The 130010-nt window shown below is 38.8% G+C and overlaps 1 protein-coding gene across 4 annotated transcripts; it reads right to left on the bottom strand.

The window, feature by feature from the left end:
- Positions 1-1935: 1935 nt before the first annotated feature.
- MYO6 (myosin VI) lies at positions 1936-117939 on the bottom strand. 4 transcript variants are annotated; one of them, XM_063330139.1, is made up of 35 exons: positions 117798-117939; positions 86021-86159; positions 79013-79082; positions 73406-73479; positions 71095-71224; positions 69988-70093; positions 68045-68100; positions 65665-65762; positions 63834-63998; positions 57278-57358; positions 53955-54135; positions 50874-51018; positions 42932-43089; positions 41827-41918; positions 41275-41347; positions 38846-38973; positions 37681-37776; positions 36939-37112; positions 33198-33236; positions 31509-31602; positions 29374-29504; positions 29166-29243; positions 28156-28285; positions 26587-26677; positions 25189-25339; positions 23678-23886; positions 23220-23298; positions 20801-20961; positions 17534-17563; positions 16998-17036; positions 13499-13602; positions 12009-12140; positions 9041-9067; positions 6576-6794; positions 1936-5097 (listed from the first exon to the last, which is right to left on the bottom strand). In XM_063330139.1, exons 2-35 carry the CDS (start codon positions 86135-86137, stop codon positions 4898-4900), a joined length of 3858 nt encoding a protein of 1285 aa, XP_063186209.1. In that variant the 5' UTR covers positions 86138-86159; positions 117798-117939; the 3' UTR covers positions 1936-4897. The 4 variants fall into 4 exon arrangements, with proteins under 4 accessions (XP_063186209.1, XP_063186210.1, XP_063186211.1 ...); XM_063330140.1 differs by lacking the exon at positions 9041-9067; XM_063330141.1 differs by lacking the exons at positions 16998-17036; positions 17534-17563.
- Positions 117940-130010: the final 12071 nt, after the last annotated feature.

Genomic DNA, 130010 nt, shown 5'->3' on the forward strand with positions numbered 1-130010 from the left:
TGCTGCACCAGTGTTGTATAATATTGAGGCACTGTTTGCTGCTTGGTGCATACCAGAAGTTGTACTTACAGCTCAAACTGAGCTTCTACAAAGTTCATGACTATACTGGATGACAGCTCCTCATTCAGGTGTGAAACTTCCACGTTTCCAGGACAGTAGCTGATTTTAGTGACAATTCTTTCTACTTCGCACCACCCAGTTACCACAGCAAAGACTGAACTTTAGTTTACCTTAATTATGTACGCTCAAAAGAACTGTTTACGAATTCCAACCAATTAACTGCACAAACAGATTTGCCTGCAAAACCACCAAAACTGGTGATTGTGTACAAATGAAGGCAATGCACCAAGAATACAAGGTTGAGTTTCTATTGCTGAAATAGCATTTTTACTTACTTTAACTAGAAAAAAAAATTAAAAAAAGAAACCTAAGATGTGGTTTTACACAGTAACACTTCAGAATAAAACTCTAAAAATACTTCTTGCAGGGCACTGGAAGCCATCCCTGCCAACACGTGTTAGCTTTTCACTACTGCTCATGTAAGTTAAGAATGCTGAAAGCATTCCATTTTTTTCCATTGCAAATGTATTTTTGTATGTGTTTAGTATATTTCAATTCATACTAGTTATCACTAGTCAGATTAAAAAATGAGTAATTTTAAAATGTGTATTTTAATAATGATTGTTCATGACTGTATTTATCACTCTCAACTATTAATTACCAAATATATTTGCTGGATGTAAGCCTTTTGTATTTCAATAAAACATAATAAAACTATTTACTTGAAAATTTCACAGGGAATTGAATTAAATTGTATTTAATCTCACAATAAGACACATCACATTATTTTAAAACTGATGTGAAGCTACAGTTGGAAATGCAAGCCATAAAGGAAGTGAAACAAAATTGTATCTCCTAGATATCAAAGTCTGAATTATTTCAATCTTCTAAAATTAAAAAGTTACCACTCTGGTTTAGCCCTTAAGACAGAAAAGTTTGATAACACTTTTTTTTTTTTTTTTTAAAAAACCAGAAGCAACGCCAGACCCGCCCTCAAACACCAAGCTTGTCCTGCAGCATACAAACTCGAAGCATCGTGAGTGGTCTCACCAGTCACTGACCAAACAGATGCGAACAGCTGGTACACAGCACAGCAAAGGATAAATACGTTGCAAGTGACAGCAATAAAGGTTACAAAACAGTAATAAGAGTAAAAAGAAAGATACTTGTTTCAACACATACCGAGACACGAGGTATGAGACTTCGAAGAAAACAAAATCAGAATTTCTTAATATCAGAATGTTATTTTAGAGGAACACTTACCTGAGAAAATAAAGATGAAATCTTTACTGGAGTAGCTTTAACCACCATAAACGTCCGATAGAAGAGCATCGGGCAGTTCCAGCACAGAAATCCTTTTATCCCTCTCATAGATTCATTTACCCTTACTTATTACGCTTTAAATCATTTAAATTATTACACCTTAAAAAGACAAAATGGTAAGAGAGACACAACTGAGATTTCAACATGGAATGTATTTATTATTTTTTTTAATTTTCAGTACAGTATTAGGAGGTCATTTAAATACTTTAAATAGAGATTTTGGAGAAAACCCCAAAGGATTCAACTAGGTAAAGAAAAACAATCTTATCAGTGGATGAAAGACAAGTATTTAACGACCTTGTGATGCTGGAAGTAGCATTCTCTAGGCAGTTCACGTTCCTGGGTCACCTAGTCAGGAATGTAGCCTGGCACGGTGATTCCCCTCCTCTCCTCTGTTTTCTGGAGTGTTTCATGCAGAAGATCTCACTATAATGGACAACTTCACTGAGAGGCAGGAAATTATTAATTTTTTTTTTTTAAATCAAACACATAGAACCAAGCCGACAGGTTTACCGCATTGTTTTGCTTCAAAAACCGAATTACATTTTTCTCTATAACCATAAATCAGAAGGGCGTTAGGTAACACTACAATCCTACAGACCATCCACCTCCTCCCTTTTTTATCAAATCAACCTACAGTATAATTACCTGACACGGCAGATGAGACAACAGAAACAACCGGTAAGCAGCTGAATATGGCTTGATGTGAAAAAAAGTAAAAATCTGAAATGAACTGCAAGTTAATTTTGTTGCACAAAAAGATGAATAGAACTAAAGCAGGTGCTGCTTTCAGTGTAGGAGGAGGGTTGGGGGGGGAAAGCGTGCTACTGTGCAAACTAGAATACCCTGATTTTTGGAATCATAGAATTGTTAGGGTTGGAAGGGACCTTCAAGATCATCTAGTTCCAACCCCCCTGCCATGGGCAGGGACACCTCCCACTAGAGCAGGCTGCTCAGAGTTGCAGAGAATGCATCTTCTGCCTGCCTCAGGCATACTGCTGCAGCAATGCAGAGAGGTGGGAACATCTCATTCGAGAACATCCAGCCGCCAGTTCCTCTTCCACTAGTTCAAAGTCAATTTTATTTTCCTGATAGCTCGTACTTGTTAGACGTTTACTCAACGAGAATTCCCATACACCCCATTCTGAAAAATAAATTTTCTTTCTGATGCCAGTCAAGGAATTCCTGGCATAATCAAAGGAACAGAATGGAAAAATTCAATTAATTTTATTTATTTGAGTTGCCCACAAGTACACTTACACATATATATACTAAAATATTTAAGAATATATATGTGTATACACACACACACTCCCTTAAGTATTGAGGTTCTTTGCTTACCATGTTCAGTCTCTTAAGATCTGTTTATATATATATATATATATTTATATATATATAATGTATGTATATGAACTGAGACTGAAAGTGGTAAGTCAAGAAGTTAAATCTAGATAGTAATAAATACAGGGTAGGGCACCTCAGCCCTATCGGTTCAGTGATTTTTCTTCCTTGTATCACATGGATGATCGTAGCTGCTTGCAGTGCTAAGTTTCTGGAGACTGGAAGTTCTGAAACTTTGGTTCCAGTTCAGTAACACATTAAACCAGTAACCTACATTTCAAAAGCTGCACCTTTCAACTCACACAAGGCTGTACAGGCTTGTACACAAGTGGCTTAGCCAGCAGTCTGATGCACTTGCATCTTCCAGACAAAAATTACTGCTTCGGTGAAGAATTTGGGTAAAATGGAAACATTTTCTCCTTTGCATGACCAAAAAGTAGACTGGTCACGCAGCGGATGCTGAGATTCCCTGATGCAGCAGCTTCATACAGAATTAATGCGTTACTCAGATTTCTCAACGTGTATTACAGTAAGGAGTGTATTTGTAACAACGGGCAGACCGTGGCGTGCAGGCACAATCTAAGGTCATGCATCGTGAGCTTTCTCTGTGCTACAGAACTGTACCTCATGAAAGTTATTAATTAAGTATAGTTATGCATTTAAAAACTAAAGTTTCCAAGAGGTTTCAAAGTGAGTGAACAGTAAGGAAATTATTTTACAGTGTAAGCAAGCTTTGCCTATTCATAGAGCAAGACTTCATTTTTAACTCAGCTTGAATAAGTAACTGGACATCAAGCTACTTATCTTTCAAATTCCTATCAGAGACATAATAAATAATCAAGTTTAATTTGCTGAAATAATGGCCAGCATGGTGAAACAATGTTCGCCTAAGTGAACAAGAGGCATCTTAAGACTGTATGAAATTAGTAATTCCCACCCACAAGAACTCCCAGAACAAACTGCTTAATAAGGGAACCGTTACAAGCCATGAAACTCGACAGAGGAGATTCAGCTCAGTGTCCGAATCACTGTGATATTCCAGTATACTAAAAACTGTAGCTATTTCATCAGCACATAGCATTAAGATGATGCATTTTGTTATTGGATCAAGTTTTTATACGATCTAACAAAAGGTACAGACCTTGTGCATCTCGTTACAATTAAAATAAACAGGACGCCTGAGGCTCAGGCCTCAAGATTCAGTGAAGTTATACTGCCACCAAAAAGCTGAGCGTATTTCCCTTATGCTATCCTTAATCTTAGATGCCTCCAGATGTAAAGTCTTGGACACTTTTGCATAATACGTTGAAATTACACTACCTGGATAAACAAACTGTCCAAGAATTCTTAATGGAAATTTGGTCAGAAAAATAGAAGTCTAAAGGAAATTTGTACTTAAAGTGAAAAAACAAAAATAAACTAAGAGAGAAGTGGTATAAGCCCTAGCGAGCAGTACATTCTTTGAGTACCTCCAATATTACACACTATTGTCATATCTGAATGCTCTTCTCAGAATGTACAGAAAACCGTTTCTCTTAAACCAAGACAGAGAACGCATTAAATAGGAATTTATGGGTCTCAAGTTAAGGAGGATTTCCCATCAGTTTCTGAAAAAGTCAGTAAATACAGACAATCACCAGTTTTCAAATCAGGACATTAAAATGTCTCAGATTATATAAAAGTATACTCCAACTTCGCCGGAACAGAAGTCAAAGCTAAGGCCTCACAATTCCAGTTATTAGAAACAGCATATCCTCTTTACTAGGCCAGCACTTGAAGCCAGCTATTCACTGTTTAAAAGAGGGGATTTTATAAAAAGGTGGTTGCAATGCAGTTCTTTGTAAGATGTACCCAAGTACAGACAGATTGCTTAAAAGTGGTAAGGTTATAACAGAAAGTGTTAAAGAAAATGCAACATAAACAAAATGCAACAAACTACACTGACTGAAATTGCTTCAAGGTCCTCATATGGAGTAAAGTTCACTACACAAATTAAACATCATGAAGTACAAATTAACAAACCACATGATTAATAAAATCTGTTCACTTTATATTAAACATCTCTAATATGACTATAGTAGAATGTTGACGTCCCCTGTTGCGCAGAGGAGCTCTTCCCTTTGTATCACGGGCAAGGGTTCTCATCTCCAACGCTACTGTGCAAAATGACCATTTATTTCAACAGGTTCTGCAGCATGGCTGTAGCATACGTAGGACGAGCTTGTCTGCTTTCAATCGCGTTTTGAAGATACTGGATACCTCCACAGCGCTCCCAAATTTCTTCAAACTGTCTGGGCAAAATTTCAGCACCTCGCTTTCGAGTTAAGCCAGTCTCTTCAAGGTTAAGCTCACACATATCCATATCGTCCTTACCTGAAACGGGCAAGGAGAAAAGAAAAATCTTTATAAAGCTTTTACATCATTGAAAGGTCCCATTAACAAAGATTAGATCTCTGTTAATTAGATTTCCTCTCTCAAGCTCTGATTTGTTAATAGACTTCAGAGCTTATGGAGAAATCGGTCCTCAGACACTGAATATTTATTTGTTTTGTTGGTTTTTTTGTACACACAGAGCAGAAAAGCAGTATCAGAATAAACTAGTAGCAGATGCTGCAACTGACCAAATTGTGCTTAAAAAGCAAGCAAAAAGGAACAAAGGGAAGAAGTTGAGAAGATCAGGATCTCGATATGTTCTCCTGAAAGCCACTATGGGATGGCACCCAGTTGTTTAACACACACTTTCAGTTTTACACAGTTGTACAGTGAACTGCTGTTATTATGTAATATAAGTGTAGCAAAGTGTCTAAGTAGTCAAGACTTTTGATCAAATAGTCAGTATTCTTAATCTGTCAGCCTCCCACACTAAACAAACAATGCCTACCAAATGGGACTGACACAGAGAATCCAATGAAATGGTAAGTGTAGCTCACTTGCTATATTTTAATCCTATTTTTAATAGGTGATCCATTGAATATGGTATCTGTGACAGCAATGCTACTTTTGGCTGTGGGCTTTGACACTGAACAGGCAACAGGTGGTACAAGGAATTCTATTAAAAATAATTAGCAGAAAACCAAGGAACTTCTGTCACTAGTAAAGTGTCACTCAGATGCTAAACAAATTGGTTATGGCCTTTTCCTCAGTCCCCAAGTTAAATACAAAGACTCAAACCACAGAAGTGTAAACAGCATTTCTCTGGTGTTTTCTCCCCCTTTCACTATCCTCCAGAAAAGGAGGATACATTTCATCACCAGACAATCTCTACCTATCTATTGCCACATTTAGTTTTTATTTTAAATGTTTAAGATTAAGCATTTTAAGCTTTTCTCTTTAGTTTAAGCTATTCTCCCATATCGGGCAGCACAAATATGGTAAAAGCGTCCATTTGCTATTAGAACCATACTATGGAAAGACAATATATTATATGCACAAATTGTTTTGACACAAACTGCTGTAAACCTTCCAAAAGCTAACTAAATAACAATACAATGATGAGTAGAACTTTTCCAGACAAATTGTGATGTTTTATCTTCATGCCGTCTCCAGGTCAGTGAATAATCTGAGGACACTTAATAATAAAACTATTTACATTTGGATTCCCACTCCGTCTACGATTTCCCAGATTAAAGCACATGTATGAGTAAAACACGTGACCAGTTACATCTACAAATGATATTCCGTAACATTTGGCCACCATCAACAGCAGTCCCAAATCCTCAAATTCTGCCCAGACAGGAACTGCTGATGAAAAAAAGAGGATACAACTTGGGAAAGTTGTATCATCAGCCCCTGTTTCTAAAGTAATCAAGTCTGAACCTTTTCAACATTTGAGTTTTGCTTTCAATACCAACCTGCTACAAGGAGAATGGGTGCTTTGTCAGGATGAAGTTCCATTTGTCGAGCAATCCATGGCCCGTCAAAATGCGCATACCACCAACCCTTCTTCTTGTTCTGGGGATCTTTGTACTGGTCCGCAGGACGGATGAAGGGAATGCGGAAATAACGCTGTTGTCTGTTCATTTCAATCTCTTGTTGTCTGGCTGGTAGCTGGGTTGTTGGGTTCTGTTGAGCTGTCGTACAAAAAAAACCCAAAAAACAAGTAAACAAAAAATAGACAGAAAAAAGAAAAAGCCGTATTATGACTTGCTTCATTAATCATCAAAGTAAAAAAAAAAAACAAAAATAAACAAAGAAATGAAAAAACCACCAAAACAAACCCGAGAAAACCTGAGAGATTCTCTCTGAATACAAAATCATCTGAAGTCTCAAACCTAAAAAGTATTCCCGTCTCCTGTAATGTGCATTCTTTTAATGACTACAGCTACAACACTGGTGAGGGAAGGCTCATGTTAACTACTGTATCCATGTGTAATACAAGGTTGCTCAATGGCATCAGGTACTTTTAGACAAACCAAAGTGAGTAAAATAACATATTCTGCTTTAAATGAATATTGACGGTAAAACTTCACATACAAAATTTCTTACCAACCAGAAACCTTAATCAGTAACTGCCCTAGTTCGGTCCATCTCTTTGTAAAACAAGGTCACAGTGCAAAGAAGCATTTTCAGTTACAAAAATACAAAGCACCACTTGAAGATTTTTGACAGTCAACATAGAAGGGTGTGTAATACTGTTAGAAATGACGACTTTGTTAATAGAAATGTTGACAACAAACACTGCTTATTACAAAGCTGCCACCAAACATAACTTTCTGCCTAGATTTCTGTATACTAAACTGCAGTACTAGAACTACTCTCTCTGGCTGCTTTCCTTTCTAAAGAAATTGTTTATTTCTGGCCATTAATTTCAACTGACCAAACTTCTAGAGGAGATAGAATTATACAAAATCTTTTAAAACTTCATATATGTTTTTGCTAAACATTTCCCATGTGCACTGTTAGACTCCCTCAGAGTCCCACACATTTCAGACTTCGGAGAGAAACTTCCTTTCGAATAAAAGCAAATACTCTCTATGTTAACTCATCAACTGATCGACCTTCTTAATGTTATGCATACACTATTATAATCAGTTTTAAATAGTAAATGCTCTTACAAGCAAGATCCTTTCCTTTAATAACTGCCTCCTGCAAAAGTTTATCAGTGATCTTGTTTCAGTGGTTTACAAAACCACTGTTACAAATACCCTAAGAAATTATGAACGTGAATCTATGCCATCTCTACAAAAGAAAATCAGTACTATTCTACGTTTCAGCATAAAGGGAATAACTGAAAGTGAATTCCTTTTTTGTCCATTGTCTATTAAGCAGCAAAGCTAATTTTTGAGCTAAAACTTAATAAAATGAAAAATCAAAGTCACATCTAATAATGTATTTTTACAGTTATGAACAAGACTAATAGACTAGCAACTGCACCTTGAAATTTTTTCCACTTACATTCAAGCAAAAATACTTTTCTAAATGTCAAGAGAAGAATCTTAAAAATATATATATATGTACTATTCAAATCATACCCCCCCTTTTTTTTTTAACCAGGTCTACATAAACAAAGATAAGAAAAACAACAGATTTTAATAGGTGAATGCTACTTTTACACATCAACTCTGATAAAGCCTGGTATTTTACAGGGAGACATACTTTACAGTTTATAAGAAATTAATTCTAATTTCTGCAAATACTCTGAACACCTATCACAGCAGATCAGTGCTTTAGACTTGTCAAACACTTTTTGCACTGCAAAAGTAATTGCACTGCAATAAGCAATAAACCTTAGCGGTAATTGCTAAGGTTTATTTCTACCCCTATGCATACCTAAATCCAAGATGAAATCTAGAGGACAGAACACTAAGCAGCAAATAAAGCCTCTACTTTTCGGTGCTATGGAATTGTAGTTCTTTATTCAAAAGAAACCATCACCTGAATGTTAGTTTGTGTGCTAGGAAAATAGCTGTTAATATTAAGTTGATTCCAGAGTTTTGCTACAAGAAGCCATGTACGGATAGGAAAAAATATTAGAACAAGCATAGTATTTCTTGAGGGTGGGAAGGCGTGTAGGTGGGGGGAGAAAAGAGAAAAAAAGTGGGAGATTACACCTTCAAATAACCTACATAAAAAGGTTATTTCGTTCTCCCTTCCCATGACTGCTCAAATGGGTAGGATCTCACAATTCATAAATTACTCGAGTAACACGTAATTACCATCAGTTGAATAACATTGCCAAAGTTGTAAAATAAAATTTTTTGAACAATTAAATTCTATTTGCACATGTAGCAAAACACTGGACTGATTAATGTTAGTACAGGGCTCTCAAGTGTTCCTATTCTTCAAAGTTAGCTTAAATAACCATCTCCCCACTTACGTGAGTTGCTCAAAAATGGTGCAAAATCTGTGAACAAATATTACATGTTGAACAAAACATATAAGTGCTCATCCTTTATAAGTTATAGTTTCGTTACCTCAACATTTTTCACCAATGATGATGAAAGACAAATGGAAATCTAGTTACAAAATAAATACAGAAGTTGAGCTAAGTATTTCTGCTCATTTTCTGCTCACTGGCATATACAAACGATTCCTTTCTTCAAGTATAATAGATTTCCAACTGCTTCTGTTTTCATCAGGATTTAATTTTGAAATTGATTGCTTCAATGATTTGCGATGCCTGTCACAAAACCTCAGTTGTATAAGCTAAGCACAGATTGCTGTAACAAATCTGCTAGTTAATTAACGTAGTACTTATAATTTTTAACATTTTTACTAGGAAAAAATTTCCATACCTCTATTCATAACAAATTTGCCTACTCCAACAACAATACACAAACCAGTGTTCAGCTTCTACACTGAATGTATGAATTTAATTAAATTAGAAATAATTTAATTTAAAAAATTATGACATCAGTGACAAGACAGAAAGAAGAATCATGGAATCATAGAACCATAGGGTTGGAAGGGACCTCTGGAGATCATCTAGTCCAACTTCCCTGCCAGAGCAGGGGCACCTAGAGCAGGTTGCACAGGAACGCGTCCAGGTGGGTTTTGAATGTCTTCAGAAAAGGAGACCACCGCCTCTCTGGGCAGCCTGTTCCAGTGCTCTGCCACCCTCAAAGTAAAGTTGTTCCTCCTCATGTTTTGGTGGAACTTCCTGTGCTCAAGTTTGTGCCCGTTACCTCTTGTCCTGTCACTGGGCACCACTGAAAAGAGCCTGGCCCCATCCTCCTGACACCCACCCTTTAAGTATTTATAAGTGTTGATAAGGTCCCCCCTCAGTCGTCTTTTTTTCCAGACTGAAGAGACCCAAATCCCTCAGCCTTTCCTCATAAGAGAGGTGTTCCAGTCCCCTAATCATCTTGGTAGCCCTTTGCTGCACCCTCTCCAGCAGTTCCCTGTCCTTCTTGAACTGGAGAGCCCAGAACTGGACCCAGTACTCCAGGTGCAGCTTCACCAAGGCAGAGTAGAGGGGGAGGATGACCTCCCTTGACCTGCTGGCCACACTCTTCTTGATGCACCCCAGGATGCCATTGGCCTTCTTGGCCACAAGGGCACATTGCTGGCTCATGGTCATCCCGTTGTCCACCAGGACTCCCAGGTCTCTTTCCACCGAGCTGCTCTCCAGCAGGTCAGCCCCCAACCTCTACTGGTGTAGCACCTTACACTTGCCCTTGTTGAATTTCATAAGGTTCCTCTCTGCCCAAATCTCCAACCTGTCTAGGTCTCTCTGTATGGCAGCACAGCCTTCTCCTGTGTCAGCCACTCCCCCCAGCTTTGTGTCATCAGCAAACTTGCTGAGGGTGCACTCTGTCCCCTCATCCAGGTCATTGATGAATATATTGAAGAGGACTGGACCCAGTACTGACCCCTGGGGAACACCACTCGTCACTGACCCCCAACTAGACTCTGTGCCCCTAATCACTACCCTGAAATTCCAGCAACGCAATGCAATGCATATGCAATTCATAACTCAGTATATAAATGAATGGGAAGGAGACACCTTTGTATGAGGACTAATACTGAGAGTAAGTAGAGCACCTGTATACCCTGGGATCTGTATCCCCCATGTCCCAGGACAATGCTCTAATCCCAGACTAACAGGGCTTCGGGGACAGCATATTCTCCTCATCTTCCCTTTCCTCTGCCTCTCCCATTACCTGTGTGGCCAGGAACACAAGATGACAGCAGGAAAGATCTGACTAAATTATTATATCCATTTGCTGTGATTCAGTTCATTTCTTAGATTCCTTTTATAACACGCAATCACTGGACTTGAGGGATGGGGTGGCAGTGAAAGAGTAACAAAATTCACTCTGCAAATATTTCTCCAGAAACCAGGCACCTAATTTTCAGGTCTGGCAGTGTTAAACATGGTAACTCCTACACCTTCTTGTTGAATTTTGAAGGCAGTCACTTATTCTCATGAGTGCATTGCTTTGACATTAGACACCCATCTGTGAAACCAGCAGAATGACAGTCTAGTAAGAAAGCAGGGACTATGCAAAATTTGTCATCCCATAATCAAAAACTGCAGTATCAACACTCAGATAATTTTTAAAAAAGGGAATGTAACCTCTAATGCATGAGGCTTACAGTCTTGTAAATGAGAAAATTATTAGCATCTTTAAAAGGTATCTACATCTATGTCTAAGTATCTGTATCTTATGAAAGAAAAAAAACATGAGAAAAAAAACAACTTATCATAAATACTCCTTGTTTTGTCTAGACCATAACAAGGCATGATTCCTTCCAATCTTGTTTTTCTAGCACCAAAAACAATCACATGCAATTCTCTCACAGACGGACTATTTCAGAACTAGTTGTAGAATTTTCTGTTCTATCCTTAGGTATAATTCTGTGTTCTGAACTATCATTAACTTCTCCCAGAAAGCAATACTTGTAATTACAGAGGTCAGAACTAGTATGAACAAACTTTAAAAAAAGTCTCAAAACGCAAACCACAGTTTCATAAACAGAAAATTATCTTCCTTAGTTGTAAGTAGCACAGCAATGAACATTTAGCAAAAATGCCAGCAACTGCAACACCAAATCAAGAATCATTTTAACAGATACGAGTTGGTATGAGAAAAGGTTTTAGGAAGAGCTATTCAGTACAGGTATCTGGGTCTCCTGAAAGTATTCTACTTTCTGCAAAGTATTTGCCAGTTATAATCTTTTCAAAATATTTACCTTAAATCAATACAAAGATACTCTAAACCCCCCAAGAATTTCCTGCAACCTAGCAAAACTGAAATTCATACTAGAAATGCTTTCTTTAGAATACTGTCACCAAAAATTACTATTTGTGTTATTATAAAGACAAAATTCTCTCTCCTCACCATAGTCTGTGACTGATTTGGGAGCACGCTGTTCTGCTTCTGCATTGCGTTTCTTATTCTTGGATTTCCAAGCGTGATATACCTTTAGCCTTCTGTGAAACTCTTCTCTGCAAGCCGCCAACAGTTCAATATCTATCTCAAAAATAAGGAGGGAAGAGAGGAGTGAGAAAAAAATTGGAAAAATTATTTATTAAATGCTTTTCTATATTGATAGGTACAGAATTTAAGATCCGTTTGTAACACTAATGTGTTATAATATAATAAATCCTCATTCTCTGCAGCACCAGGGCCTGTATTTTATGGCCCTGAAAGATCCTTGGAGTGCTATATGTCCTCTTCTCCTTTAGAGGAATGGCAGTCCCCAAAGTGGCTGTTCTACTGTGAGATTTGGAGCAGTGAAATCCTACAAATAAAATTTCCACTTTGCTAAATTTGTCTGTTGACATTATCACAAGCCAAGCCGTACAGAAACAGACAAAATTTCATGGCTGAACTTTGTTTCTGCAGCTGAAAAAAATCAGCAATTTGACTGCTCAGATGTAGGTTCTTTTTCCACTTTATCAAATGTATTTAATTTTGCTGAATTTCATGATACTAACAGACTAAATGATTGGAAGGCTTTTTTGTTAATCACCTAAGAGCATCCAAACTTGCTTCACTAGGGATGAACACACATTAGCACCATATATTACTGCACCACCTATTCAGCTGAAAACATTGCTCCAGTCTTGCATATGTAAAAACAATAGGGACACCGTTCAAATTTGGAGCTAACTTTAGGTTTTAAATACAAACAGAGAGAATGGATTTTTTTCCAATTTCTACATCCAGGGAGAAATTTTGAGTTAGCTTAAATCAGAAATTAACCAACTGCTTTCAATCAGAAGCAGGAAGAAACAGTAACATGTAATAAAGGAATAATTCTTATCTGTTTCTATCTTTGTAACACTGGGGGAAAATTAATTACTGTCCCAACTGTGAGCTTCCCAAGTTACACATTTTGAAAATTAAAGAATAATCTGAATATTTAAGACAGAAAATATTTTATGCTGTGCTTTACATGACATATTTGCTTTTTGTGATTTGGTGACAGCAAGCAGTGATAGCAAAAAACGTTAGAACATGAAAATTCTAGGTAAAGCATTACTATTATTCCCTTTGTGGAAATACACAAAACCAAGATGATTTAATTAAGAAATCATAACATGTATTTGATTCTGTGTGATTCTGTGATTTTATGGCCCAAGCAGTTTAACATCAAAAAATATATATTCAGTAAAGGAGTTATAAAGCAAACTGTTTCCTCAGTATGGAAACAGTTTCATTCACTGTTCTCCTTGGGGTAATAGAACTTTTTAAAAATCAACATCCATTCAAACCTGAATAAATTCATGAGCAAGTTTTCATCTTTGTCGTAGGAAGGAAGTAACACCTTTCATACAACTAGAACTTGACTTCTCAAATAAGAAAAAAAAAAAAAAGCAACTTACCACAGGATGTATTGATTGTATCGCGAAGCTCTGCATATTTCCACTTACTGAGATCATGCTTCTTAGTACCAGCGGCAGCTTTCGTGGCTTGAACTGAAGGACTCCTACAATTATTAAAAAAATAATATGTATTTTCTCAAGCATGAAACAGGAGTTGTTACAACAGAAGGAACGGATCACATGATCAACACTGCAGCATGCTTACTACAATGAAAATCAGCAGCAGAGGGACTGAATTCAAAGGCAAAATATAATTTTATTTTCAAGATGTTCAAATGATTAAGAAAAAGTGAAGGCATTTTTTATGTCCGAAATCATATAATAACCTGATTGGTTGCCTAGAGATTAAAAGGAATTGTCATTAATAGTTAACACTTATGTGTGAAAAGGCGCATATTCTATTCATGTATACCTCACCCCACGCTGATGTACATTTTTCTTGGTACTAGTCAAGATGCAGAATACAGACAACAAAGAGTGGACATATACATTTTCAGTTCCATTCAAAAAACAGATGAGGAAAAATATTTCAGAAGTAAACAAGGAGAAGGGAAATAAAGTGTTTCCTCTGCTGTTCAAAACTGGATTAGGACAAAATCCTTGTTCCAAGACTAGAGAAAATATTCTGTGTCTTTGACAAAAGACTAGTTTGAGAGAAGAAATCAAATTACTATATTTCTCTATTAATTGCATAGTAGCTGTCTGAGAACAGCAATATTTATTTGGGGACGGAGGGGAAACCATTAAGAGCTATCAAGTTAAAAAAGACCACTCTCAGAAGAAAGGCTGACCAGTACTAGAAACATCTAGAAACAGATTTTTCAAAGGCAAAAGATATTCGTCATGTAGGTACTATGCAATAAAGTCAACAGCAAATGCAACTAAGAAATTAGTACTAAAATCTCCATCATCTTTAACAGTATGTATAAGGTTATCCATTTAACAAACAAACACCATGTGTATACATATAAACATAAACCTGAAAATTAATATTTTTTTTCTTAAAAATGGTATGGATAAGAAGTGGAAGAACTCTCCTTTAGGAATGGCAAACTTCCCATGGACTATTTGGATATAAACTAAGTCCAAAACACTCCAACATTCAGCGATCATCAGAATACTTTTTAAAAACTAAGGAATTAAAGAACGGACACATGATTTTACCAACCACTGCTAATGCCCGTGACTAAACACAAGAGGCAAACTTATCAATTATCTTTCAGGATAATTATCTTTTTTCTGAACAAATCCTCTCAGATCCTGAAACTAGATCTGTAACAGGGTAGGAGAATACTTGATGCAGTATGTCACATTAAAAATTCACAGGAAAGAAAAAGAGAAGAAACCAGACCTTTCCAGTTAAAGTCTGTTTGAGCAGCAATATCTTTGTGGGACTGTTACATTATTACAGTACTTCTAATCCATTGAATATTATTTGAAACTTTATTTTCCCCTAAAGGTCTCATGTGGGACTAAGAAGTTTTATGTTGTTTATTTTCCCTTTTTAGTTAATAGGCTATAAATACATTTTCTGTGAAAAATTTCTCTATGTAGATATAGCAGTTCTGAAAGCAGAGATAACTAATGCAATTTATTTTTAAGTTTCATAGAAAATAATAACCTGTTTAACCAAATGTTCTTCTTAATAGCAACCGAACTGTATCTTCAGATGTAATTAAAACTACTGAATTGTACTGTTTGTTGCAGCATCAGCTTAATTATGCCTACTCATACCACTAATCTGAGTCAACACACAGCTTCCAGTTACGGTATGTGAGAAGTCTGACACAAAAAAATTACCCCTTTGACTTTTCATCAATAAACAGCCAAGGGACAGGAACTCTTCCTCACCCTTAGCACTACTCATAAGTGTAAACCAAATAATTACATAGTTTCCTTCAAAACATATATTTTAATATTTTGTTATCATTGGCATACCTGTACGACATTAAAGGATTGCTGCTAAATGTAATTTCCGCTGCCTGGTGTCTAACCTTCTTGAACCTAATTTGACAAATCCTAAGGATTTTCCTTATTTAGCAACACTACCCACCACCACTCTAAGAGTTTGCTACATAATTTAGAGCAGCAGAACTAGGCTGTAAGATCTCTAGTTAAACTAGTAATCTTTAAGAATGCTAATCCAATTGAGTGGCTTAGCCTTTCCATTACAGTACGACTCTGCACTCTGCAGATCACTCGTTTGTTTTCTACATGACTTTAAGCATAACAGTCTGGCAGTAAGAAGCGCATCACTCTTGACAATCAGTTTTCACCGCCCAATCTGACAAAGTTATATACCGTAAACAGTATTTTCAGACTTAAAAAGTCTCACGTATATGAAAAGTGAAAAAAATTGAGTTAAACAAGCATGCAGTAAGTATTGCAATTTGAATTCAACCAAAACGCAGAGCCTCTGATTTTGCTCCAAAGATTTATGATATTTTTTGTACATTAAGAATTGGACATTGTCATTGGAACTATGTCAATATATCCAATACTATCGAGCCATCTAAATTCACACGCAACCTTAATTACACACAACATTGTTTACTCCTATTCTTAAAATACCACTGCAAGAAAGAAATTTAGTTAACAGCTGCATTCCCAATTACAATGCTACGACTAGAAAAAACATCAACCATGTGAGACAGATCATCTTCAGCCTATATATATACACAGCACAGTAGCTTGTTTAACAACCCATCCACTTTAAAAAAAAATAAATTGATTCTTATGTAAGCTTCGGCAAATGAATGTCAAAAGGTTATTTTTGTCCTCAAATTACACAAAACACTCTTTAATTACTCACCAATAGAGAGGACATTATAACAATTTCTTTCAGCAGAGAATTAGTATTCTGACAGAAACTAGCATGAAACTATTAGAGTAGAATTGTATTCAGATCCAAACCTGGACTCTGCTTTCCTCCTGCATTGTGCATAAAACCTTGCATCAGCAGTCAAGAAATCTCAGAAGGGGAGTTTAGATGTCTTATGAGGGGTTTTAATATGCTTTTAACACAGTAATTTTCAACACTGCTTTTATTTGAAGGAAATTATAACTAGAATATTTTCTTATTAAAAAAGCACTAACTGTTAATTAACATTAAATAACTTCATTAACTCTTGTTGAACCTGTAGAAACCCTCCTTCGAAAGATGTGGAGCCTAGTTTTCTATTATCGTAATAACAAAGGTGAAAAGAGAAGAAAGCTGGAGGCACATTATTAAAATTACACAAAATATCAGGATACCTGAACTAGTCTTTTTTTTTTTTTAATATATAATCAATTAAAATAGCAGAAAAATAATCACTGAAAAAGGTGCTGATATGGGAAATTTATCCAAAAGAAATAATTTACTTATTTCCTTACCACTTAAAAAAAACCCCAACAAATCAGATTCCATTACTTTTCATTCCATAGTAATTCAACCCATTTCACATGTGATTTCTTTTTATAAAATGATTGATTAATTTGGTGGTGTTTTCTCACCTACCTAGACAATATTTCTGACATTTCTGTGGCCATTTGTTCCCTATAAGAAAATTCATAAATAAGCATAAACCAAACATATTAATATAAAAATAGCCTTTACAACCGATAGTCTCTTGCCAACCAAACTGAAGATAATTCAAGTGCACAAAAAAATTGGCTACTTATTTTAAATAAGTTTCATTCTTATATATATACACACACATACATAGATATATAGAGAGAGTCCTGATTCTGTAAAGAGCAATAAATCACCCAGGGCAGTGAAAAAGGATGGTATGTGAAAAAACTTACAATAATTATATAATCATCTTTAAATAGGTATTATTAGGTATATTAGATTATTAACTTGTTTATTAGACTTAAGCAAGGCAGTGGATACAAGATATTACGAAATGATTTAAAGTTTACAGATGCACAGATGCTAATAAAAATTATTATGGGGTATTAGTAAATAAGAGGACAATATCAATTTCCTTTGAATTAATTAGTGTTACTTTTTTTCCTGTTAGAGCATTCAAATGTGAAAAAATGTCATACGCAGTCATTTGCAGCTTTGTTCCATTGGCTCTGCAAATAGAAGATATTTATGTTAGACAGACTACTTCCTTGTTACCTTTCTAATAATCTTAAATGGGGAAAGGTGGGTCACTATTTCCTGCTCTGTCGCATCTTATTTACTTATTTACATGAATTTTTTATTTCATCTTACTTTTACTGAGAAACAGGATTCTACAAATCTTTTTCTTCCATCTTTCTCATTCAATCACGAGTGTTGTATTATTTTTAAAAAAGATAAATTAAGATAATCTGGAAAAATTGTACAAGTGAAAACTTCCTCCACCCTTTCACTCCCCCACTCCACCTTTCAAAATCAAAGATTGTGCCTGGATAAGCATATTGCAAGAAATAACAGCAATCCTCATGCAGCTACTCTGGGAACAGGACAGAGAGCTTCTTCATGCAAGCTGTGAAAAGACACTGAGTCTCATTGCCATAGTGAAGACCCACATGCATACACACAGCACCGAATATGCTACAAATTAGAACTTATTTGGATTGTTCCAACACAACGCACAGAACAGATATACTCACAACACCTTCACCGAGGCTAGATTATTTTGGCGCTATATGCTATACTGTATGTTTTAATAAGCCACATACATTAAAAATATTGCACAGTTGAAAACAGGTATCTACTATTTAACTAATTTTTTACTAAAATGCTAAATTCTGTCAGTTTACCCCTAGATGCAGTAAATCTCTTATTACACATGCTTTCAAATTGTGTATCAGTAGTAAAATTGTATGAAGCTAGAAGAGATTCAGCATACCAGCACAGAATAAGTACAAATAAAAATGCTGGACCTACTGCCAAAACAAACAACTTTTCTTCCAAGACAGAAGTCAACGAGTATATTTCTCAAAGAAACTACTAATACTTATGAACTTTTAAATATCTACGAAACCTAACGGTGAATGCAACAAGGTATTGAGGAGAAAGAGAAATAAAGTAGAGGCTACTCATTTTCAAATATGACAACACGTAAGTATCATATGTTCCTTACAAATAAGCAAAATACAAGTGTGTCTTCAAAGTGGCACATAAAAATCACCTTGTTCTTACTATTTTCACTCCACAGGTAGTGCAGTACAATGGAAAATTCCCTTTTATCCATGCCAACGTGTAAGCATGAAATAATTTTTTACAAAATTGTGTGAAAATACTGTAGAACCAGTATACTGCATGAATTCAGTACTGAGTGATACATGTTTTATCTTACTACAGCAAAATTTAACAGAAGAGGGAACTACAGACACATAAAGGTCACAGTGATTTCAATGTATCATATGGTAATACGTAAGTCTCGACTCAAGGGGATGGCAGAATATAACTTCCTTAGACTTTAGTAATATTTTAATTTATATCAGTTAAAATAAGTCCTGAGAATTTTTGTTTAAATTATTAAATGACATGCTTTGTTCAAACCAATTAATAGTTTTCATTTCAGAGAAGAATTCCCACAGTTTCTATCTTTAAGCCGACTCCTGCAGTTACGTGGATATCTACCCTTGGATTTCAGCGGAAGATACTGGGGTCTGGGGAAGGTTTTAGTTTGTTTTGAAACAAAACAAAATAAAGTCAAACCAAAGGTGAAATGAAAAGAATTTTCTTCCATTTTTGGACATGTTTAAAACTCTTTGAAGTAGACTGCAGAAACAGAAAGAAAAAAATTTGCTAATGAGCTAAAAAGAAATCTCATATAAACAGAAATATCTCTCTACTACTGTTTTTCTAGATTTATATATTATCTTGCTCAAGAAAGGATTTACATCACTTTGTTACTGTCTTCAGACCATTCTTCACTTTCCAATCATTCAGAAAAGTGTCTTCATTCTCCTACCGCTAGCTACACAGCGGAGAGAAACTGTCAGTCATAACTATCAGGATGGTTAGTTCATCATCCACTCTGGGACTACAAAGGAAGACAAATACCAGGATCATCCATAAGCAGTTTGAAACACTGGAGATCAGAGCTTCACTGACAGAAAAGTTATTGACTTCTCTGAGCCCTTCTTGTCTAAAGCCTCCCTTCTTTCATATTTAAGAGAAGTTTGCCAGGTTGCAACACTTGAGTAACTTTGGGTTTACCTTCAAAATATGCATCTAAATCCAAACAGGGAAAGTACAAAAATCTCCAGAATGCTGTCTGGGAAAAACCTGGACATCCAACTGAGCACATTAAAGTCTTATCTGAGACAATATGACAGCTATTGTGTAACTAAGGGCAAAACCACAATAATTGTCGTGGAAGTGTCTAAAAATCAGTACTGTACATGACAAAATTTACCTAGCTATCTCACGTAGGTATACAGTTATTAAAAAAAAAAAGTATACATCTAGATAAAATTTGAGTTGTAAAGAGAACACATCTGGGAGCTTAAAATTCCATGGAAACACTTGGGGTTTTCTTACACCCCTTCTTTCAACAACAACATACCGAGTAGACTAGCACCAATGAAGTCACTGATGACATGATTGTGTTCTTAGGTCCCTTTATGCAATTTGACCAGTAAGTACCATTTTTACAGGAATTTCTAAGTTGCTTCTAAGACATCACCCTTCACACATGAAGAGCTCTTGATTTGCAGGCAGTGTGGATCCGTATACCAAAAGCCAAGCACTTCTGGCGACACATCAAAAGTTCAAAAAACCCAAAACAATATGCTTAAGACAACATTTATTTGTCAAATGCATCTATGTTAAAAATATTCATTCCACTTTAAAAAACTAACCAGTCAGGACACAGAAATAACTACTATTTCTGCATTCAAAAAGGGTTTCTTGTTTAAAAAATAACACACACAAATTCACACCGTACTACTGGAACCATCACGTACCAGAAAGGGTAGATATATTTTATTACTACTTACCACTGAAGAAATTCCATTCAATACTTTATATGACTCATAAAAATCACAATTCAAATTGGTTGCCATCTTTGCCAGAACTCAAAGAGAGAACTGCAGTCATATTCACAAGCACCCATTAGATTACTGATGTAGCAAGATGCAAAATGGAGAGTCTTTTGCAAAAGCAATATATTTCCAAAAATTACATGAGTTAATTTGAAAAATATTCCAACACACAGACTTAAAAGGTCAACTAATTAGTACAAAATTACAAAATACATAAAACCAAAAAGAGTAGAGTCTTCTCAAAGGATCAGGATAGGAAGAAGACAAAAAAAAAAAAAAAAAAAAAAAGAGAGAGAGAGAGTGAAATTTAACTACTTAACCCCATACCTGCGCAATCCTAAATCAAGCTGAGCCTCATCACTGATGAGTTCTGCCTCACTCTGGGCAATTCTCATTGCAAGTTCATGATCACGACGTTCCTGTTCAAGCACTGCCTGGTGCTGGGTTTCCTCTTCTCGTTCTCTAGCTAGCTGAGCCTCAATTTCAGCCTGTTTTATAAAAAACACACCTTTAACCTTATCCAATTAAAACGAAAATCTACCTAAGCAAATTATTAGAAAAATAAGCCAAGTGGTATATTTACATATTTCAAAACATGCCAAATTTACAGAACTGAAAAAGTAACAGCATTAGCATTTAGTTTGACCCAAGAAAAACAAAACAGCTACAGATTGCCTCTTGGTTTTCATACTCTTTATCAAATCATTATTATCCATCACTTGTGTTACCTTTTCAAATTAAATTGTCAATCAATTATTCCTTATTTAAAAAACACATTAAGCTTTTTGTTAGCTATTACAAAAATTAGACTTCAGAAGTTTTTAGAATCATTAAAACTCAGATGATACAGAGCAATATGGTTACTCCTCCATCGCGCTAACAAAATACCCCCTTGTTATTCTGCACTTGGCATTATAGGACTTTACAATAGTCATTGCTTTGCATACAGGTCCATGGTTCATTTTGAAAAGGGATCAAGACAAACACTGGAATCCTCTGTGGACCTGATCTGGCTTTGAATTTAAGCAAATGGTAAAATTACAACTTACTGCAATGCAGAAGCAATCCAGATACACTGCCTCTGCAGAGCAAAACTATAATTCTAGTTACCATCATTATTTAACAAAGGATCTTGCACGTCTTTGTTACACACAAAGGTAATATGCAACCACCCATTTCATACTTCTGGAAGTCATACATGCCAAGTCTTAGTAGTGCCTTTCTTGGTGCCCAAAAGTCAACAAAGGAGACAAAGTGACTTCCCACTCATCATCATGAATTTGCACCACTAAAGCTGTGCAGTAGCACCAGTGACTTTGCCCTATGAAAGCCATTTTAGATTAGCTGATAGTAACAACCACCAGACAGAGAGAGAATGAGTAATTAACTGCATGTAGAAGAAAGAAACACCCTACTGGATTATGTACCTGCTTTGTATCCAAACACGGCGTTTCTAAGTAAAAGTGTAAATTACATTCTGCATTGCAGATATCCACATGCCAGAAACAAAGAAACATAAATAAAGACAAGATGCTCATAGCGCTGGCAGACCAAGTTTTTAAACCTTCAGGCAACAGGCCATCTTGCTTCCTCAGTGGACAAAATTTAATCCATTTAAACTGTCCCTGAATGGAACTTATCCTATGAATTTCACACAAAACACTAGGCACATCTGTAATGGTCTCCAAGCAACGATTTAGAGACTAGCCAAAGAGCAGCTTACTCTTTTTATGTTTAACTTCTGCAAGCTGGTACTGTTTATTATTCTGATACAGGTGACTGGGCCAATAACACAGGAAAGATTAATTTTTCATGAAAGTTAGGCTATAATTTCTCTGTTAATTTATGAAGAATGAGGGTGGGTGATAGAAAATAGTATGCAGACACAAGGAGGATAAGCAGTGCTAGGCTCACTCCAGGGATAACAAGATATAGGAGAAAAAAATCTGTTTCTGGTTAAATCATGGACAGGGCTTAAAATAGTCTGTAAACATCAGTGACCATGTCTGTGCTTGCTACAACTGCCCCTGCAGGGAAGCTTTTTCTCTCCGAGACTGCTCTCCCAGGTCACTCAGGCAATCTCTAAGAGAAGAGGAAAACAAGGGTATGGGGGCCAAGCACACCTTAGAGTGAGAGTTCATGATAGGATCAGTAAGAAGTGTCAGGCATCAAAAGGAGGAGGGGTGGAGGAGCAAGGTTTGAACAACATGTATTTATTCTACATTAAGGCAGTCAAAAGAGCTACTAGAGACAGCTCTGTACCCTCTCATTATTACCAATATTCTGAAAGTGTTTACAGTTAAGCTGTTACATGACACAGCCTGAGTCCAGATGTGACTTCTACTAAAAGCGTGACAAACTTGCCTGACATGGAACATCTGCAAAAACTTCAAAGGCTAAACTAGGATTCTCCAGTGCTGTGTATTTTTAACTTTAAAATAACTTTAAAAACCCTTTAAAAACAAAAGCACCTCTACTCAGAAGACTTGAACTTGCACGTGGACTAGAAACAGGTGATCCCTCTTGGGATGTCCTAATCATGATTTTTGCCTTACATTTACTACTAAAGCAACATTGCTGAATGACTCTGAGATGCTTATTTATAAAATGAAGCTGTTAGACTCAGTGGAGAACCTAAGCTGTGAAAAAGATTTAAAAAAACCCAACCAAAACACAAAAAACCCGCCAAGAAAAAAAACAACCAAAAAACCACCACCACAAAAGCCCACACAGCTAAAACATTAACCTGCATTCGCTTTTCTTCCTCTTCCCTCTTTTTCCTCTCTTCCTCTTCCTGTTTTCTCTTTGCCTCAATCTCAGATTTCCTATTACAAAAGAGGAGGAGGAAATGCAAACGTGTTATTACAATGTAAGTCAACAAGAGATAGGAAAGCATCTTCCATAAAACTGAATGGTAATCCAGAAGTCACTATAATCCTGATGACAGGACACTATGTGCAAAGTCAAGAAACTTTCCAAGTCCATCTGCCCTTTCAGCTGCATCATATAATTTTTTTCATACTCTATTCTGACTACATTTACCTTATAAATCACTAGGAAAGGAAACGTTTCAACACTGCATAGCACACCAGGAGTACAATCCAAGTGGCTCTCTTCAAGCATAGGCATAGTAAAAACAATCTCATTGAAGTGCCTTTCCTATTTTCTTCTCATTCTATAACGAGTAATTTATTCAAGACTCACAGACGTCTTTCCTCTTCTTCCTTCCTTCGTTGTTGTTCTTCCTCTTCACGTCTCTTTCTTTCTTTTTCCATTTCCTCCTGGATGCGCCGTAGCCTCTCTGCTTCCTCCTCTTGCTGTTTCTTCTTTTGCAGTGCACTCAGGAGTTGCTCTGAGCTTCTAACTAGAGCATCATATTCTTTCTGTATCTGTTCCCTAGTCATTATAGTGGTCTGCAAAATGAAATAATAAGAGGGGATTATATTCTTTTACATTTTTACCTCACTTTTAAAAAATGTATAGTGAAAAAATATTAAGTGAAATGAGAGCACTAAGCAGTACAATTAAATTATATATATACAGTTCAGGGTGGGGGAGCTTGAGCTCGTCCTTCCCTTCCTTCTTAAAATCCCAAAGACCCATTATTCTCCTCTCTCATATAAAACCACACAAAGTAACTCCAATTTTATCACAGAAGTTCAACATGACTTCTCTTTAAAACATGCCTTCATTTTTCAAACCTTGCAGTTGTAACCAGCAGAAATTAATTTTTACCGAGCTAAGATGAAAACTAAGGCCCTCCTATGTCATAGCGAAGAGTAGTTTCCCTTACTATGTGTGCTAGCACTCAGAAAAAGTATTGGACTGTGCTGTGACTTTTTTTTAGTCACAAGCATTAGTAGCAAGTAACAGGTTGAAAATACTTAAAACAATAGCCTTTGCTACATGTGTTTTCAAACCTCACCGATAGCTACAATTTAATTTCATTTTACAATTCACATTGATGGATACTAATAAACCTGCGATATGGGGTGTTTGCTGACCTTTTCTGGGGGTGTATCATGACGATAATCAAATTATCTTCTTTTTATTAAAAAGAGAACTGTAAGTTTTACTCTATTATCTTTTCGACTGTGATTTTAAATAGAAAAATATCAATACGGTACACTGAGAAAGCTATAACATCGCATGAAACAAATTTTCAGCACAACGTCTTCTAACGTTAATAAATCCCAGTGTGCTTTCATTTTGTCTGTGTGCTCTTATGGTAAGACACTGAGAACTATAGACCCTGAAGCATAATCAGTAAGCTGAATTCTCTTTACTACCCAAGTCTGAAATACCTCATAACTGGAATGTAAATCTCTTCACTCTGAGATAAACGCTTGAACGTTTCAGCCCTGACTAATTTAAAACATTGCTAATATGCATTATTCCAATAATAAAAGCAACGAGCAAATTATTAACAACACGTCGCACAATATCAACATGCATTTTTGCTTTAAATTCTCCAGTGCCAGTTTTAAAACACAGATAATAATACCAAAGTCTAGATGTATATATTCCGTTTCAGGATTCACTTCAGTTACTTTCACAAATAACTTTAAACAGGATTTACCCAGTGTCTTTGAAAGTTAAGACCTCTATATAAAAATGTCTTTTGTATTAAGAAAAATATATTGGCCTTCTATTTTAGGCTAAATTTTTTAAAAGATTCCAGCAATAAGAAACTATTTCTCTAATTATTACCATACCTTAATTTTGGTCATTGAAGCATCAATAGAATACTCCAGTTCCTTGACCTGCTTGCTTGTCTCCGCCTTCCCCTCCTTTAGAGCACTTACTACTTCATTAAATTTATCAAGTCTCTTCTTCAGGGTACGCACTTTTATCAGGCCATCAATGCTGTGAAGGTAAGACACTTCATTTGTATCTTGAGATTTATTTTTTTTTTACAAGGTGATATTTTACAAACTACCACTGATCACTCACATTAAAGAGGTAGATAGGGGAGCCAAGTTACACTTTTTGATAAAACTCACCTTCTTTTTTTGAAATTCAAACATTATCACATGAAGTAACTAAGCAATGGAGCCTTTTGCAAATAATAATTAAAACTGATTAGCAGACAGTGAGTCAAAATGAAAAAACTCATTTTTATTTTGAGAATTAATGTGTGTTGTTGGGGTTTTTTTTCCAGTAACACATCATTAGTATCCACAAGAGGATTTTGACTGGAATGGATAAAGGTTGAGTTGTGCCACTTACTCAAAGAGCAACTGAATGAGATAAAACTTAATTATGCAGCAGGGAACCCAGCCATTAGACCCCAAAAGGGGAAGAAAAAAAAAAAGTCTAGAAAATAAGAGTCTAGGAAAACTTGGAGCTTTTTAAAGAACTAATACTGAAGGCCACATATACAAGGTTACAACTCTGCAAAGACAGGCTTCCTAGACAGAAATCACTGAACTGGCATTCACGAAAACACCACACAAAAAGGAGAAACTAAATCAAATCATTAAAGATGAGTATAGAACAGCTTAAAAATACAGGAATATGGTCAGAAATGCCAAGATGCAAAATGAAACACAACTATCAAAGGATATAAAAGAAATCATTTTACAAGAACACCATTATTAAAGAACAGAGTCAGTTCTCTATCAAAGAACAAAAAGGTGTCAGCAGAGCTTAATAAGTGAAAGGTTTCTTCCATCAGTATTGTATGTGGTCAGATTAAAACTAATGGAATTATTAATTTCAAGAGAAGACAAGACAGACAGAACACACTATTTTTAAGATAAAAAAGAAAGAAGGCCTATAAAGGAAGGTGTGAAAGGGTAAAGGACAAAAATTAATGAGCTTAAATTTCATTTAGAGAGTCTTAACTAAGGATTTTAATAACTAGGCTAACACTGAAGGATTTTATGAACAAAGAGCTAAACAAACATCTCTTAGGAAGGGTTCAGATTTAGTCTATTCATCCTTGGGAAAGAGAGGAGGAACACAGCATCTCTCAAAATCTCTTTCAGTCATACTTAGCGTCATCCTATGACTGCAGATATATTTAATTAAACATAGTAAGTCTCTTCTTTACATTCACAAGAAAATATTATTAAAAATCCATTTTCTTCAAGTAAGGAATATCCTCTTACCGTGGTTTGTGCTTTCTCTTGCAAAGCCACATACGAATAGTCTTTTGTATTTTAATGCAGGCACTGGCTCGATATTTTATCTTATTTTTCACTGTAAACATACAGAAGATACTGAGTCTCAATGGTTTATACAATTTAACACATCTCCTTTATTACTCACACACTTGATGGCTCAAAACTGTACGTAGACTGCATGTGCTTGAGGGCTAGGTCTGTATCGGAACCACAACACTTAATACACAGCAGACAACAGAATTCACAGTCCTGAGCGAGGCATAGAGGCTCCCTCACAAAACGAACAGGAAAAATTAAGCATGTGCACACTCACACACATGCACTCCAGCCTCCAGATTCAGAGACATCTGTAACCTCAGTGAAAAGGCACCGGACCTAGCAAGAAGGAAATGCTCAGCTCAAAGTCTACTAGACTTAGGTGATCACAAAGATGAACTCTACTTTCCGTGTATCTATTTCAGCTTTATTCTGAGGATAAAATTAGGTTCCAGTTTCCCATAAGACACACAAAAAAGTAAGACACACCAAACCAGCATATTATTTCCCTGGGTTCCTTTTTTTTGGACACAGTGACAGATTTTCTGTCCTACCTTTCTGAAAAGATACACTAACCAACATAAATTTCTAGGACAAAAACATGCTTTCTGCATTACAATTTCTGATGTCTGAATACTATGTGACAAGAATTCACAAATTCTATTTGCCTCAGTATAAACAGCAACAAATACTATCCGATCAGTGACAGATGCCAATGTCACAACTGTGCTGGCCCAAATTCACAGCCATAAGGCATGAGGCCTTCATACGTTTCTACCCCATCTTAATGTATACGTTCTACCCTCTGTCTTATTATAGATCCCTGACATCCTGCATCAGACCTTTTCCCATCTCACGGACGTCTTTACTGGAACACCCAACAAGCACCTATCTCTATTCCACACTGCCTCAATTCCTACTCTGCCCAGTAAACTGAGCAGGCCAAGCACTTTCAAACTGCGTTTTAATAGTGATAGGCATTTACTGCTGATCAGCAGTAAATCCTGGAGTGGAGATGTTGGCCCCATAATTCACATCAGTGCTTCCAAACACGCAGTTTCTGTCTAGAGATGACAACCTCTGGGCAGACATTTCCCAGAACTAAATGACTCCGTGTTGTCAGCTGAGAGTTGAACTACTGTTCTTTCCTGCTGATGTAGAAGCCTGCAAGTCTAGAACCCTGTAGAAGTCTAGAACCCTGCAAGATCTGTGATAGATAGTTATTTCTGTGCAAGGGTCTACCCAGGCTTCAGTAAGCACCCAAGCAGACTGGATACGGGAGATTGGTGGTGGGCTGTATGTTCCATTTTTAAAAGCCTCTGCTCGAAGACCCCCTAGAGGTACCTAACATAAAGTATATAAAAAAAAAAAAAATCTCACCAACCTTGAAAGCAATTACTCAAACTTTAGTATGTAACCATCTGCTATTCATGGCCTTAGTCACATTGCAGGATAATGATAATTGCTTTTCTATATTTTTAACAAACATTTTAATTTAAGAAAACAGAAAATACATACATTTAATCACTGAGAGCGAACACCATTGCACTTTTTTCCAACGACTGCAGATAAGCCAGCGATTCACTCGTTTAACTAGCTCTGCTAAGTGATCCGGATCAGACTTCATTATCTGATCAAACTCTGCAAACTAAAGAGATAAATAAAAAAAGTTTTACAAATCAGGAGAACAGAAAATGTTAGACATTATTATTTAAATGCACGTTGAGTTATAAAGGTAAAATATTTTTAACATAAACTGTATGTCATTGTATCAGCTTTCAATTAATTCAAGTGAGCAAGTATGTCTGGCATCGCTTTATTCTTTAATGATAACAGAAATGACTACTGGGGAGTTTTGTTTGTTTTCTGGGCTTTTTTTTTTGTTTAATTGATGTGCAACACTTGTCATTTTGAATAATCCAAGCACTTATTAATCACTAAATATATTTATTGCCAAAATTTTTAAGCAGTAATTGTTTGTGTACGCTTACTCTGTCCTTTTTTAACCTTTGTATAAGAGTCCAACTAAAGGTAACCTTTTCTGAAAATCCTGCACTTCTACTTTTCGGTAATTATAACAGCAAGGACATTCATCTGGGACTACAAAAATTTTCCTTTCTAGTCACAACAGATCCCTAACTTGACCCCCTTTCTCTGCATAGCAACGCCAATGCTCAGAATCACAGAAAGATATTTCAGTTATAAATAGATTTTACTAGAAAATATTTTTCCTTTGCTCTGAATTGTTCTTTTTATTAGTCAAGAAAAATCTTAAGTGACTGGTAGAATGTCTAGGAATAAAAACATTGCATTAGGAATACAGCAGTATTAGCAACCGTGAAACCAATTATATCAGGTTGGTCTGGGTTTTTTTCCTATAGAAAATGAACAGTATTTACAAAAAACCCTAGGCAATTTTATTTAAGTTGGCTGCACTTTTAGCAATGTGTTGAGCAATGCCACTAAAGCTCTCTTCCAACCCAAATTATTCTAAGATTCACATTCATGAACTCCAAGAGAAACACTACCTTGCCGGGTCTAAAAAACACCTTGGTTAACCCAAATTTGTAATCATTTTCGTTCAGTCCCAAGGCTTTAAATAGTGCCTGAAACACAGAAAACAATTAGGATTATATTCTGCCTCCTTCAAAAAAAAAAAAAGTTAAAAACCCACAAAAACCCCTACCCACAATATGTTTTGTGTCCTGGATGAAGAAGAATTAATTTCTTTCTTACCTTGCAAAAAAGCCTAGGATCCAGACGAGCCAATTTGTCGGGCAAGTATTTCTTGTACATATTATAGAGTTCATGAAATGAAGCTCGTGAAGGAAAACCACCTTGCATCAAATCCAGAACAGACACCATTCCTAGATTCATCGAAAGACATGCACAAAAGGTATTATCAGTAAAATGAAAAGGAAGCAGTGATTTTTGTGATAACCAGTAGTTTATGACATAAGCCTCAAAGGCATTGCTCACACTAAACCACAAAGTTCAGCTGGGACTTGATCCAGCCTCTACTATTTCTTGATTATGTAAGCATTCACAAAAAGTTAATATTGAACAGATGAAAAGAGTACATACAATTTTCTCCTTATTTGAGAGGTAAGTAACATCCAATCATGCTGAGGATTTTTTTCTAATATTTCTTCTAAATATTTTTTTTTCTTTTTATCAGACTTGACATTTTCATTTTTAAAGAAAAATAACCAAAAAACTATACAATGCCCAGCGAGGCTTTTATTTTCATCATGATATTTGCGATATGTAGTACAGATGCAGCGTCCAATACACACACAGTGCTAGAACATTTAGCGTACTTGCAGTAATAGGTATAAGCTGCTAAACTGTAATTTTAATGTCCCGAATACTGTTACTACATTTTAGCTCCAAGGACATCAGTAAAGCACAGACACAAAGTCAATAAAAGGGTCAAGCAGCACAGGCCATGCCCGTTTTTGCCCACCGCTTTACATAACCCTATCAACAGATTTTGCACCTAAGATTTTACGTTAGCCCTTCACTTGTGGTTCCTGTCTTTAAACTTAATCTTTCACATATTTCCCTTCAATGGAAATTTGATTTGTTTACACTAACTCTTTCTTTTTCAAAAAAGATTTTATAGCATTACATCTTGTTTTTTTAACTTTACATATTATAACTTTGTTTTACTAGATTAAGCTTCATTTACTGTTGCTGAAGTAAGCACATAAAGAAAAGTGAGCTCATAAGACTACTGTAAAGCATTGCTGTTGTTGGGGGGGATGTTAATTTGTTATTTTTTTCCTCTCTAACATTCCAAATGCACTTAATCTGAAGAGACCTACTGCTAGTGATGTTAATGGAAATTCTAATTGCTGAAAAGTTGTTAAGCTTTTGTGAGGATAACATGACATATTAAACATGTGGACTTGTCAAAATATCAGATGCAGAACCTCGAAGTATCTTTACTACAAATAGAGAAAAAATTAAGCACAAGCTACTGAAAGCATAGTAAGGGGAAAAAATAAATACTGCAGTACTTTGATGAACAAACACCCTGTGAAGAATGACAATACTAGCACCCTAATTCCCAAGCACGTGCTTCCTTTCACTGTTCAGTGAGGCATAAGTAAAACGTTAATAGTCTTTCTTTAAAATAAAGCTGTAAAATTGGAAAGAAGAATGAAAATGCAGCAATCCAACCTGTCGTATATAAAGCAACCAGAAAAACTACGCTGAAGTGTCCTTGTCGGAAGTTCAGCTCCAAATCAAACTAACAATGGTATAAAGAAATTTTGAAAAAGTAAATCAAGACAATTCAACTCTACCAATAGTACATATAAAATCAAAAAACACAAGTGTGTTCCAATTATTAGATATCTCAGCTAATACTGACTGCCTCTAAATGCATACAGGAGTGTTGAGCACTTCAACTGCCACAGTAATTTAAAAGAATCCTACTGTTCTGGACTGATCTGCAGCCCTATTAACACTGTGGGCAAAACAGACAGATGGCATTCAGCTCCAGATCAGGAAATCCAAATTTATATACCAATAAATGGCTACGTGGCTTCTGACATATGCAGCTGGTGTCTGAACTCTCATTATAATCAATGGAAAAACAGTCAACAGAAATGACATCAACTCTTCTTGCAAAGAGGAGACCTTATGGCTGTTCAGATGAATTATTTCTAGGGTTCTATCGACTAAAATGAGAGTTAAGTTACTAAGAATCTAAATAACTGCTCACAAGATAAAATAAGCTACCTTCTAGAAAGCAACAGTTCAAGCAAGGAAATATTGCTTCCATCTCACATATTTCAAACTTAGGTCAATCTATAATGCCCAAAATAATAAACAGAGGGAAAAATATCAGAGGCATGCATTACCTGAACACTGAAGCTGAGAGAGGATCTGTCCTCCTTCAAACTGGTGATTTGTCATCTTCAAATTAGGTTTGATACAGCGAATAAAGCTAGACCCCTGTTACCGAAACAAGAAGTTAGCAGAATCTACACGTTTTTACACCTCCTGAAATAATAGTTAGTTATTTAAGAATTATGGCTGAAAAAAAAAAAAAGATACAAAATAATAGTATTCTAAAAAAGAAATGCTGACGTTCTTTTTCTCTCATATATCAAGTTTGCACTCTAGCCTTGGCCTTGATGTAACTGATCTCAATGCTCAAGCTATTATTTGGATCATCAACTTCTGGGTTTTCACCCAACTGTTCTTCTTAATGTTAGTACAAAATAATTATGATTTAGCAGTCTAGATTTTACTATTCTCATTATCATCTACAGTCACATCACCTAAATGCCTCAGTCCTCCAGAGTTCCCATCTGTGAACATTGTAACAGCCTCCTGACGTTGGAATCATGCCAGATGAACTTGACTTTCCTTTCTTCTAACTTTTACCTTTTACAGTTTCTTCTGGCTCATGGCTTAACTCTGCCTTCCCCCGTGTTGGCCGTCTCTGCTCCTCTCATCACCACGTGTGCTATCTCTACAATTTTGACCGCTGCTTTCTCTGATCATTTCACATTCATTAAGAATGACATTTTTGCAAAACACCATCATATTATTCAGACTTTCTCATAACAAGCGTCTGCTAACGATAACCCACCTTATATACTAAAACAAAATTGGGACTGAGAAAACATAATATTACTCCTGGTTTGCAGTGTTTTTTCTCTTTTTCCATCTCTCAGCTGAGAGTGAGAGAGCAACTGCCAAGGGAGCTCTACGTTAACACTACATCCTCAGTCATGGGTTAGATAAACTCAGAGCACAGCAAGTCTGGCCGCATACTTTTTCCCTGGACTAGGTCTCAGTTCCAGAGTGTTCTGTGTGAAAGATCATCTTTCTTTCAGACCAGCCTCATGAGTACAGTAAAATCTTAATGTCGGCTACACTGCAGCACCTGTCCTATTTGTTTCTCATGTTTTTCAGTTTTTCACCCCTTTTTCTTGACAGAGCATAACCTCATATCTAGAATTGGTTAGACCTAGACCATGTGTTCAAGAGAAACAAGAATGTGTTCCTACAAATACCAGTTCTAAAAAAAAAAAAAAAAAAAAAAAAGGGTGTATGTTCAACTACATGGAGAGTTCCACAAACTATCAAATTACATCAGCTAAATTACAAAAATACCCTTTGGGGAAATCAGGTTCTTTGACCATCATTAAACATCATTTTATGACCATCATAAAACAGAAATTAAAATGAAATTACCTGCCTTACTTCTAAATAAATCTCTAAATCTTTTGCAAATTAGTCATCAATGATAACCAGTGAACTGAGGGAAGTAAGAATGACAAAAAAGGAGACTACAGCCCAGACAGATTTCATATTGTTTACTCAAAATGTGTAATTTTAATTCTAGAACTTTTTTTTTTAAAGGTAGTGTGTTTTTTTTTAAAGTAACTCAATAATCATCACCTGCATAGCAAGAGGTTTCAAAAGTGCCATATAATTAAAGCAATTATTTATCGCTTTTATTGTAAGCCATATTGTTAAGATAATCAATTACGACTTATGTCAGAAAATTATGAACCTGCATCTGTACATATACTTACAGTACTGTGAAGCTTCTCCAGAAGCAAATTTAACTGAGTCTGTAAAAGAAAACAGATATTTCAAGGGTCTTACCATGACAACTACAGAAATATACACACAGAATAGTGGTACAGCATTACTGCATGCATGTTCATTGTTAGTACATCAAACAAAATTGATAAATCAAACATTCACAAGTTTTAACAGACAAATCATGCAAGTGTGCATGAATGGTCCTGAGGAAACTGCTTGAGTTTAATTGTGCAACAATACTGAATGGACTAGTTACTTACCACAATATAGTTATCGAAAAAAAGTGCAAGCCCATTTTGGAAAATAAAGGAAGTAATGGCTATGCAATAGAATTATAAAGAAAATGAGACTGATCAGCAATAATTTTAAAAAATTACACTGAAAATCTCTGAAAGCCCAAATTTAATCTATAACAAATATATATTTGTATGTTAAATAGTTAACACAGAAAATACATATGCTCAGGGTTTTCTTGTTTGGTTTTTTTTTTTTTTAAGCTAAGTCAACATTTTGGTCAATGAACTTGCATAATCTATTTCTAATTCCAAACTTGCAATTTTTTAATTCTCTGTTAATGACAGACTATAATTTTAAAATCACATTTACTGAGGCTGGATTTAAACATACTCTGATGAGAAAAGATCACAGTTCTATGATTATTTGGGGGCAAGTATATAAGATCACCAGAGACTTAAGGCTGTCAGGGAAAATGAGTTACAGTTGCTACTGAATGTAATTGGTAGGGACTTAAAATAATCCAGAACCACATCAGGGAAACAAACTTTACAGATGTGTCTGTTTTACCACATATATTACTACTGTGACAGCCTTTCTAGTTCACTAGTAAGCATTTACTAGTAAGCATTAAGTACATAGACTGAGGTAAGACAAAATTCTGTATGTCCTAACATACTCTTCATTTTCTGTACTTGAACCAAAATTGAAACGATCTGACTTTTGACTATTTTTTTTAACCAGATCTTTCTTTTTATTTTAACCTTGAATCCACCAAACCGAATTTGTATGGGCAATATGCATCACCTAGCTGCCAGTCATTCTTCCAGTGGATAAAATTGGTTTCAGTTTTTTTAACTTACCATGCATACCGTTAGAAAGAAAGAAAGGAGTGTCACAAGAGGCATGACAAACACTAATAACCTCCTGCTCAGTTCTCACTTACACACACTCTCTATATCTACTTGAATACAATCTCTATGCTTTCTTAAATTAGAAATGCTTAATTTTGGAGGAGACAGCCTAATTTCCATCAACAAAACACGTTTCGGTTAAAGGAAAAATACCCCTTCCTTATGCTCTGTGATTTGACAAGAAATAAGCCAGAGCCATTCTCAGGTAAATTTCACTAACGAAACGATCATATGAATAAAACATTGCTAAAACTACTGCTCTTTGAATTATGACAATTTAATCCATCATTACCGTATTAAGGTAAAATTATCCCAAAGATTCCTGAATAGATCTGATGAACTAATTAATCATTATTTCCTCAACTAGTTTATGTGAATTAATTTTAATTACTTATAAGGAAGGGATGTGTGAAGGATTTCATACAGAGAAGTCCCCGCAACATCATCTAATAATTGATGTAATTAGAAGAATTTGAGACAGACTTACATACTGATACACTAAGAATTCTTATTCTTAGAGAGATGAAATTTCTACTAAGATAATAGAACTGATTTTGATGTCAACTGAAGTGAAATTTTCAAGGCTATTAGTGTTCATCAGCAGCACATGTTGTGTCTGGGAAGGTAACACTAAATGAATTACTGGAAGTAACACATACATTCAAAATGCCATGAAACTTGAAAACATCGAAAGAATTAGATTGATGGGCCAGATCCAAAGAGGACTTTAGTCATGTTCTAGGTGCAGAGATGAACACCGAAGTCCAAACAGCAACCCAAAAAGTTCCCTACTCAATTGCTGCTTAACTTAAAAAATGCCACCCTTTTTACTTCAGCCTTCCTTGGACAATGTCCACATCTATTGGATGTGGGGTGCTAAATCCAAGAGGAATTCAGAACTCAGATGGAAATGTAAATTATCTCAAAGACCCCACAGTTGGTTTTATTTTGAAAATGCAGTTATAAAAAAAAAAAAACAATGGATCCTAGCTTCACCTACAACAAACTCATGGTTGCAGGGCTTGCTTAGGAGATGGCTTATCTGTATGTAATTCCATTTTTCAGTCTGCTTCTGATCATGTATTTTATATTAAACCAATTGCACAGTTTAATTCTACAACCCTATATAAATAAGGAGGAGGAGGAGGAAATAATCGTCAGAGCAAAACTCAAGAAAGCAGGCTACCCAAATCCCAGTAAAATACCAAAGCCACTACCTCACAAGTCAGGCTCTGTCTCCTACTCTTCCCGGCCTCATCAAAATTTAATTGTTGGCTACATAACAACCTATCTCCAGAAGGGTATAAGGAGAAACCCCTATGTCAACCTGACCAATAACTGGGTGCTACAGGAAATATCGCAGACTTAAAACACTGAATACAGTATAGACCTGAAGCATAATACTGTTGCTATACATAAAGCAAGTGCTGCTACCATATCCATCCTCTTCTTCATTTTTAGAGAACAGTTCTAAATACTAACCACAAGACACAATTATGCAAGAAGAAATTTATCTTGCAGTCCCAATTCAGCACTTAGCCTTGACATGGGGCAGAAATGCAGAAACGCTCCTCTGCTATTGGCAGTGCCCCACTCTACAAGAAGGTTTTTGGGTTGTCTAAGATACCTGCTTTCCCCAGGGACTGCATAAGGAGTCTAGCTAGGAACGTGATGGGGGTTTTTAGGTGCCCTAGGTAAGGTAGGTAAAGGAGCACACCAAAAACGTTGTGGCACTTGACTTGAAGGCATACAAATCCTTCATTGGATCTGGCCCAGTTGTCTTGAGAAGAGCTCTTGCTGAAATTGCAGCAGCTCTACCAACAGTAAATCCATGAGTTTGAAAAATTTACCTGCAGCCCAGGGTTGTGCCTGCTTTTCATCTCTTAATTCCCCTATAGTTCTCTTTCTAGCCATCCTGCGCTGGAATAGACCAGCTAAAATAAAACTGCTGAATGAGAAAAGGATGCAGAAAACATTTGGAGAAGACAAGGTTTGAAGGTCAGCTTTACAACAAGCAGAAGAAAGGAGAAAATGAGGAGAAGCATCAGATTCAGGTATTGAGAAAGGAAACATTCACCACAATGAACATCTTTCTGTGAAAGCCATGACAATATTTTAGAAGAGGAAAAACAGTGGTTAGGTTAGGTATTGAATTTTGAGAACGGCAAACTGTAGCCAATTGAGACATCGTGTAGAATGCACAATTAAGACAGGATAGAAGAACACCTTTTGTCACCTTTAGAACCCCTTAAAGTCCCCAGAGTCCAAATTTAGATCTCAAGATTTTAAACCTTTTGAATAAAGACTTCCATGTGGCTTTGCAAAATTCTAACTTAAAAATTACTGTATAAACTGTGTGAGGACTATTATGAAACATCTTTTTGACAGAAACACATAGCACATAGCTTGAATATACTGGTTTCTTATAATTCAATAGAAAAAAGGTCTATTTAACAAAATAGTCTTTGTATGAATCTCAAGTTACCACTACTTCTCCCAACCTTAGGTTCTACTTATTTCAGGTAACTTAAAAGTGGCATATCTTACAAGAAGATAAGATTCTTTGCTGTATTATGTTACCTTGAATTTGTTTCCCACACTGATGAAACTAAGTTTCCCAGCTTTTTGTTTGGGGTCCTTGTTGTTGTTAGTGTTAGATTCAAACAGCTGTCGAACAAACTTGTCCTTGGATTCACATATAAGAGATTCAAGGGACATGTGCAAAGCATCATTGTTTTTTTCCACGAATTGCATCTGAAAAGAAAATCCAAAGAAATAGCAGCACATTTGTTTCACTGCGCTAGGTATTTAAGTCTTAAAGAAATTTAAAAAAACCAACGCTATATACTTAATTCAAAACCCAGCAAGAATATGTGGGGTAAATATTCAGGTATTTCATATTCTTACATGAATGATTCTACTGCTAGTAGAAATGGAAAACAAAGTATAAAACGTGATTTTTAATATAACAGAACAGTGACTGCATATAACGATAAGAACGCTTCCAAAAAGTTACTCTTAATTCTAACAATACTTATATATCATATATTATACTCCTCTCCCCAAGATGCAAATGTCTCTTGATGTAAGATTTGCAGTACATCATGAATCAATATAATTAATATTGACACTGTTACCTATAGATTTATAACAAACTCTTACACTACTCTACTGTGATATACGCACAATATTAGTTTCAAAGCTATGAAATATCAGCTTTTGAATTTCTGTTCTGATGAAAGGAAGTTTTGTTATTTAACCTATGAAAGACATAAAACGCAAAGTGTAAAAAAAAAAAATAGTTTTGCATAAGTAAAATTACCGTCTCATAGCATACTGCTCCTGCAAAATGTCGGATAATAAAGCCTTCATCATCTCTGATATTTCTGTGGACAGCCAATTTAGACTTTCTAGGAATCTGGAATTAAAAAGTTGAATTACAAAGAATTACACTGGAGAGCAAGGAGAAGTTTATTCTTAAAACATCACCACGATTCTGCCAGGAGCACGAAGTGTTAAAAATAACATTTCCTGCAGTACAATTGTGATGACCACTGCCATTCCCTTTACAACCAAGATATTCCAAAAATCTATTTTTATTCTTATTCACGCCCCTAGACACTTCATATTCAAAATAAAAGTCACGAGGAGTGCTAACACGAGCTAGTTGATTTTCTTTTTGCCTTTAATCAACGATTGCTATACCATTCACTGCACAGCTGATTAATAGCCTTGTCATATGAATAGGATTAAACAGAAGCTTAAAATATGTTTTTAGATGCTATATTTTAAAAGGCAACTACCTAGTTGATCGTACACATACAAAAAAAATGTTTCCTTGCACAGCAATCCAGTGAAGCAAGATTAAGTGGAAACTTAGATGGATGACAATTTTATTTGGCTCCCTTTGTTTGCATTCTTTCATCAGGGATCTAACTTTTTTGGTTGGCTTTTTGGTTTGTTTTTTTTTGCATTTCAACAGAAGTCACGTACATAAATTGTAATAATTTGCATTAATCTTCCACAGGGTGTTGTATGTGAAAGAATTAACAACAATATAAAGGTGTTCCTTGTGTGTTCCCTATTTTCATCTCTGAAGTACTATCCAGACACTCCATGTGAGTCAGATATTCTCCAAAGCAAGTAATTTTTCAAAGGAACAACAAAATATTTCATCTGATACTAAATAATCTAAATTAATATGTGTTTTTATTTCCTTTTCATGCATTACATGGTAACAAACTTCAAATGTAAGTGAAGAATATGGCTTTAGTTTCAGCAGGATATTAGAACTGCTAGAAGACTTAAGCCTCCAGTGAACTTTTCAAAAAACCCAATAACCAAACTTGTCCTTAACAAAAGGATACGGATTGTGCAGACTGGTGTGGTATGAGATTTCTTAGGAAAGGTTTTCATTAAATTGAAGTGTTTCTATCAACCGTTCCAAGAACTGTTTTATTAAAACAAGACAGCAAAAATAAACCTACAGAGAGTCTGAAATGGTCCTTGTGTTTTTGGTGCACAACTGAAGTAAAATGCTGGTCACTTGGTTGGGGAAGACGATTTTCTTCATCCAAAATATCCAGTACACCTATTAACTTTGCTTCAATCAAATCTATTAATAGAAAAAAATAAGTTTACAAAAATTTAATATATAACCTTATATCAGAGCTGAACGTTACAAGTTTAAAATGCTACTGATCTGATTCTGAATAACAGTATCTGGGCAAAGCTGTTAAAACAAAATGCAAAAAATTGCAAATTAACTCTGCTTATCTGAATTGTTGATTTAATTGATATCCTACACATACCAAATTCTAATTCTAACACAAAGAACATGAGGGTAAAAAAGATCAGGCATGGACTGTTTGATTTTTACTCTGGGCCTCAAGTTGAATTTAGTCATCTAATTCCCAAAAGGTGCCTAAATGTTTCTGTGGTACAACCAAAAGTCTCTATGGGATAATTGCTTATATTGTTGGGGAGGGGGGGGTTTAAAGCTTTTCATCCATGTTTCACCACATGTCAAAACTAAAAGCATGCAAAGGTACATATGTCCATTCACAACAGGATCCAGGAAGAAAAATGAAATTGTTTTAAGAAGGCAGATCAGACTTGAGCATACAGCAGTGGTGCCACAACTTTTTACAAGCATATTGCCTTGCCCTCTCACATACACAAAAGCCTTTGAAAGCTAACACAGAAATTCATCCTCATGAAACTATTAGACACAAGAATTTTGCAGCTTTTAAAACTTTCTTGTATTATCTACAAAACTGTTCTTCTAAGAGAAATTTTTACTACGTACTTTTTTTCTGTGGAAAGGAAGAAATTACTAATGCTTGTACTGCAGCAATGCCTGTGAACTCTTACAACAGATTGTAAACAGTATGAGGCTATATACAAAGCACAAAGACAACCCCAATCTAAAGAATTTATGCTTATAAATTCTGAATACGCTAATTCAGCTACAGAGATGACTACCATTCCATCAAAACATTCTAACATACTAATGACTGTCTCTAAGTTTCTTCCATAGTGTTAAAAAATCATCCATGTCAACATAATAGCCCTCTCTTTTGTGACAGTTAATATTTCTACATGTTCACTGCAGTCACTGGCCTAGTCTAGCACCTTAAATAAAATGTTATTTTGACAGAAACTAACATTATTTTTCTCACCCACTTCAAAAGGCAGTAGAAAATCCTTTTTTCCTGACTATGCAAGAACAGAAAATAGGCATACATGCCATGGCTTAACTAAGCTATAATTTTTATTAACTTATCTAAGAATGAAGAAATGTGTCAAATCTGTGGTGGGGTGTAATATGTTGGTTGAAATAGGAAAAGGGGTCATCACTGAGGGATTGCTACTTGTATTCTTAGGTAAGCTGCCCAAAACTTTTCTATGGGAGGAAAAGGCAACAACTTGGCAACAGTCTCCACAACCTGACCCATTTTCTCACTAAGTCAGAGAGAGACCTTTTCTTCCAATAGGCACCAGGGAATCCCGTTTGATCCTGAGATATGTTTCAAAAAACACATGCATCGGGGAGGAAGCGACCCTTTTTAAAGAAACATGACAGTCTCTAAACTATAACAACTGGGAACAGGCTCAGGCTCATATACACATTACTAAACACATTATTAAAAATGTCACCTATTTCCTGTTGCTATGCTTTTGTTCCCTCCTCCAAATACCTTCCTGTTGCTTTTTCACAAGAGGACTAAGAGGTTTGCTTGACAGGAGTTGCCTTTAGTTAAATCAGAGTTAGTGACTGTACAGTCCTATCTGACAAAGTGAAGACCTCTTCAGCAGAGGTACAGAAACTCAGAAGAACCAAACATATTACAACATATGTTGAATTCTGTCACTCTGAATCCTCTGCTCAACCAGGACTGACTAGTTGCCATAAGCAAATTACTGTAAGTGCTAAAGCAAGATGAACTTTTGTTCATTAAAGCCTCTGGTGTATCAGTCAGTGGAAGCCTAAAAGCAGCAGTAACATTTACAGCCTGTTGCCTATAGTTCATTTTGTTTATTTGCTCATTGGCTCAAAAAAGGTGGGGAGAATAGGATGGGATTTTTTTTTTTTTTTTTTTAATTCATGGAATATTTTTCTCCAGACACCCTCACACCCTTCTTCGCTTTATTTACCCTATTTAGGTGTTTGAATTAGTTTCCTAGCAAAAATTTCTTTTCCAAGTCCCAGTTGTAGTTACTACACACTACAGGACAACATGGCTCTATTACCAACCAGAACCGGAATGTTATACAAAGCTGGAAGAATTCACAAGGTTGCAACAGTTGTTAAAAACATAAAATTACTAGGGCTATGTGGATTTTGCCTCTTCTGCTTGAAGCTTTTTTTCTCCATGACACTAACGAATGGCTTGCCGTTTCAAGAAGTACATACCTATACAGTCCTGATTATCTACATAGCGCACTTCATTAACCCCCAGGCCTTCTTTTTGGTAAAGTTCTTGCTCCTTTAAAAAAAAAAAAAAACCAAAAAAAAAACAACAGTAATTGAAAAGAGAAACCACCACTCACCGTATTATTTTTTTTACCCACCAAAACCAGTTTTTTAAATAAATATGAAGACATTTTTAAACACAGCATGAATCAACACGTATTTTAGAATTTCCTTCCACAGCTTAATATATTCCAACTTCACCTCCTTAATGATAGGCCCATGCAATTAGATATGCCCGTTAGGTATGAGATAGTGTTCAGTATCTGGATGCCTCATTTTAATGAATGGTGAAAAAGAAGAAGAAAAAAGATTGTTGGTTTTCAAAAAGCCATATTCTTTTATAGCACAACCAGATATCACACAGTAGGAAAACAATTTGTCAACTCACTTTATTTTAAACTAAGCATAATGTGCAATATTACGGAAAGCAGCGCTTAAGTATCTCTTTACTAAAAAAATGAATCCTCAAATATAACTTTAAATATAACATACCTCTTTCAGAATCCTTTCATTAAAAAACTGCTGCAGTTTTTCATTACAGTAATTAATACAGAATTGTTCAAAACTGTTGTGTTCAAAGTATTCTGAAAAACAGAAGTTAAACTTCTATGAAAAACCAGTGCTCCAAGAATTTATATTACATAGTAAGAAAATATCACAGAATCACAGAAGAAAGAAAAAGCTTCACAGTGCTAATATTTAAAGATGTGTTCAGATCCATATCTGCTTCTTTCAGTAAAATAAAAGCTCTTAAAATTTTTCAAGTTGCACATAAGACAGATACAAAAACACTGCGGTAGATCATATTTCTAAGACAAATAACAGACAATTACATCTGGCAGCAAACCAAAGCAAGATGCTACCATACAGTGAAACTGTACCAATACATTCTCATGCAATCATGTCACAACAGGCTGGCACAGGACATCATAGCTCTAGAGACCTGAAAACCAAAGGTTTCCTTTTTTACTGTTCTCAGACCACCTTAGCAGGGCTAGAGCACACCAGAAAACATGCCCTATTCTGAACCTCAGTGAGTCAAACAGGACAAAAGCTTTACAGGAATCATCAACACCCATGACTTCCGGGGAGCAAGCAGGAGCCTGAAGTCCAACTCTAACAGAACTATCCATCCTCTAGGAAACAGTATCTTAATTCAGACACTTCGTTTGGCTGTCTATCAGTATGCAGTGATGCTCTCAGGACTGAATGGGAAAACAGCAGGCACATGCAATATCTTTCCTAGTTTTACTGGGTGGACACAGTAAGATTCCATTCCAAATTTTTAGTTCTTCAAAATCTGTGTCTGTGGAGACATTGCAGGAATCTGAAACCATTCCAAAGATGCCTAGTTTCACACTAAGGCTTGTTAGTGTTACTAGGTCATCAGGAGAAGCTCTAGACCTCTACATTCTTGTATCTCAGGAAAACAAGGCTTTATCTGCTCTCTTGATATCTTCTTAAACCCTCGTAATCCACTCCAGCCACCACCAACAAAAAGAAAACCCTCCCACACTTCATTACAGAATTTATCACTGAATCTTTGGTGACAGCAACAGACAACCAGAAAATTAATTATTTTTTGAAGTATACTTACCAAAACCAGCAATATCTAGAACACCAATGAAAAAAGAAGAAGTCTCAAATGGGAAACACTGGTTTACCCTGTTCACTACATGGTCAAACAGATGACTATACACTGTTTTAGCCAAGGCATCACGAGCATTGTTTGCTTGTTCCACTTTCAAAGGTACCCTAAAAAACAAAATACGGATATTATTTTTCAGAATTCCTTGCTCTGAAATACTGAGATTAGATCCTAAACTTAAAAAGAGCCTTTCCAATTATTGTAAATGAGGACAAAAAAACCTGAGCTCTAGGCCCAGGTAGGAAACAATCTTGCCAAGTCAGACTAACTATCCTACATGTAAAAAGAAAGAATAATGTTTCACTATCCTCAGTAGAAGTGGGATGTAGATGTTTTCATACATGTTTTTTTAGATAATTAGAAACTATATTGATAATTGGCAGAGAAAGATATTTAAAATATATACATTCCCACCTACAAAAAAAATTTTAACTACTTATTTATGAGCTGCCAAATTACAATAAAACTCATAGTTCAGTTTAGTTGTGTCATCTTTGTCCTTATGCTTTCATAACGACTGTAACTACAATTACAAGGCTGCACGTTAATCAGTAAAAAAAATTTAAAAAAAATAGATAAGGGAGTTCATGGAGAAAGTTAGTTGCAATCCCAAAATAAGGATTCTTTTTAAACCCTGTAAGAAGGGGCCTTTGAAGAGATTAGAATTGATTTATTACAAGTTTATATCCCAGTTTAGCAGTTTAAAAAAAAAAAAGACAAAAAACCCACACCAATGACAAACATCCCCCCCAAGGCACAACTTCAAAGCCTATGAAATGCATGACAAAACTGTGGAGTATCAGGCAAGTATAACTACATATTTAGCTATACATACAATAACACATGTCTAGCTATTTCTTAAAGTCAGTATGAAAGTAACATGCTTAGAATGCACATATTTCAAAGCACCTTCAACCACCACATTTCCTGGATAAATACATTCTACGATACCTTTTTTTTTTTTTTAATAGGTTTCAGATTAGCGGGTAAGAGTAGCAAAACTAAAAAACAGTTACACTGTACACAGCTGAGGAAGCACCTGTGGAAGTCTCCAGAATAAGACAATTCATACAAGGACAAAGCCTTAAGGAAGTGTTTAAGAAACAATGTGAAAGTAGCAGTAAAAATGAACTTTCAGCTTTTTGGTATGATTGCAAATTAAACTTAGATCCTAATCACACTTCCAAAGAATTCAAAAGCAAAACCCCACTAATCTGAACAGAATCAGACCAGAACAGAATCAGACTGTCAAAGATAAAAACTCTCCAAAGGATTTTCACTTGTCAATAAAAAAGTAAATACAAAGGGAAAAAAATTCAATTGAAATACTGATAGCCCCTTGACCAGATAGTATCAAAATTTCATACACAGAAAGATGGCCTACAATTTAGATCAACTATGGGTACACAAAGGCTTTGCACAACACTGTATTCTGACATACAGATATATCCAATCTTAAAGTAAATCAAAGAAAGAGATTTTTAGGGAGAGAGCCTTTGCTAACCAAACTGATAAAATTTGCAGGGAGGAACAGGAAGAAACAATGTCAAGATTTTTATCACACCAATCCTCTTTGTCATGAAGAATACAGGATGATGGCTGTGTGCCAAAAGCTCTTATGGTTTTTCTAAATATCTCAATCAGCTGGCTTAATAAAACAAACCACTTCTCCCCTTATAACACCCTGTATTACTTCTCTCCATATACCTTGCCTCTCATATCCTGGGACCACCAGAGCTACAATAACAGCTAGTAATAATCAAAGGATTGACTGTCCAGCTAAGGTGGTGGATAACCAGTTATGGAACTTCTTCAATACCCAGCAAACCAACATTTAAAAAATACCTCTTATCTGAACTGTTTAAGTAAGCCCTAAGTACAAGGTTCAAGATGTCACTACTGCAGAACTGCCCTGTTGCCCCCTCCACGTAGTTTCCTGTACACGGGAGTACAAAAAACTGACAGGTCAGAAAAGGAAAACTTAATGCTACACAGCTTACCCATACTGCATCATTTCCTTCATTTCCCAGGATTCACAAGCACTACACTAACTCAAATTTATTATTTCTGTATTTTTTCAAGGATGGTACTTCTGATGCAGAAACATGAGACTCAAGGAGATCACTTTCTACTGTGACTGGTAAGTCAGGGAACCAGAGATTCCGTTCACTAAGGACACCTGCAGCTACATTACCTTAGAGAGTAATTAGCTTTAACACACAATCTTGTCTTCCACTAAGTATCTCCTGACTTATCTTAAGGTAACGAGTACTGACAGAAATCTTCTCTTATAAATAGAAGGAAGGTACCTTTACATTCCATTCTGATACGTTTAAGAGATCAGAATACTAATTCCCACATGTCAGCTGCAGGCCTATTACATAATACAATACACTAAAATCATTTATGTTTTCAATTTATTTTTTAAACAACATGGCAAAAAGCCATACTTCTAGAGCATGTATTTATTAAAACGGCCCCGTTCTTCAAAAATAACAAATCCTACCATTATTAAGTAGAATTCCAGAGACTATTTCCAGAGAAATTCCAATTTCTAAGCTACTTTAAATTTCACAGTATGCAACAGAAACCCATGGAAAGAAAATATAACCCTGCAATGCATTTTCCACAGCTGAAAATACAGAACCACAAAATAATGCTGAAATTGCACTAAGACAGTAGAGATACAGAAGAGCCCTATTACAGAACTGACATTCAGAATGAGTAACTTCCTTCTCATTAATTTGCTTTCCCTCAGCTCCTCCTTTCCTCTGGTTTGCACACTGACAAAGGAATCTCTTTCCTCCTCCTGTTTCTTGTCTGAACAGGAGAAGACATATTTCAGCTACCTGTAAGGAACAGGGAAGAAACTTTTCCAATTTCTAAGCTATTTGGTAAGGCTGCAACAAAAAACCTTGCTTGGTCTTCATTCTAATTTCTTCAGCAAGGTTTCCAGTGATCCTCAGAGTCTGAGGTCTAGAGGAAAGCACTCCTATGGGCTGTTTATCCTGTGGACAATTCCAAGCAGTCCCCAAACATTTTCCAAAACAAATAAACTGCAATTAAAATATATATAGTTTGCCCATAGTTGACAACAATTAAGGGAGAGAGAGCAGGTGAAGCGATACCCAGCAGCTACTCTCATCCAACACAGTTACTGCTTCACCCTACCTAGTGAAAAGTAAAGAATATAAGCAGCACATCTGTAATTTGAGAAAAGCTGGAATTCCAAAACCTGTAGAAAAATATTTTTTTAAAAAAACCCACAATGTTTTTCCAACAGAGGCTTCAGTACTACCACCCAAAAAAATGCATTTTGGTAAAAAACACACTCTGAAAGAAGCTGGATGACCTGGAACAATTAAGTTAAATTTTTCACACTGTAAAATAATTTACTTTGTGATGATGGAGTCCTCTTTGAAAGTCTTCTTGGAAAGGGAGAAACTGAGTAATAGAGTAGTGCAATGCATTTGCAGTGCATCTACAGTACTGGATTTTGAATACTAACTCCCTGTAAACACACTTTACATGGATAGCAAAAACATCAGCCGACAAGGTGATCATTATGCTATTTTGGGGAGACTAAAAAGGACAGATAAACGTAGTGCAGCTGTCAAGTCTCCCTGGCAGTCCACTGCACATTAGTATTTAATAAAATTCAGAGATAGCATTTAGCATCACCCTCCTACTGTTCCTTGTTGGCTCCATTGTGCCCAGCAGAACAAAGCCTTTGTTATACTCTGAGCACAGTGATTTCAGCTGAGCTATTTATTCACTGTGACCTATTAGGACTCACATGATCTACTCGCACACAAAAGGTCCCTAAGAAATAGAGAGAGAAATGAGTAGCTCTTTGGGTTGCTGGAACAAAATAAAACAATGTACTTGTCAAAACTCTAATATTGATAGCAATCAAATAGTTTCTAAACTACGCTACCATAGAAAAACCTGCTGGCTATTTAATAAATACCTAAAACAGTCCAATCCACTTTCCTTGTACATGCAGTAAGCCGCACCAGAAGATATTAGTGTATTTATTAGCCTATGTTTGCTTTTAGCTGCACAAGTTTAGAAAAGGCTAACAAAAGAGGCTTAATGCATTAATCCTTTGAGATGGTGAAAGGAGTCCTCTAAATTCATTTTTGCCATCCACAAAATAAAACACTGGGGAAAAAATAAGATCCGCTGGCACAAAAACATAGCTCCTTGTGTTTGCAGACTTTTGAAACAACGCCCTGGGCTTATCAGGATAAATATGCTGAACAGAAAACCTTTACAGTCTTAATCCAAAGTGAATTTGAAGCTGTAACAAAAATTGTATTTGTTCTTAAGAAACCTTCCTTGGCAGGGTCACTCGAGATGTGATGAAAGGGAAGCAGTATATTTTGATGCACCTTTGCTTTAGTGCTTGATACGTCTCACCAAACATTCTCAAAAGGAAACTATACAGACACGCTTTATCTATATGTTATGTGTACAACAGCCAAAACTAAGCTGTTCTCAGAGGCAGAATCAATAGTTCACTAAGAGCATTTTCCAGTGGGATGCCACCTGAACCTGACATGGATGCCATTGATTCAAACCCCTTCTGCTTCTAGTTAACACTTTCACTAAATAGGAATGAGGAAACTAAGAGCTTTTTCAAAAAACAATCTGGTAACACTGAACTAAGAAAGCAGAAAATCTTGGTAACAAGATCAGCATACAAAACTATTTTCACAAATTGAAGATACGATCTAAAAAGCCACAAGACAGATTTCGGTAAAGGGAAGTCTCTGATGATATACTTAGTGAGAATTCAAAAATTCACAGGCAAGATGGAGAATAACCAGGTAAGCAGTGAGTCAAGAGAGAAAGATCAGCAGTTGTAGTGGATCACAAGCTGAATTAAGTCAAAAATGTTACTAACTTTCAAAAACCTGCAATTCTCATACCACCATGTGACATGAGTACCATCTGTATTGTATAATATATAAATTTCTACTCTAATGTTATCTGTAATACTGATAAAGGTTCTCCTGGATGAAAGTATCAAAGTCTTGCTGTCAATTTAGACATAGTCTGGAAGAGAGCAAATAGTAAAACTTGGAAAATATTGGCCACTGGAGGCCCTTTGTCCTGCAAGACTCATGTCTTGTTATATGTAAAGATTGTTATAAAGAGAAAAATTATTTTTCACTTTCCATATCAGCTGATAAGGCAGCAAGATGAGAGTGACTAAGAATCCTCAATTTCTATGAACTCTGGGGGGGAGGAGGAATTTATAACCACTTTCCAGAAATGTACTATTGAAAATATTGTGAAGAGATCTAGATCTTGAGCTTTTAACTGAAGACAGAACAACCCCTCCCCAATCATTACTTACCATTTGTCACTGCATTATAACTTTTTCCCTGGTAGTCACTATGGAGTTCTAACTCTTGAACATCCCTTCTTTCAAAGTACAGAAATAAGCAGACCACCAAGATGCCTACTTGTTTGCTCTATCTAGAAATATCCCTCAAAGATCAGCTATTCGGTAATAATGTATTACTGGGACAAGAGTCCATACCCATGCTAAACTTAAGACTCCTGAATATGAGTTAAGAATATGAATTAATTCAGAAGAGCTTCTGTGTTCCCCTAAAAAAACGTGATGTTCAAACAGCACAGGTTGTCACTGATGGTTTAGTATGCTCAAATTTTGTCCAGGAAGATCAGGTTCACCCTGAAGATCAGGAAGTGGGAATACCGAACAGTATTGAACAGATTTCCACCTCCGCCGTTCTCTTTTAATTTATCATTATTGGTTAGAATTAGGTAGAGCTGAAGATTACTTTTCTTGCACAGAATGAGCTCTTGACCAGTGGAAACCTTCATTACTTAAATCTATTACATCCCTCAAGGACTAAAAAAGCCAATGCTCTCAAGTGCTCAAAGATCAACTTTTCACCTCGTAAGTCTGACATAACCTAAGCATGCTTTAACTAACACCTGCCACCTTTACTGGCCACAGTGACATACCAAGGTTAAATCAATCAGCTGTTACTTTGTTTCATTCCACAAGTTTATGAAATGTTAACAAATACTTCATGCTAAAAGACATAAATATAAATAACAGTAATAAATTTCAAAAGACATGAAGTACACAAGGAACTTAGATAAACCACATTAATACAGATAATTAATTATGGCTTTCATATATTAAACTTCTGGTGTAATATGCATAAAGTTGTATTTCTGATTCACTAAAACAATCTGATTGTTTCCATAAGTCAGTAAGAAGTACCTGTGCATTCTTCCAATAAGTGAATGTTAATTAGTTTCCTAATTAAAAGATTGATGCATTCAGCTAAACATTGAAAATTACTTTTAATGTGCTCAAAACTGTTTAGCCCAAGTTCAGTTTCTTGATGCAATGTTTTCTCTAACTCCAGAAACCAAATGTTAAAACACACTCAGTTGCACACAGCTTTGCTAGCATCCCTGACAACTCATGTGCTAGAAGGATCAATCTCAACAAGAGAAAATTTGTGGTGGAAGCCACAGGGTTTTCGTAAACAGAAGGCAGCTACAGTGAAATCATTTTCATAAAACTCATTTTCACAAGAGTCATAACTTCCAGAGCACTGAAATGTTATCATCACTACCATGTTTAAACATGTTCTTGGCAATTATTCCTTCTCTGTGTGTGTACAGAAAGAAATCACTATGATATTTCTGTGCCTAGGAAGTTACCTTGATCACAGCTTTTTGTTAAAATCTATGCTAATGAAAAAAAAAGAGGCGTGGGAGCACCGCGCAGCCCCCCCGTGACAAGAAAAATGCATCCCGGCATCTTCCGAATTACTTAGGCACAGTATTAACATTCTTCCATACAGTGTAGCTGTTAAATCTCTTAGCATCTCTAATTTTCTGTGTAGGTTATGGATTTAACTGATATATGTGTAGGTTATGGATTTAACTGATATAGCCTGACTGCTGTGCTGTACTTTGGCCACGCAGCGTAGTCACTGAGAGCGCAGAAGACTAGCAGGCTTACCTTGTTAGTCCCTTCAAAACAGAAACGTGCCGTGCTTTTCTGTCACGCAAGTGTTAATTTTGAGACGACAAATTTTTAACAGGGCTTTGGGTTTTGGATTTTTTTTTTTTCTTTAAAGCATTTGATCCAAATGCACGTTTTTAGATGCTCAGGCTTGCTTGTTTCATTCTTGTTAGGTCATTGGAGTTTTTTAAATCTTTATTTGGAAGATAGGCAGTTGTACAATGCCTGAGTAAAATGGCCTTTTTTTTTTTTTCAGGAAAAGAATAGCTTTGAATAAATCACTATCACATTTTATAAAACCTCTCACATGTCAGTGAGTACACTGTGTGGAAAGAGAATGTATAGCAGTCAGCCTGTTAAATCCATAACCTACGCAGAAAATTAGATATTCTAATAGATTTAACAGATTACTCTATTGAGGAATGTTGATACTGTGCCTAAGTGTTTTGGAAGATACTTGGATGCATCTTTCTTATCATGGGGGCTGCGCGGTGCTCCCATGACTGCTGCCCTAAGGCAGCATTTTAAATAGCTGCACTTCACGGTGGCTGCAACTCACACTTGCAAAGGGTCAAGAGGGAGCTTGAGGCCGTTTTCCCCCGTGGGTAAGAAAACGGGCAGAGCCAGCGTGAGGCGGCAGATCCCGAAAGGCCTGGGCGGGGGTCGGGGACAGGGGTTACCTCAGACGGCGGGGCCGGGCCGGGCTCGGCGGCTGCCAACCCCCTCCCGCACTCACCGCGAACACACCGGGGGCAGTGGGTGTCAGCGGCAACGCGCGTGTGCGTGTCGTGTCCGTGTGTGTCGTCCGTCCCGTCCCCCCCAGGCACGGCGGCCGCCCCCCGGCCTGAGGTAGCGCGCGGCACTCACTTGATGACCGTTCCTTTGGCGCCCCCTGCCGTGGTGAGCATGACGCGGCTGGTCAGGCTGCCGCGCAGGTCCTCCTCGTCCAGCCCCAGCAGCGCCGCGCACCGCTCCAGCGACGGCTGGCTCCGCGCGCGCAGCGCGCAGCCCCCTGCCGCGGGGAGAGACACAGACGGGCACCGCGTTAAGCCTCCGCGCACCGCACACCCGCCCCCCCACCACCACCACCCCACCTCCGCTCTCGATTTCAAAGCGTGCTATTCGAAGGGCAAGGCAACGGCCGCCCCTCGGGCATTTTTAGCGGAAAATTCTAGGGGACAATAAGTCAGTCAGTCAGTCAATAAATAAATAAATAAATCCGGCTATGATCTTGCCGTGATGACTAGAAATAACGTCGCCTTTGAAGAAATTACAGTTAGCTTCTGGAAATTACTTCTTATATTAAACGCAGAGTCAGTTCTCAAAAAGAAGAAGCAAAAAAAACTAAAACCAAAAAAAAACCCAGCCAACCAACAAAAAACAAACAAACAAAAAAAACAACAAAAAATGAATGGAAAAAAAAAGAAAAATTAATGAAATGAATGAATGAAATTCTGTATTTCTATCCCATTGTTCTAAACACGGGCTGTCCACAAACTAACCTGCTTGTAAGTGAAAGAACTATCCCAAAAACACAGGAGTAAAGTGCTAATAACTAGAAACTACCTATAGCGATTTAAACTTCTGGATTTTGGCATTCCTGTAATCCTCCAGACTTCCCTGCCGTGCAACAGAAGTGCCTGGCACGGCAAGCTCCTGGCACTTAACATTTCCCGATAACGGTATGTGCATTTTCCTGGGTAAACATCTGAGAGTCGTGCTTCCTGCTGCCCGGCACCGCAGCTCCTCCAGCCACCGCGGGTTCATACATCTCTAACCGAAGCACTCGAAAGGCTTCAGCAAAATCTAACACTTTATTACACATGTCAGGATTACAACATCTATCTCCTGTTGTTCTCAGTAAAAATTTACTTCTACAGATAAGTGAAGAGACCAAAAGGGATAAATGAGTAGCCAAACATTGCTTGAATTCCTTAACCCTACAATGGTGCTAAGCAAGGGAAAAGGAAAAAAAAAGGGGGGGGGGAGAGAGAAAGGAATCCTTAAAAGATTAGAGCTTTTGTGACTTGATTTTGGAAGCTCTGAAACACCATCTGACCTGCAGTAAACAGCTTTTGTTTCCCAGGTTTTGGAAGCAGTTAGAGGGTCTCTGGTACAGAGACATACTGCCTGGAGCAGTTCGAATGAAGGCTCTGTATGTACACATACAAAGCGTGAGCAGAAGAAAGCCCGTATTTGCAATCAACGCTTCAGAAGTTTAATAACTTATTCCAGAAAAAATGGGTTTGAATTTGAACATGCAGAGAAAATAAATTTCCTCATGTCCTCCTTCCCTTCTCTAAACCCTGACTTTCCTCACCATCTGTAGTTGCCCTTCTCCTTGTTCGTTTGCCTCCTGAAACTGCCTCTCCACTCACATTTGCACCTTTTTCACTCTCTCCCACCTTGTCAACCCCAAAGTCCCAACTCACGGAAGGCTTAAGCAGGGAAGCTCCCTGCCAGCTTACTGCTGAGCCCCATGGTGCCCTTCCCTACCCCAACATCTTCACAGATTCATTCACATTAATCAAAGAATCGTAGAATGGGTTGGGTTGGAAGGGACCTTCAAGATCATCTAGTTCCAACTCCCCCGCCATGGACAGGGAAACCTTCCACTAGACCAGGCTGCTCAAAGCCCCATCCAGCCTGGCCTTGAACACTTCCAGGGATGGGGCATCCACAACTTCTCTGGGCAACCTGTTCCAGTGCCTCACCACCCTCATAGTGAAAAATTTTTTCCTAATATCTAATCTAAATCTACCTTCTTTCGGTTCAAAGCCATTACCCCTAATCCTATCACTACATGCCCTTGTAAAAAACATTTTCATTTCAGTCACCTTCATGCAGATGGCAAGATCATGAATTGACACTGGGGAGGTTCTGACTGGACCTAAGGAAAAAGAAAAAAGCCCACCTTCTCTGTGACAACCCTACGCTACCCTGCTCTGAATTCAGTGTTGGCCCTACTTTGACCAGGACACATTGGACTATAGACTTCCCACAATCTCATCTGACTTGAACGTTTCTACAAAGTTCTTTGGTGATTCTGTTCGTGGGGTTAGGAGCCAGTGAACCTACAAAGCTAGTATTAATTTAATTCATCATTCAAAACACCTTTTAAAATGTTCTTTGGTATGCCTTTCCCAACAACTTTACCACATCTGGCAACAGCTATACATCCTTGAAGTAGGACTAACAGGAACCAATTTCACTGTATCTTGTGTATCTTGCAATTCAAGATAAAAATCTACATACATATCTTTTCTACTATAGTTATATTTGTAGTATGGCCAGACTGGGAGTTCCTCCAGTCCTACAGCAATATATGGACAGCGGTTCTTAACTTAGGCTGATTTCAGTAGTGAGGCAAGAACAACTGTTTGCAAAACACTCATTCCCTTTCCTCAGCCTTCCTGCGCATTCTGCTACTAAGTCACAGCTACGCTCGTACCAACTCAGCTTGTGAGTAACATCTTAAAATTAGGAAGCTTACATTTACCTAAGTTTTTGCTGTAACTGTTTTTTTCCTCACCTCTCAAAATACTAACATAATGGTATTTTTTCGGAAGCCAAAGGACATAATGCCTTTCCCTACAGATGGAGTTGCTAATTTCAAGATGTTTTCCTTACTTTACCAAGAAACCGAACTTTGAAAAATTATTATTAAAATACAAAAGAAGTCTCTTTTCTTTATATCAAACTTTGCACTGAACAATTTCTTGAACAATTCCAGCGAGTGCCTATTTGCTTTCAGAGCATGCAAAGAAGTATAACTTAAAAAGAAACAGGTAAACTTGACTTCCAAATGGGGTGAACTAAGACTGAATTACCCTTGAACATAAGACACAAGGTAGATTTCTAAAGCAGTAATTCACATGGAAAGGAATCATCTATAATCAAGAGACATTTTCATTATTTTTACAGAAAACAATTTATGTTTCATCTAACCTGAAGTGCTCCCAGCTTCCTCAAAATCAATATTTCCAAGGTGAAGGACACCAGCCACTACTCTAAAAAGATCAAGTTTTTCTGCATCATCCAGTCCAATCTTTTTCATTGCTGTGCACATTCTGTTAAAATCTCCATGATCATCTAAGAGTGGATCCTTCAAGGAACCTGCTTTGAGATACTATAAAACAACAAGATAAACCAAAAATTCAGTAAAGTGATTTTAAAGTAAATGTAAGCAATTATTTCCAGTCAAGAATACACCATAACAAAAAGCATAAAAAAGCATGCAAAACCCAGACTAAGTAGAAAGAGATCAGAGTTCTTCACACAATACAGGCTTTGCAAGAACCCTCATTTGTTTTAATTTATTGATACAAAAAAGATATTGAGGTGCTGGAGCGTGTCCAGAGACGGGCAACAAAGCTGGTGAGGGGTCTGGAAAACAAGCCTTATGGCTGAGGGAACGGGGGTTGTCCAGCCTGGAGAAGAGGAGGCTGAGGGGAGACCTTATCGCTCTCTACAACTACCTGAAAGGAGGGTGTAGCGAGCTGGAGGTCGGTCTCTTCTCCCAAGTAACAAGCGACAGGACAAGAGGAAATGGCCTCAAGCTGCACCAGGGGAGGTTTAAATTGGATATTAGGAAAAAATTTTACACTGAAAGGGTTATCAAGCATTGGAACAGGCTGCCCAGGGAAGTGGTTGAGGCACCATCCCTGGAGGTATTTAAAAGACGGGCAGACACAGTGCTTAGAGATATGGTTTAGTGACATATTTTGTCAGAGTTAGGTTGATGGCTGGACTGGATGATCTGAAAAGCCTTTTCCAACCTAGGCAATTCTATGATTCTATCATACTTTGAAGCATGATCTTCAACTTCAAAGCAAACTTCAAGCTATCTTCAGAAAGCAGAAGCCAGGGAGTGTGACAGCGAAGGACTGATAGCGGATGGTGAGCAGTGGAAAGGTTGTTTGGCTAAGGAAGCTATCGAAGCAATTCTACTGAGGACCACTTCTAGCCCCTCACAGCTGAAAGAAGGTTGAGGTTCTTGTAGTAGGATGGCAAAGTTTGACAGACCATGGGAAAGGAGTACAGGACAAATCAGAATGGGAAGAGCTATCCCTACTGCAAACAGAGAAATATACTTGTTAACGTTTGCTGGAGATTAAGAAATTGTAAAGTTGTTTGCAGTGTTCTACAGGTTAAAAGAATACCAGCTACCTTTTTAAAATACCAGTTTAACTTTTTGCTGATTTTCTTAATTTAAATACATCAAAGGCCATTTTAATTATTAACAGTTTTAAACAGTAGATAGTAACACATCTGCATGCAATCAAGAGACTAACTGAACATGCACAGACTGATCTAAGGTTCTACAATTACTTTAAAATGTTTTCAACTAAAAAGAATAATTAACTTTAAATAGAAGCCTTGTTAATGTCAAATAAGCTAACATGATTTTTATCAAAACAAAACACCACATGCATCTGAAAAATTCACTTCACACAACATTTAGACACATCAAAAAACTTAAACTCCATCTTAATTATGTAAAATGATCACCTCATCTTCCTGATAAGGAAAACACAAAAATAATTGGAGTATTAATTGGCTATTCCAGCTACTTCTATTAAAATAAACAATCTTAATATTTTTCATAAAATGACAGAGTAAATATTAAATTTCTGATTTAAAAACCTGAACAAAGTAATATATTTCCTGTTTAAGTGGTTAGACTTAGTTTTAATATAATTGAAATGTGATCATTTATTGTGCCTTCAAATTGACATGGCTGTAAGATAGGGGTATTATGACATCATATGTTCCACTATTTAATGTCCAACACAGATTTTCAGAATTATTCTTGCAGTATGGTTTCGTTTAGGCAAACACTAGTTTCAAATTAAGTCCTTTAGAGGACACGTTTTATGAGAGAACACCTGTCTGTAAATCGCATCAGTAACAGAAGATTGCATAGGTTCATCTTCCAGTAGTAAGAGTAAGTAAATGTTGATATTTTACGCCTATGTAAATTACCAACTTCACGACAAATCTTAATTAAGGCAAATTAGGTAAACTGAGGCAAAATCTCGCAACCACCTCTTAGCCTATACACTTGACAGGAATTAAATGTCTACCAGCTTTCTGCCTCACGGTAATATCAGATCAGGAGTTCTGTATCTCACTCTCCCCCATCCCTGACTATAGAAAATGGCCTATATGGAAGCAAAAGAAATTGACATTATGTGCTCAGTGTTACCACATATAAACACCAGAAATCCAGAAGCAGACTGTACAATGTTGACCTGAGCAAAGGAAATATCCATACCGTCTTTGATAGCTAGGCACGAGCCACGTACAAGCTCAAGCCCAAGTTCTCAAAGGTAAAAGAGATGGCACAGCCACTGCGGGGAGAGAAGCTCTTGAGTAAACTTATCTTTGTATTATTCCGCATGTATATGCAGCTTGCCCTGTTACTGAATCTCAAGTATGGATTTGATTAAGATTTGAAATATCTTCCAGCTATACAAATTAGAAATTCATCCTTTAGGTATGAATAGATGAAAATTGTATTAGAAAGCAGAGTGGAAGTTTAATGAAGCATTTAAACAACTTCCAGTTCACATATACTGTTAATTTGGATTAAATTCTGTAATGGCCTCCTAGCTCAAAGGCTTAAATGTTACAAATTCTCGTAATTCCAGTTTTAAGAATGTAAACAGAGATAGAGCAAGAGGAAGGAAATGTTTTGAAGCTTCACACTTTCTTCCAGAAAATGCCATGCTCTGCTGTCAGTAACGGTTCATAGCAAGGGGACAACAAAAAAATAATAAAGAATGGAGTGTACCGAGGAGGGGGATACACTCGTTCTGGAAGTGAAGTTGCACTACTGTTTTATAACACAGTTTGGAGGACCACTTCAAAAATCTAGAGAGCAAAAATGGCTCTGGAAAAAAACTACTGCTTCTGACCTATTCCTAGCAGTAGTAAGATTTAAAAAGAAAATGACAGAAAGTCTTGGACTGATTTTTGTTTTCCACAGCCGACAAGCTGCATCATTAAGTGTTATATTATTATAAGAATGAAAAGGAAAAAATCTTATACACTGTTCCATTTAGGATTTTAAGATGCATGTTAAAATGTATTTCTAGGACTGTATTCCAAAACCAGAGTTCTGAATATACCAGCTTTGACAGTACCCATTTAGACCTATAAAGATGTGTAAAATGAACATTTCGTTCCACACTGTAAAACTGTAATCATCATTTTCAACTCTATCTGCATCAGTTAATAATATAAACTAACGGAAGATACAAACATACCTCAGGACTCTTACGATTCTGCAAAATTTGCTTGTCTGTTTCTTTGTTAGCAAAGTATCTGGTACAGCCTCGATTTAAATACTGTAACAACAAAAAAGTGGAAATGCGTACTTAAAGACAGAAGTAAGGAAAACATAAGCTTTTATTTAAGGCTTGCTCTATGTAGCTTGATTTATTCATATGGTAACAACAACATGCTAGGTATTCAGAATTCATTCCTTGAAAATGTATTTATTTACATCTACAAAATTACAGAAATGCAACAGTAATAAACTTCTATTGAAAGCATCTGGATTTTGACAACCAAAATATTTACTGACACAGTTGGATATTCACTTTGTTATGTCCCACAATCTTTTCATAACGTTTGACTCTACCAACCTACTAATGGAGTCTGGGATTGCAGAAAAGAAAATCAAAATTAGGAACCAAGAAGCTGTACAGAACATCAAAAAAACCTAAACGATAATCTTTATGTTTTCAGCAATATATAGACTTTATATGGTACAACCAGGGGTGAGAGGGGTAGGATCAAAGAATTTCTAGTACTATCTCCAGTGTACCTTTTGGTCATATTTTTTCCTCACCAGTGATATATTTCAATAGGTAACAAGAGACATAGCGTAAAAAAAGCTTGAAGAGTATTAAAAGCTTATAACACGGTACAAACAGAAGCCTAATTCAGAATTTGGCTTCTGATATCAGTCTCACATTGTATAGTAAAGGGAATAGACCAAGCATTCAGATAATGACTGACGCTTCCAGTAAAATGGGATTGCCAGCTTTTTCTTTCTGATTTGTTCAGCTGAAAGTAAGAACGCCGTCCAAGAGCTCGGACAGAGCCCTTTGTCTAAAGGAAGTGAACTGATTCTTTGCTCTAGCCCATGAACAAAAAAGATGTTTTCAACTAGGTGAACACAGATAATTCTATACTTTGATTAAAATTTATATACAAAAGTCTAAAAAAAATAAAATATTCTTCAAAGCATTTCTAACCGTAGAAGAAAACTAGGGGACGAATTTAATATTAAAACAAAGCGACAAGAAACCCTGTTCAAAGTTAGCTTGGTGTTTAACAAAATATCGAAAAGTTTTCCTTATCAGCCAGTAAGAACGCAAAGCACAGCATATTTTAAACACAACAATACATCTCTGTATTACAGTATTAGAAACATGATCCCAGAAACTGAGGATGGGAAGTGAAAGAGGTTCTACTTTTCAGGAAGGGAGTGTGGAAACTTATCTGACAGACTGCGAACATGAACCAGCACAGTACTCAATAACCCACGTAGGAGACTTAATCACAAGATAATGGCTTTGATTTGAAAGCTGAATACTCAAGTAAATTTACATATTAAACCTAGGAGAAATTATATTTTTAAACCACACAAATACACAGCTTGAGGTCATCATGTATAACATTTAAATACCATTGTACTTTTTTGTTTTTAAACTCTGAAGTGCAACACCTGATTATAACATCAGAGACATGAACATAAGGCAGCCTTATTTCTCTTCCAGAAATTACAATCTGAAAAAAAATTCAGCTTCTCATCCCCATCAACTCTACTCCAGGTACAGATGTACTGTGCAGCCTTACTTTCAAAGCCATGTGGTGCAGTCCAAGCTACCTAGACCTATAAGGTCCAGCACACGGTTGCCTAATGACTTTGACTCTCTGAAAACTTCTGCAGAAGAATCTAAAACACGAGCACCCAGGACCACACGCTTTTGTGGGGATGTGCTCAAAGGAGGGGTGTGTAAGGAACCTGCAACTTTTCATGGTCCTTTGCCAAGTAAATTCACGCTTTCCCAGGAGAACTGTAGGGGAAGGATGAACTACCAGAGAAGTAACCCCGACCGGGTGCTGCTGACATCCAGACAACAGGTCAGGCAGGTGCAACCAATGCATTTGTCTTGTTCACGTGCCCAGAGCAAGGGCACACCTCTGCCAACATGGACAAATGCATGGGAAGGAGGTGACAAGGGATGACTTAAGTCAAAAGGAAGCAAGCCTACTAGTGGGGGGAAAAAGAGCATTATGTTATCCTTCGTCTTTTAACACTGTTTCACTTCTGTGAGAAGTGAGAATTATGTTAAATTTGAGACAGTCCTGTTTTCAAGTGAGCGTAGTTGTCCTGGTTTGAGCGACACAGGACTAATTTCCCTTCTAATGCTTGGGAAAACTGCACTTTTAGAAGACTCTAGTGTTTGAATTTGTGAAAATATTTACTTTATAGCCAGCTATGGTATGTGGGTTTCAAGGTATCAGTATTTTCGAGTCTTGCCAGGTGCAGGGATGAGGAGGAGGGAGACCCGGGCACTTGACCCAGCCTGGCCAACAGGATTATTTCATACCATGAATGCCACGTTCAATATAAATTAGAAAGATTGATGAGAAGTTCTCTCTCTTCCTTGATGGCTGTGATCCTAAGAACTTCTTGCCCCACTGCCAGACCCCTGAGCCCTTCCTTTCCTCCCGAAGCCGCAGCACTCGCAGTTTCCAACATTTGCTGTCCATTGCTGGGAGTGCACAGCTTCCTACTGATAGAATGAAAGATTGTATTTCCATGGAGTTTGAACCAGACAGACATTCAGTCAACAAAAAAATGTGGTAAAACAGTCACACCAGCGTGATTATTCAGAGCCATTTTATGATAAAACCTGAAGCAGCAAATGAAAATGAATAACAGGAAAAATAATCCTGACAAACGTAATACAAATTTAGGAAGAAAATTAACCTTTTACTTTTTTTTTTTTTTCTAAAAATCTCCTATAAAGTGATACTTCATGAAAATTTAGTGCAATATGACTAACAAACTTTAAGTATATTTATATTAATTTACAGACATACAAAGATGAAAGTGATCTTTACTTCTTTTTTTAATTAAAAGATAATTACTTTAACTTCAGAAGGGGGAAAAAAAAAAAAAAAAAAGGAGTGTTAACATTTGTAAATTGAACATGCAGAGTGGATCTTTCCCAAGCAGCAAGGAACTCAGCATTCAAATACTCACTTATGGTAAAGCAATAAATATTCTTAATGGAACTGAAAGTACTTGCTGCAAACTTAGTAGAAGCTAAAAAAAATATGTCAGGGTGCGATAAGGCTGGTGCGACTGCAAACTCTTTATAATTGAAACAGGCAAGTGAGTGCCTTCTGTAAAGGCATTCAGGCTGTTCAGTATTCTACCGCACCAGCCTGATTATTAAGCAGGTTATAATTCTGACCTTGACATCTACAACCTTGTGTGCTCTCATGAGCAGAGTTTTTGATTAAAAAAAATAAAAAAATAAAAAAATCTCACCCCAAGAGTGGGCATGCAGCATATTCAGCTCCAGAATTAAAAAATCTATTAACAACAAGAAATAAGTTTTAATGGAAAAATGGCTGCACAATAAAAATATATATTTGAAAATTTGTTCAAGATTTTAGCTTTAAAACATACAAGAGGATATTGCTTAGAATAACTGCACAGTAAAAAAGAAAGTTTTGAAAACTAGCTCCATATTATAAGAAAATAAATGGTGGGGCTTTGTTTTGGGTTTTTTAGTTAGGTTTTTTTGTTTTGTTTTGTTTTTCAAGTATTGCTTTTGTTGGGTGTTTCAAAAGAAAAGCTTTCCTTCTAGAGAACAGAAGCTTTTCCTTCTTAGTAAGCATCAGATCAAGTTTCCATCACACAACTGAGTACAAACAAATGAACTATAAGACAACACAAACTAAATATTTACAGAAATAAGGTCTCTAAAGACCCCTAGGAACGCCTTTGAGGAGTTAAGGAAACTTGTCCTAAAACACTGCCATAGCTTCCAGGGAGCAAGATCATCTAGATACCACTGTACAAATGTATGATGTGCACAATATAGAACTGCAGCTCTGTCCCTGCTTCCTGGCTCATCAGTACATAGAGACCGACTTGGCCAAGCCAAGAGGCAGCAGCAATCTGTTTGGTCACCAGTGTACACCCGCCTTCCCTACAATGAGTGCGCTAATTAGTGTGTCACCTGTGCAACCCCTGCTTTGCACAGAACTAGTAGGAGATTTGTATCTTTAAAGCTTCTAGCCCTCTGCTGAATTATGATGAAACAGAGTACAAAAGATTTTGGAGAGAGTAGCAGATAAGCACAGTCCAAGCTTTATTTAGAAAACCAAGTCAGAAGATACACCAACAAAGAAAACAATCAATGCAGTAATGTAATTCTTTGTTAGAAGTGCTCCTCATCCCATTTAAAATCAAGGAAGTCTAAAAAGACGACGGTCAATTAATTTATATCCTTGTAATTGCACGTGCTCTCCAGGGCTGTTTTACAAATCCCTTCCAAAGCCCCGGTAGGAATTTGGTCTGTGTATTTTAGGAATACACAAAATTCTGCTCCCATGAGATTCCAAACCAGGCATAAGCCAAGAGACAGTAGAGAGATGGAGACGAATGACAGAACACAAAAACAAGCAAAAAACTGACCAGCGTTTACCAATAGGATTTGATTTGCAAATATTTTTCTTTGCAACACAAGTCAAGAAAGAACATGGTGATTATTAGTAGCTATTTACAGTTCAAGTGTGATTGTCAAAAGGAAGAGAATAATAAAACAAAAAACCAACCAGAATATTTATATATAATTAAAGAGCAGGAATGAATGATTGAAGGCAAGAGTCTTCACCTTACTAGTAAAATTGGTGATGACAGTGTAAGATGTGAATAGTCTTAGAAGGACTTTGAGAGGGATGGCAAAAGCTGGCTTTGAAGAGAAAGAGAAGGGACAATCAGGAAAACAATGAGAAACAGCTCTATTGGTAAGGCTGCACTGGTTGGATAAGAGTTCAATAATATTCATTTCTCAAGAAAAAAAAATTACTGCAATAATCAAGATTTAACACACTGAGAAATTAAAAGATAATTTAAAAATAAGGGAAATGGGGTTGGAGTCACTCAGGCAAACAGAAAACAAAATAGAGAAAAAAATTTGGCTGACAAGGAAAGGAAGCAAAGAGAAACATCATGTTATTTGTTGATCATTTCTGAAACCAACTCAGTGAAATCTGAACATAGAGAAGGGGAGAAGAAAGAAGGAAAGCTGGAGGAAAAAGTTAACAGTTAAACTGAAGTAGTAAAACCGTTCAGTGGAAAAATGGTAGGAAAAGAATGCAAGAACATAATGGTAGGACAGAAAGCCAGACTGTTTGAGGGAATGCTACTAGAAACATAACACAGAATCAGGGTTAATCAGGAGAAACCACATAATCTCAGAAAAGGGCAAAAACCCTAAAAATAAAGCATGGAGAGAAGACAAGAAGGCAATAAACCAATCAGAAGTCCAAAGAACAGGCACACTGGATTGAATTAAAAGGCCCACACTATCTAAGAGCTTGTTTTCAACCACGACCTCTGCTTCACCCAAGGATTTTACTGTTCCCTTCTGAGCTGGGATGGCTATTTACAAATATGGATGTACACCGCAGCATAACTCACTATTTCATTCTCCCTTCCTTTCCTAACTCCTAAAATTCTACTCTGTTTTTTCCCTGCCACTAAACATTAACCTAACATTTTAAAAGAAGTATGCGCAATGATTCAAGTATTATTTCCCTGCTGTTTATTTAAAGTTCACTTTCATTTAGGTATAGTCATGAGTTACATTCAGCACTAATTTTGTCTGCATTTTATTGGCTTCTCCATTATTTGAGTGACTGGACCAGTAACAGGTTGTGGAAAGATAGCCAAAACTCAGAAATAGTAAGTAGTCGTCAGGAAAGTACAAATGAGGTGAACAAAAACTTAAGAGGGAGGATCATGTTTAATGAATAGAAGTAATTTTGTCAGGAAGAGCTGAGCATGGCCTTTGGGTCAACTGGAGATAACAGGATTCATCTGAAAGGGACTGGCAGGTCTTATCATGTAACCTGTAGTGACCAAGAATGACAGAGCAGTATGATGAGAGGAATGGGAGAAGCTCAAAACCGGAGCAGTACAATATAGTATAGTACGATAGGAATAAGGTGTAATAGAGTAGAAAAGACAAGGGATGTGAAACCACACAGACTGGAACACAGAAGCACAACAGCCTTGTCACTGCGGTTGGATCCTTGGTAGGAAGCGTAAGGGACGAATAATTTAAGAGCAAATCATGGAACAACTCCTACGTCTTCCTAAATACATGGTTGGAATAAGAAGAAATAAATGCAGTTTTCAGGACTTAAAGGACGGGTTACCCACAGAATAGTTAGATCACAATCAAGAAATTCACAATTTACACCTCTAGACAAAACCACCACCACATTAACATCAGCTGAGTATGCAATGGAGTATTTTTGGAAAAAGCAAAGGTTCCTCAATTTTAAGACAGAGAAAAACTACAGGGCATCCTCCAATAAGGAAAAATGGTAGGTAGCTTTATTTCAGGATCAAACAGATTTAACAAAAAAAAAAAATATTCTGACTTTTGTAACAGGAAAGAGTCTGTCAAAGATAATCAATAGAGATTTTAATAAGATCTCCATGAAAAATCCATGTATGGCAATAGGAGAAGCTTTACAAACACTGACTCTGATACTCACCCTAAAGTTGTCAGGAGAGCTTAGGTATAGTTTTTCCCTAATGTCTTCTGGAGCACCAGCACAAAGCCTGTAAAAGATATGATAATTCCTCTCTTCTTTGCCTTGCACACAGATCCTAGATTTCTCCAGAAGGTAATGTGATACAAATCCACCAACCACCGAGTTCTAGGAGAAAGAAATATTTTTTCTGATTATCTGAATATTTTTTGGATTATTTGAGATTCAGAAGTTTTCAGTTTACGTTTTTCTGATCATGACTTGCTCAACAGACACTGCTCCAAAGAAGATTTAAATGTATCTATATCTAACACATATTAAGCTTAGAAAAGAAACCATTGCCTTTGCCATAACTTCTTCCCCGGCTCAAGTATTGCATATATATACATTCCTCTTAAAAGAATGGTCTGCTTCACCTCAACAAGCACAAAACCTTGGTAGAATTTCAGTAGTTCCTGCAAAGAGCATTGCTACAGCCACCCTTGCACTTCCAGTGGATGGCAGTAAGCGCCATTACAACCTTCTCTAGTTGCACTTCACTGAGACCATCATCTGGCCTATGATAAAATTCCCTGTGCCTATACCAATCTTAATAGCAAGGAAATTCCTGAGCTTATGGACATTGCAGCAACTAAGAAGGCCTTACTGATTGACAAATTTGGCTATGGTTATGCAGTCATCCACTCATTCAGGTGGCCCTAGTCTGTACTTACATTCCTGTGAGAAACCAGACCTAATAAGGTCACCACAAAGTGCAGTCTTGTGAAGTACGAAGTCTTGTAAAAATGGGGCTTAACTACACAGGCTGATCTTGCACTGGAATGCTGAAACAGGCTTTTAATCAGTTTCTGAAGATACTCTAAGTGCTATCTGCTTCAGCTGAAGCAAGTAATCTGAAACACCATGTAAGTATTGACAGATAAGTTGACAGGTCATGAATGCATCATTCCAAGTAGAAATGTGGGTCCTTTCCATTAGTTTATTAACATGCACAGGACCAACAGATAAAGTCCCTCTACCCTTAAAGGAATTTAGTTATTTACTATCTAAACTATTAACCAAGGATCTGCAGTTTAGTTACAAAACCAAGTGATGAAAACTTAGGAAAAGACCACAAGCTCAAGAGCAGATCATGAGCTTAAATTCTGCAGGAAGGAACTGCAAGAATTTGTTTCTTTATGTCCTCATTCAGAAAGATGAGGAGGCACATACTTAATCCATTGACAAAGGTTCTCAACTTGGACACAACGGACAGCCACATAGCCATCCTTAGTTATGGAACGTGTGTATACATACGCTATCAAAGCAGAACTACACCCAAACAAAGTAAGTTTTTTGTAAGCTACACAGTGAATAGTACTTCTGACAAAAAACAATTCCATGACTTCTTCACATACATAATACTAATGTGAGGTCCCAAAATTTCATACAAATACATAAAAATATCAATCATTATTTAAAGTATTAAAGCATTAAGCTACATTTAAATCTGTTTATATCTAATATGCAACTCTTACTTATTCGTGCGTAAATACGTAACACCAAGTAAGTTATTCTTTAGATATGCCTTTTGGCAACAAAGGGAACAATATGTATTCTTTTGTGGATGGAGGCAATTTTCCTGCTGACTTGACCCACTGTTTTCCAGCAGTGACACAGTACTGTGAGGCTTTGGTTTTCCTTTCAAGGTGATAGAATACAAATCAGATCTGTAAAGTAGGACAGTAGCTATTTCGTGCAAGATTAATAAGTATATTCAGCCTACTTCCAGTCTAGCATTTACATTTTACAGCAAAAAAATCATCACTGGTTACATGTAACAAAATTCCAGTACCTTTTCATTGAAGTGAATTTCAACAAATTTCCCAAAACGACTGCTGTTGTTGTTGCGAACAGTCTTTGCATTTCCAAAGGCTTCTAATAAGGGATTTGCTGTTTAAAAAGTTAAAATTTTTTTAAAGTGTTAGAATTTGATTAATAAGCTATGAAAAAAGAAAGAGAAAACAAATACGTACTAACTATTCAGTGAAATTATTTGGAACAAGGAAAAAATATTATCTATTAGGAATAATCAGTTTTGCAAACTGTACTGGATATACTTCAGTGGAACTTACAATGAAGTACTTAAATATCACATAACACTGCAAATTATTTGCATCAATACTGTAAGAAATTCAGACAAACACTGAAAATTATTCAGTCATGTTCTTCTACAGCAAGTAGGTAAATCATAAACTATACGAGACAACACACAATTTGACACTTCCCAATGAGTTGTTATTCATAAAATCTAAACTACCCATTTATCCCACAGACAAAAGTGCCGCTTAAATGTCATGCATGAAACATGTTAGATTGATTAGCGAATAAAAAAAAACGCATTAGAAGAGTGTGTTGATTCCAAAAACAATTTTAAAATGCCCTTTCAAATTAGGTCAATTAAGTGATTGAGTGATTTCATTTTTCACTGGCTGCAGTTTTCAAGTGCCTTAAAGCCCATACAGAAAGAGTGGCAGCAATCTCAAGCATATATCTCTCTCTCTCTACACATCAGGCGCAGTTTAAGCAGTTTGAAAATGGTCAGTAGTTATGAAACACAAGGCCTCTGAAAGACTGCATTTACTAGCTCTGAAGATCAAAGAAAACCGATTTACGGAATTGGGCTAACAATAAACCACCAAAAAGATCTGCAAGATTTTTTAAGGCTTTTAGCTAAAAAAATATGCATTGGAAACTAAGCGAGCAGAAACTCAGATTTAAAACTCCATCCATCTACAAATCTGCTCCTACAAAAATTAAAGAATGAAGAAATAACTACAGTAGTTGGATAAATTATGGATGATAATGCATCATTCAGTAGGACAACATCAGCACTAACATTTTTGTTTTATCTAGGTTTTCATTTTTTAAATACTTAAAGCTTATGAAATGGCAAATCTGACTTTCAAAACTGACTTCTTAAGAGATCTTTGATAACTGTTCAGGTATGTTATGTAATATTAAGAGTTCTGAAGAAAAGATTATGAGCAAAACCAAATTGCAAGATGTCTTTCAGATAGGTTAAAAGTTCCTCTAGTAATACAAATGTTAATTTTTATTACTAGATTGTATTGTAATGCTAATAAGCATGCTCATTAAAATTGTGCCTAAAAAACTCCAAAATTCATGCATCAGATGCTGTTTTAGATTAAAAACCCCACACTTTTCTAAGAATACCTACAAGGACCAATTGATTTTATGGCATACTGCGTCAGACATTATCCAACTCTTGGCCACTTCCTGATTTCCTTTAGCACACAGTGGATTTCACTAAGGAAATGGTTTAAGCAAACCTACAGCAACAAGAGATTAAAGCCTGAAGTACTTCTCTTGAATAATCCAGTGTCTTGAATTTGAAAACAGAAAATATAAAGCAAAAGGAAAGCTAAACATTTTTGGCTTAAGAAAAAGACAGAGAGTAACAAAATTCTGAATTCTACTATATGCTGTAGAAGACTAAAACTGACATATGAGGCATTATTAGATTGGCTGAGGGTTGTTTGTTTTTGAGATATTTATGTTTTCTCAAAAAGTTAGTTTCTGTTCAATTAGGGAGTGCACGCAACATTAAAGAGGCTCAACTGGATGATCAACACAGTCTCTTCTGACCTGTTTTGGGAGCCTATTATGAAGATAGACACAATGAAAGAGTTAATCCTAATTACATGCTTTCTGACAAAAAAAAAAAAAAAAGACATGCAGGAAAATGATGCAGAACCATAATTTAAAAGAACTTCCCTCCTTTATCTGACTTTGAGAACTTTATGGTGAGGAGGAGAAAGTACTCTTTCCTGGTACTAACAACTAGCAATGAGGACATAATCTTGCCCTTGCAGATTTCATACAGAATAAAATCCAGTCTTTGGTACACATGTGTGTGAAGTTCAACTCAAACATACACCTAAAGATTTTATATACCAAGGATTATATGACACTATACTAAATAAAAATAAAGTGAATCGCAAATAAAAGATATGTTTTCAGAATTTAAGATCAAAGTAAACTACTGGTAAATGATGCCCTAAGTAGCCTGATAGTATTTCCATCCTAGCTTTTATATAGTTACTGATGACTGGCATTTCCAATTTGACCAAAAAAACCCCAAAACACACAAAAAAAAAATCCCATCAAACAAACCATTGGAACCTTTAATTCAATTAAAGAAAATTCAATACCTTCTACAATTCTATCATCAATATCTTGGCCAGAACCATAGGATTCTGTTAAATACCTGTAAAGTAAGATAGAAATATCAGTATCTTTCATGGATCAGGTTGCCCCAATTCAATAGGATTTAGCATTTACTAAATACTTACTATTTACTAAAGGGAAAGCATATTGATTACAAGTTCCAAATACCTACATTTTTTAAAATAAATGCATTTTGACTTTTCTTTTCTGTTAAAACAAAAATATTCTTGCAGACTGCAGATTTTTTTCAATACTTCACGACATGTTAGAAACTTCTTCTAGACTTGCATATGGAAATCAAACTTTTACACAAACATAATGAAACTATTACTTTACTATCTGTATTTACCAATAACTTTAGTAAACGCATAAGGTTTCATATGTATTTCCAGAATTAAAGACTGTTTCCATGCATACAGCTTCTGTGGTCAGAACTATTAGTGTTGTTAAAAATCCCAGATGGAGATGGTGAGATGGGAAACTGCAGGTGTATAATCAAGGTAAGATTCAATTTAGCAACTGAAGAAAGCATTTGAAAATAATTCCACAACGTAATTGCTCCAAAGCTGTAGCTTGCTTCCCCCCACCCTGCGCACAGGGCATGCTTTCTGGAAATTCACAAATAAATCTGGGTCGAGTTAAAAACAGTTCTCAAAAATGAGGCCTTCCAAAAAAAATTTAGGAGTACTAACAGAGCTGTATTAGTACCTTTTGCTTTCTGATCACACAAGGGAAAAACCGTCCTGCTTTTAAAACTCAATGATGTTTTGTACACGGACTCCACGGGAGCGGGTGGTGGGGAGAAGCAGCAGCAATATTTGCCTGCTGTGTAATCAGAACTTCTTTTGCTGGGAAGCAGAATAATAACCTCCTTTGCAAGCATTCCTCAGGAGATGTTCTCCCAGTTCCTGCCGTCTCTTTTTTACTCTTAGTAGGATCTAAGTGAGGATGTTCCCTGTAAAAATCGTTACCAGCACCTTGCAGTAATTCTTAAAGCTCTGTTAAAGGTTGCACAAGGGCAGAGAAGAGCAGTACGAAGGACAGAGAGCCGTGACAATTATTCATGGGATGTGGAAGATAACACCGCTACTGTACATACATACTAGAGAATACATGATGTCAGGGAAGAGGGAATTACAGATTTATACTGGGGAAACAAGGACAAGGTGGGGAAGGGAGTGTATCACACTGCCTGCACTGTGCTTCCCTGGATCATCAGGACAACTACGATATAGGTGAATTTAATGGAGCAGTGCTTTCCAGCTACAGTGTTCCAGAGTGACATAAAGCAGTTAAAGTATAAAGCAAATATGGTCAAAAACATTAAAATCACGTAAGAGAAAGCAAGGCTGATATACGTCAGCAACACAGCCACCACGTAGTTTAATATGCTTGATTTACTATTCGTCATACATGAACATCAATAAATAAATAAATCCCATTATTCAATCTTATTCAGTAAATTAGGGTAAAGTATAATAAGGAATCTCTCCAGTAATCTCAAAATCAAGAGTTAAAAACCCTGGATGCTTAAGCAAACTAAAGAAGCAAAGACAGGGAAAACACAGAAATGCACATTTATGGCAAAACCAACAGTCTTGCAAGATACAGTTAAAATGCAGAGTTATGTTTTTATCTACCACAATACCAGATGTGCAATACCAAAATGACTGCATCATAAACCATAACTACTACATGATGTCACTACAACAAAGTTAAGGTTTCTGTGAATATATAGCCATTTCCATATTTTATTGTGTCAGCATTTAAGTTTAACCCTATGAATTTCTTGTATTAGAGTGTACGTAGAAGTATCTTATTGAACGGTGGCTTAAACCGACTGATTACAATTTCCCTCTGTCTGTATGTCAACCAAATGCATCAACAAAGGAAATTCAATGAATAACTTTGATCCAAAAGCACAAACCTCAAAACAAATTTAGTGTTTTCTGTCTTGCCAGCTCCTGATTCTCCAGAGACTATGATGGACTGACTCATTTTGAGCACTTTCATGTCACGGAATGCTTTATCAGCTTAAAAAGAAGAACACGTTAAACATGACAAAAATTAATATTCAGGAGAGTTACGAGCATAAAGTTAAGCTACAATACAAAAACTAAAATGTAACATTTTCAGGAATAAAAGAAGTAAATCTTTACAATTGAGTGCATCACAACTTACTGAAGTCTGTTTCCCTTTCAATTATATTATAGTTGCTCACCCTCAAACACTGACATTTAAGAGCTTAAAGTCTTTGAAAACAAAGACCTACTCAACTCTATCCAGGACAAAATAAAACCCACCACCTAGAACTAAATCTCTTGAATTAAATGCAGTTACAAAATTGTAACCAATCTTACTTTAAACGTGCCCTTTTTTACAGGCAAACTTTCCGTTGCACTTTGTAACAAGTAACATCTGAGACAAGGAAACTTGGAAAAAGGTGAGTAGTTTTCTTGTTATGCAACAGGTACTAAAACCTCAGCTTTTTGTACTTTTGATTACAAAATGAAATGCAACACAACGAGAAGGTTTTTAACAAGTCAAATGTTGATTTGTAGCTTCCAAATTATTTTTTCTTAAAGTGACTGAAACCAGGTTTATCCTGTTAATAACCTTTAAATGCATTTTCTGCCTATAATACAAGCATATAAAAAGAAACAGTGCATGTGCTCTGGCAACATAATAAAAGGCAAAGGAAATCACTACACTGAAGGACAGTGCCAATCATAATTATGTCATTCTTCACTTCTAAAATCTGAATATTTTTTTTAATGGTTGTGAATTATATTTAAATTGCTTAGACATAAAACACTGGAGGTAGAGAATAACAACAAGGCTGCCAGCGTTGCTAATTTACAAGTTCTTCAAACTCCATATTAAGGGTGAGAAGATTTGCAATCTTAGCAATCAGTGTTCTTATTTTGTAACAGGTTAAAGTAAATTAATTGCTGTTACAGGTGGCAATCTAGGGGATAACTGCAAAGTATTTAATGTTTGTTTTGTAAAAGACAAATACATGCTCAATACATACCAATAGCAAAAACATGTGGTGGCAACGTTCCAAGTGATCTACCCTGGTACTTTTTAATAGTATCTGAAGAATAAAACTTAGGTATATCAAAATACGGATTCACTGCAATAAGAATGTTGGCTACATACGTCTGTGAAGAAAACAATTAACAGCAAACTATTAGCTAGCATCTAACCAAACGGTTAACAGCAATTTTCTATTATTATTGAAGACTATAGCCTAAGCATAACAATTACATTTACAATTCTCTCCAGCTAACGCAGATAAAAAAAGGGATATATTTTCAGAGTTCCTCTAATTATCTTCTCTGGACTTCTCTGAAAAATCACGTCTCAGGAGAATTTCCTAACCATTGAGCTGTGGAACATGTCCTGAATTTGACCTTTCTCCCAATCTCCTTTTAAATTATTTCCTATTGTCCGAGTGATTGGATCAAGGATAAGACACCACAACCTCCTCCGCAAAACTGAATAAACTAAGCTTCTGGCTAGCATAACACACTCTGCTCCACTGAGGAGGATAATTTTTCAATATCTAATGGAAGCAACTCAGCAGGAAGGACTGACGGGATCCTGTCTGGGAACACGCTCAAGGCAGGCAATAAAAGCATTCAGCCGAAAGAAATTAGCTACGGCTGCTTCCACGGTGAGAAATACAGAATGCAAATGTTCTCTCACAGAGAAGGAATTTGAGAATAACCTCAAACCAAGACTGCTTTTTACCTTTCCACAGGAAAAGGAAGACTGAAGATAAGGGTTTTTTTAGGGTTTCTGAAAAAAACTTTCATAGCTTGGTTATAATGGCTGGATTCCATGCAAGAAGAAAAGACGTCTGAATCACAGAAAAAAGCAGATTTGCAGGAAAAGGTCTGAAGAAAGTCAGATAAAACTTCAGCTTGAATAACTTATTTGGTTTGTTGCTACTGAGGATATCCCCTAAGATAACTGAAATTTAGACACTATCGTTATATGTTGATATAAGGCTGGATCACACAGAATATATGAATTTTCTTAGATGCTTCTATTTTCAGCAGTTATTTCACTGAAGGAAAACATTTCTTCAAAAGCTGCAAGTACTAACACTAGTTTTCCCTTTAGTAACAAGGGCTTGTTACTAAATTACATTTGTTAATTACAAATCAACATTGTAAAAAAATTGCAAATGTTAATGAGCATTAAACAAAAAGCAAAAAAAAAATATTGATTCAAACTGTATCTTAAAATTACAAAGGAAAAGTAGTTAAAAATATAAATTGAACCTTTTTTTTTTTCCTCCAGAAAATACATCCGCTCAGGACAATCTACTAGTAGTATTTGTTTACAATGAAGAAAGGCTTTATGAATCTAAATACTATCCTACCTCATAACCAGTTCAGTTTTAGAACTTTACTTCCTTGGGGGTTTTATTGTTTGTTTTTATAATTCTTATTTTTCCAGAACAGTGTTCAAATGGCCATTTTTTATTTATTTATTTTAAAGCTGGTGCTTGATCTTGAGCCATAAAGAATTTATAGCTATGCAAAGTTAACTGCAACAAAGGAAAACAACTATACTTTCTTTTTGTATTTATATACAGTGGTTTTAACTCCAATTCACTTTAGAACAGTATGGTAACACAAAAGTTGATTATTTTAACACAGACACTTAGAAAATATGTAGAAGTACTTTGTATCATCACCAGCTTTCTATTAGAAGAAAAAATGAGAAAGAAAGAAAACTCTTATCTTTCTTCTATTTCACAGCTGTCAGTGTCCGGGCAGATGGCAAGGACAAAATGTAATTTAGTCAGAATTCATTAAGTACAATTAGGCAATTTGATAGCAATATAAAAGATTAAGATGGACATCTGAGCTAGGAGGTGTCAAAGACGGCACCTGTTTGCTTCGTTCAAAAATAATGAAGAAAGAAAACTATCTTTGTTAACAGCCACTCTACTGCCGAAGTAAGTTACCTGTTGGAACAGACCTTTATGATACAACGCTGTGCTATGGTTGCACACGAACAGTCATGTAGAGAAAAATCTATTGCTCTGCCTGATAAAAATTAGCTAACATTAATGTGATTAATGTGATTCAGATCTCAAACAAGGTATAATGTAAAAAAAAAAAAAAAAAAAAAAAAAAAAGAAAGGCCTAAACCTCCTAAACTTCCAGCGTTACCATTTCTGTTTACTTTCTGTTAAACCTCCTAAACTTCCAGCGTTACCATTTCTGTTTACTTTCTGTTATAGGAAAAAACAGAATTGTAAACACTTGTTTTGTTTATTTTTTTAAAGGACATCATTAGACCGGTGGTCATGACATAATACTTACGTAAATTCTGTCCTTACTGTACCGAACTTTGATATTGTGAAGGAGAGTGGCTTCATTTAGATACATAAGGGAACCTGCAAGTAAAAGACAATCATATACCATTAAGGGCTCAGGACTAGCTTCACGTACAGCCAAACCACAAAATTTTAGGATTACTGGGAATTTTACTTCCCCTCTCTTTGGTTATATTTTAGTCCTATCATTTCTTTACACTGTCTTGAGGCAGAACTGCTGATTCAATATATGTTTTAAAAACCGTAGACCTGCTCTTTACTCTACAACTGGAGCTACAGAGAGTTGCTGAACAAGGAACTGGACTGCAGGAGACTTGACACAGGCCCTGCTCAGCGTAGGCTCCCTTTTACCAGCCTTTCAGACAAATATGGTGCGTCTCTCTCCACGCCGTCCCATAAACACAGAAACTGGTGCCTACCAAAATCCCTAATACCAACCTTTTCCTTCCTTCCTTCCAGCTCCCCACTCCAATCTCTGCCACAGTGTCCACAGGGTAATATCATCTAATGGACCTTTAGAATAACTACTGTCTCCTGGTGATTTTTAGATATTAATATTCACTGATTCAATGGGGACATACTGTCCTAGAGGCAGCAGCAAGCATCACTCCAACACCAGGCACCAGTGCAACCTCTTGTGTTTCAATCTGAATTTCATTGCTACTAGGCCTCCTCAAAGAAAATGGTAGGGGGAGGAAAAAAAAATGTTAACAAAACAAAACCTATCTATTTTTTTTTCTTAGCTTGTTAATATAAAATAACCAAACCAACTCTACTGAAACGTTACAAGGCAGCGGCTCAAGGCAGCGAGCGGGTACGCACATAAAGCTTCAGACCATACAGGTTCGCATTCTGGCAAAGCTGGTTCTTGTTTTCAGCTACAAAGCATTGGAAAATTTTGGTAGCATTAATTACAGAGGTCATTACCAGTTCCCATTGTAACAATATTAAAAACATTATCCCTAAACCAACTAAGGGCACTACTCATTACACAGCTTCTGTTTTCAAAATATGCTCAATCCTCTTTTTTTCACTGCTTAATATTCAAGTGCACAACACTGTTTTGTCTAGTTACAACTGACTGACTACCATACTGGTAAACCTTACAGTATTAGCGTCACGTAAGAAGTTGTATACATCTGACTACTGTTGATGGAGTAAGCACCGTGCCTGTAATTGTAACCGCTATCCTGCTCTTCATGCAAGGGCCACAGACACACGTCTCGTCTGTAATGACCAACAAAGTTATTTCTCAAGTTGGACCGAGTTGGACCAATGCCCTTTCTCGAGGTCTCCAGCAGGGGAAAATGTATTCCAACTTATTTACACAAATGTGCAGGATGGGCTGCCAGTTCTTATGACCTGAAGTCAACCTGCCCGGCCACCTCGCCCTGCAAGGATGCCTGAAGCTCAGTAAGCAGCTCTTAACATCTCCTTCAAGGCTCTTCCTGATGAACCAAAAGATACTGACAAAGGATAATGGGAGCATCTCAAGAGCCTCTGTGTTTTCATCTTCAATCTTTCCCCCTTCCTTCCGCAGAGGGCCGAGGAGTGGCCCTGCCTCACACCCCTGACGCCAGATCGGCCTGAAGCAGAGGCAGGTTCAGCAGCCATTTGCAGCCTCCCTCTGGCTTGCGTAGCTCCACTGAGTAACAGCCCCTTCTTCCCTTACGTGACCAAGTACAGCTTTGCTTCAAACTGTCAGAATCGTTCATGCTTCTCAAAGGACCCTGCAACTTCTGGGTTGTTTAGAAAAAACCCTCTTCCTCCACAAAATCCCTTGCATGCACATCCCTGTGTTGGCAGAGGCACACAAGGCACGCTTTAGCTTTAGGCTAAGCAAAATCTCCCTTTGTATCACAACAGCCTTGGAATGGGGAGTGTGCACGGTACCTTCATGAAGCAGCAGGCTGGTCCCCATCACCGTGGCCTTTCCCTGCCAGCCCAGCAGACCCACACCACCCACGCACCGCGCAGTTGCTGGTAGAGAGGCACCCAAGTGCAGGACTTCTCCTCCTCCTCTCTCCATAGAATCACAGAATCGTCTAGGTTGGAAGGGACCTTTAAGATGATCAAGTCCAACCATTGACCTAACACTGACAAAAACCATCACTAAACCATGTCCCTAAGCATGACTTCTACACATCTTTTAAATACCTCCAGGGATAGCGATTCCACCACTTCCCCAGGCAGCCTGCTCCAATGCTTGATAACCCCTTCGCTGTAGAAATACCCAGTCTAAACCTCCCCTTCTGCAACTTGAGGCCATTTCCTCTTGTCCTATCACTTGTTACTTGGGAGAAGAGACCGACCCCCACCCTGAAAGGAGGTTATACAGAGTGATAAGGTCTCCCCCCTTAGCCTCCTTTTCTCCAGACTAAAAAAACGCAGCTCCCTCAGCTGCTCCTCATAAGACTTGTTTTCCACACCCCTCACCAGCTTTGTTACCCTTCTCTGGACTCGCTCCAGCACCTCAGTGTCTTTCTTGTGGCGAGGGGCCCAAAACTGGACACAGTATTTGAGGCAGGGCCTCATCAGTGCCGAGTACAGGTGGACGATCACTTCCCTAGTCCTGCTGGCCACACTGTTCCTGATACAGGCCAGGATGCTGTTGGCCACCTTGGCTACCTGGGCACACTACTGGCACACTCAGTCCACGTGGCTGAGAACATGGTGTTGGGACCACAAACCTCTTTCCACCTTCACCTTTTTTAACAAAGTCATCCCAAGAGAAAGTCACATTACAAGGAGACAGGCCAGAAACAGAAATTTCTGCTTGCTCTAATGAAAGTTAAAATCTCCTTCTCCCCTTGTGTATGCTTTGGTGGGGGGGCAGGGTGTTAACTTTTGACGTTTGCTAATTTTTTAAGTCATTTGGACACTCAGTATTGAGCTGGGGAACTACTATACAGTAATTGTCTACATACACTTAAAGAACGAATCCTCTCCCTTGACTGTATCTTCATAAGAACGTCACAGGGTTTGCAGTATGTTTTAAAGGAAACAGTCATCAGTTAAGCATCCTAATAAAAACTTGATAATTATCTAAACAACAAAGGACCCCAGATCTCAGTGCATCCCCAGTACTCTCCTAGCAAGTCCCTGTTAAAGCAGTTAAACCTGCAGACTTGGTGCGTAATGGGAGCTTGCATCCCAAGGGAACATTGCTGCCTTCACTCAAGACATGCAAACTAAGGCTTATGTCAGCAACTTCGAAACGCATCTTGTTTAGAATAAATCCTTTAGAAGAGGCATCCATATCCACAGGCAAAGGAAGTCACCGGAGAGAGAGTTCTGAATATTCATGTGGCTCATGCCTAAATATAACCAGTGTATGTATGTACATTTAGTAGTCCATACATTTACTTACACACACACAAAAAGTTCACAGAATTGAAGTCAGGCACTAAAAGCTAGGAAATACCAATATCAAATATACTCACACTGGCTCTCCTGCACACACAATGAAGGAGGGTTTGTATGGAAAATAAATTTATCAAGTAATTACAAGGCTCTGCATTTGTAGAAATGTATTATTTTTTTTCAAGATTCTTATCTGATACACTGCCACCCTTAATTTTTTTTAAAAATTGTTTCACCTCAGAAATAAAAAAAAAAAAAAAAAAAAATCTTTGGCCATAAAAAATACAAATTCTACATACAGTGACAACCCCCCCAACACTGAGTTGGGTTTGAGAGGAGCAGAAGAGGAGTGTGAATCACAAAAAACTTTTATCTCTGTATTGCTTGCAATCTTTACTGAAAATTCACATTTGAGGAAGGGCTAGATTCTCAAAAAGGTGTCTCTTGCAGCTAGTCCATTTGCGATATGAAAGACTAAGGGTGCAGAAAAGCAATACTTCAGCAACTTAATTCCTAGAAGGGAGTTAATCACTAAAGCACAGGTTGGAATAGTAAGTGTATGATTTAACTAGTCTTTCATGATTTTTCAGAACAGCATTATAAGGAGAGACTGAAAGCACTCAGTATTTTATTTTAAGTTTATTCTTAACGATCAAAGATGCTCCACGCAAATTCTCTCTGACAGGAAGGAAAATGAACTTGGGTTACACATCTTGTAAATAAACCTTAACTAGCGAACAAAAAGTGAGAATATGTTAGAAAAATCTCAAAATAATGTTTGATACAGAGAGGATTACTGGAAAAAGCGTTTTTAAGTTTTATATTTTAATCAGTAAGCCAAATAAAACATTTTCTCTGATAGGAAGACTGTTTTAACTTAACTGAATAGTATTTTGCTGGAATCTCAAATTACGTTCATGATCTCACTACAAATTTCAATTCCCTGACTGGGACAGGGAAGTGCCAGGACACCTCAGTAAAATCCCTGTGATAGATACACAGATTAAGTGCATTTCCCTAACAATCATCACGCGCAGAGAATACAGATACTAACTTCACAAAGTTTCAACCCACATAATGATTGCAAAAATATAAGCGACTGGAAACAAGGATACCAGCTTGGTTCCACCCATGATGACACCGCACGACCTAAGTCAGACCATAAGCCTCAGATCTCATCTTCTTGTTCCTTATGGAGCAGCTGTAACAGCTGTACTTCCTGTCACGGGATATAAATACTAACCCCTATTCCAAAACAGGAATTGTGGTTAAATAATCACCTAAACAACTTTCAAAGTCCTAGCCTCTATTTTAAATTATGAACAATAGAAGATACTTTTGCCCACCATTTACAAAGTTATTGGTATTTTCCACCAACCAGTAAACACCATGGGAAATGTTTAAAAAAAAATTGCCTTCATCGGGTTTTGAAGACAGGAGAGTCTCTGTGATTTGCTCACCCAGAGCAACAGCAGCAAGATATTTGTTTAACAGTTCTCTGAAAGCTGATGCTAGCGCTTACTCGTCTTTTTTCTTGGTGCTCTCTCCCCTCTCCCCAGATTTGAATACCGTATTTGTTTCCACACATCTAACTAGAAAATATTTAACAAAATAAAAGCCCTGTGGATCAACACTGAAGTTCATTACACAAGTCCACCTCAAAACTCCATCTCCAGCAGTACTCCTGTATCCAATTCACTATAACCTATTTCCTTTACCAGTGGCCCCAATTTGTCCCGATTCCTGTCTGGTTTTGGGAAGGTTATCTTAAAATTTACGTTCAATTACCTGTACTTCCATAGGAACGCTGTCTGAGAAATGGGTTACATGCAGGAAAATGCTGTACAATACAGCTGCTGATAAAATAACTAATTCTTTTGCTGCACTGTAAAAGAGATAGTTAACCCCCATAATGCTGAACACAGCTGATCCCGGTGCAGTTAGGTGACATCTGATACATATCTGAAACCAGGTAACAGTTGTATGTGGGAATAATGTAACTATGACTTCCTCTAAAGTGTTCAACTGAAAACTAAAAACCACATAAATTATGTTTATAATGGGCTTACTTTAAGCAGTTTAAAGGACTAGTAGAGGTCATACATAAATTCAAGCAAAGAAGCAAAACAAAGACTACAAGGAAGAAACAGGAAGCTTGTAAGGGGCAATATTCTCTTCTATACAGATTTTTTTTTTCAAATGCATAATTTATTTTAAATTTGTAACTTACAATTATCTTCTACATCCTTTTTGCTGTCTTCTTCCGCAGGAAACACTTGATTGATAGCAGCCTGGAAAGTCTGTTAGATGATAAATATTAACATTGTCAGAGTTCCATAAAAATAGAAATATAGTTCAAAGATGCCTGATGTGATGACACAAGTGAGTGCACTGTAACTGTGAATGGTTTAAAATGAAGTTGCCAGCTTGATACTTTGGCATTGGAAATTTTACTGAGTTATCGGGTGCAGATAGGAGCTGCTGCATTTACGTTACTGCACTACATTATAAAAATGCATTCACTGTAATATATATTTTTATTGCCATAATATTTGATGTTAATTTCCAAAACTGCATGTAATATTGTGTAATATAGAAAATAAGGATTAAAAAAAAAAAAGTACTATAAAGGGAACAGCACTGCAAAGGACACACAACTTCCTCAGTTTTGTGACGAAGCACAAAGAATAAAAACCAAATAATTTGTTCAGTCGAAGGACTGTGCTGTCATTATCATACAGTGGTTTTAAACACTCCTACCTAAAGTGTTCCATACATAACATCCCCTGTATCCCCAAATACTGTAGCTTTGGTTGTTGCTTGTTGGGAGTTTTTTCTTCAATAAATCAATACTAAAGTAAAATAAGACCTTCCTTCAACCCTTGTATTCCAGTTATACAGAACAGCTATTTATCAAGTGTTCACATCCAACTGGAAAAATTCGTAACAAAAGCGACTTTGTTTCTTCTTTATTCTCCAGAAATCATAATTTAAGTTGTTGTAAAAAGGAAGGAAAAACATCCTAGCACACACACATTACAGCATCTGCACAAAAATAAGTATTGTAAGAGGTAGGTTCTTAATTATACTTTTTTGTTTACCGTAGTAATAGCTTGTTTGCACTACCTATGAATGAACAAAAACCCTGTTGTACCAATTAAAGACGACAGCCGCCATGCTGCTGCAGGCACAGGCTCCTTTTCCCCGTGGAAATGGAGACAAGAAGTCTAGTCTAATATTTGAAAGGCAACCAACTGGATCTAAAGAATGACCTTAATAAACAAACATGTTTGCTTGTTAAACATTGTATTCAGCAAGACAGTCCCATGAGAAACACCTCACGTGGAAGTTTACGAGAAATACAGCAATTTGCTTGTCTTCACCTCAGTGCAACAGATGCAATACGTGAGCTCTTCTATCCTACATCACCATGAACAGCCACAAATTCCAACTGCCTTTGAAGGGGGAAGGGTTAAAAATGTCTTGAAGCAGAACTAATTGCTGCCAGGCAGAAAACATAAGTCTATGATATCCTTTCCCTACAAAGTTATCATAAAGTATACAATTAGTAGTCATAATAAATTGTATTTTGTCATTCCCTTATCAGGATCTAACGCAGAAAAATATGCACAAGAAGTTTTGCCAAGGGAAACAGAGCTGCTCGATGACACTGGAATGTCTGAACGTCCATCAGGCCACCTTCCTCCAAAATATTCTTTATCAAAGCCTGGCGGAGCTGTGAAGGAGCTGAACGTCTTTACCTACCTCAGAAAGTTGCCAGCTGCTATTCAGAGTTTTAGCAGGGCAGACATTCCTCCCCCTTCTTTCCTCTCTCTCACAATATTGCAGTTAGAACATATTATCCTAATAATTTTCTCCACGAGTTTGTCAACAATAAAGGTGCATCTCATTGGGTAAAGATATATTTGAACACAACAGTCTCCCACGTAAGCAGTTCACTGTGCATGAAACAGTGGAAAAGTTTAAAAAGAGCATGACTGGCTCCCTGAAAATCTAACTTCACTTCTTGTTCTTGTCTACTGATGTGTAACCCATGTTTTAACCACTAAAAGAGACATTATTTTTTTTTCCACAGGAGAGAATGAACACGATATCCAGCTATTCTGTAAGACTCTTAACAGAGCTCTGATACTTTAACATTTCACGGATCTAAACCCAGACATACCAGATCTATCCCAGAAGAGGAAGGAAGAGCTTTTTCAGTGGCCTCACCACTCAGCCTTCTGATCCAAGATAAATTTCAATGAAAAAAATAATGAGAACTCATGCTGTATTATGGCCTCCTCCATTTTTTTTTCACTCCATGTGAATTGTGAATTCATTTCTAGACTATTTCAAAAGCGATAGAACAAATAAGCAGTATGAAGACGAGTTATCTAAAAGCTGATGTTTTTCTGCTCGACTTTTTTAAAATCGGAACATGAAGCCTAGTTTCAACTACATCAACAAAGAATTTCACTCCCCTGTTTAACAGCTGGACTGCTTTATGTAAGGTGATTACTTGTTATGTAGGTTAGCTACTATGTAGTACGTTACCTAGATGTGCAGAGCTCTGAGTATTGCCAATTACTATTAAAATCTAATATATTAAATAGGAAAATGGGCAAGGTAACCCAGGGCTGTCGATAAAAAGTTACCCAAAGAAATTCTTTACTATGTTGTCCCATTTATTTATTTTTTTTAAAACATCTATTGTAAGGAGAAAACACTTTGGACATTTGGTGGAAGACTTTTGCATTAAGGCATGGTTCCGCAATAACTCGTTCTAAGACAATGGTGAGGGTGTTAATTGTATCAGACACTAAAGTCTCAGAAGGCAACACAGGGTTTAAGGGGTTTTGTAGAGTTTTTTTTCCCCTCTTTGTAATGAAGCAGCCCTTGAAATCCAATGGCAATCTTAACTATTCTCCCAGAAACCAGATGAGTGAAAAAAGATATCTTTCCATTCAAGCAGGATCTTCTTTCTACCATGTAATCCAATATGTGTAACCACGTCTCCCTTTATACCTTCCAGATACAGACATGAGACATCCTTACTCTCAGCTGTATTTCACAAACCAACCTAAAGCAGTACAAACAGCGTGTAAGAAAGACAAAAACATGTCTCATTTGCGCAAGCGAGCTGCGCTCGCCGCTAAAAAAACAAAACAAAACAAAAAAAAAACCCAAACTCCAACCCTTAGCTTGAAACACTGAACTTTGGACATTCTGATCCTTACTTTCAAAGTACATTTATTCATTTATACTTAGCCTAGAAAAATACCTTTCTGGTTATTCACAGCATACCAGAGCAGATGCCCCATAAAGCCCCCCATGACCCCTCAGAACTGGCGCAGAGCCATAAGGTGCCTCTCAGTTGACCGCAGGAGGAGCGTCAGCGGGTGCCTGCAGCACCACATGCCTTCCCAGTGACTGCCAAAAACTCCTTACTGCTGATGCTCTAAGGAATGCCTGCACCCCTCAGCGCCATGAGGGTACTGGGATGGTATCTCACGATGCAAATCCCTCCAAGGCATCTCTTCCTAATGGCTTTACTTAGATTTCGGACCTCCAGGAAAAGAGTAAATTCTCTGTTTGGCAATTTCACTGTCATCTGCCCTGTTACAGCATCAAGCAACACAACAAAATAAGATATATGCAACAGGATCTGAGGTTATGATTCCCAGTAAGTTCCGAAAAGTACGCCCCGAGTAGAAGTGTAAATGTAATACTAGTTGAGTTTAACAACTGGCTGCCTTTCTACCTGCCTCCTTCCTTTGTACACCAGCGTGGAACTGCTGGTGGGACATGGGCAAGGGCCGCCAGCCCCACTCCGGTCCAGAGCCCATCCTCAGGGCAGCACTCCAGCCCTAGGTGGGACCATGCTCATTAGCAAACCCCTCTCCGGTTTCTCTGTTTTCTTTCCAGTCGTAGCATTTATCAGCCTTGCAAGCCGATGATCTAGTTTTCGGGAAGTAGCTCCCACCATGTAACACATGCATCCTCTGTTCTGATAACATGCTCCTGCAGCTTGGATTACTCTTCTCTGTACAGCGCAGGCTGGGTGACTCAGGTCTCCACCTCTCTTTAGACACACAGCCTCCGCACAGAAATGTAAATGCTGCTGTTAACTCCGTATGGGCTGCGGCACCCAAAACTGCTATTGCTGGTTTGTAAGTAAATCAGTATGTTGGCCAACTACCTTCACCCAGTCTGGACTGGGTAACCTGGTTTCATAATACAAAGCAATCTATGGTCACGCTGGCCTCAGGTCCTTGTCCTCCTGCCACTGCTTGCTGCCATCCTGAAAACTTTCCACTTCTTCATTTTTCAGGTGGATGCGTTCTCTGACCTCGTTTGCCATGTCAGGCACAGCTCGGTGGGCAGAGCTGAGACGCTGCCATTCTGCAATGCCAGAAGCTAGCTACAGGTGGGGAAGGGAGGGAGGATTTTAAGACATCATCAAACTGGTGCCTTGCAGCATTTATTGCAGTTATTAACTATATTTTTTAATTAACCATTAGGTGGTATAAAAGGCAATCATCAAGCATATGCATACACATTTCCTTTTCAGTCTGTGATCTCTGGTAAGCTACCAGCGCCTACAGAGAATACATATGACATGTTAATGACCCAGATTAAAAAATAATAATAAGTTACACTGCCTGGATATGTTTACAAGATCAGGTTACTGCTCTCCTCCCTGTAATTATCACGGGCAACTCTGGAGCTGCTGGATCACTCCTTCTTACCGAAGAGCACTTTTGAACTATCATTTTAAGTAAACAACGTTGATAATAATGGGTATTAATGCTGACTACTTCAAATTAATGGTCTAAGAGCGCAAGAACAGAGTCGTCTTAAAAAGACAAAAAGCAATGAGAAACATTTCACTATAAAAAGCAATCAATGACACCTTGAAAAGACTGAGAAGGTAATCAAGAAAATGTTTTACTCCATCTCTATTAATATAAAGAAGTTTGATAATTAGAAATATAGAACCATAATCTCTGTGGTATTTAAACTGTGAAGTGCTTGTTCCCTTAGGTGAATGAACATTAGGCCCTTAACTGATCTGCTTAATTCAGGAAAACATCCAACAGCAGGACAACAAACTTTCTAGACAAAAGAGATTGTTTTTAGTGAACCATGCAGCAAAATATTTGTACTCTAGGATATTTTTTTTAAATAAATTTTTTAAAAAATACATTTAAAAAAAAATATATTCCCTGAAAGAAGCGTTATGTTAGAAATAAATACCGCCTCAGGAATCTCCTTATTGCCTGCTTCTGTTTCAATATACAGACTTCTGCTCTTTACCACATCGGAGACATTGGGAATAGAAACAGAAATAGCAGTGGGGGTCAAAATCATTTCAGTCAGTTAAAGACTACTTAGCCATAGCTTTGGAATATTTAATATTCTTGTCTGAACAATTTTGCTCTTCCCCAAACTGAAGAATGCATACTACTGCTACTAAACCTACAGACTTCATCTCTCACACAAAAATCAGACCTTGCACTTACTTTATATTACTAAGGAAAGCAAAATCAACTTCCTCTCCAAGATGCAGAAAAAAGAAAGCTTATAAACATTCCCCCAAAAGGAAGGGCTGCTGCACAACCTTTTGACCTGTAACAAGGCATCCTCCACTATTGTTGGCGTGAAAAAAGAAGTAACAAAAAACATTTTGTCTTTCCATACCAGAAAGGACAAAATTGTTAGAAAGGGCACACATCACATATTCACAAAGACCAAAATCACAACTTCTAAAACCGTGTCTGAGCTTCTATCAGCTAGTAAAAACCAGGATGCTGACCATCTGAATTAGGATAATTGACAGATACAAGGTGCTTCCTACAAAAACTGACATTTAATTACAACATACTGAATCTGAAAGATGTCATGATAAATGAAGCAGTCGGAACACATTAATTATGATGAATTAGGATGTTATTTTAATTATTTTGCCTTTAATTTGATGTAGCAATTCCATAGGACCTTTGTTTGACAGCATGTTACTTCCCAAGGTACTTGAGGTAAGAGGATTCATCTCTCAATCTTCATCAGCCTAACAGTAAAGGTGTATAATCCAAGCCAGAGCCTAGGACACCCCTGTAGGACACTCTCTATGCATTTAAGGGAAAAGAGAGATGCTAATCTCAACAGCAGGCTATTAACCAGTCTCTAATTTAGACAAATAAAGTATACGATACTGAAACAAATGGCTACAGAGATTTAATCCTGCACTCTTTCATAAGGGTCCTGAACCTGGGCCAGGACAAACCCCGGCATCAATACAGGCTGAGGGATGAAGGGATTGAGAGCAGCCCTGAGGAGAAGGACTTGTGGGTACTGGTGGATGAGAATCTCAACGTGAGCAGGCAATGTGCGCTTGCAGTCTAGAAAGCCAATAGTATCCTGGGCTGCATCAAAAGAAGCATGGCCAGCAGGGCGAGGGAGGTGATTCTCCCCCTCTACTCTGCTCTCGTGAGACCCTACTTGGAGTACGGTGTCCTGGAGCCCTCAACACAGGGAAGACATGGACCTGTTGGAGCAGGTCCAGAGGAGGGCCACAGAGATGATCAGAGGGCTGGAGCACCTCTCCTATGAGGACAGGTTGAGAGAGTTGGGGCTGTTCAGCCTGGAGAAGAGAAGGCTCCGGGGAGACCGTAAAGCAGCCTTCCAGTACTTAAAGGGAGGACTACAGGAAACAAACTGGCTAGGGACAAACTTTTTAGCAGGGCCTGTTGCAACAGAACAAGGGGTAATGGCTTTAAACTAGAAGAGGGAAGATTTAGACTAGATATAAGGAAGAAATTTTTTACAATGAAGGTGGTGAAACAGTGGAACAGGTTGCACAGAGAGGCGGTAGAAGTCCCATCCCTGGAAAAGTTCATGGTCAGGTTGGACAGGGCTCTGAGATGTCCCTGCTCATTGCAAGGGTTTTTTGACTAGATGACCTCTAAAGGTCCCTTCCAACCCAAACTATTCTATGATACCATGTACTCAACACACACCAGATAACTGACAGAACACATGCACTTCTAATCAGTGTGATATTTCATTTGCAACGTAAGCTAAAGCTAAACAAAGACCCTTAGCCAAACTGTAGAACAGAAAACTTATTTTACACTCCTTCAGGCTGCGTGTAATCGTAGACATCGGCAAAGATTTAGCCTACAGGTAAAATAGTTTTTATAAGGTTTCTCTCTGTTCCGTCGTTTGAGACACTTACCTTGCCTTTCTGATGCAAAGGTTCAATAGTTAAGTTGTCAGTGCCAATGTCCACAATCATCCCCATCTGAAACCCATCAGTTGGGTGTGGAGCCCAAACGGGCTTCCCGTCCTCCATTGTGGGATCTATCCAGTATTTCCTGTAAGAAAAAAAAAAAATTAAACAAAAAAAAAATTGTATACAAATTTAGTAAGCTATCAGGATTCACTATACAGACTTTAGTTTACTTTACTATGTTTATTCCTACTATTGAAGTGGCCGGCCTGTCAGGACAAGATTCTTCCAGCCTTTCTCCAACCTGCGACACTTGTCTTACAAAGGACACCCTCAGACTTGAGTATGAAGAAGATTCAAAAACAGATCAACTGGGGGGGAGTGGGGTCCCCAGATGGCTCCCTGCAGATCTTTCCCCAATATCCGTAACTCGTGAACCAAAAAGTGGGTCTATCTCAAGATCAAAACAGAAATACAAGACAAATTCAAAGCCAAGACTATACTAGGACCACATATGTACACATCGTGTATACAGACGTATAGAAACACATATATTTTTACGTGCATGCAGTGGGTCGTATGACTAAAGGATACCTGTCTGTACGTGATTTGGTGTGCAAATACTTGAATTTCTGCAGTGGGCACATGTCGAGGCATGTGAGCAGAAATCCAGTTTCTTGTCATTTGAGACGAATGATTGTGCCCATTCTTTTTGCGTGGCCTGGCATATGGCCTTTAAATAACCCACAAATATATTTGGTCCCGATTGATTTATCATACAGCCTCTGAGAGACTGACCTCTCATACTGTAATATTACAACTCAAGGAACATTAACCTTACTTTCTATAAAAATATGATGTGAAAATTATTTCAGAGGACTGTATGATGCACAAGTGAAACAGATGCAAAGGCCAAGACATTCAAACCGTCAGCTCCCGAAGTTATGGAGCTAAATAAGCTCCCAATTAAAAGGAGTATTTGATTGCATGCAATGCTCATTGAACTAACCAGGAAAGCTGCCAGGACTGGCACACTCTGAATGGCTAATGGTGCCATTTTAAATATGCTGAATTAGTTGCCTTTTTTTTTTTAAAAAAACAAAAACCAAAAAACAAACTGCTTTATAATCCTTACCCTAATAAGAATAAGGAGTCCCCACAGCTTGAAAGGCTCACTTCTCCTGGCTGTTTCTTACTCCCCTCCAGAACTCATTCACATACTGAACTGACATGTTTTAGTGATTCCAAAATTTGTAAAAAGTATCTCATATCATCAAGGTGTAACTTGCCCCTCTCAGTATGAAGGAAACAAGCCTGCCAAGCAGCAAAGAAAAGACTGGCAGCAAACTCCAAGAGTCTGTAAGCTAGGAAACATGTCCCACATTTTTCTTTTCCCACATCTGAAGGAAAAAGGAGCTCCGAAATTTCTCACAACCAGGGAAGGCTGCAGGCACTTTTGTCATAAGGAGCAACAAGGAAAAAGCATCATCGGCCCACCAGAAACTTGTACAGCCATGAGCAGGAAAGGACACTCTTATCCCACAGAGGACCTGTCAGGACATGCTGCACATGACCTGCTTTTTGCTGCCTCCAAGGACTTTAGAAAGGTTTGAAGAGAAGGAAAAGGCTTGCTTTGACCGCTTTGAGAATGCTGCTGGTCTTAGTATCTTACTTGTCAAGAAATAAGACAATTTTGATGTTAACTTTCATGTGAAATGATAGAAGACAAAAAGTAATTCTAAAGCAAAGACTCAGAAAGCAATGTCAAATATTTTTTAAATGAAGTAGCGTTCTGAAGAGACCTTGAAAAAACTAGCTATAGAGTCCTTAATTTAGTGCTGATGCCTGGTTTTGTGTTTAAATTTACTCAGATTTTCTTTCCCCATGAATGCAGTTAGGGACGTAGGAAGCTCATGAAGATTATAACAAATAGTTCCAGTATATTCTACTCACGCAATTCACACTATTTAAAACATTATATTTAATACAGGAAAAGTTGTGGTTTATTTTTCTCTCATAAATGGAGCATATTAACTTCTTTTAACTACTCATAGTACGTTTATGTTCTAAAACCTCAAGTATCACATTCACTTCTGTTTACTTCAAAGCTCTTTGCCGCATCCATGAACTCTACAAAACACCATCATCTCCATCATGTGTTGCCAGCACTGTATGACAAATCCTGTAAAACAACATCTGTATTCACTCACAATTGGCTGTTGGCCATTTTTTCTTTACTTTAGGATATTGTAAATCAGACCTAGCATACACCACAGTTTTATGGATTTTTTTTATTTTTTTTTCTTTCTAGCCAGATCTGACCTCTGAGTACAACTGCCATCGCAGGCACAGTTGCTAAACAGCTGAGTTTATTTCTGGATATAACCAGGCCTTCATTTCTTCACAAGCCTATCATTTGCTTTTAAAATGCTAGTTCAAATTAGTACTTAAGTGATACACCACACAACCACTAAAAACAAGGCTCTTTTTTACATCCCAAGTAGCACAGCCAGGGCTCTGGATGTAACCATGTCGCACAAGAAACAAACTCCAAAATTACTGTCAAAATTTCTGCCAAAAGTTAGAATCCAACCTCCCCAATTAGCATCCGGAGGCTTCTGCTTCGCTCACTGAGATGGGTTTTTGCATTCTTGTGTATTCTTAAGCCTACTTCATGCTTTATTAATAAAGTACGATAGAGGAGCGTCACAAGCTAAAAAAATCCTCCTGAAGGACAGAGCGGTGACTGAATTCAGCCACCACCAGGAAATGCATGTTTAAGAAAAATACCTGAGGCTTTGCAAGCGTCTAAGAAGCCACTGGGTGAAAGCATCTAAATGCGAGTGTACTAGCTATTCATGGAACAATTACTTCTAATAAATACAGTCTTCCGCGTGAGAAGTGACACAAACCCAGTTGTAACATTTTGGTTTTGGCACCACTCCATCTCTGTCAGCTGGGACTCTGACAGGCAGCACATTAAAATTGGATACCGAAACCTATCAGGTCATACCTGCTCTATTATCCACCCTTCCATCTGATGTATAGGCTGTCGCCCTTGGGACAGACGCATGAAATCTATTCCCGAACCTGCTCTTGAATAGCCGGTCTCCAGCTCAGTGTATTAAGGGAACAGAAACAAACAAAAAAAAAAAAATCCAAAGTTCAACTACGTGATGTAAGTCACTTAGAAAAAGAAAAGAACACTTTTTTAAACATGAAACTATGCTTTACTGATTAAAACATACAAATCACAGAGTACAAACTGGGAAAAATATAGATTTGGATGCAGAACCTTCAAATTGTATTTTCCCCGCAAAAATAGAGCCCCAGTCTGGTTACAGCCCACTCACTAATAACAAACTTTTTTTTCCCCATGGGCATTCACCTACATCCAACCTTCACGCAGCCAACTCCACTACACTGTTGAAAAAGCACACTGTTTCTGAAAACTATCAAAGCCAAAAGACTCATATCCAGCCTAACAGCGCTAAGGCAACACATTTGAGAGCAACACCAAACACAAGGAGTCACCTGAATGATGCTTCCAAACAAAGGCGGCCAAAATGAGCTATCTTCCACATTTGTATTTGTATATATGTACTCAACGTATATTAAAAGATTAAATTAGTTGATTATAAGTTGCTAGGTCATTTTGGTCTCCACAATTAAGGCTTTTTCCAAGACGAAGGAGAGAATTCACAAAGGTTATGCTTATAACTGGGAAGCCAACCACCCTTTTCTCTTTCTACAGTCAGCAGGAAATGAGACCAGGAACTCCATACTGGAGTCTGTCTCTCTGTTGAGCAGGACAGTAATGAAACAAGCCTTTCTCTGAAGTTGGTAAACTTAACAGCTACTCCTTCAAATGTCACATTTTATATTTTCATAATTGGCAAGCAGTAATAGACCTTGCTTTAATTACCAGTAATAGGATTCAACACATTTATCACTGGCTGAACACTAGTAGCCAGCAGTTCAAACAACTTGCAAGACAAAACTATACTGCACTCCCCAGATTAAAACAGCAAGAAAAACACCTGCCAGGTCTTATTTAACTTCTGCACTATTATTCCCTCTTTTGGAGAATGTTTAATAATATTGTCTCTCACAAAAATTATCTACATAACACATTGAGCATATGAAACAACTAAGAATTGCTCAGTGGGAAGTCATCACATTATCATCCCACTCACGTTTACTGAAATATTATTGATTTTTAAAAGAATGCAATACAACTACATCTTGCTTTTGTAAAGTATTCAAAAGGAAATCAAATACTACCACTTGGTGAAAGAACTCTAGGAAGGCAAAATATAGCAATGCAATTTTAAACTTGTTGCCAGAGCCCAGAGGTAGGTATTTGCATGATCTGATCCTATTTACTATCCTATGAACAGTTTACTGTACCAAGGCACTGTACCGATTGCTGAATTAACTAATTAAAAGAAATGAAAAATTAAACTTCATTAAATAACTGACAATATCTCATTAGGTTGGCTACATCTACAGGAAATAAAATAGTTAGAATAGGTATAGTATCAAATTATCACAGTAAAAGTAGAATTACTTATTATTTTATTTTCATTTTTTTATATTAAAAAAACCGTACTGTGTTTAAGAGATGCTCAAAATTCTGCAGGGTACACAGAGCACATGAGAATTCTTCGGGAAAGGTCCTGTGAACATACGGGACAGGCCAGATAGAGGAAAACACTGATAGATAGTGGTAGCTTACTGTCAGTCAAGTTATTCTTCCAACCCTAGTCCATTGTTTAACTGAAACTTCCACAAATCAAAGCTTAGGCAGCATTCAGCACTCTACTGCAGCTGATATACTATTTCCAAGGAACTGCAGATATAGCACACACTTGGGTTTTTTTGAGCTAAATACAATTAGTCATATCTGCATACTGATATGATACTGAAAATCAACCCCCCTTAAATTTTTATTCCTTATTTACTTTTTCAATTTACTATAAAATTTCCCTGCACTAACACACCCTAGTTTAGCCATACCAACCTGCAGTTTTTTCATACCTACTTAAGATAACATCAGCAAGGTAACTGTATCAAGCGGAGACTTCTGCCAACCCAGAAAAGGAGAAAATGGGCTAGAATGCAGCACAGTACAAAGGTATCTTCAAAAACAATTTGCCTCGAAAATGGTAATGCTGACTTATTAATCACCAATACATTTTGCAGATGCACGCAAGTAAAACAAAGAGTAATAGTTCACACATCTGAGAATTACTAGATACTAGACTAGAACGTCTTTTAAAGCTACACGATCTGACTGCTGAACACAATTTGAGCACAACAGCTGATGAAATTATTCTCATGGCATGCTCATTTTCTTGCATGTATCGACATGTTTTCAATACTGAGCAGCTAGAAACTGATTTTTGTATTTGCATTCACTTTGTATTTAGCAGTCACCTAGGAAATACCTACTCTGTGTGTACTACTCAAAACATTTAAATAACAAAAAAAATACAAGCCAATCCCTCATGCTTAAAGCAGAAGAGAAATCTAGTTTTATTTTCTCCACATTAAATGTAGCAATTCCCAATTACGAAAAAAACTGTTACGGAGCTTGGTAAAGCAAGCCTGCAACGCTCCGTATCATTTCTCAAACACCTTCTCCTGGAACATCCATGCTCAGAAGAACAAATTTTAAGGAGCAGAAGAAGGGGTGTGGTAGGAAAAGGATTAGCAAGAGACCTGTACAGCTTGCTGTAAACCATCTCACCTTCCTGTATCTTAATTTCTGCTTGAGCCAATTCACCCCAGCTATGCTCCTGGCTTTGCTCCCTGCTCCTGCCTCTTCCCCTCCTGGCCACCTTGAGAAATACTGATCCAGGGCAGGAGATGGTCTGAGTAAGAACAAGTCCTCTGAAAAAACACACAATTACTTTGCAAATATTTGAATGGCTGTCGCATCCAAATAAGTTCCTAAAAAACTCAGTTTTAACTCAATTAATGGTACGAAGTTTCCTTCACAGGAACTGAATGTTTCATGTTTATCACTATTCTGAAAATAAGGTGTCACACGCATTGAGCTGTGGGCAGGAACTCTTCCAGTTTTGAAAAATATTTGTTTCATGCTTTTTAAAATCAATTATTACTTTTGTTATGTATATGCACCTTTCACAGAACAAAAATGTAGCCCACTTAAAAAGGACGAGATTATTAAAAAAGTTCCTATCGAAGCTTTTGTAAGAAGCTTATCTAACGTAATTCATACTTTAACTGACAGACTTCTTAACAGGCTGAGTTTCTTTCCGCTGTGTTGACTAAGTGCCAAGAGCCTCAGTACTGCCTACGAAACAAAAACAGATACTTCCTGACCAAGAAAATCTGCCATTGAAGGTTCCAGCGAAGCTCCCAGAAAGCCAAAGGAAGGAGGGTTTGGGCAATCACAACAAACACGCCAACTCTGGGTACGGCGGCAGAAGCGAGTCCGTAAGAGGGTCTGGAGACAAAAAAGGACCACTCATTGCACACCAGCAGAGGAGAGACAACAGACGCTGCAAATCCCCACTCTCACAAACTGTGTTGTGTGAGAAGATGATAAGGAATGGAGAAGTCGGAAGGTCAAAAGAGACTTAGCAAAAGAAGATGGCAACGCACATTTTATTTTACATTACCCAACAGACTGATACTGGCTCATGTTAAATCCTGAGGTAATCATGACTGTGTTTGCACCTGATGGGATGTACTTCCATGAAGAATGACAAAGGCATATATGAAGGGAAAAAAGAAAAGCTAATTTCTATAAACCCAAAAGGATAAATTGAAGGGAAGAAGCAGCTTCCATCTGTCATCAATACCAACAGATTTAGCTCTCAGCAAGCTGTAATATGGAAATATGCGCTTAGACCTTCAAGAGCAAAAGCACTCATCTTGTATAAAGCTTTGTTTGTCAAGCCTAAAAAAAAAAAAAAAAAAAAAGAGTAGTTCTAGCTTCAAGAATTTCAAATCTACTAAAAGGCAACATCTCACTTTTACTAAGCCTAACCAAAACCACCAGCTGCAAAAACCTCAGCGGAAAGTTTTCCCATCTGCCAACAATGGGGCTGCGGGAGACACTGCTTTGGGAAAGCTGACCAGTGAACTCTGCCGACCACAGCTTACTGTTTTTTTTGGAAATGCACCCCTCACCAGAACCCGGGAGCACCAAAGATCTTTGCGGCACCTGATGTCACCGCGTCCCCCATGTGAGACCATGCCCACCGTTGCTCCCCATGGCCAGTACTGGCTGGATCTGTTGAGACATGGCTTAAGCAGTAGCATCCTATGGCAGTAACAGTTCAAAATGAGACCAAAACAAATATTAATAATAAAAAAACTAAATACCATGAAAGCTAGCCTGAAACTGCTCTTATTGCAACTAAGTAGTGCTCTTATTGCAATGTAGTTCTAGTTCGTTTCTTAATAAAATTCTAGCTAGTCATAAAATTCTGTCAAACTTTAGTACCAATTCTTTTTAGATAGTATTTGTCCAACTGCAACTGCTGTTATACAAGACCAAGATGAATTCTGTACAACTCTAAGCTTGTAAAATTCTAACCACAGAGGTTGTGGTCTTTCAACTACGACATTGAGAAGTTAAACTTGATTCATATTAGGATGAATCAAGGTCTGATGATTTTCCCTGTAACTCCTGCTCTTCTGCCAGCTTTTTAAGCTAATGTTCTCTCAAGAACATTGTTCCTATTTTAGTTCCCACTAACAAAATGCAGAGTTTCTGTCCCAATTCTTGCTAATTACAATAACTCGAGGGGAGCTCCTTGATGAACCAAGGAAGAAGTATGCTGAAGGGATCTGCACAAGCATTTTCGACCAACAGTAATACCTAAACCAGTAACAGCAACAAGCAGAAAGTGGAAAAGAAACGAAACCCAAAAATCAAATTTCACCAAGACAAAAAAAAAAGCTGAAGTTAGAATTAAAGAAAGAACTCCTCAGTTATGGTCTGGACTCTACTTTAGAAGCTTTACTAAACAAAAAGAAGACCAGAAAAACAGATATGGCTAAGAGCTAGAATCTGAAAGAGGTTGTTCAAACCAACCAAGCTCTTTCAGACTGTGCAAGTCAGTCCCAGTGAAACCAGCGGGCAGGGAGAGGGGAAGAGAGGAAGTACAAGACAGAACTCAGCAAACAGATAAAGGCATCAAAGCAAAATCAAAGGCGTCTTAAGTCATCTCATGATAAAGTATAAAGGACACATAAGAGCAGACAGGCTCGCTTTCTTGCAGATCTATCTGGAGTAGTCTAAGCTAACAAGGTGCACTCTAGAGTTAACTACCCCCTATAACTGAGAGACCACACTGTGTGGCCACTGGTAGCAGTGTCCAAGCACATTAGCTTAAATCATATTCAACAGCCCCAACAAGGGCCGGTAACTTCAAACCCCTTCAGCTGGCACTTCAACGGTATAGTCATTTAAACCCTCGTGTGCCACATTTTCCAATTGTAAACATCAGAAAAAACAAATACTTCTTGAGGACTGACGATGACTCTCTCTAAGCTCAGGAAGTTTAAATTCTCCTCCAGTTATGTCATTTTCCAGCCTTCCCCACCCATTCATCTTCTACATCTCATACTCTCCTATTGCCAATAATTAGAGTGCCCCGTTTCCCCACCCAACGCACCGTGTTGCCAAGCTATTGCTTCTTTTCAGGTGACCTAATACAAGAACTGATGTGTTTATTCTCTTTTAAGACTACGCATGCACTGGTTTTCCCTTTGAGGTCTGTATACAAGATAAAACAAAAGCTACCAATCGCCCTCAAGTCTGCCAAATGCAAGGGACCTCAGCTCCAGCACAAAAAGTAGAAAATCAGATAACGCAAATGAAAAAAAATAGTAAGATAAGAAAATCCTTTCTTATATTCCTAAATACTTAAAGGAAATGCTATCACTTATCATAAATATTGGTTTGGTATTTAAATATCTGGTCATTAGCTTACAAAATCTGAATTGAAGAAGCTGTACATTATGATAAGTAATCAGGACCCCAGAATTTTAATCCTTTGTACACCATCATAAACGTCAGCTAAAAGCACATCTTGGTGTAACCAGCAGGGACTTGTACCAGTTAAAGCAAGTTATTGCATTTCACATCAGCTTTTGCCAGGCTGATTCAGGAAGAGGCCAAGGCAGACTGAATCCCAGTAATTTAGTTTAACTCTCATGAACGCAGATTAACCCAATAAAGTTCATCCCCTCACAAGAAAATCAGAGGCATATTCCTAACCCCCAATTTGGAGGGGGGGGGGGGGGGGGGGAGGGCGAGAGGGGAACAAACCAAAACCAAACCAAAGACCCAAAACACCACAACAAAAAATTTTGAGTGCTTTTGGATTTTTGTTGATTCACCAGCAACTCAAGAACTCTCCACAACTAATTTTTCAGAAAAATACTTGAAGAAGAAAGCCTACATTAACTAGTGACAACACCATACATTTTGTACTTTGGGATGTGTCATGCTCAGCCCCTGAAGTTCAGGTAACCCTACAATTCCAACAGAGAAAGTTAAGAGCTGAATCAACCTTAAACCTATCAGTAACTTTGTTCTCCCTGGCAGCACTCCTGAATGCTTTAGAAATACCCTGGGGACTCCCAGGGTGTAACCAATTCACAACTCCGGCCCCTTCCCCGCGCTCATCTGTCTTAACAAGTATTGAACTTCAGGTATATAACCCTCTTGCTGCAGTGTAACAGAGCATAAGTAAGTAAATACAGGGATAAGGAAGAAAGCAACCTACACTGAGTTTTATCAGGTTGATAAATCCATACACACGTAACTAACAGAACAGAGACAAATTTGCATGATAATTTGTTTTTGAAGTCCAGCAATAAGAAAACATTGCCAAACACCACTTCCCAGTACATATCAGAGTGATACTGGAACTGATATTTTAGAAAAATAAGAATATATACCCAGCCAGGATTCAAGTCAAATCAAATAAACTAAGCACACGGATGGCAGCATCAAAGGCTGCTGGAGGGTCTGCAGGAAACCTCAGATGCTTGACCTCAGGCCATTGCAGAGACATGGACTGGAAAAAAGACAACGGTACTTTCTGTCTTACTACCAGAATAATAAACAGCAAGTAAAACAGAGGTTTCCAAATAGTATCAACTTTGCGTTGGCCCCTTTATTAAAGAAGAAAATACTAGAAACTAACGATAATCAGCATCTGTAGATTAATGGGTACAACTCAGGAACTGTCTACTGTCATCCATCTCCGTGCAGAAACCATAATTCTTTCAGAGACAGAACTAGCTCCTAAAAACGGTTACATTACCAGGTAATGCCACCTCCTTTTTCATCTCTTCATATCAGCTTGTACTTCCTACAAAAAAGTACAGGTGTAATTTATAGGCGATAGGCTGAAACACAGACAATCCTCTACAGATCGTAATGAACCTAGGAAAAACTCCCACTTCAGAAATCAGTAATTAAAAAAAAAAAAAAAAAAAAAAGGACAGAGAAATCTATTGCCAAGTTCATCAATGTCACTGATAAAGTATTTCTGAGGGATGAGACTGAAAGCTTTCTCTTTCTCTTAACATAAAAGAGCATAAGAGCCATTTAAAACAGTTACCAACAGCAAAGGACAAAAAAAGAAGTATCTAGAGCTACCCTGAGACAGTGACACAGAACATGGTTCGTCACTAAATCCATCGGTTTTCTCAGGGATATCTTGGGGACGAGTATAACGTGCAAAGAGTAATTTCAGCAAGAGACAGTAACTGCGAAGAAATTATCTACGCTATTCTCAATCTCAAAAAAAGATCTGGAACAGATGCTTTACGAATAAAATCCACCAAAAATCCAATAAAATCATCAGAGGGCTGGAGCACCTCTCCCATGCAGAAAGGCCAGGGGAGTTTGGGTTATTCAGCCTCGAGAAGAGAAGGCTCCAGAGAGACCTTAGAACAGCCTTTCAATAATTAAAGGTGGCTCGTAGGAAAGACGTTGAGAGACTTTTAACCAGGGCCTTTAGTGACAGGACAAGGGGGAATGCTTTTAAACTGAAGGAGGGTAGATTCAGATTGGATATAAAGAAGATATTTTTTACAATGCGGGTGGTGAGACACTGGATGAGGTTGCCCAGTGAAGTTGTGGATGCCCCATCCCTGGAAGCATTCCAGGTGAGGGTTGGGTGGAATTTGGAGCATCCTGATCTAGTGAAAGATGTCCCACGGCAGAGGGGTTGGAGTAGATGATCTTTAAGGACCCTTCCAACGCAAGCCATTCTACAATTCCCAAATAACCTTTAATTATTGTACTACTCCAGAAAAGTTTGTATTTTCAGAGAAGGCAAAGTGCTGGGAAGCCTAGACATTTGAGCAGCAACAAATCAGACAACACCCACCATTAGGACCAACAGGATCTCAGCAGCAGGGAAAGCTGCAGACCGTAACAACTTCCACGTTAGCCACATCCTAACCACAGCTCAAGTCTCTCATTTTTGGTAGGTCATCAACTCTCTGCAAGCTTTGAGAAAGTCCTGGGCTTCCCTAAACCTAGGTACAAGACCAAGCAGAACGTGGACTCTGGATCACAGCTAATCCTTGCTCAGATTTTGCCACAGCCTAAGACTCTTACTGCTGCATCAGTGTCTTCAGGAGCTGCAGCGAGTAACCGATGCAGCTCCCAAAGCTCCATACTTTTACAGACCACTTGTTACAAGAAATTCAGCTCAAGAACATCACGCTCACTTCTTGTTCAGAAAATGGTTAGAAGACCTAAGGCAGAAGATTAGTTCAAAGTCCAATTGCATTTTACTGACTCATTCTAAAACCTCAAACACGTCATCTGAATGCTACTCACCACCCCTGCCATGTATAAAAGGTTATTTATTAATTTAACAGGAACGCTGCAAGAAAGCGCATCCCTGCTCAAAAGATTCTTCAACAGTGACTAAAAACTACCAACCAGCAAGCACTACCACGAAAATAGTTATTAATTTTCTGCTCAAGTGTTACAAAACCTATACAAAAGACCAGGCTTGGCCAAATCAATCTTTCAGAAGAAATCTGGGGTAGCTCTAAGGCTTTCAATAGCAAGTCCCATGGTGCAGGTGATACAGTGAACGCACCGTCTCTGTCTCTTCCCACGCAAGACGGCCATCCCTGAGGCTGGGAACTGTACTAAGGCACAACAACCACAGGCACACGCAGGCTCAATAAGTCTGATATGAAAATAACCAAAAATAACACATGCAGAATCACGGCTACCAGGACCAACACTTAAGTGTAATTACAAATTTTGTACAGAAGCTCATGCAGCGGAGAAACCACCACAGTCACGTGTTAAGAACAGCCTATTTATTTTGGCAAGGAGGCCAAAAGTGGAGTCAAGGAAAGCTTTTAGTCAGGTTGTAAGTTCAGCCACAAAATGTGGCTCAGGTGTTTTTAAATTGAAAGCTTCCTGAGCAATTGCAGCTGGAACAAAATTTCTGGGAGAACGAGCACTGTCGTGCTGCCACTGCTACTTCCCAACTGGACCTGGCAGCTCGAAGATGCGAGAATTTATCTATGGCGTTTGAGCCTTCATTTCAGACTATGCAAAACATTTTATACAAAAATTACACCTCTAGAGGTTAGGAAACTTATCACAACCACTTCTCCCTTCTCCTTCTTTAATTACATGACTATTTAGTTTCCATTTTATTTTCCCTTCTGTAAAAATTATCCCAGAATTTAACATTACGGTGGGGCTAGGACCTTATCACATTAATTTTCATCTCAGGAACAAAATGAAAAATGAAAACCCTGATCTTATTTTCAACTCTAAGTGACACCTTTCCTCTATTTTGATGCTTTACAGCCCTTCCTACAATATTCTGAATGAAATTGCACACATTTTAGACCAAAACCAGAGAAGTCACATAGAAGCCCTGTATGGTCAATTTTAGATACTTGTGACTTGGTGAGGTTTTTGTGTGTTTTTCTTTTTTTATTAATCATAGAGATTTTAATAATATCCATTATCACAACAAAAGGACAACTTTCAGAAGTGTAGGGCATATTAATTACAGATTTTTTTCAAGTCTTTGCTTGTCCTGACATAAATCCATAACATAAGTTCTAAACTCAATGGCTACATCTATGTCAGTAAGTAACACAGTACGACAGGAGCAAATTTGTTCAGTGAAACGGCAGCACTGAGGGGCCAGTGCCCATACTACAACATTTTGAGGGGTTTACTAAATCTAGTCAGTACCAAACAGCTCTACTCTGGGCCCCCGGACTGAATATGAACTCACAGCAGGAAAATATCAGGCGCTTTTCTTAGGAGACACTTCCACTCTGGTTTCATCCGAACAGGATCCAGCCTGGTGCCTGGACCCACAGTGCAGTTAAGTGCAGACAACCAGGAGGTTCACCACAAGAGCAAGTTCCCGAGATGAACTAAAAGACTAACTTTTTAGTTAGGAGGAGACATACCTCTACTCATTCTTCATCCAGCTGCTGATGGTTCCTGACACAGAAAAAGACAGAAATCGTAGACTGTGGCTCTAACATAGTCACAGGCCACTTTAGAGCATTTTTCCCTTTTTTACCTGCATTTTATCTTCAACTTTATCATCACCATTGTAATCTAAGCTTTATTTTTTAATGCTGTGCATTAGTGATCATATAGCTACCGGTCATATAGCATTACTTAAACAGCAAGAAAGGCCTTAAAACAATGGGAAGACAGCTTCTCGTAACTTTTTTTCTTAATAATGTAAGCTAAGTTATTCTTCCTTCTTCCCTTCCCAAGGGCAGACTATTCCTACTACAATACAAAGATTTTGCCTTAGACCTCTAAAGTTCTATGCTTAAAATACGTGCTTCTTTCAAAAACCAGAGTTCAAACACCAGCGAAACCGAGTTTTCCCCCTTCAGATTTTGTATAATTGTAGTGATCTTGCTTTCTAAAAAAAAGGCATGATTGAAGTTATCTTCAGTTCCCTCTAAATTGTCCTAAGACGATCCCGCAGTCCCACCCTGTGAGCCACTGCCAGGCAGCTCCCACCAACCCACATGAGGGCACCTCGCCCCAGCTGTGGGAGGACACCCGAAAATACTGTTGTTTAATCAAACAACAGGTCTCAAAGTAAAATATCACTTATATGCTCAGCTGGTAACTTACCACTGCCTCCCCATCAGATGATGCTGTGGACTGGAAACGTGGAAGCAGCAGCAACAGGAATGCGAGTAAGTCCTGTTCCTGCATGTTCCAACATAACCCTGTTCAGCAGTCCCGAACAAAGGCTTGTGTGCTTATTCAACCTACAAATAACTTCAATCATTGTGTCTTGTCTAAAACTGGGGTACGGATTCCTCTCTCTGGAGGAGATTAATCTTCCTGCTGCTTGTCGGACAGGAGAGATTTGAATTAGGGCTTTAAACCAAAAGCACAGCTAACATTTGCAATTGTGGAGATCTAATCGTGTATTGAAATTTCTGCTCCTGTTCCAACAACATATTATGAGAAGTAAACTTTTTTTTTCATTTATGGTCAGTATATAAAACGTCAATCCAAATTATTTTAAAAACACACTGGAGGACACAATTAAAAATACCCTTGACAAGAGCATACAAGGCTCGCACACTTAAGTTTAAAGTTCCCAAATACAATATCAGTGCAATGCTACTCTCCCCCATAAACTACAGATACCTCCACCAAAAAAAAAAAAAAAAAACAACAACCCCAAGAAGTAAAACCCTCTTTCCCCTCTGCCAGGACAACTCAGCCCCCTTACCCACTACGTAAGGCTCCACTCACAATCAACTAAGACACCATCAAGAGGAACACAGGACACTTTGTGGCTCAGGGAAGAGCTTCCAAAAAGAAAGAAAGAAAAGAAAAAAAAAAAAGAAGGAGGTGAGGTAATTTAACAGCTCACTGTCCCACGGACAAAAGTCATGTTTCCCATTTCTGGGTCCCCTCCTCCCCAACTCAGGCAGTACCAGCCCCAGCGAGCCAGGTCACTGCACAGCAACGGCAGAAAAATCTCTCTGCCAAAGTGCATGGTTTAATCCAAAGATGACGGGTGAGCTCCACTGCCAGCGTAAGATAGAAGTAGAAAGTACATCCACGAGAAAGCGGAGTGAGAGCAGAAACTCCTCCTTGAGGCAACAGCAAGTTGTTACCTTGGCTCTCCACATCTCTGAAAATAGGTGCAAAGGATGCAAACTAAAAGAATCAATACAGACCAAATTTGCCTTTTCTAAGCCACAAAAATGACTCCACATGTAATTGAAAGTTCAAGCAGACTTAACTTTGTTCATTTTTAACATCCAGTCCTCTCTTAGACGTAAAAGTTCCTCTTTACTAAAAGCAAAACCCTTGATGCAGAAATACGAACAATATCTGAAACATTCATTAAGGGTATTTTCTTAATCATTCAGGTTAAAAAAACAAAAATCAGCCCTTTCTAAACCTAACAGTTTTTCCAGAGCTTTGAAGATTTTTTTCAATATTTCTGAAAAGTCAGCAGGTTTTCTCATCTGCCCCAGCTGATGTTACCTGCGATGTTTTGCAAAAAAATTCAAAATACATACAAGCATGGCCTGAATTACCTGGACACAGCTTGAGTTCAGATGTTCAAGGTCAATCTAGAAAATCATGAGTTTTATCTTCAGAAAAAAAAGTGCATTTTTAAATATTTCAAAAAAAGTAAGCATATATAGTATTTACCAAACAACTGTATTTTTTGTTCTCATGTTTGCAACACAAGGGGAAAAAGGGAAAACGTAACAGAAACTCCAACAGCAGAGCTTCTGGAATTGATTGCTGGCATTTCTTGGAGCTATCTGATGTCAAGGATGGTTGACATCACGTTTCCCAGCTGTAAATGTAGAGCACTTTATGTGGATCACAGAGATTTGGTCAATATGATCTTTAGGGTTTAAGGGTTTAAGTAACACTCTACTAAAACAGTTAACTGCTGATCAGCGCCCAGATGAGGATTAAGAAAAAAAGAATATTTCAAAAATCTCACAGGCATGAAATTTCTGAGAGAATTCAAGTGCCCAGCAGAAACTTCAGGGGGTCCAGGAATCAAAAAGCCTAAATGATTTTTACAAGGAAATGAGCAAAAGTGACATCATCACAGCTGACATCACAGGTTCAAACCATGTACCAGCCACACGTCTACATACACAAAGTGCAGTCAATACACTCGATATCAAGACCATCAAGAACAGCAATCAAATGGAATTGCCTAAATGAATGAGAAGGACCTGATGTAGCTGGAGCAGAAAAGCACTGAATAGCCACTTCCACTTAGTACTTTTGTTTAATTAAAGTTCTTGAAGAAATTTCTAATTTTCTCAACATCATTCCCAAGAAAGAGGCACAACCCAATTTAATGCAATTTGCTATACATCATTAGGATCCACCCAGGTGACACAAGAGGAAAAACCAAACTTAATTAGATCAATTTAGATCAGTTGCTATAAAATCCATGGGTTTTGTTATTTGGCACATTTAAACCTATTATCCAGTTAATCAATTAGAGAAGAGGATAATGCGAAATAGTTCTTAAGCGTGCTTCAAAGATGCTTAAATCTTCTTATATTTTTTTTCCTTTTAATTCATACACCTTCTGTGATGAAGAGCAGCACCTTTAAAGCCTTCTTCCAATGACAGCCCAATCTATCTGAATAGTTTCAAAATCCTTCCCACTAGAAAAAATATATTATTGCTGATTTCTGTCCTTGAAGACACATCCCCTTGTTCTTCCAAGGCCAAGGCAAAAGTTTTTCTTTTTGCACATCTTTACGACTTTCCTCTATAGGCTCAGTCACACAGAAGTTCCATGAAATTTTAAACAAACCCTTGCCAAACAAAGAAGGGCAAGGATCATGTAATCACAGGTTAAATATATACAATATTTACATGGAAAACAGACTACATAATTCTTCAATCTAGCAGAAAAAGCTGTAATACACAGTCACTGAAAACAGAGGCCACACAGACTAGAAACGGGCAAGATTTTAAACACAAACACACCATTTTGAAAATCTTTTGTAGAATTACTTTTAACCAATAACACAGATTTTACATTAGGACTAGATTATTTTTTTCTTCCTAGTTCAGTATTTCTCAGTCTGATTTGCAAGATATCACACCCAGTCTGCAAAGCAGCTGCCTTTTCTATTTATTTTCAGTACATACACAGCCAAAGATAAGTGCTACTGCCTTCTGCCAGAAACACTTGAGAGTCAATTCCTGGCTGCTTTCAGCATTTGCAGGTATTTTAAGTACTCAGAAACATCAACAATATCAATCAAAAGGTCCAGGAGACAATTCAAAGAGTCACACACAAACTCCTGACGATAAAAACATTTAATTAATGCGTATGTGATTACAAGCAAGACCCTCACTGCTGACTGCCAAAGAGTAAACCACAAAACCGTCCCTGATTTTTTTGATGGAAAACTAACATGTTACTCGTTTTTAAAGGATGAAAAATTCCAAACCAAACAGACTGATCCAAGATGCAGAAGAGACTGTGCTGCTATTGAAGGAAAGACTGTGGGATCATGTGAGACTTCTTATCAATGGACCCACAAGAAGACAACCCGATGACTCCCCTGCTCAGTGCTTTACAAAGCATCCTCTTCAGCTTTCTGGACTTTTGGTCTACAAGGCTCCAACTCAGCTTCACTCAAGCCCTCTATTTGGGTTTCCAGTCTGGAGGTCTCCAGCACTTCCCGTATTCCAGCAAATACATTCCTTATTGCAGATGCACATAGCCCCATGTATCTTCTTTGCAAATTCATCAAAAATTTGAGCTCCACAGATGCTCAAATTACAGTGATCAGGAGATTCTACACAAAAGTCAGATACACACAATTCAAATTCCTCCCTGTGAACAGAAATATTTCAAATCTGTTTTCATGATGGATATTTCTTCACACTGTTGAAGGACCCTGAGCATCCTCTTGGAGGGGCAGGGGGAGTTAATACTAAACTCCTAATAGATTCCCGTTTTCCCTCTCTGGAGTAAAAACTGTCTTCAGGGAAGAGTTTTTGGGTTTGAATTATTCATGGGAACTAGAGAACAAAAAGCTTATAATATAGTTGCCTTACAACATCATATGATTAGAGATCTTCTAAGGTCATCTTAGAAAAAATTCAAAACAGTGTAAAATCATTTATGTGTAGAATAGAGATAAATCTGACTATAATGAAAATCTCAGAAGGTTAATTCAAGTCATGCACTTCCTCAGGAATCCAGAAAAGCCCAGTTCCTCTGTTTGGTGCTGAGACAAACAGAGCAATAAACACATGGGGTTCAGTCACCTTCCAGAGACCACTATGAAGTCCTGAGGCAAGAACTCAAGAAAAACTGAGTTCTAGAAGAGTAAGATGATGGTATAAAGCAGCCCAACTGACACAACTCACAATCCACCGAACTAAAAAAAAGCCAAAACAAACAAAAAAAAAAACCCACGACCAACCCACAGACTCATTTTGCAAAACGCATCAACAGATGAATCAGTACCCTCGTCACACCACGTTAATGGAGACTCCACCTCTCTTTACAAAGACTCATGTTCCACCCTCTACAGTAGCATACCTGTCTTCAATTACAGGGGCGTACATGTTTCCTTTCATTGACTGAAGGACACAAGGGCTGAAGAATTATCTTATTATTTCTATTAATAGACGATATTTAAAAGAAGCACGCACTCCACTACAGTTCAGAAGACTGAACTATAAACCCGGAGTACATTTTTGCCACAGCATCCCCCAAAAACCAAAAGCAGACAGTATTTCTTTCTTACTACACAAGAAGAAAATGAATAATATTAACCACCAGCCTGACACTGCATTTCAGTATCAATGCTCTGTTAAAAGGAAATTCACAGCTTCCACAGTTTCTGCTTTATTTGGGTCACTAGTAAAAGGAACTTGCTAGCTATAATGGCTTATTCTGACAAATTTAAAAAAATGCACGCTTCTTGAATAACTCCAATAACCTGGGAACAACAAGGAAAACAAGAAATTAATCAAATGCCTTCTCAAATGCCTGCACAAACAGCAGTAGCCAATTCCTACACTCCCTTCACAGACAAAGGTGAGCCATGCTGGCTAACCTCCCAGTGTTATGACCTGTGAAGGATAGGGATCTAATTTTGCTAAAAGAAAAATACCACTGCATCTGGTCTATTAAGAGATAATAATTTAATTACATATATATTTTTTAGGAGTGACAAGTTAGCAAAACTTGATGACATTCAAGTTTAAGCACGCAACAGAGGAATGCAAATGTATTTCAAAGGTTATCAAAAAAGTATTTAGTTTCTCGGCTTCTACTCTATAAAACTCATTCAAGTTTTACTGGATGCTGCAATTTAACAAATTTCTTCACGTATCCAGCAGCCTGTGCTGTGTGATGATCCTCCTCTGATACAGAAGCTTTTGACATCATTCTGGAAATGTACACAGAGCGTGTCCTGTAATAACAGCATAGGAAACCCTAATACACCAGGTGTGGCTTCGGAGACGAATCATGATCCACCCAGGAAGCGCTCTAATAGCTACAGCAGCCCTCCTGTAGGCTTTTTACTGCTGCGGGTCTCTTGAACTAGCTTTATACTGAAAAACATAAAGGAAGGGAGGTATAGGACAGAGTACTAATTTTTCACCTGGCCTGCCCTTCTATTGTTGCAGTGCAATAAAAGGTAAGCCTTGACTGTAGTGGATTATTTTCATCTTCTTTGACACTCAGCTTCTCCCCTTTCTCTCTCCCACAGTTTATCTCTTCTCCCAGCCCCAAAATGCCTTTTTTTTTCCTCTCTCTCTCTAAAGAGAAACTCACATATATTTTTAAAAATAAATGATAGCCATCAGCAAGTCAAAAACCACGGAAACGGCAGGATCACTGACGGTATTGAAGAGAAAACGTGGCAGCAGAAAGGGCAAATCCCACAAAATCACCACTGATGCTATTCCAGGTAAGAAAATTCCCTTGAAATGCTCCAGACTGCTTTTGGTTTTGAGGAACCAGGAGACCAGGAGCCTTCCATCCTGCCAGGGGAGCCGTACTGGTCCTGCACCATGCTGTGCCACTGAGCCCAGACAGCCAGCAAGGCTCTGCCTGGAAGGTGAACCCCGTCTTCTCAGCCTCCTCCATTCAGCGTGTCCACAGCTTGGCAGCCACCATTCCAGATCGTGCTTTCCCTACTTCATATGGATGCTTCTGTCTACACCACCCCGGTTGACACCAGCATTAATAATTTTGTTCCTCTGGTAGTTACTACCCTTCTACTCTAAACTACCTCCCCTTTATTCATTAAGCTGCACCCAAAATTAACTTGTAAAACAGATCTTCATCTCAGTGCAACAGTATTCCCCCCACTTCCATTTTTCCCAAAACAGGAAAAGAAACTGTTGCTTTGGTCTAGGAATCTAGTGAATCCACATGCATTTTGGGTGGCAAAAGGCAAAGGGCCTTCTTTGCTAGGGTGCTCTTGGCACGGTGACCAGGTGTTTCTGCAGACCCAGAACAAGATCAGTGTGATGCCCCAGTGCAAGGACCACTATGAGTAGCCAAAGGAGTCCCCATCAGAGCAGCAACCCACAATAGCCTGCAACAACAAAAAATACTCCTTCCTGCTGGTTGGCATAGGGAGCAAACACGTTCTACTGCAGGGCATCCCAGGCTGTGCTGGGCACACATGGGCAAAGCTTGCTGTGAGAGGAGCATTCCCCACAGCAAATGTGTCCTCCACATCATTTGCCCAACCTCAGGCTGACGAGCAGGGTTAATTGTACGTTGACAGCTTCCAAGTAAATTACAGACATCCCCAATCCAGCGCTTACTGGTATGACACTGGTCATCCTCAACAAGGGAAGGCAAAGTAGAGAAAAATATGGATTTTGATTAAAACTCTTTCCAATCCTTAAATTCTGCTTCCACCAGATGTTCTGCCCTGAGTCTCTCCACTACCCTTGTCATTAGACACCAGGCCTGGCTGCCAAGTAAAACAAAAACCAGCATCTCTCTCATCCTCAGAAAACCGTACTGATGCAGCCAGTTTTACTTGCTCTATTGTACAAACTCCACTTGCAATCTCTCTTGGTATATGCAGTCCACAAAGAGCATGCGAAGCTGCATGCTCATTTGCAGGACTGACGCCACGCAAATCCTTCTCATTTCCAGCAAGATGTGAAACACAAAAGGCAGGATATCCTGGAAGTAGCAACGTAAAAGAAAAAAGAAGAAAAGAAAACAAAAAAAAGAAAGGCAAGTCACCTGGGAATAACTTACACAGGGCTTCTTAAATGGGCAGCAGGTGATCCTGAAAAAAGAAGCCTGATTCAGAGGGAGCCACCTTGTGAAGCCAACCCCAATCACTTGCACTTAAAGCACCAAGGATCCAGAGCACACCTCCGCTGCAGCATGGATCCCAGAGTGATCCAGGCAGATGAACAATGGGCAAGACAAAATGCAACCCAGGAAGCCAATCCAGGTGCCATGCTAACAATACATACTGGAGTATTCATTATGTTTTACGCTCTGGTGAACTCCAAATGAACGCTATCACATGCATCTGGGTCAAAATTTGACTGCCATTACATCCGACAGTGCAAAGAGGTGGTATCAGCTATCACCGAACCAAAGTCTGCATCCCACGTGTGACTGACTCACTATAGCCTGAAGCACCGGAGCTCCACATCAAGCCATTCCTGTCCCAGCTGGGTGGGGGCCCTTGGAGGAGAGCCCTGGTACCTGAAAAAGGGGAAATCCTCCCTCAGCTACAGGAAGATCTTTAAAAAAACCTTCATTCTTCTCGTCAGTATTGAAATATATGTGAAGATCTTTACAGAGGTACAGTAATAGAGAAGGTGCTTTAGTTTTTCTAACTTCCCTAGCTACTAGCACAAGCTTTTAGCTTATATTAGAAGTTCAGCATAGTCCAAACACTTGCAGGAGATGCTTAAGGGAAGTGGTGATGTGGCAGAAAAAAGGAGAAAAAAAAAAAACATCCTTTTTTTTCCCAACAGTAGTAACTTGAAGACTGCTAAGACATGAGCTTCAAAAACAAACAGCCCCCCACACCAACCACCAAACTTTGTTTAAATGCTTGCTAACATAAAATTGCTTTTCCTGTAAACGGGGCTACTATTTTGTATTAGACTTGGTTCTCCTGTATCTTCAGATGTGTGAGAGTTACACAGCTTTTCCTTAAGCAAAGGCCTGAAAAATGTTAAATTAAATACTTCGGAAGAAAAATCCTGTATTTATCACACAGATGTGCTTACTCATTGTCTGACTGGAGACTACTGGTTAGAGTTTTGTGGGTTTGCCTGCCCATAAGATGTTCATCACAAAGTTAGGCCATGAATTTAAAATGGAGCAGCTGACCAAACTAAACAAAACAAAGCCACACGAGCTTCATGCACAGCTGTATCTTGCCCGTGCAAATTTCTCCACAAAGTATGTACAGTGGAAGAAGTAATGGGCCCTTTTGAGGAGGCTCCTGTCCTACCTGGATCCTCTCAAACCTCCTTGGCCATTTCCAACAAGACGATCAATGGAAAAAAGAGAGGGTGCTAGAGAGGGTGCTAGAGAGAATGCGCTGAGTCCTAAGAAAACATGAGCCAATTAGCTTTCATTAATTACAACTAACCACACCTCAACACACCTTCAGATGTCACTCCAAAACCTTTACCTGTCTTGGGGTGAAATACTTAGCCCAAATTGCGAGGCCTCGTGGCCTTCAGCAGGCACACCCAGGGTCAGCGCCTGGGCATGTATCAGGCAGCATCTTTCAGCTGAGGCAGAAAACATGGCTTCAAAGTCCAGCCCAAGCATGGTAGGAAGGGTGACCCCTGATGCTAACCTGGTTTGCCTTCAAGCAGTCAAATCAGCATTTTTCTTCCACTACAATCTTCAAGCATTCCCTCTTGAATCTGCCTTTCCCACCTTGGCATCATTCTTCAGCCTTCACATGTTCTTCAAGAAGGAGCTTCACCTCAAACTACTCTTCCTCCTCCTGCCAGTTTCCCTCTCCCTTACTTCTACCTCCTCCCTAGGGCTAAAGCAGCAGAGTCACTCAGCAAACACGCCAGCGGCATAAAGTGGCCTTTGTCCACCCTCTTCCCTCCCACGAGGATTCATAAAGAAACCAGGATTAATACAGAAAACAGCACATCTCAAAAGCCGGTTTCTTTGAAACCATACAAATTTCCACTTCCATCTGATGCACTCAAGCACTCAGTACTTATTACTGACATGAATTCTCAATTTTCTACTAAAAATAATTTTTTTTTTAAATCAGGAAATAATAAAATGCATTTGTTTAAAGGGATAAAAAAAAATTGTCTTTCTACGGAGCTCAGTAACTGACCCGGGACCATAACAGAAGGGTTTGCAACAGAAGCTGCAAAGGTCAATTTAAAAAAAAAAAAAAAAAAAAAAAAAAAAAAATCTATAAGCCAACTTAGTATCTTAAAACCCTGCTAGGCTGACTACTACATGAACAGGCACACAACTCCATATCCACAGAAATAAAGAAGCTGAACTCCAACAATTGTTTTAAAAAAAAAAAGCATTTTCAGTTCCACGTTAAAAGAAATATGATGTAATATTTTAAAAAATACAAATGTGCATGAAAAATTGGGAAAGGCTGCTAGGATTTAAATTGAAAAAGAATAATCCATAAGAGTTTCTGGTCAACATATTATTGATATTTATCACTGCAGCTTTGGTGTTGAAAATACAAATTATAATTTAGCCCATAACACAGATATACATAACATAGCATCAGATGCCGCACCATCGAAAGACTATGCTTTCATTTACAATAGGAAAGACTGTAACAGCCCAAAGAAAAACAGCTACTTAGTCCACTGCACTGCAAAAACCATGTTCTGTGGGTGTTGACCTTTAAGCAAGACATGACTTGTACAGCACGATAACAGGCTAAGAAACTTCATGTCTCAGATTCCTCTCCCTCGGTTAGTAAGAAATAACCTTTCCCTTTGAAAGGATGTGCAACTTCAAAGCAAAACATAAAACAAGACATAAAATTTGTTTCGGATCACCATCAGAATATGATACAAAACTTATTGGAAAAAGCATCCATCCCTTAACCAAAGCTGAACATTTTTTCTCATATAAATGATTTTAAAAAATACTAAGGTGTTACACTGCTTTTTCAAAAGCCCATAATGCATCTCCAAACACCTGAAGAAAAAAATATTTTAATGTATGACATTCTTGCAGTAAACCAAACACTATCTCAAGGTCCACCTAATCTGAGATTGTTTGACCACAACTAATTTCAGATGCTTGAGAAGATGCAGGAGTACTGTAATGGGATGACAGTTAAAGACGAAGATCATCACACCATCTCTGAAACTTCCGATTCTTCTGTACGCTTGCAGTTAAACACTCAGTTCCCAACAATTCCAGTTCCAGACAACTACAACAGACAAGCCCATTTCTCTTCTGTTTCCCAAGAATTTTGAAATTTGAAGCAATGCTCTTAGCCACGGCCACGAGAAGGTCAGTTACTGAAATCTATAAAAACCACTAAAGTCTCTGAGAAAGGATCCCAGCAAAGAGCAAATAAGGGCAATAAAGTGACGATGGAACATGCACATGTATTCCCACAAATGAATACACAGCTGGCAAGTCTATTTTTGGAAAAAAGGTTAAAAGAGGAGAAGAAAACAGGCCTGGCAGCGTGCTTAATGGAAGGCAAGCCAACAAGTATGAGGGAAGGAGAAACAGCATCATCCCTGTAGCACCCATAAGTAACCACATAAGTAACACTCCTTGCAGTAGAGCAGCGAGAGACAACATGCTGCAGAACGCCATTCGTGTGCCCAGGCACCCACCAAAAAGGCTTGCTGCACCAACACAGCAAAGGCTTTGAAGCAATCAACAAACACTGCAAAAATAACAACTTCTTGGGAGTCCTTAGAACAAGACAAATATTTATCCCATTAGTTTTCCTATCTTTGTAAAGGATCCTGGGTAAGAAAAAGAAGAAAAATTCCTCTCCACCCCCAAACCCACCACACGTACTAAAACCATGTGTTCTTATCTTTACACAATAATAAAAGTCCATGTTATCTTGGGGCCCTCTGAAGTCCATGATCTTTTAAAATCCTTTCCGGTCCTACTGCCTTGACTCTGAAATTCCCTTTGTACACTCTTTACATCCGCATTACTCTCTGCAACGAGGCTACTGGAGGCATTTGTGTACCCTTTTGGTAAAGGGTTATACAGGTTTAAGAGACTGCAAAAAACGATGCAGTTTCCTGAGAGAGGGTGAGCTGAACGGGTAACAGGACAAACCCCTCCTATCTGCCTCCCCTCATTTCTGCTCCTCACTACATGCTCCTGCTGCCCCTGTTGTGTAAGCTCTCAAACGCATGATGTCCCTCAGGGGCAGCAGGGACACGGAGAAGAGAAAGGCGATGGGTTTTGCTGCTTTCTGCGGAGCCAGCAGTTCCCACTGAGGTGTGGAAGAGCCCAGTGACCATCGGCGCTGCTGAGAAGGGCACAGCTGTGGGAAGATTTCCTCCTTTCGGGGGGGGGGGGCGCGCCAGCAGGTAATTATTACCTCAGCCCAACAATTCACAAAATTGCATCCCTAGAGAACCATAAAAATTGAAGTTATTAAAAAATATTTGACAGATTCTTCACTCCTGAATGCTTTGATCCCTGGCCTGGAAACTTTGCAATAGGTAAGCAGGACTCACAGCACAGGAGGTTACCTCGGACCTCGGCCAAACCTCCGACCAGCAATGCAGCTACAGAGCATCCTTCTCCCAAAACTCACCATTGCCGCCTCCCAAGCGAGCAGATCACCAGGGTGGGCTGGTTCAGCGTGTCTGCACACAGTGCTCACCCCGCTGAGAAAAAGGAAGACGCAGCAAAACAGCCACAGAGGATTTTGTGAAACATTTTGATTGCTCTCACCTTCACCACTATAGTGCGGGTGCAATGGGCCGCGCTTGAATAAATCAGGGCAGAGCGAAGTGTGGATGGGGACTCAGAAGGGGGTGGTCATCCTCCCACCGCAGGCACAGCCTCACTCATGGGTTGTGCCAGAAGACTGGAGAAGGACACACTGCCCTCCCACAGGTAGCTTCTCCTGAAACACGGCTTTTACAGTATCACCTTTTAGCCGGGTTGCTTTGGATCTGAGGCACTAAGAACGAACCTGAGATGACCAAAACCTCACCGAGTTTCATGGCAACAAGGAGAGCACAGGAGATGAGAGGGACGGAGTCCTGGACCATACAAATCACAAGCTGGACTTGCTGAAAATACGAAATGTAACAATACTTACACGGCTTCTCATTGGGCCTGAAGGATCCACAGAAACACTTAGATATAATTCAGACAGTTACTGCTACCAATATAGCCAGAGATCTTGCTGACATTGGAGAGGGTTTTCTGAATCACTGACTTTGTTACATTCCCTGCTTCTCTTTTTCTTTCCACAAATTTCAAATTAGTCTGCTAAATCTTGTTAATTACAAAGAAAACAAATTTATTCACAAAACTAAATAATTATCCGCTAGGTAAATAATACTCTTAATTTAATTGTCTATTTAACTACCTTCGCAAAATAAATCCAGCAAGCTCTTTCAAGACATGTTACTTTGAAGAAAAAAAAAAAAGAAAAAAAAAAGGTTTTTTTAACGTTATAAAAGGCCTTTTGTTGAGCATTTACAAATCCGGGGTTCAGTCAGACTTTCAGCTGAAGACTCTGGGAATTTCTCTATCAATTTTTCTGAGAGCAAGCAGACCAAACCCCAAAAGATGCACACACAGATGTGGCCACCTCAGCTCTTAGCACTGACGACACCTCCATTCGGCACTGCCAGGGCTGGATCCCAGTTTGGAGACTGGCCCCCTTCTGCTTTTACCACTGAGAGAACAGGTGAGCTTCATCCATCCCTCATTCCCTGGTGCAAGGAGAAACTACCCTTCATCCACCCACCTGCAGAGTGAGGAGAAGCATTCAGCCAATGAGGAAAAGACGCCTGGCTTGACAGAAGTCCTTCAGGAGTCATCTAAACCCTGGGTATGACCTGCAGCGTAGCCACGGCAGCACAGATCCCATCCCATGCCAGTCAAGCATTTGTGCGTGCCATGCCACCGACAGCTGCAATTTAGCTTGCGGAGCTGCAACTCACTCCTTTTTCACCAGGAAAAAGTTAGTGTGCTCCTAACCACCTTCACAAGCCCACGTGAAGTGGTCCACAGGTGGGACCAGGCTTTTCCTTCCACTTGCAGCATGCAGCACAGCGGCAGGACCAAACCGAACCAGCCCTCCCTGGCCCCATCGCCCTCTGCTCCGTTGATGCATTCTGTTCAACAAAAGAAAAAGCAGGAACTCACTTTGGCTAAATCAATTCTTTTTAACTGGTATTCCAAGATAGTCGCTTACTGAAAGAGAGAATTAGCGTGCTCTTTCCAATAAAATACATACCATTAACTATGTATGGTCATTACCTACAGAAATCGTTCTGACAGAGACTAAAGAGCCCACAGATTTGTCCGTCATTTTCTTGCCATCAAAACGTTAGGAAAAACTGATACTTCATATCTACCTTCACAAAACCGATAATTTGGGGGAAAAAAAAGAAAACGTTTCATCCACAGACTTCAGTTCAAAAACCGTATTTTTTCTCTGTGCTGTTTATATTATTACACTGTCTATCAATACCTCAGAAACATAAGTCTCCGTCACCAGTATTTATTACAAACATAATACAGTCATTCCAAGAAACAGCAAAGCAAAAACCTAAATAGATGGCATGCTATGGTAAAATATTAAGTCATTTTTATCTGCCCATGGGTACTTTTTAAAAGAGATTCAAAATGAGAGTACCTACAGAAACATACACTACTTAACAAGTCTGATTTCTTTTCTTTAAATAGACTGACAGTTCTTTAAAAGTGTTTGAAAACAGAAGACACTGTAACATTTAGACGCAGGTTATGAAGCCACATACAGTATGTACTACAGTAGATGATGAATACCTCAGGTTTTATGCCTCTGATTTTCCTGGCTTAAATCACAGTATGATCCTACACCTACATTTCCTACGGGATTACGGGCTACTCTCCTAAACCACAACTTTTTGCTGTCCAATACAATAGTTTGCCTCAACATTAACTATTTTTAAACCCAATGCGTTAAGCTGTAACATCAGATGACCAGCAATAATTGAAAGATTCTAGGACTTTATCACAGAAACTGTGTTTCTTTTGAGCACTAAAATTATTTTTTCCACGTACACTCAGGCCACAATACAGACAGCACCTGAAGAAATTATCAAGTTCAACCCCCTGCACAAGAACAAGTAAAACAATCATGAGGAAAGTCTTTAATATATCCTTAACACAAGTCCTATTTGACTTTCAGAAACCTTCGAAAAAAGGAGACTGCACAACCTCAGCTTGTTCCAGTTTTCCCCAAAGCATAACAGATTTTAAGAAAGACATCAAATCTTTGGTACAAAATAATTTCACCTTTTTCAATACAGTCACTGACAGAAGGACATACTTCTCACTAATTTTAAGACTGTAGCATCTTCTTGTCCCTTCATCTCCTCCTCCTTCTGCTGGAAATGAGCCTGTCTAGCCTTTGTAGAACACACTTTCCAAACACACGTGGCCTCCATAGATGACGGTTTCCGAACCCTTCCTAAGCCTTAATGACCATTTCTGCCAGACTGAGACGTTTGCATTTATTTTTGTTAAAGGCCTGTGGACAAAATCAAACACTTTATTCTGTTAACTTAAGCTTCACTAATGCAAAAAGTTAAATGATAAAGTTTAACAGTACTACATCCCACTGCTTATTGCAACCACTCATAACCCTCAGATCTGTTTCCATAGTGTTGCTGGAAAGTTGACTTTACCTATCTGCTTTATGGGATCTCCTTCCTGAAAAATAGTATCTTGTACTTGAATAAAGCCATTGAGTGTATCAAAAATCTCTTGTCCTCCAAAACAGAGCATCAGAAATAACACCTGAAACCCCTACTCGGTCTCCTTCAGACTTTGTGCTAATTCGTTTGATCAAAGACATCAATAACAAGTACAGAGGTGCCAGAACTGCCCCCAGCACCGCTGAAGCTGACTTCCCAGTCTGACGGCGACTCATAATCACTCTGTGGGAATAATCACACAGAGTTGCTATCTCTAGACCTGGTCCCTTCGGCTCAGCTGTTGTCAAACGCTTCAGATGAATAAATAATTTTTGTAAGAGCAGCCCTACTCGGTCAGACAGCAGGCCTGTTGTTTCCAGTATACTGCCTGCAGCAGTCAATGCCCAAAATTAATATAAAAATTCGGTAAATACTTGACAGTACTTTCCCAGTATATTCTCCCAGGCTCCACGTGGAGCCCAGTGACTCCCTGAGCTGCAGGAGGTACTCTGTACAAGTCGGCTTTAGTGGATTTTTCTTCCATTAATTTGTCCGTCTGCTTTTCGAATCCCTGTAAACTTTCAATATCCACATGCTTCAGAACAGATTTCCAAAGCTTAACTCGCTACACACTGGGTCGAAACCAAAACACACCCCGTTTGTTCATTTTGGACCTGCCGGCTTAATCTCATGCTTCCACATTTTGGACTGGAAGTGACCATAAACAGTTAGTCCCCTACTCAACTTTGCCGTGTCACTCATGAGACTGTCAAAATTTCTAAAACCTCAAAGCTCTCCTCAGACCAGCATTATGAAATACCAAGAGAACATGGAGGTTAGATGGAGTCACACAGCCTTCTCCACCCCCGCAGAGCAGGCACAAGGAAGCACTGCTTCACCTTGCCTTATCAGAACATTACGGTTAATGGGTCAAAATACTGACCCCATATCAAAAACAAAGGTGCATGGCGATGCCGGGTCCTGAAGAACACAATACTTAGCGCCGATTATACATGAACACCCACTCGGGCTAGAAATATGGGGGTGGGGAAATTAGTTCAACTTACTTGCAATTTCTGGAAGCTAATACTGACATGGTTTTAATTCAGAAAGCCATTAAGCCTCGCAGCAAACTTTACTGCCTTTATGTTCACACTGTTGGCTTCATAGTTTCACAGTCAAAGGCATAACTGTACCATCACTAAATCGTTTATTAACTTATACACATTAAAAGTACAGTCAAGCTGAATCCTAATTTCTAGGTTAGGAAAAACAACATCGCAAAGGCTTCTAACTTGTGCTTTGACAGTTTCGGTATTTACTCTCCCACCTCAACGATACTCAGATCTTTCTTTTACAGTTATTTTATAAACCGTACACTTCACAGTTAACTTGTACATTAGCACAGTTTTATGACATTTAAACAAATACCGCAAGAAGACATTCGCTTATGCGTTTAAATTTGCACAAGGACAGTTTTAATCACTAAATCATTTCTACTGTTACCAGGCTTTTTTCCCTAGCATCCCCCTCTGTCTCGGAAAGAAAAGTTGCAGATGGCATTTAACTCACAAGTTCCTCTCTACCCTGTTAATTTGTCACGTTCGCAACAGAAGGGAATACTCAAAAGGAAGCCAACCTTTGCACTCTGATGGCTGCGAACCCAGTCCATAGGCCACCCCGCAGCCCAGCGATGCCAACCAGGCTGCAAGGAATTGCATTGCCCCAAAGGTCCCTTCCTTCCCGGAGCGAGACGGGGCACAAGTCAGGACGCGCTGCCTCTCTCCACCTTCCTAAAAAAAGGGCTGACCATCAGCAATGTTTAGGCGAAATAACAGGTAACAGCCCTCCATTTAGGCAACCTGTAATCTATTCATTTAGCTATCTCAATCTTACGGGCCTCCGGTGGCATTCGGATTTACTAGTTAGGAATCTGAGGGCCAAGTACCAACAATAAATGTGCTGCGTTGCAAATTGTATTCAAGTGACAGCCCATGAAGGGGATGAACCTTTCTAAGTTTTCCTCTTCGGCAAGCGTCAGGAACCGGGTACCAGTTTTTGGTAGCACATCACACTTAACTGCACGCTGCTCTCCCAAGAATCAGCCTGCCAAAAGTACTTCAAGGAGAAACACTCCAAGAAGACGGTTTTCCATTGCACCACGGCACATACTGTGCTCGGCCGGCTGAGGCTGTAAAAAATTCCTTTTCCGTGAGGAGGACAACGCCACCAGCACAGAAACGTTGTGGAAAGGAGGAGAGGAGCTCGGCTGTAAGTCGGCAGGGATGGGCGTTTTACGGAGGACGACACCAAAATAAAAGAAAACACGGGAATGACGTTCCCGTGACGGTTCGCTCAAGTAAGCCGAGGGAGAATCCCCTCAGACAGCCGCGGTACATCCCGGGGAAGGTCCGGCTGCCGCTCCCCGGCCCCGAGGGGGGGCCGCCGGCTCCCCAGCCCCGACGAGCGCCTCCTCCCGCTCCCCCGGCAGCCACCGGCCCTCCCCGAGCCCGCAGACTCCGGGGCCGGCGCCGGGACGTCGGCGGTAGTATGTTTCCCTCCTTACCGGGGCGCGTAAGGTGAGAGCTACCGGGCGCGACAGCCGCCCCCCCTCACCGTCCTCCCCCGGCAGCCCCGACCAGCCCCAAAGAAGCCACCGTCGCTCCAGCCCGCACCTGCCGGCGGGCCGCGCCGCGCCGACCCGGCGCCGGTGCAGGGGGGAGGCGGCAGGGCAGCGCGCCGCGGCCCGGCCAAGAGGGCTCCCGGGCGGGGGGAGGCCGCGGAGGGGCGGCGCGGGAGAGCGAAGAGGGGGCCGTGGGCCTGTTGCGCTGACCGGCGCCGCGTCCTTACCTGGCGCTGTGCTCGGCGCCCGGCCGCCAGCCCTGCTGCTGCCGCCGCTGCACTGCTCTGCGCCGCCCCCCGCCGTCCGGCACGGCCCGGCCCGGCACAGCACGGCCGCCCGGGACGTCAGCGCCACAGGGGCCGGCCGGGGGCGGGGGCTGCGCCGGCGAGGGCGGCGGGAGCGAGGCGGGAGGAGGAGGCGCAGGCGGCAGCCGGGAAGGCCGGGCCGGGCCTGGCCTTCCCTCCGCACCGGCGTTGCCTGACGGGGAGCCCCGACCGGTGCGGGCAGGGCGAGGCCCGGCGCTCCTCGGGGGGCCTGCGCCCTCCCGCACCAGAGATGTTGTGCATGGGGCTGGTCTGGGGACATGCTTTGCTCGGGGCTGGCTCCTGGCTGTCCTGGCAGAAGGTTGGGGTTTTTCCTTTTTTTTTCTTTTTCACCAATGCGGCTACATATAGGGTCAGGTTTTGGGTTATCTTTGTCTTAATTAACCATTACCCCATAAGGGCACAGGGTAGGTGGTGGCTCTCCCGCTGTGTCCCTTCCTCAGAGTACCCTGGGCCCGGTGGTGTCCCTGTCCTCACGGCTCCCAGTCACCCGCCATGAGGGGTTTCACACAGGCGGGAGCAGCCATGGCCAGGGCTGCTGCTCGATGGCAGAATAGTGCCTTCCCGCCCTGTCCCTCACGACTCCGGCGAGGCAGCCCTGGTGTCGACCTGCCTTCCCGCCAGCCTCCATGATGGCTCTGAGGGATTTCCCTGGCACCTGCCTCCCCGCCAGCCATTCCTCCCCATGGCCGGCACACTGCTGTGACTCGGTGTCGTGGTTTGGGCACGTTCTTCAAACCAGGACACCAGGGAGAGCGTCCCAGCCTGCCAGCATTGCATCACGCTCAGACGCGGTGTCACACCAGTGACGGGGCAGCCGCCGCAGCCACCCCTCCCTGACCAGCCCTGCCGGAGTTTTGCCTCGCCTCCCCATCCCTCGGCTTCACGAGCCTTCATGCCTAGCATCGCCCGCTGGTTTGTCAGCCTTTCCTGTAAACACTTCGCTCCTCTTCACGCAATACTCCGCGAGTGGCACGGTGACCCTGGGGCAAGGCCTCTTTGGTCTCCACCTGATGGCCGTAAAATTCTGGTGTATTTTGCTGATGGAGGGAAACAAACCAGTTCATGCTTCAAAATCTCTTGTGTTTTTCTGAATCTTGCAGCCCTAACTACCTTTCTTTAGGCAGGGTGTGCATCCTTTTTGAGTGTTTGGACAACACCAGGGACATTGTGAGTGCAGCCGCTAGCTAATAAATAATTTAAACAAAATGTTTTCTTCCAGCCATATCATCCCCCATAGATACGATACTCATAACGATGCCTTGGCCTCTTTTAGGACATAAGGAGAAACCCCAGGGGCGTCTCTAGGGAAAGGGTTCTGTCAAGGGTCAGCACGGATGTACACGTGGAAAGGAAAATGGGAATACACAAAGGGCCTGAGTAATCCTGCATCCTGGGCAGAGCATGGGTGGAGTTAAATCCTGTGTCCAGATTAACATTCCTACAACTCCTGAAACATGCTATGAGCTTGTTCTGGTTTTTAAAATGTTCCACATGCCTGCAAAGTGGCAAGGTGAATTTGACAGTTGCATCTTCGCCTGATGTAATTTAGGAATGTTTGACAATTTGGACAAATCAAGATATTGTAGAACTTCTAGAGAATGGGAGTTTACTTTTGGCATTACCTTTCACGGCAGTACTTTATATGTTCAGCCTTACTTTTATTTGTAAGAGACAGATAAGGAAAATTATTATCTGGGGAAAAAAAACCCGACTGGATAATTAAATAAAAAATGTAAATTTGCTGACTGGATAAAACCCCTTCTGTTAGCAAAAGAGGATACGATGTCAGGAAATGATCAAGAAAACACTTTCAGTGTAAACAAGCCGGTTGGTGCCACGGTGCCGAGCACTATCTCACCATCTGACGTGCCACTCCCTCATCAGGAGGAGCGTATCGCTGCTCTCTCCCCCCTTTTCTTCCTGGGAAATATAAAAATGACCCGAGACGCAGTTCTGTAAATCTTCTGGGAAAACACAGGAAAACTCACATACAAATAAAATCCGAGTGCAAGAACTTCAACCTAAGCAAAGGAGGGGAAAAAAAGATGGAAAGAGAAGACAAGGGAAAATGTGTTTTACTGTACCTCTTGCCCGTGTATAAGGAGGCAGGCAAGAGGCATTTCCAGTTTCATTCCTAGGGAAGTTGGGCCAACCTCTCTAATTTCAGCCTAACCGAGACTTTTCAGAGCACCAGGAACAGCGTGGCTAGGTTGGAGACGCCAACCAAGTTTTGCTTAATGTCTGTATAAGGGACAGAGGCAGTTTGAGGCTGGGAAGGATAGCAGAGTGCTTTAAGCACCACCCAGTTCTTCCCACACCTCAACGTGTCAGGCGAGGGAAGCGGCAGCAGGGGAGCACCCATTCACCGTTGCAACACGCAGATGAATTTTGTGGGCATAGCTTTCACTCAGGGCAGGTTCACGCTGTATCCATCGGACCACAAGAGTCTGTTAGTGATGAACGAGGATATCATGAAGGAAAGATATATATTAGTATAATCTTAAAAGTGCAAATGGAATTTAATGGACAGCACACCAGGAATCCCACGAGCGTGCCAAAGGCAGGAAGATTGCCGAGACAAGGCGGCGTGGCATTTTAACAGGACTGTCGATGCACACACGCGCCTCTGCTGTAGCCCTGCTGCAAAGATGGTATTCCAGATGTCTGCAGTGTCTTCGTTCACCCAGATATTAAAATGGAATATATTAAGTATGAATTCAGGTTGTTACATATTATAGCAAACACTTTCTGTCCTCAAAGTTGCCACGTATTTTAAAAAAAAAAAAAAAGTATGTTAATTGTATGAGGCATCATATTTTCTCAGAGCTGATGAATGGTAGTTTGGAAGGATAAGCAGGTAAAGGACCCCAGGTGACTTCTCAGAAAACCCTGGGGGGATATTACATATGTTTTAATTTCAAAGAATATCATACAATGTCCTGGCTATTTACATTTCTATGAAAATGAATTCTCATGTACAATTCAGTCGATCAAGTTTTAGACCATTCAATATAAATACAAAAAGGTAAAGGCTCTCACACTTGCACGGCTGGAAATGTTACTCCCGAGATGTCTGTTCTCAAGTGGTTCGTATCATGAGTGTTAAAGTTTCTCTCCCCACACTTTACTATGAACAATTAAATCAAGAAATCAGGTTTGACATCCACTACAAGATGAAGAGAAACATCTCTTCATGCGGAAAGCTTGTGTTTAAATCACATCGATATTAGCTGGGTTTCCCTGTGGATTACACGCAGCTACAACTGTTTCACACATGGCATGTAATGGGTATAGTTCTGCCTGTAAAAATGTCCATGGGCGCTGACTTAAGTCACAGCCAATGACTTAATGAGGCCAGAAGTTCATTTACTTTGCCTTGCTTTGTTGGCATACTCTAAATATATATGAATGCGATGTAATTACACTGTATCTGTGTAATGTGGTTGTGTTAAAATACCTCACAGCTTGTCAGCATCAACTCTTGGAGTTTCATGACTGTCGAGTATTTCAGTTTAGTGCCTTGACGCTCCCTAAAATGATTTTATAGTTTTGGAATTAATTTCTGGTGAAAACCAAAAAAAAACAAAAAACAAAAAAATAAAACCACCAAACCCTGAATTTACTGGTTTTAAAACAGTTTTGGTTTCCCAACGTTAGCAATTGTAACTGCCAGCGTAGTCCTGCCAGCACAGTTTCTCTCTTATTTGTCTGGATAAATAAGAGCTTGCTCATATGTTTGCAAAAGAACATTTCTAATTGGCTCAAGCTTTAGCAGCTTATGTTCAGAGACAGAGAAAGAACAAGAAAATTTGCTGGAATTTTTAGCAGTAGTATTTTTACCAGCTCCAAGATGACGTTCCTTTCAGGATCAACCTTTGGTTTCTTTCCAAGGAGGCTTTGTCTTGGTTTGAGGATAAGTGCCGTTCATTTCCTTATCGTGTAAATTATTTACTGGAAATCGGTGTGTAAGTCTTATTTTATCTGCTACCTTTCACTTAGTATTATGTGCACATACATAATTCTCCGATTTTGACAGCTGTTAAGTGATCCTTTTTTTTTCCCCTCTTTCTTCCTAGTAGATTTTACATGAACCCCTATTTTGACTACACCTAATTTTTTAAATATTCTGACTTTTCCGCAGGCCTTCTGTATTCTAGCTGCTTCATTACAGTTACAAAAAATTTAGACGTTATGTTTTAAGACAAGAGTTCCTTTTTAAAGTCCTCCTGTTCCATTTCAATTGGTAAGTAGTTTCTTCTTTTGTGTTATCAGGCTACCTGTTAGTTTGGTGGTTTTGCATTGCCAGCCCTAGCAACATGTGACCAGTTTCTGAAGCTCTGTTTTTTGACTGGGACTAAGTCCCGTGGACTGGCTCCATTTTTCTATTTCCTCTCCTTAAAGGATAATTCAATTAAGCGAATAGATTATTCTGAGTTGTGGGTAACTCCAGAGAAATAGGCTTGCAGAAATAATAGCATGAAAGGAGGAATCCCCAACTTGTAATCCTTCTGAAGTCCATTGCTTTTTGTTTTACTTTTGTGAGCAGATTCATTCTATAAACACAAATGGTGAGGACAGGAAAATGAGATTACAGTACTCCAGAGTAGCTGGAAGATACTCCGGGAGTCATCCCAGTCTTTGAGGACAGATGGATTCCATTCCTGGTGCAACACGCCCTGTGTCTCTGGGGAGAGGATTTGCTTTTGTTTTTGTTGGAGCTTCTCTCTGGCAAAGATATCAGGGCCCCACTCTCATGCATATTAAAGCAGAATGGGCCCCACTGGTTTAGCTATTTCTTCTGGAGGACAGGGAGGAGCTGTAGTGTAGAAATGGGAAGCCAGTAAAAGCTGCACAGATAACACACAATAGTAATTACCATAGTTGTGTTTTTTTTAATTTTTGCTTACCCCCTGCCCCCCTCGTGATCGCCTAGATGGATTTCCTTTTTAGTGATGAACAGCAATTGTTGATAAAATAACTGCAGGCTCACCTGAAAAACAAATGTAGCCTGTGGTAAATATGTAACCTACAGGTGTCAGGCATAGGGCTGTTCTTTCATGGAGCCAAAGCTGTTCACCTGTAATTAAATGAACTTTAGCACGGATTAGGTAGATCACGGTACTGGTAGCTTCTCACGCTCCTTAGAGAATTCTGTGAGTGAATTAGCTAATTTTTAAATCTTTCTGTGAAGGCTGCTGCTCATCTAGCACACTCCCAAACAATTACATCATGTTAAACATACTGTGAGGACTTTTATTCCGTTTCAGACGTTTCATTTTAGGCAGTTTAAGCTTTTGCATTTGAGACAGTTTTGAGAAAGAAAATCTGAAGAGGAATGAATGATCCACTTGAAATTCTAACATACCTTTGGGTAGGGACCAGGTCTAGCAGTAATCTAATTCACAGAATAAGGGGGGCATCCAGCTGTGATTCTCCTACACTTCACAGTGATGAAAGCAGCAAGAAAAAAATATACAGTCTCAATTAAAAGATAGGGCGAGGAACATGCTGCTAGGTTGAAAAGGAAGATCACTAATGCTGCTGAGACAAGAATGAAATTCTGTGAAGCTCTTGCAGGTGCCTCTCTCCTGTCTAGCCCTCCCATGTCACTGCGGGGTTATTGTACAGAACAGAGACAGTTTAATTTACATTGCTGGTTGAATAAATCCACTCTCAAAGATGTAGATTCTGTCGTTGATATCCATCTGGGCAAACCACTCGAGGAATTTGCCTGGGGACCATTGCTGCGTGAAGGAAGAAGTAATACTTTGCCAGAAAAGTAGGCTGCCAAAGCGGCACGTTGTTTCGGTATCTCTCTCTATTCCTTTGCAGTGCAGTTACATGAGCACTCAAATGCTATCAAAAGCTCCCCACACCCTTCCCAGACGTGTACTAGCTACGTCACCTTAAACCTCACCCTGAGCGCTTTCCTGCTGGTGAGCAGCCCTTCAGTTGGGTTTTACACCCACACTGAAATTCCACCACCACCACTTCAACCCCTTGTGGTAGGACTTTTAGTACGAGATAAGGCAGTCCTCACTGAGAAGTTAAATACCCACTGCGGCATGATGTTCCCTCTCCTGGCATGTTTATTTGGCCCAGGGAGTGCCAAATTGTCCAGTTCTTACTCAGTTACTAAATCTGCTAATAATCTGAATCACTTCGCTGTTCACAGGCAGTTCTAGTAATGGGAACCAGGTGGGAAAGACTAAGGATAGTCTGTTAGTTTAGTTAATTCCTTGTGAAGCCACATATCTGAAACAGATGCAGAATGACATCATCTCAAGCGTGGACATTCAATGCAAATACTAGTCAGTGGGCGAGTCGGGGGGAGGTTGGCCGCTATAGCAGCTCTTCTTAGTACGGTCAGCTTCTCAGACAAATGAGGATGAGCTTCGTGGTTAGAAATAAGTTTGAAATCAAAAGAATTTTCCCCACTTCCCCAGACTCGGGGGATTTCTGACTATACAAGCAGCCTGATGATCACAGTAATTTAGTGGCACATTGGCTGAAAAATGCGAGGGCTATATGAGCAGAGTTTGGTACAGAAGGTGACTACATAGGACACAAACTGAAGCTTGTTATATGAGCAAAAAGCAGAAATAATTAATAAATCACAAAAGTTAATATATTTGACAGGTTCTACTTTAAAGCACATCTAGCTTGTATGTTTCCCCAGAATAGCTGCAGCTAAGTCATATTTCTGTTCTAAAGGTAACGTCAACAATTCCTGGTGCCAGCAGTTATGACACTTTCTAATGATTTTATACTTTTTACAAGACGCTAAAGTTGCCTATTTAATTAATTTTTCAAGTTGTTAATTGAAAGACCTCTCTGCTGAACAGAAAGGATACACAGATTATTCTAGAAAAATAGCAGGTATCAAAAATTGCTGCATTTTGCTTTCAGTTGCTTATAATACCATGACTAACCTTCAGTTGCTCAGTTTGAAATTTTCCAAATTAGGTACTTGCTGCAAGGGGGACGCTAGCTAAAATGGTTCTGCTCACAATCACGTTAAAGAAAAGTAATGGTGATTAAGCGTAGCAAGAAAGTTTCCTACAGACTCCTACCATAGATTCAGATTTGGCAAGCGGTTTGTCTGTATGCCAGAGATGTGCCTTTTGACGTTAGTCTTGCAACGCAATGAAATTTAGCCAAGGTATGAAGTTCTGATGAGGGTTACCCGTGGGCTGGCCTTGACCCCTGTAGCTTCGTTCTCAGAACAGCGGACCTGTAGCTGCAGCGCTCCTGCTCCAGCGCTGCCCAGGTCCCTGCCAGGTGTGTCACACGAAGTACAGGAACTGAGAGCAAGCTCAACAGAATCACAGAGTGGCTGAGGTTGGAAGGGACCTCTGGAGGTCATCTGGCCCAAGCCCCTGCTCAAGCAGGGACATCCAGGGCCAGTTGCCCAGGACCATGTCCAGATGGCTTTTGAGTATCTCCAAGGATGGAGACTCTACAGCCTCTCTGGACAACCCGTGCCAGCGCTCAATCAGCCTCCCAGTAAAAAAAAGCATTTCCTGATGTTCAGAGGGAACCTCCTGTGTTTCAGGTTTGTGCCCATTGCCTCTGGTCCTGTGACTGGTCACCACTGAAAAGAGCCTGGCTCTGTCTTATTTGCATCCCCCTTTTAGGTATTTATAGACATTGGTGAGATCCCACCTGAGCCTTTTCTTCCCCAGGCTGAACAGTCCCAGCTGTCTCAGCCTTTCCTCATGGGAGAGATACTCCAGTCCCTCAATCATCTTTGTGGCCATTCACTGGACCCAGCATTCACCCCTGGGGTGCACCGCTAGTCGCTGGCCTCCAGCTAGACATTGTAGCACTGATCACCACCCTCCAGGCCCAGTTGCTCAGCCGTTATTCAATCCACCTCACTGTCTGCTCATCCAGCCCGTACTTTGTCATACATCAGCTTCTCTGCTGATGAAGCTCCTTTGGCAACACAGGATCATGGAGGAAAAAGAGCTGTGGCCATTTTTGTAGAGTGTAGATTGAAGAATTGAGCTTAAAGACATAATAAAAGATTAACTGACATAGAGCCAAGAGACTGTAAGAAGAACCAGTGCAGAAAGGGTGTCACCTGGGGTTTGGAAAGAAGGAAACAGCAAGGGGAAGCAGCTGGGGAAGGATCCGTAACCACGACAACAAGTTCTCCCTAGAACAAAACTAAGATTGAAGTGCATCACTGTTCTGCTGTCAGCAAACAACCTGAAAAGTCACTGGGGTTTGTGCACCATGTTTTCATCTAGGTGAGCAAGAAAATGACAGCGTACTACGACTGCTTACAGAGTAGCAAAACCCACAATTGTGGAATTAGTTCTATGATTGACCGCCATATACTGACAATGGAAGTCAGGAGAACCCAAATATGCCAAATACACAGTAAGCAAGACAGTTACAAACACAAGCACTAACAAGATAGGAAGCATCCAAAAATTATTGAATTGTCCAAGGAACCTTAATTTAGTCCACTTGCATGTACAAAATTCTATGTGATCGCATGTAATGTTGTCTCCAGATACCGCTTCTCTCAATGGATGCTAAGCCTAGCGTTTAAGGAACTTCAAATTTCACAGTAAAGACAGCTATGAGCTGTATGATTCCTGTTGTCCCATGAAAAGGTGTGACAACGAAAAAAATATTTCTCATTGTTAAACCAACTAAATACTGCATTTCGTGCCCATTGCTACAGGAAAATTATCCAATATTTGGCAAGTTACTTAAAGGTATTTTCCAGTGGTCATTAGCTGTGTTCTTATTTTCAGGTGCCCAACTTAGGGTCAGATTTGCAAGAGTACTTGCAAACCCAAAGAAGTCAAATGACAGCTCAGTCCAAGTGCTGCAGAAAGCACTTGCCTGGGTGTAAAGATCAGAGCAAAAATTGGACAACGGAATTAATCACTCACGTCAACGCTGGCTTCTGATAATCGCAGGCCAATACAATTTCGATCTGGGCAAACAGTCCTCCTAACCACAAAACTGGTTTCTCTCTCCAAGTAGTTGAGTAAACAGCGATCCCATTAAGCTTACTTTTCAACACCCGCAAGTGAGAGTAGCTGGAGTGTGAATTTCAGTTTAGTTAAGAGTAAACTTGGTTAAACTAAAATGCTTTTAACCTCTTTCCCTGAACTTCAGCACTCAATTTGCAAAACAGAGATAATGACATCGAGCAGCTCTGACCGTGGACAAGATAAAGCCAAGTTCACTCCACGCAGCTCCTAACTGGCCTGAAAAATTCAGCGTCTAAATAAAAGCATTTGAATTAGACAATGTCTCTATGACACGGGGAACCTCCTTTGACTCAGAGAACTTAGATGCTTTACACAGACGGCTGAGACGCAGGGGTGCAAGTTCGATACTGAAATCAGGCTGACTGTACTGCATCCAAATTCATTAAAGACTGAGAATAATTGAGAGTAGCATGAAAAGCTCACAAAAAATGACTGTATGGTGAGGTGTACAGCAAAAAAGAAATAATAAATTAATTCAGGGAACACTGCTCTGCAAAACAAAGACCTGCCTTCCCGGGGGTGAGGGGAAAGCAGTATCACTTTTTATTTAAATATCATATCATAAGCCGTCCATGCAAACACGTTCAATACATTAATCCAGACATTTGTTAAAAATGTCTTCTTGACTCTGGAACCTAAACATTCATTTGTGGTGGAAGGAGTCAGTGCAAATTTTGTCTGAAGCCTAGAAATTTCAGTGGTCTTGCAGGATGGGAGGAAGCTGGGCAACTTCTCACGGCCTTTTATTGCCCTTTTGTGACAGGGACAGATATTATTACAATATTGTTTACAAAGCAGTTGAGCTTTCAGAACCAAAGAGCATTTAAGAAACATACTCCGTTTGTTTGCATTCCACCACAACTTATGTCCTATTTAGTTTCATTTTCTGTGAGGCACGCGCCATGCTTGGGGTTGGCCCGATTTTCTTGTATTACAGAACCGCGCACTCTCCACCATGTTACTGATGTATAGCATGAAATACATTTCCAGGCCTGAAGCTACAGAATATGAAGTTATCTAGAGCTAAAATAATTACTCTGTTTTCAGCCTGCTGCCTAGTGAACTCGGATCCTAGAGCTTTAAATTCCCAACCAATTATTTCCTCAAGAGTTCCTACAATTGATGTCATGGGCTTGGTCCAATATATACACTCATGTCCCTATCCAGGCTACCACTGCACTCCCTCTTACATACCTGTAAAGATAAGGGAAACACGTTAGTTTCCCAAAATATGAGTCAGGAGGGACAAACCTGGCGTAAGCAGGCACTGTCACAGAGCTTGATTTAAAAACTGCTACATTTGGAGGACAGCGGGAGTAGAGGTTTTGTGTAGCAGTTTGCAAACTACGGCTGGGAGTTGGCATCAGTATATTTAGTTGTATTTAGTATATACATTTTTAGTTGACAGCAGTAGAGGTGCAAAAGTAAACTAAGTTCCTGAACTTAGAAATAGGGTTAAACAGATACAATTTTGCGTAACCAATTGATTAATTTCACTAAGTTAAACCACTGAGGAAATGTAACGTATTTTAATTTCTGGGTTAAAGACCAGAGTCTAAACATACTCTGAAGGCAAGAAGCTCAGGCTGGGCAGAGCAGGGTGCTTTTCCCTTCCCTGTGCCCCCCCCTTCACAGCTTCCAGGGGAAAATATACTCAGGTGAAACAAACTAGTCTGGCTCCCATTAACCTTAAAGGTATTCAGTCAGCTTACAGTAAGAGAGAGTCTGGTCCTGCAGGTGGGATTTGTAAATACCATCTGAATCTATGATACTGCACAAATGGACACATATACCTCGTGGATCTGACTATCCCGTTAAAATAAACCGTCTACTTAAAAAAGTACATCCGGCTTTTTTGTTGCTGTTGTTTTTCTCATATAGAAGAATCTTTTCCTTCCTCTCCTGAATTACTTACCATTATATACTGATGATTGCTTTTGGTAAAGTCACACCCCAAAGAACTCCAGAGAGAATCTGATCACAAAACCCAACAAAATAAGGACATATGAAGAAGAAAGAGGGGGAAAAAAAAAAAAAAAAAAAGGCAGACGAGGTAAGTATCTTGTTTCCTAGAACATGGGTGCTTTTTAATCCATACAACCTTCCGTTCATATATATATATTCATATATGAACGTAGCTCACGTATCTTTTTAAGCATCGTGCATCACAAATAGCACTGTTTACTCTCCCCTAAGAACATCAACTATGAGCCTCGCAGGAGAAGAGAAAAAAGAAAAAGAAAAAAAAAAAAGAAGAAAGAAAAAAAAAAAGATCTATCAAAGAAACAGCCGGCTGTTTGAATCTAGGTTGCGGCTACCGATTACTGGCAGAACTGAATGCAGGATCCCTCAGGTATGGTGTACGTTACCAAGCTTCCTTTTGTAAGCACAGGTTTGCGTGAGTCCACAGGCAAATCTGCTAAAAGCAAGCAAGCGCTAGCCTGTCAGAAAACTACAACGGACCACAACACAGAGAACAGTCGCTTTCCAGACTACACCTTCCCTTAACCAGACTGGAGCCTACAAAACAGACATCTTTCATCATATCTTTGAGCAGGCATGGTTGAGTTAAGCGGAAAGGATTTGGTTTAAAAATATGGTGGTGAAAGATAAGCAAATGGCTGTTACCTCACTCTTACTGTTTCAAAGTTGTAGTTTGTAACATCAGCTCCCCTTTGATTTCCAGAAGTAGATGGGAAGAGTCAAAAGACTTGGGGAGATGCGAGTGCCTTTGTGAACCTAAGTCACTGCACAAAGGTTCTTTCGGGGTATGTAAAATTTAACAAAGACTTACAAAAAGCGTCTTACCAAAATAAAATAAAATCTTTTATCCAGACTCCACCACCTCTCACCATTGTGGCCCCATGGATCAGGACTCCAAAGAAGAAGCAGTTTATAGCTACCTTCTTCTGTTCAATGCTAAAACACAAGTATCGTGTTATCAACGAAGGGCAACGTAAAGCTTTAACCACTGACTGTAAATACGGAAAAAAAATTACAGTGGATTGGTGAACTAAGGAAACTGCTGCATTTTGTTCATCACTCCAATTTCCAGAGGAGCTACCACTAATGGGAATTAAAAATCATACGTGCAAAA

This window comes from Chroicocephalus ridibundus, chromosome 3 (genome assembly GCF_963924245.1).
Source record: "Chroicocephalus ridibundus chromosome 3, bChrRid1.1, whole genome shotgun sequence".
NCBI classification, from domain to species: Eukaryota; Metazoa; Chordata; class Aves; order Charadriiformes; family Laridae; genus Chroicocephalus; species Chroicocephalus ridibundus.

What these genes read in the sequence shown, in the direction of transcription:
- MYO6 (XM_063330139.1), bottom strand. Translation starts at nt 86,137, where the DNA reads ATGGAGGACGGGAAGCCCGTTTGGGCTCCACACCCAACTGATGGGTTT. An exon ending in AGGACCATTTCAGACTCTCT is followed by an intron (nt 37,777 to 38,845) that starts GTAGGTTTATTT and finishes TTTTAATTCCAG; the next exon opens with ATTCCTAGAAAGTCTAAATT. An exon ending in TGGAGAAGCTTCACAGTACT is followed by an intron (nt 31,603 to 33,197) that starts GTAAGTATATGT and finishes TTTCGGTAACAG; the next exon opens with GGGTCTAGCTTTATTCGCTG.